We start from the raw sequence: 141081 nt of genomic DNA, 5'->3' as shown, positions 1-141081 counted from the left end.
CATGTGTGAGCAGGGCACCCCAATAACACATGCTTTGCAGGACAGCTGTATATCTCTTCCTTTGTACCACTTGGAGCAATTAAAGAAATCACTTTCCCAGAGCCAGCCCTACTAGTTCCTTGAGGAGTTGCAGAACTAGGCACAACACTGAGATAGAGTAAGTGATAAATTGGGACAAACTTTCTGAGAAACAACCCCAAGCAGGCTGACAGCATACTAGAAAGTGCCAGTGTCTGGCAGATCGCAGATTTTTGGTCAGTCCTTATCTCCTTCTACTCAAAGAGAGCCCACTCATTTGTCTCTGGCTTCTGGGACTAATGGCTATCTATTCCCATTTTCAAATGGCTTTTTAGGAATGGCTTTGGAAAGTGAAGAAAAAAATTAATATTTGAGAAACTGCCATGCAGCCGTGTCTCACAAATATGGAGGTTAGCCAACCTCAGTGAGATCTCAGCTTTCAGAGAGGCAAGTGGATGCTCCTGCAACAGCATAAATATAGTCAAGTGGTCTAGAACTTGCTAAAATGGAGTGCCACTGATATCCCCTCCCTTGACTTTTACAGCCAAGTAGAAAAAAATTTCCAGATATTTTTTCCCCATAAAATTAATGTATTTTAATACTCAAGTCCATGTAGCAGCAGGAATTAAACCAGCACAGAAACATTTCACTATTTTCAGGTCACCAGACTTACCAGTGTGAAGAGCTAAACACCAGCTTTTCAGTGCTGGGTTTGTGGCTGTGCTTCAGCTCTGAATTGACAGGAGAAGAAATGCATTTATTTCAACTGGAAAATTACAAACACAATAATAGTCTGAAGTACTCATAGAAACAAGAATGACCAGGGAATGACTTTATGTGTACACCATGTTTTCATAACTGTACCATTTCTTAATGTATGTAACCCTCAAAAAGCAATTTTTTGAGGACGGGAGGATGAGACTTTCTCATCTCAGTGGGAGCTGAGCTCAGTCTGAAGCCTGAACACTGCTGCAGAGATAATGCTCCAGGATGAAGGAAAGCATGTGTGGTGTGTGTGCTTAAATTCCATATATGCTCATAAAACAGCACCCATCGGATTGCCAGCTCAGGGGTCACAGTTTGAGTGCTGAGGGGAATTTGATAGTAGGAAACAGCTTTACAGAAGGTTGCTTCTCAGACAAGTATTGGAAAAACTTTGTGACAAGTTGTTTCCCTCTCTCCGCTTTGCTCAGTTCCCTGTTCCTGATCCTACTGCAAAATTTTCTCATCCTACTGAGAAAGAACCCTAATGGAAAAATCTGATTATGCAGGATGGATATGGAAAGAACAGCATCCTCTCACTCTGCATTGTGAAACTTGGAAAATCACAAAATGTCTGTTCTCCCCAGTGCTGGGAGTTTTGGCAGGTCACAACAGGGAGGATTCTGCGCACCACACCCCTCCAGTTGTATCTCCATGAAGCTCTGCTGGCAAAACAGAGAGAACCATTTGCTGAAAGAAACAGAGTGGATCACAGCACAGCTGGACAGAGAAGAGGTAGAGAGAGAGATGATGGGCCAACTCTTCCATATGCTGTTCTGTGCATAACTGAGATGAGCGTGACAGAGTCCTGACTGCATCCCGGGAATCCTTATCGCACAGCAGCCTTGATTTTTCATTCCACATTTACCATGTTAAGCTCATGTCATGTTTCTAGACACAGCCGCACAAGGATCACAGCACACGGAGCTGAGTCCAAAAAAGCTTGCTACCAACCCCAGAGACCAACCTTTCGCAAGACACACTTTCTGAGTGGCTCCTGGAAGAGGCCAGTGCAAAACAGATAATTTGGAGAGGTGCCAGCTGTTGCACAACCCAGGATTCCACCCTGTATATCTGCGGTTATCTGTACACAAGGCATCTTTTCTGCAGAAAGTCTGGAGCATGTGCTGTTTGCATGTTGTGACCCTGTCAATAAACCTGACCTCAGATACAGGCTTGGCTACATATTAGAAACTTGCCAGATTTCATATGGCTTCAGCTTCTACTGCGAGCAGTTTTCTTAACTCTCAGCCCAGGGCCACTGTGGTCTGAGGTGGGACGGGTGCAGAACTGAGTCAGTGTGAAAGCAAACATGTCCCAGGCACTGCGCCCCGGGGTGTGGGGGCCCTGTGGTGGAGTGGGAGGAAAAACCTATCTGTGGGCCTGGTGAAGCGAAATTAAAGAGTTGGGGACTGGGCTTAGGGAGGAAGTTGTTTGGCCAAGAGGCTGATTTGATTTTGTGGGGGAACAAAAATTCAGCAGGCTGGGGTCAAGGCCTCTCCCGTCTCGTCTGAATCATGGAGAGATTCCCTGCAGCTTGCTCAAGCCTGGAGGTGATAAGGTTATTTTTCCACAAAGCCTATGGAGGCAGGAGCTCTGCAGGAGCTACCTTCTCCACTGCAGCAATGAATCATTTCAGCTCTGGCTTGGAAGGCCAGAACATGTCCTGCATGTCAGTACACTTCTTTTAATTAGTATTGGTGGGGCCGCCACCTCTTGTACAACAAGCAATAAAAGTGCCAATAGAGAACATCACTCAGACCCAGCAATTTCTCCTTGTGTTCTTCATACTACATTTTTTAAAACTTAAAGGGTTTTTAATGAAATGTGAAATAATAACTTATACCTGACAGGTATTACCATCAGCAAATCAAAGGGGATGTTTTCTTAAATGTGTAATTTTTCAAGAAAATAGGATGAATTGATTGACTGAATAGATCAGATACAAGTGTCTGAGACTGAATAGTTCAGATACAAATGTCTGGGGAAAAAGTTTCTTTTCATTAAGCACAGAAGTACAAATACATTTGGCAAATCCCTACTCTCCCTCCTTGCTTACCAGCTCTCTTTGGAAGGGAGCTGCTATTTTGGAAATACACAGTTGAGAGATAATCACATCCAGATTTAGGAAATAACATTTGCACATAATTCATACGGCTACCTAGACAAAATGTTGGTTGAGTGTGTGTGTAGCTATAAATTTGGCAGAATAAATGGCAAACTGTGGTTGGCATATGGAGGCAAAGCAGGATGCAAACTGCAGCTATACATTAGCTAGAGGAAAGAGAAGCCTAAGAAACTGAGTTAAGCAGCAGGATCTGAATCAAACAATAAGAAGGGGCAGCTGACAGGACAACTTACTTTTCAGGAGGATATGCAGCATCAGAGCTCTTTGCATTAGGAAGAATATTACCAGTCAATAAATAGCACTGCTATTTTTCTCACTAAGTCTTGTTTGTCACAAAGAAGTCAAATGACTTCTCCTCACCCATGGAAAATGTGAACACAGTGGATGACAGGGACAGGCAATTTTGGGAAGAAACCTCCATTCTGTATGGAGAAACTTGATCTGCTGCACCCAAAATAACTGCTGTTGAAACACAGACTACATCTCATCTCAGCAACTGATTAGGCAAAAGGAGGAAGTTCAGCTGCTGTTTGTAGCTGAGTTGGTCTCACCTCAGACAGCAGGGCAGCAACAGGGCAGTGACACATGGGCTGGGCCAGGCTGGAGAACACAGATCTCAGGGTGCAGGTTGTCAGCAGATAACTCTATGCCCTCTGCAGAGCTGAAAAGCATTTTTATGCACCTAGCTTCTGAAGGGACCCCTATAGGAACTCTGGTACCTGTACCTTATTGGCACCAATGCAGTCACATCCCACAGGAGTTTGCCACATAGCTGACACACCCTACCTGTGCTCTACCCTAAAAGTGCAGGCAAAGGCATATTACACAGCTCCCTAAACCCTGCCACTGAAAAATCAACAGCAAAGGAGAGTGCTGGATCACAGAAACTACCAGTGAGATTATTCCTAGTCTTCTGATTCAGGCTTAAGTAAAAAGAGAAAGGAGGAAGGCTTAATTTCAAAAAATGTTCATGATCATGGAAGTCCCTTTTCCTCTCCTCCAGGCAAAGAGGCCAGGCTGATATACTAAATTTGTATATATACCTTCCGATACCTACTGGAATATGTATATATACCTTCCAATCTTTCATGTCAGCAGATTCATTCATCCTACCTATTTTTTAGGTAGCCGCTGTCCTGAGAGAGAGAGCAGTGTGACAGTTCCATTGGATATAGATTTTTACAAGAGGAAAGGCAGGACCAAGTCTCAGAGCAAGAGGAATAGAAGATGGATTGTCCAGGGAATATTATCCATCCATCTTTTGGGCAGTACCAGCAGTGTCATTTCTGGGGTGTAACACTGCTGCTTCACAGGCAAGTTACAAGGCACCCTCAGTGGCTTTTTTGGGGTCTTAAGATGGTAGGAATAATGTCGATTTTCCAATAATAATTTTAAAATGGTATCATCTAAATAGTTAGAAATGCAAACTACTACAACAAGATTTTTTTTTTTAAGTAGTCTTTCGTTTAGCTTCATGTCTACCATACCTGCCCTTCCCACACTGATGTTATAGAATGTGACTTTGATAATTTTCAGCAAAAATAACATTAAGTATGGCTCTGGTCTTGCAAAGCTGCTATATGGGCACAAGCTTTCTGTTAGAGATCAAATAGTTATCAGGTCCTGTTATTGAGTAGACTATTAAATATACTGTTTTTAAAGGCAGGCCACTCTAAATCTTGATGTAAAAATAATTTGCTCATTTTGTTTATCATCACATGGTTTGCTACTGTTAACAAATGAGATGAGGCATAGATGCCTAAGAGATACTAAAAGCTCACTCTGAACTCCAGTTGTACTAGCATTTCTCTTAACATATTGATTTCCCATCTTTATCACCACGGATATCAAGGAAAAATACGGAGGCAAAATAAAAAACAAACAAACAAACAAATAAACCCAGCCAAGTAATTGAATTCATTTGCTGTAGGTTTTAAATATCTTTGTCCACCAGGAAGTCTTCTCCATAGACTCCAGTGAAGAGCAGCTCTGTTTGCACATATACAGATTACAAATTGGAGGCAGAGAAAGAGAGAGGCTCTTTTAATTACATGGGCTACACAGATGCTGCAAATTGAAACTTTAACAAGCAGGGCTGCTCCCCTTTCACAAAGATAAGGTCTTCTGACAAATTAGCCTGTCTGCTTCTTCCCTGCTTAGCAATTAAAGGGGGCATAAGCAAGCCTATAGTCTCCCTTGTTCCATATTCAAAGAGCTGCAGGAGCTGTACAGGTGTCTTGGTCAGTACCCAGGAGATCTTTCCTGGAAAACCAACAACTGTCCCAGGCCTGAACTGGTAATACAGGAAGACTAGAAAAGTCAATTACCGCAGTGTACATATGATACAAATTAGGGGATGAGTATCTGCGGATTTTAAAAGCTTAAAGAGGCCATCTTTTTCTCTGACTCCCCTGCACACATCAGACCAAAGGACAAACTTCGCATGCTACTGAGCTTATTAGCTTGCATTGCCCAAATGTAGTTATTCCTCCTGCACTGGAGTTGTTCTGTTGTTAAAGCTACTCTCCATACAATCTCATGTTGATGAGCACTAGCTATACCACCCAGTTGTAACTCTAAGAATTAAAGTATGCACAGGCCTTCGGATTTCTCCTTGTTTTTTTGCGGCCAGAGATTAGATTATTCTGGCCATTTACACAATTCAGCCACATATAAACACAGCAGACTGGCTCACAATTATCAGTTCTATTCCAGCCCCTGGTATTCACAAATTATATTCTGGTTTTAACCGAGATAAGCCTGATGGCAATGCTGGTGAGGTTTTGCCAGCATCCTTATGCTCACAGCTAGGAAAGCCTCCCCAGAGCACTGGCTTCTCACCTTGCTCTAGTTTCAGATTTTACGGCCCAAGAAGTCTGTTTCACAGTATGGCAAACCTCTCTGTGACTACTAGGGAAATAGGAGCTTCACCAGCTCCCTTAGGCTACGTACACACCTCCTGAGATCTCCTGGCTTTTTGGAAATAATATTTCTTCTCCAAGTGATCAACTCAGAAAAACAGCAAGATGTCAAAGTAGCTGAACCACTGATCCAAAATGAATTAGAAACATATGGGTATTAAAAATATTTAGAAATTACAATACTTCTCCACATCTTTCTTAATGCAATACAATGTACTCTCATTGCTCTTTCTTCTGCAAAAGCTTTTCTCAACTTCCTAAGAGCACCTTGTCAGCATGCAGGGCCTGTGCCCAGCAGGAGCAATTCTTGTGCAGGTTTTCCTGCTCTTACTCTCCAGAAAATCTTGTCGATGGTACAGGCCCTACTCTAATAAGCAGAAAGGTGGAAATTGGGCTCTCCAATGAAAACAGCTATTGGTTTATTTGTTTGGGTTTTTATTTCAACATAATAATCTCCCTACAGACGTTCTAGGAAAGCACAAGAGTAATGTTTCTTCTGCGAAATGTAATTTACATAGTTTTATTCCTGTTGCAAAGTATAATTGCAAATATAAACTGACACACAAGAATGGGGTTATTTTGGGTGATGGTTTTGTGCAGCAAAATACTGTAACGAGTTTGGTTTGTCAAACAGAAGACAGGGCAGATGTCTCTTTCCCTTCCTGTTTAAGCCAGTGGTAGGGGAAAAACTGCTGTAACCTATAATGATGGTCAGCTCATGCGAAGAAACTTGCTTCCCCCAGTCTATAAATGCAGTTTTCTGAAGGCTGAACATATGCCAGAATATGCACATGCTTTGTGATCCTGTGTGACATGGCAAAACCTGGTCTGATTTCAGGTTGTGTTAAAACTTACATAAAAATGCCTCAGTTCTGACAAACCTGCTGTCTTTCAATACCTGAGAGGAGCCTACAAGAAATCTGGAGACTAACTCTACAAGAGTATAGGACAAGGGGGAATGGCTTTAAACAGACAGAGAGCAAATTTAAATTGGCCATTAGGAAGAAATTCTTTGCTGTAAGGGTAGTGAGGCACTGGCACAGATTGACCAGAGAAACTGCGGAAGCCCCATTCCTGCAAGTGTTTAAGGCCAGGTTGAATGGGGCTCTGAGCAACCTGGTCTAATGGAATGTATCTCTGCACATGGCAGGAGGATTGAAATTAGATGGCCTTCAAGGAACCTTCCAACACAAACTATTCTATGATTCTATATACTTTCTCACACACAGTTCACACAAGGGTGAGGAATATCCTTTCAAAGTCAAAGAAATGAGCCAGACTTTCCTCTGCAGAAGCATTTCCTAAGAACCTGACCAAATATGGGATCATCACATTTCACTGTGTGTTTGCCCTTGCTCTTCAGGTGGTAAAGCCTTTAAACTTGTACACAGCTGAGCCCCAAGAGCTGTTGAGAGCAATGGAGTATGACTCAGTGGGACTGGATGGCTGTAGCCCAGGGAAGCAGTGGTGAGTCACCTCCTGCCTGGAGGTCCCTTTACCCAGATGGGCAAGTCCCTGCAACGTGTCCCCACATGCAAAACATATAATCCAAGACGGAAACAGGGGACTGAAATAACAAATGGTTTACTTTCCCCTGCTCTCCACCCCAGGTCAATCATTAAACATAAGGGAAAAATTACATTCCATCAACACAAACCCTCACTAGTAGAAGTAGGCATTTGCGTACTGAATTTGTTTGGATGTGGGCTCTACAGTCATTACTATAAATATTTTTTGAGCCAGTGTACCTTAAAAAAACATCAGCCACTTTCTCTCTTATCTTCTTTATTCACTGCGGGAATATACAAGTGAATACTCTGTCCTCCATCCATAAGACAAGACACTGCAGCACAAGTGGCCTGCCTAATAAATCACTGGGTAAAAGCAGGCAACAAATTTGCACCCTGAGGAACTGCAGACCAGTCAGTCCCCCCTCAGTGCCTCGAAAGATCCTGGAGCATGTCCTCCTGGAAACTGTGCTAAAGAACATGGAAAACAAGGAAGGTGATTAGTGACAGCAAATGTGGCTTCACTAAGGGCAAATCATGCCTGACAGATTTGGTGACATTCCACAACAGGATTACCATGTTAATGGATAAAGGAAGAGTGACTGAAATAATCTACCTGGACTTGTTCAAAGCATTTGACACTGTCCTGCACAACATCCTTGTTTCTAAACTGGAGAGGTGTGGTTTTGATGGCTAGATCACTCAGTGAATAAAGAAGTGACTGGATGGCAGCATGCAAAGTTACAATCCACAGCTCATTTCTACCTGGATACCAGTGATGAGTGGGTCCTCGGGAGTCAGTTTGGACAGGCATTGTTTAACAATTTTGTGGCACACATGGACAATAGGATTGATCCAAAGTCAGCAAGATTTCTGACACCACAAAGCTGTGTGATGTAATAGGCACACTGGAGGGAAGGGATGTCATTCAGAGGGACCTGGACAGACTTGAAATGTGGAATCTTATGAAGCTCTACAAGGCCAAGTGCAAAGTCTGCATCCAAAGATGTGTGGCCAGAAAGTCAGGAAAGGGAATTCTGCCCCTCCACTTCACTCTGCTGAGACCCCACCTGGAGTATTCCATCCAGCCCTGGGATCCCCAACATGAGATGGACATGGAATTTTTGGAGGGAGTCCAGAGGAGGTCACAAAGATGATCAGAGCACTGGAGCACCTCTTCTGTGAAGACAGGCTGAGAGAGATGGGGTTGTTTAGGATGGAGAAGACTCGACTCCAGAGAAACCTTATAGCACCTTCCAGTCTCTAAAGGGGGCTGCAGGAGAGCTTTAGTAGAGGACATAAGGAACAAGAGGGAAATGGCTTTAAACTGACAGAGGGCAGGTTTAGATTAGATATTAGTTAAAAATTGTCTACAGTAAGGGAAGTGAGACACTGGAGCAGGTTCATCAGAGAAACTTTGGAATCCCCATCTAATTGTTCAAGATCAGGCTGTATGAGCCTCTAAACAACCTGGTCTAGTGAAATGTGTCCCTCCCCCTGGCAGGGGGTTGGAACAAGATGGTCTTTAAGGTCCCTTTCCACCCAAACTATTCTGTGATTCTGAGTTAGAAGGCTTTAGTAGCACACATGACTAAGCACAAGTGGTATATACACACAGCATATACTTTTAAAATTAATTTTCTAGATATCAGAAGATAGCAGGTTATCTATCAGAAGGTACCCCCATCCTGCTGGGAAGGTGTTCAGAAGGGGGGTTGGAGAGATGACTAAATATTTTGATTTCCAAATTATTGCACAAAGGCCACTTCACAAATCTCCTGAACATCTTCTTGAACCAAATTCCTGCCAAAAACCAGGAATCCAAAAATTGTTGCCAGCGTTTCACGGTATTTTGACCTATTCAGTCTGATGACTTGCTCTGTCACATACAGAGAACATAATGAACATAACATTCACAGCTACAGCTCAGCAAGGATTTCCCAGACTCCTGACCCTTCCAGCAAGCTTTTAGAACCTGATTACTCTTCTGGATCTGTCTGTGAGAGGATTCATCTTTTAAAACCCAGGACCTTGGTGGCCTGGGTGGTCCTTGTCTGGGCAAGAGGATAATGCAGGCAAGCAGGTGCAAAGGAGGGTGAAGGTGCCAGGCACAACTTGGATTTATCATTCATCTGACACTGACGGTGGTCACTGGACTACCACAGGCTCACAGTCATACAAAGTTCTCCACATAGCTTGTCATGGGGTACAGAAAGACTTCTTAAGGAAAAACAAGCAGGAAAAGGCACAGAAAATTTGTCAGGCCAGTCACTGAGGGGAGGTGGTTTAAGCAAAGCATTGTGTGCAAGGGTTCTGCCTTATGCACCCCCATCCACAGGGTCTGTTGGCTTGTAGCTTCTCGCAGGTGCCCATCTCTCAGACCAGACACCTGCAGGCTTTGGAGAATGAGCCTGACTCTCAGAAGGAGCTGAGGTCCAAATTTCCTCTTCTTGTTTCAAAGACAAGGAAACACATATGAATTCTGAGCAACCTGAGAGATGTGACAGACTGCTTTGCTTCAGTACCATGTAAAACTTTAAACTGGAATTTTCCAGCAGCATTCCAGTGCCAAACTAATGATTTATGAATCACGTTCTGTCTGTCACATCAGCAAGGTGTGTCAGTCTCTGCAGCAAGTGACTGAGCTCTCTGTTGCTCACTGAAATGAGAGCAGGATCCAGCCTGTGCAGTGGTCTACTTGTAAAAAAGAGGGGTAAAACTTACACCAGTCACCAGACAACATCTCTCCAGTTCAAGCTTTGCCTTTCTGGGGGCAAAGTGACAGCTTTCCATTGCAAGACAGAACAGCCCCAAGAAAAAGTATTTCTCAGGCACACAAACATGGAATATCTAAAAGTGTCAGAAGAACACAAGTAGCTATCAGTAAGTGCTTTTATATGAACTGTATTGAATTATATCAGCATTTTGCTAGAAACTATACTGGAAACCAATTCCTGTATGGTTTCTGCAAGAAGGGGAGGGAAACAGAGCAAATCATGCTACATACCTTGACAAAACCTCCGCTTTGTACCTGGCATGCATCAGTGGCCCTTGCAGCAGGCTATGGAAATACTAATCCTAAGTGCAGAAAGAGTAAGAAACAACATCACCATTGCCCTTCTGATACAAATCACCCCAAGGGATTGCTTAGCAGAAGTGGAGGATTAAAGAGAAAGCAAACAAGCTAAATACCAGCTGATTCTCTTCTTCTGGAGAGCACATCACAGTAGCTGTTCTAGACTATTACCTGTACACAGTCAGCTGTCCCACACTGAGTTGTTTAGAGCCTTAGGGCTTTATCTGCTCTTGAAAATGTTAGCTTTTGACCTGTGCCCTTATATTTCTTCTATGTCCGAGCCCTTAAAAACCTTTTCTGTGGTCCTCATGGCTACTGGAATTCTTCTGCAAACCCTGAGAAGCAGAATAGCTGTTTTGAAAACAGTCTTATACAACAAGTCCATGCCAAAGCCCTGCACAGCTCTGCCTCCTGAGCCCAGCAGCCCTAGGAAGGGGTACCCTTCCTTTCCCCTCTACAATGCCCTGGATAAGGCTCTGACATGAAGCTGTGTACTGGTCAGTTTGTCCCTGATAGCATGGTCTTTGAAACCATGGAGAGAAACCAAGGCTGACACCAGCTGCTACTGAGGCTTTTGTTCCGTGGTGCCAAAGTATTTTATTGCTGTCATTGAAAGTCAAATGATTTAATCTCACTGGTGTCCTAATGCATACCTTGTTAACTAAACCTCATTTTCTAGTTAGCCATGAACTATCAGACTACTCATGCCTTTAAACAAGCAGGACTTTCAGGGATTAAGTCTGGTGCAGAGCTTGCTATGCCAAACCCACTAGCACCTTCTCTTCCTATCAGGTGTGCCAGAGCAGCCTGCCCAGACAGCATGACCCAGGATAGTGCCTGGCCACAGACCTCAGTCCCTGGGGCATCAGCCCTTTGATTTTCCCCTTCGGAAGCGGATGCCGCAGCCAATGCAGAAAGTGTTAAATTTTCTCCCCCACCACAAAACTCCTCCAGATGACAGAGACGCCCTGCACTTTCCCTCCACATGCCCATGTGTAGAAACACAAGTCCACACCCCAACAAACACCTCCACCTCCCAGCTCAGGGGAGGTCTCTCTGGCTTTGAAAACCCAGGCCTGGGCAGTGTTTGAGCTGCATGGAGAAAGGACACAGATTCGTTTTTCCGGTAATGATAGCAATGCTTTGCTCTTTTCTGGGGTCTGGCTTTCTGTTTAAAGTGGCCCAGAGCCAGGCAGCACTAAGTAAGCAATAGCAAAGGTATAGCATAGTTTCTGTTAAAAACCTACTCCTGGCTCTGCAAACAGGAAGCTAAAACTTCCTTACCTTCCTCAAACAAATCTCCACAAAGCCCCTTTAGTAGGACACACTGGTTAGGGCAGGCAAGACAACATGCAGGCAAAGGAAAGCATAAAGGGCTTACAAGGAGGTTGTGCAGGATGGAAACAGGGAGTAGAGACATCCTCCTCTGATGGGAGAGGGCAAAAACATGTTAGACCATGTGTATCACAGCATCTCACCTTAAACACTCTTAAGTACCCCCAACAGCCCTATCTGGTGACTAAGGGAGAAGGCACACAGGGAGGTTAGAAAAAGGCAGAATTTCCTGACACTCATTCATTTCCAGGAGCATTTACTCATTACTGGGAAGTGCTGAGAGCAGCAACTGTTCCCCAGTTCTTCCACAGAAAATCCAATTTTGCCCCAAGGCATTTGTCAGAGACTTTTTCCAGTGATCCATGAGAGCTGGGACGCCACAGCAGACACTGAGTCCAAATGAGATGACAAAATCATCATCATCATCTGATTGTGACTCACCTCAAGTAACTTAGTTTTGGGAAATTAGCTTGGAGACCAACATCCTCCCCCGCCTGTTAGTGATTTACACCCAGAATTTACATCCAGAACCTTGGGTACAGGAGCTGTCTGCAAAACCCAGGGATTTTTTTTCAGGGAAAACTCATCCTGAAGGGATCCTTAGCTGCAGCATGGATGTCCCTCTGCTAAGTGGAGTCAGGACCTGTATGAAGTACCCTACAGGTCTTCAACATCAACTTTCTCATCACCAGTGTAGCAGTTATTTACTTTGTTAAAGGGGACTATTGCACAGCAAGAACCATTCCTTTGCATTAATGATCATTTTTCAGATGCATTAATGATACAGACAAAAATTTTCCAGGCAGCAAATGAGACTCCCAGATATGCCAAGCCATGGCAGCACTGGGTCTCTTGATGTTCTCCCGCAGCTTTCCCTAAAGTACCCTCCTTTCACTTCTGTTCTGGCTCATTCAAAAAGCATAAAATTAAGCTTGGAAGCATAAAAGAATCAGATACAGTGAGTAGCTGACTATTGTACAAAGCTGATATTTAAGGAATTTCATTAAGGGGTCCCTTGACCTCATTTGGCTGAGAATTTTGGACAGCCAGAGCAAGGAGCTAGCACCGGTTTTACTCAAGTTGAAACAGAGAAGGTGAACACTGACAGAGGGCGGAGCAGGAGAAAATGAAACACCAGGGTGGAAATGCATAGTGGAAAAGGCAAAGCTGGAGAAACAGCAGTGGGAAAAAAGGGCTGAGGAGGAAAATGCCAGTAGGGCAGAAAAGCCAGAAGTCTGGGAGGGAGAAGGGTTGGAGCAAAGGTAACTAAGGAAACTGGACTGGAAAAGGGGGAGAGAAAGCAAAATAATGAAGTAAAATGCACTCCATAAGGCTGAGCTGGTCTGTCAGAGGCTGAGCTTAAGCAGAGGGAAAAAGCGTGGCCCCAAATCTCCCGTCCCCACAGGACCACACAGCCTTCTGCACAAGTCTGTGGAAACAGTCCCTGCTGGGGTAGGTCTGGCAGTGTCTGTTCTCCTGCATCAACTGTGCTCTCATGGGCTTGATTGCTTAATTAATATATTATCCCCAAGAAATCAACTTTGCAAGCCCTGCCTTGAAGCTTGGTGTGATCTGCACAAAAAATTTTGAGTGTTAACTTAAAATGTTCATGGCACAAGTCCGGGTGCTCATGCAGTGCTCTGAATTTCCATAGCTTGCCTAAGGATGCCCATGTTATTGCTGGCATGTACAGCCTACACTGCCATCAGGACTCCACCTAAATACATGCCAACTGCAACTATTTTATGCAATTTCTCTCAAGGTGGAGAGCGGAAGTACTGGCAAAGACAGAGGTAAAGAAATGTTGAGAACTTCTGCCTCACAACCAACCTCTTTAGTGTTTCTGGTGATTAACTCACCACTCCTGTTTAACAGGGCCAAAATTTCCTTTAAGTTTCTGTCTGTTGTTTACGTATCTAAAGAACCTTTTCTGGCAGTTTTCAACATCTCTGGCCAACCTTAATTCAAGCTGAGCTTTTGCTTTTCTAACAGCATCTCTGCAGTTTTAGTATTAGGAAGAGATGCTTGTCATCAAGGCTATGGGATTATGACCCAAACAAGACAAAATATGTTTAACATCTGATGGCTGATTCACATCACCAGTTCTCGCAGCAGCATCCCCTGGGCCCTGCCAGACAATCATTACATGCTTTTGTCAGGTTTCTATATATGCTCTTTTCTGTAAATTTAAAGCAGACCTTCCCTTCCAGTAAATTACAGCTTTCTTTTTGCTTTCAGGCCAGGCTCATGTTTTCATGCAGCCCGAGCTGCTTGTGTTTGGCTTTTCCAAGATGCTGACTGCGGAGAAGGTTAAGCAGTTTAGTGGTTGAGTGGCTAGTACAAAAACAAACCTACTGATTTCTCAACCAGAACACCAAACAACACAGTATAGAGAAACAGCTGAGCTGGGACCAAGTATACGTGCTATTGCGTTACACACTCCTGGTGCTTATTTACAAAGCAAGTCAAGTTGGGCTGCCATCATGTACTTTTCATGCCCAGAAATTGTCCTCGGATCAAGCTTCTGGTGGAAGGAGTGTGTAAAGCAGCAGTGCCTGCAGGATCTGTGACCAGCAGGCTTCTCCAGCACATCTTCCCAGAGCTGAAACCCGAGACAACAGTGGGGGTTTGGCACGTGTGTCACAGGCAGAGTGGGAGCTTCAGAAAAAGTTTATTAAGAGAAGCCCTCCAGTTAAGTCAAAAGGTGTGGAAAGAGCCCCCTTGCTCTTTGAATTCCTTGAAGAAGAGCTTAGTTTGCGATCCAGTCTTGGGCACCAGACTTTGTCAATGGCATACGTCCGAAAGGTTATACAGGGGTATTTTAGACTTTGCACAACTTTGTCCAGCAGCACAAAGGATGGCAACCCAAATATATTTATAAAAATAAAATTAATTATTCATTTAAATTGGTTGCAATCATAATAATTTTTAAGGGCTTAATCAGAATTATTTACAGCTAGGTAGCTGTAACTACTAGTATAGTGCACTGCGTTTGAAGCAATATTGAAGTAGTTATAATAAAGCAATTATATTGAAGCAATTATGTCCTTAGGCTTACAGGCTTTTTTTGAAGCCGAAGAGCTTCATAGAAGCTGGCAGTGCTCCTGTCATCAGCTGGCAATCATCAGTGGAACATTGTAACCAGCGACAAAACAAGAAGCAGCTTGGGCAAGAAACAAGCTGTCTAGATACAAATGAATTATTCTCAATGAAAATAGTTGTCTTTGGATTTGTGCATAACCTGCTGCTCTTTCAACCTTCAAAGCACTGAAATAATGACATTTTTTAGCAAAACATCCAGCTGTGTCTGTCCTAAGAATCAAAAGCCTTCTCACCCCAAGCAGTGCTTATTTCCCTTTCCCTTTAAAACACACGCTATTACAAGAACTACAAAGCTTATGTCTTCAGCATTTTCCCCCCAAAATCAGTTACTATAGTGTGATGAAAAGAACAAGCACTTCTGACTGATCAAACCAAGGGTTTTATTTCCACCTGTTGAAAAAAATCTCTGTCTACCGGCAGAATCTAACATAAATGAGCAGACTTGATTATATTTAAATAAATTAAAAATTTATTTGTAATTAAATTCAGAGAAAATGGAACTTTATACAACAAAAACTATATACACATAGAAAAAAACCTCATTGTACCACTTATCCCCCCCAAATCCATCTGAGACTGTCTTGAAAAATCAAAGTACTTATATATAAATGGGATGATATTGTCCTGGAGTGAGATCTGTCCTGCAGGTTGGGCAAAAGCTGGCAGACTGAAGGGCAAAAGGGAGGCACTGACTGCAGAAGACATGGCCACACAGTGTTGACAAAATCAGTCGTCCACTTTGCACAATCTGGAAGAAAGGAAATCACAACAGGAAAGAATTTGAGTTAGCTGCTTTACTGAAAGCAGGCAAATAGGACTTGGAGTATCTGCAATGTGTCAGTTACCGCTGAATAATTAGGAACACATAGGTCTGGCAGTGCCTTCTTGGCAAGAGTTTCTCCCTCTACATACACCAACAAGAAGTAACTTTTAGAGCTCCAAAGCAAGGTCTGTGCTTCAAACAAGCTGTCCACAGCATCCCACATCAGCCAGCTCAGTTGTACAGCTCCCCATATGCCCCATTTCCCACCCACAAAGATGGAAAGATGACAACAGGTGGGTCCTTACCTGTGGGTAAAAATCCATGCAGATCGGACACCTAATAGTACCTGCTGGCCAAGCACTAGAGAGAACAGAACCAAAAAGAACATGCGGCTGTTTATGTCACCACACTGAGGGTCACTGGCACATAAAATGTCACGTAATCTCCAGCCGCACTGAGCAGCCATGACACATTTCCTTTGGAGAACCCTGCATACCCTTAACTCTCTCAGTTTGCTGTATGCAATAATGAGTGTGGGTCTCCCAAAGGAAGGAGCATCTTGGTTTTCATTGAGAGAAGGATGAAGTCAGGCACCCTGCTCTAGGATCTGAAGTATCAGCAGCCTCCAGCACTGGGCAGTCCATGTACGGCAGCATTTATGTCCAACAGGTCATCAATAACAGCTTTGTAACTAAAGCATTGAGCTGTCCTCGGGGAATTATTAGTTCTAGAATGGAACAAGGCCTGACACTACAGAGTAACACGGCAGACAGCTCTGGCAAGAAGGACATTGCTCAGCATTAAGTGCTGCTTTTCAGCCTCACCTAAACAGAGTAGGAAGGCACAAGTTGTAACAGAGCAGCTTGAGATTAAAGGGAAAAATTATGCCTTTTTTATATTAAGTCCTCTCCTATCTTGCCTTCCAGTAATCCAAAGCACACCAGCTTTATCAAAACCTGCACAGAATTTGTCCAGCTGCTGCCAAGCCATCAATACCAATGAAAGTATTTCCTTATCTGACGGCACTACTAGAGCCTGGCGTGAAAAGAAAATGTATTGTGAGCTATGGCCTGTGCCTAATCACCCTCTCTTGCCATACTCCCAAACTTGTCTCAAGGGTTGTGTGCAAAGCTTTCCATCTGCCTTGGGCTGCCTTCCTCTTCTAAAGTAAAAATGGTATAATTTGATTATCATGCAGCATGGGATATGGTCATCACTGGAAGACGGAAATGAGTAGAGTAAGTAAAGGTTTCAAAGGTAAGCCAGTCCACAGCAGTAAAACATAGTCTTGTCTATATGAAAAACAAAAGGCAAAATTCAATGTCTGGTACATAATGAGGCATACGTACCCTGAACTTCCAGTTTCATCTTCTGATGAATCCCTTTCTTCAGATGCTGAATCAGTCACAGACACATCATTATCTGTTGCTTCATCTTCATCATCATCACTCAGTGCAGAGCTGTCCAACAGCAGCTGGCTTCTTTGCTGATCACACTCTGCAATTTATTTTAAGTAAGTTAGATCTATTATTTACTCTCTTTCCTTGGAACTACCCTTTAAATGAGTTATTATAAATGGTCTGTAATGGTTCCTATTTGAAATGGACCCTATTCAGCTGGGTTAAAATCAGTCTTAAATAAACTAGTTTCCCTAAATATTGAGGCTGAACTCTTCCACACATTCTGCTACAGACCAACACAAAACATTTGTTCTATTCTCCCTATGAACAGCTAAAAATGTTACCTGAGAGAGTCTCAGTGTCATAAGTTCCACAGAGTTATACTATTTGTGAACAAATCTGCCTTATAAAGGGTAGCTCTCTCACACAATTCTTACTAATAGGGTCTGCTGTGGTCCTATGGTGTTAAGGTAACCTGAAAATTATAACACATATAGTTCAAAGGAGATACATTTTTAATGGCCTGGTAACACCCAAAGGGTAAGAGCTGCTGTTTACTTTTTAATTCTTGGAATACACATGCAACAATGATCTCTGCAACTCCCCTGTCCATGTAACAATAATCAAGCGCTAATCAATTAAAATTACAGAAGATGCCACCAAATTAAAGTTCCTTCCTACATAAGTATTAAGCAACAACTTATGTTGTGGGGATTTTCTGCTGTTTTTGATAGCAGCCATCAGACATAGATGGGACCCATTCTCTGAGACACTGGCCTGAGGCTTTAGGACTATTCTTTGCCATTTGCTAAATGTAGTTTCATTCCATGCTGTTTGAGATGGACACAGAAAAACTAATGATTATATTTATAACAATTCCATTATCAACTTTAAAATGTAAACTCACCTTCAATAAGCTTGCATTGGTGCGTATGGGAAGAGAGAAAAAAGAAAATACAGTTAGACTTTGGTGGGCAGCCCTGGTGTTATGTACCACCACCAGCTCATCCAAGCAATTACAACAAGTCAGATGAAGAATGCTAGGCTATTACTCTCTAATTTTGGTTAAGAAAATTAAAAATCGTAGTCAAATAGCTGTTGTCCTGAGAACAAATAAGAGGTTGCTGCTAGTTCTCTTCCCACTGCTGGAACAGGATAGAAACAGAGGCAGCTTTATAACCACCTAATAACCCTCCTCCTTGCTCCCATTTCAGTTTCCAAACTGGGTGTTGGCTGGAGGTGTTTCTTTCACTCAATTTTCCCCAATCAGGAAAATTCCTATTAGACGAACTAAAATAAAAAGAAAAAAAAAAAAAAAAAAAGAAAAAACCCAAAGCAAACAAACAAACAAAAAACCCAACAAAACAGGGATTGGGAGGAAAGAATTCCAGTTGTCTGCTCTATGGGCACTAAGGAAATAGAACTCTAATATTTGCAATCTCTCAGTAGCTGCTAGAAGAATGAGGTACCCACAGATCCGCCAGTGCCACTTTGGCAGGAGTTTCCCCCTCAGGGTACACCACCAAGAAGTGACTTGGAGGGGCGAGCTATTTGGAGCTCCAAAGCAAGGGCTGTGCTTCGACAGCATCTCACACTGGCCAGATGAGCTGTACAGTTCCCTCTCTGCCCCATTCCCCTCCCACAAAACAGAAATTATAACAACTCATGGATCCTTACCTCTAAGTACTCATCCATCCAGTTTGGAGAACTAAGAATACCTGATGACCATGCACTAGAGAAAACACAGCCAGAAAGAACATGCAGACATTAATTTCACCCCACATAAAAAGTTACTGATACATAGAATGTCAGAAATTAAAACATTCCCTACTCTGACTTAGCAACACTCCAGCCCAGCAACACAATTATTCCAAAAACTCTTATGTACTGCAAGCATTTCAGCACATCTCAAGCAATTATGTAAGACACACATTCATTAATGACCTCATGAACAGAGAAGAAAAATTTCCATTGGATTTTGCTAGGATTTCTTTTTTTAAAGTATTTCTCTTCCAGACAGGCCACTATATTCTAGGTCTGAAGTTTTCACACAGAATTAAGCAGAACCCAGGAACTTGACAAAAAACATCTTTCTACCCTATGTCAGAAATTAGACTTTAGAGAGACGCTTTATCCCACATATACCTATTGTTGTTTCTTCCTTCTTCTTCATCACTTGCCAGTAGCATGGCTGAATTATTATCTGCTCTGGAAACAAGTGCGTGCTGCTGGTTTTGCTCCAGCTGCTGCAACAGGGTAGAAACAGAGGCAGTTTAGGAACCACCTACATACACTCTAGCCTGCTCCCCCAGTTCCATGATTGGATTTGGTTTATACATGTTTCTTCTCCTCTTTCGCCCCCAAATGGGCAAATTCAGTTGTGATAGCCACAAACACTTGGTGTTAGATGAACAACTGCTGAAGAAAGGAAAACTGAACAGGGACTGGGAATAAGGGATTCCAGTTTGCTTCTCTATAGACAGCAGGCAAAGAAGAAGTGAAATATCCTCAGTCCACTGCTGCTAAATAATGAGGAACCCAAAGATTTGGTAGTGCCATGTTGATAAGGGTTTCTCCCTTGATGCAAATAATTACTTGGAAAGATGTACAGATTGGAGTTTCAAAGCAAGGGCTACACCTCAAGCCAGCTGCCCATTGGACAGATGAGTCCCATAGCTCCTCCTCTGCCCCATTCCCCTCCCACAGAAAATGAAACGAGGATGACACTGGGATTCTTACCCATAAGAAGCAGTCCTTGTAAAGCACACTTGTTAGGGGACCAAAGAGCCTTGTAGTAGAGTGAACAGAACAAGAAAAATATGCAGTCATTATTTTCACCACACAATAAGGGTTACTGATACGTAAAATATCAGAAATTAAGTATTTCCTATTCTGGTCTAGCAACACCACAGCCCAGCGACAGCCCAGTCCAGCAACAGGAGCATTTTAAGTACTTTTATGTACTGCAAACATTTCAACATATCCCAAACCACAGTGTAAGATACAATCAATAATAGCTTCATGAACAGAAAAGTTTCTGGTCGATTTTATGGGTTTGTTTTGTTTTGTTGTGTTTTTTTTTTTACTCAGTTATCTTCCATACAGGCCACTATATTCCAGGTATTAACCTTTTGCACAGGATTAAATAAAACCTAAAATCTTGGCAAAAACCTGTTGCTGCTCAGTCAGAAATCAGACTTTGAAGAGACACTTTATCTGTCACATACCCATCATCCTCTCTCAGGTCTTCATCATCATCACTGGCCAGTAGCGCAACTGAATCATCCACTGGTATGGAGAGAAGTGGGTACTCCTTCATTCAGGTGGGTAGAAAGGGTAGCATCTTAAGAAATATGTTAAAACCCTCCTCCTTGCTCCCCTGTTTCAACCCTATCTGGATTTAGACTGCAGGCAAATCCTTCCCTATTTCTCTCTTAATTTGCCAAACAGGCAAATTAAGTTGTGTCAGCCATAGAAATTTCATATTGGTTGCAGAGCTGATGAGAAAAGAAAGCCAGAACAGGGACTGGGAGGAAAGAATTCCAGTTGTCTGCTCTATGGGCACTAAGGAAATAGAACTCTAATATTTGCAATCTCTCAGTAGCTGCTAGAAGAATGAGGTACCCACAGATCCGCCAGTGCCACTTTGGCAGGAGTTTCCCCCTCAGGGTACACCACCAAGAAGTGACTTGGAGGGGCGAGCTATTTGGAGCTCCAAAGCAAGGGCTGTGCTTCGACAGCATCTCACACTGGCCAGATGAGCTGTACAGTTCCCTCTCTGCCCCATTCCCCTCCCACAAAACAGAAATTATAACAACTCATGGATCCTTACCTCTAAGTACTCATCCATCCAGTTTGGAGAACTAAGAATACCTGATGACCATGCACTAGAGAAAACACAGCCAGAAAGAACATGCAGACATTAATTTCACCCCACATAAAAAGTTACTGATACATAGAATGTCAGAAATTAAAACATTCCCTACTCTGACTTAGCAACACTCCAGCCCAGCAACACAATTATTCCAAAAACTCTTATGTACTGCAAGCATTTCAGCACATCTCAAGCAATTATGTAAGACACACATTCATTAATGACCTCATGAACAGAGAAGAAAAATTTCCATTGGATTTTGCTAGGATTTCTTTTTTTAAAGTATTTCTCTTCCAGACAGGCCACTATATTCTAGGTCTGAAGTTTTCACACAGAATTAAGCAGAACCCAGGAACTTGACAAAAAACATCTTTCTACCCTATGTCAGAAATTAGACTTTAGAGAGACGCTTTATCTCTCACATACCCATCACTATATCGTGGTTCCACATCATCATCACTTGCCAGTAGCATGGCTGAATTATCATCTGCTCTGGAAAGTGGGTGCTTCTGGTTCTGCTCCCACTGCTAGAATGGGTTAGAAACAGAGGTAACTTAGGAATCACATGAACACCTTCCACACTACTCCTCTGTTTCAGTTCCCTGACTGGATTTAGGCTGGAAGTGTTTCTTTCCCTCTTTCTCCCACAAATGGGCAAGTTCAGCTGTGATAGCCATAAACTCTTTGTATGAGATGAACAGCTGCTGAAGAAAAAAATCCAACCCCAAACCCACACTTATTTTTGCAGAATTGGAGCTGGGTAATGCAGATTCTTCCATAAAGTTCAAAATCTTTGCCAGCATCACTGCTGCATGTTTCTGCTTTGCATGGTAGCAGTGGCTGCCATGCAAAACTCAGGAAATGAACTACACGGTGGGCTGGGTCTTTGTAAAATACTTCTTGGAGTAAAAAATAGAACTGGATTAATAAATTTTAAATACTTGGAGTAATAAACAGTCAGTACCCCAGCCAGCTACAGTTGTGCTTGGTACCTAAGTGACAGGAGTACCTCAAATCAATGTTGCAGCTAAATACTTTGCATTTGGGAAGTCAAAGGCTTCCTGTCCTCATCTTTCCTTTTTCTTTATGTCACTGGCCTACATCTTGTGTGTTTCTAGAACAGCTTCAGCTTTAAATTTGTACCTTCTATTCTATCACCCATGATTGCTAAACATTCTCCCCAAGTTTTGGAGCAACAAAAATTTTAAATTACTCTTTAAATCACTCTGCAAGTGATACTCAGAGATGCTGACACATTCACAGGTACATTTGAGGTTGACTGGGCGTCCTGTCTAAAGTATGTAAGTCAGATCTGTGTTTCAGCCCTGAACATTTGGATGCCAGAAGGCAGGACTGGCAGCACAAGGGAAAACTAATTTCACTGTGAGATAGAGAGAAACTTGTCATTCACTACTTACGACAATACTGCCAGAATCATTGCCAGTTAGACTGATGTCTTCAGAGTCAGGAGAGTCAGCTGTGACACCTATGAATTTCTCACCAGCTAAAAACCAGAATGTTAGAATCAATAAGAGAAATTGCAGAGGAATGAAATGGGCAGCCCCAGAGGAACAGGCTGAGGTAGGATTCATCTGTGCCCTGGGTCTCTTCTTTTCAGGAATGTGTCCAGCATTTCACTCCAGCTTTGCTCTCAACAGTCCACAGGAGAGCATTGCCAGACCTGTCCTCTGCAAGAAAATGTGGCTGAGCTCCTCACACAGTTCTGTTGGATGACAGCAGCTTGCAGAAGGTACACACGAACATAAGATTTATCTAACACAGGGGAATGTTTATCACACAGGAAAAAAAACAAACCAAAGCTGGAATCATAGCAGTATCCTGATTTTACAGTACCATACTGTAGAGGTTCCCTTGAGAGATGGGGCACAGCTAATGACAAAGTTTCTTTATCTGCTTCCCAGCTGGGAGATCCCAAACTTAAGTTTGCTACCCTGTGTAGTGGCAGCTGGGGCAACTGCCTGCTGCTCAGAGTGACATTAAGGTACTTGTGCAAATGTATCATTGCGCAGTAACAAACCCATGTGCTTGCCAGGAGCCTTGCTGTTTACAGATGCCATACTAGGTGCTTCCTAAAATCCCACATTTCCCTTCTTCCCCACTAAAGGGCCTAGAGACGGGCAAATGCACATATTTGAGTGGACCCCAGCCCTCCAGAAGCAGATTCTGTCCTTACCAAGCTCAAAAGAAAGTATACCACTTTTCTCGAAGTCTACTGGCTCTAGCTCTGAAGCTCCATCTGTGCTAGGAGCCAGCAACCTGCCTCATTTCCTGAGCTTGGCTAGAATCACCTGCTTCTCCACAGTGCTTTTGCTGATTCTAAGAGGGAGCAAAGCCTTAACATTTTCTGTGGGAGTAAGGGTAATATTGCAAATATTTTTGCAATACCAATGAAAGCATGAGGGTACAGATAACACTTATACAAAGACCGGAATATGCATCACATGGTGCTATGGGTCACTCTTCCCTGAGCACATGTCATCAAGGAAAAAGAGTTGCCCCTGATCTCTTACCAGCTGTCTCACCAAGAAAAAGCCTATTCCAAAGGCTTGAAAAAGAGGACACTACTTCATAATTTTATCAGGTCATTGTTCACACTGTAAGCATTTCTGAACTATTGCTAGCACCCAGAGAGATTCAAAATCTTCCATCTCCTAAAACATGAAGTTACATGAAGTCTTAATAGGCTTCTGTTCCCCTGCATTTACTATAAACTCTTTAAATCCTTTCCTGAAGTACCCCAGACAATGTGTTTTAGGAATAGGATTTGCATTGAGTGGTAAAGTACTCACTGTGCTCATGGTGTTTCATGACCTAAAACCACTGGAAGAATATGCGGGACAGGCATCAGAGAAGGATGTCAGAGAAGCTGCAGCAATTGATCCCTTTGATTCCTTTAGGAAGTACACCGCTACAACACCTGGACTTCTAGGGGTCAGAGAACGATGCTCTTCCAAACCTACTAGAAGAGAAGAGAGGAAATTACCTGTCTGGAATTCCTATTCTCTTAAATACCACCTCTGCTCCAGGATTCCCACCTCTAAGTCATCAGTTTCTGTACAAGTTCAGTACTGGAGCCTCAGACACCTGCAGCTGGGCCAGAAGCCCAGAACAGCCCCTCATTATCAGAAACCTTTTCAAAAACAGTCTATACTTACCTGTGTAGTCAGCCAAGAGTTTTCCTCATAAATGTCAGCAAATCACCTTCTGCTCCCACCAGGGATGGAGAAAACGCACTCCACACAGAGGAGACAGACACTTTGCATCTGCTTCCCAGCAGAGGATCCATCAACTGTCTTAACGGACCCCGGGTCACCTGGGCACCCTGGGATGGAATCCTTGTGGCAATGGTTTGGCTGTGGCGACATTCCATTAACGGTAGCAGAAGCCCTCTTTGCACCCTCCTGGTGTCCCAGAATGCTTTGGCATGGAAGGGATCTTAAACATCAGCTGGTTCAAATTTCCTGCCATGGGCAGGGACACCATCCACTACAACAGGGTGTGCAGGACCCTGGCCAGACTTGCCTTCCAGGGAGAGGCATTCCACAGTTCCTTCATGTTTTTTAGTCTGTGGTTGAAAACTCTCATGAGACTGTTTTAACTTTAATCCCCAGTAAAAAAAAAATTAAATTAAATTAAGAGATTTTTGAGGTTGGGTTGGATTTTTTTCTAAATTGGTGAAAGTCTAATAATTTAGATTCTTATTTAAAGTCTTAGAAGTCTTGAATTTTTCAAGTGTTCAACTATCCCACTGCTGAGCATTTCTCAAGAGGACTGGGAGGAGATTTTCTCTGCTCCTGGAGACAGCAGCTTCCTCTTGAAGCCCTGCTCTGCTATGAAAGGCAACACAGCAAGGAAAGTGAAATTAAAATTCAGTTTTTCTTCTAGCCAGTCTGCCACTGGACCTGCATTCAAAGGGTTTGGCTGGCGCTCCTGAGAGTAGCAGTAAACCCATCCCAGCCCTGCTGAATACAGGGATGCTCCTCAGCCCCTGGTACCATGAGTGCTCTTGGGTGTGGGAGGATGGTGGAAATTCATCCAGTGCTGTGGATAGCATATGGATACTTTCAGCTCACAACCTACATGAGGAGGATCATTTCTTAAAATAATTTCTCTGCTGATACAACAGTTGCTATTAGGTAATGGGAAAAGTATTGAGTGTTTAAAGATGGTTGGAGATGACTTTCCCATTTTTCTCAGTCCTGTGTCTGGAACTTTAATTAAAGGCTGGTTTTGGTCATCATACACACATCCTTCATTTCTCATATTCAGTGCCTGGCACAAAGTACTTACTTATTCATATACTAAACATGTATTTGGAATTGATCTAGCACCTTAGCGTTTTTATTTCAAGCATTAGATCTCCTTTAGGATTTTTATTATCTAAAACTCTGCCCTTTGGACCCTATATTTTTGGAAAGCAGAAGAGTTTAAAATGAGATGAAGCACAAGTGGATTTACTGGCATATGAAATATCCCATGTGTTAAGACAGGGAGCCTGTTCACTCACTCTACAAGTACAGCTGAGGTTGGCTGAGTGGGCTCAGCCCCACTTATATTTTGGGGTGGAATTGGATGGCTTTTTGCAGGAATGTGTCAACAGGGATAAGGGAGGAGGGAGCACTGAGGAAAAGGAGGGTCAGCTTTTAGTAAGTCAAACATTTGAAGGCTGTCAGGCTTGATCTTCCTCATCGCTGGTAGATGAAAGCAGCAGGGGGCTGAGAGATTTTATTGTAAGGCCCAACACTTTTTTAATTAAAGCCACTATTGAAAATATTCATCACTTGGTGGTGGGAGGGAGATAAAGCTCCTGCTCCTTCTCTGCACATTGCAGGGAAGCTGAAAAGGCAACATACCTATTTTATCTCCTCCTATGCATGCCAGCTTTGAAGCAAGGTGTAAGATCTCTGAAACCTCCCCTGGCATTCCATTTCATGACAGAAGAAATTTTTATCTACCAACTTCCCAAACTTAAAAGATTAACTCTAGCCAACAGCCTAAGCTGAACCCAGACTGACTGGCTTGGTATATTAATCACCTGGAGGAATAGCATTGGGATTTTCACACAGTGGCTACAGTTTGCCAGGATTTTTTGACAGGAGTTTTTTCCAGACAACCTCAGGAAGTGTGAAAAACCCAGAGTTCACTGGCCAGAGATTGTCAGCTCTGTACTCTCCCAAATCAGGTGTACCCTGATGATCAGAGCAAGGCCCATAAAGTAATTTAAGAAGGGTGAATGCAGTATAGATGTTGTTTAACAAAGTATCCAGCTGCAAGGCAACTGCTCCCCAAAGAAACCTTGCAGACCAGTCCCTCTAAAGTTACCACAAGGATGCGGGGAAATAGGCAAGGATTACCAAAAGAGGCCCCAAATGGATTGTAATATTGGCTAATAATATTTTTAACTTATGTCATGAAATTTGCATTTTACTCCATGTATCAAAATGTGCCTTTACTTGACTATAGCAATGGTTCTGACTTCAGAATATGTTTTCCAAAATATTTACAGGGAATTGCTGGTGGATGGTCTATTAGAGACCATCACCAGCAATTGTTCAGAGTAAGTAAAAACATTTTTGAACCCCCCTGACAATAGGCAGTTCTGTATGACTTCCTCTGCAGAAATAAAACCCAAGTTTCTTATTGCTGGGGCTGCTTTGCACCCTCCTCAATGTCAATGAGGCAAAGGATGGAGGCTTTGGGGCATCTTCCATTGTCCAAAAACCTGGATGTACTCAGGCCCCCTGCAGTTGCCCAGCCTTGGCTGCCAAATTAGGAGCAGGAAGGCTGAGCACTGGGAGGAAGGGTTTGCTGGGCATCTACACAGTATTTTAGTCCCTGTCAGTCCCTGGTCTTTGGTGTGGGATGAAGATGGGTCTCACTGAGTAACTACAGCAGGTGACAAGGAAAATCATTATTGTTCTGTAGCCATGCTCAGTCTCTTTTAAGAGATGCTGCTTTCAGGTGCTCCCTCTGGCTGTTTGCTTTTGCCTTCTTCTGAAAAACCATGGTGTTACAACGGGGAAGGCACTCCTATCTCTCTGGGAGGTTTCTGCTACCACCCCACAGCCAAGAAAACATCTGAGAAGGGCTATTTGTGATGGGCACCACCTACCCCATCCATACAGCCAGTATTGATCTCTGTAACTGAAAATATACAGTTCGAAACTCCATTTGAATGGTTTCTCAAAGTGCACAGTTGGTTTTTAGGCTTCTTGTAAAAAGCATGTTAGCAGTTCTTTGCAACCTTGCTGGCCTGAAGCAGCAGTGCGTACCCATACTTGCCTGGTCACATGACCAAAGTTAATATTCATTAGAGTAGCTGGGATTTTTAGGGACAATTTATTTTTTGTTCTGTACCCTCAGACAGTACATATCACCCTTCACTTGGGTTCACACACTTACAAGGTGGGATGAATGACCTTAAATCACTTCAACAACAGCCTCTGCTATCCCAAAGCGAAGAAACACCTGTAGATCAATCACTGCTGCCCTTGATTAAAAAAACAAAACAAAACAAAAAAACCCCCAAAACACAAGGAACATAATCTAAATGTTTATTCATTAAATATTATTAATATTAAAAGTCTAAATTAAATCTTTTCTCAAAAACACACAGCTCAGCCGAGCCAAAGAGTAAAAGGCCACAGAAGAACCTCTCCCCGACTTGGTGACTACCTCTAGCTCAGCTGTAAACTTGCTGTGGGTGTTTGAGCATGAGGGGTGGGCAGTGTCACCCTGCCAACCCCCATCCTGCCAGCCCTCATCTGCTCACCCTTCACTGCAAGGAAAAAACACCTCCCTGCTTTGCTTCAATACCCTGGGAAAATCTTTTCCTAGGGAAACTTGCAATTTTTATATTCAGTGGCTTCTTGTGCTATTTGGCAGGTGAGTTTTGAAAGAGCAGGACCAGGCAGCATTGTGGTGCTGAGCAGGGGGCTCAGGGTAAGCATACCAAAATACTGTATTCTCCCAGATGTAGAGCCAGGGTCACAGCACAAAAATTCCAGGTGCTTTTGCAATGACTGTTCAAGGAAGTAATGCTGGTTTATATGTATGCCATTTATACCTGAACTAGCCAGTTTTATACCTGACCTTGCCATTCAGCCAGAGCTCTCCAGGACCTTGGGGAAGCAGTGGGACAAGATGGCAGCAGTGCCCACGCCAGCATCAGGTAGAACTGGACATCACTCAACAGGCACAAAACATTCCCTGTAACAGGCTTTTTATTCCACTAGATGGTGCCCAGCCCTCGCTTAAGGATGTTGCCCAATCTTTTGGACAAGGGTATGGTCAGAACTGAGGACGGAGGGGCCTGGGCGCTAGGCCGGGGCTGCAAACTCCTTAGTTCCAACCCTGTCAACGGTGAGACCCCAAAACCATCCTCTTCATTCACCAAGCAATCGTGCCGAGCCTTAGACCCCCAGAGCATTGCCGTAGTCCATAAATCCAGGGGTGTGATGTGCCATGGCAATTCTAGGGGTGAGTTATCCAGCCCAGAAGGGCAGCAGCCCTGCAGCACCTTTTAGTCTGAGCTGGATGGGCCAGCATGGGAGGTTCCTGAGCCCTTGGGAGTCTTCTGCATGCTGCCCCGAGCCTGGGAAGCTTCAGGCAAATCCCTCCACAGGCTGCCTAAATCTCCATGTCTCTGCAGCACTGGGACCAAGGTACATGGAGCTCCTTCCCTGCAGATGCCAGGGCCTAATGTCCTGGTGGGGGCCATGGTGGGCACATGCAATTTTGACTTTTTCTGCTGGAGAGCATGAGCGGTAGCAAAGCAGAGTCCCAAGAGCTGGTGGTAGCTTATAGAACCAGTGAGTCAGTGTCCTAGTGTTCCAGCATGAATCAACTATGTATGATCCCTAAGTACCAAGTTGCTGCAAGAAGCTATGGATGTTTTATCCTTGGAAGTGTTCAAGGCGAGGTTGGATGAGACTTTGAGCAACCTGGTCTAGAGAGTGACATCCCTGCCTGTGTCAGGGGAGTTGGAGCTAGATGATCATTATGGTCCCTTCCAACCCAAACCATCCTGTGATTCTGGATCCCATAACAGGATCTGCCACTTCCCTGCATGCAGGTGTGCAGAGGGCAGGGAAGCAGGTATTCTGTGAGTACTTCACTGACATCGTGGCTGCACCTGGCTGCTCCTACCTGCTTCCTGCATGGGCACAGCACTGGTGGTGAGTCCCCTCAGCATGTGCTGAGGCAATACCTCTCCCCTCAAGGCTCAACACCTCTCCCACTGTGCTGTTCACTCTGGCATGCTCCTGAACGCGCCTGTTTTAGCAGCTTCTCAGACAGAAAAAGCAACTTGAAATTGCATATACAGTGATTAACTTTGATTAACACTGAGGGCATGGCTCCAGTGTGTCGAAGCCCAGTCTGGCCTGTGTGCAGGGGCCAGTGACAGGACTGGTGGTGGCACAGTCAGTCTTATGGTGCTCCTGGAAGGACAGTGTGTCCAGGAAATGTACCATCAGGAGGGCATAATGGGGACTTCTTGCTGGGGGAGGTGGATGAACCGAGGGGTAGGATGCTCTGTGGGCCTCCCTAGCAAGCCCAGGGATGCCGGTGGCCCTGGGCAGGATCTGGTATCCCAAGGGAGGGATTCGTAGGGCTTGTTGGCCAAATTGCAGTCCTGCAAGAAATGGCAGGGCCAGGGATGTGCTGGGGCCAGAAATCCCCTTATGCCCAGGGACCAGCCCACCCCCAGCACGCTGCTTGTGGCAGTAACTGCCTGAAGTCCAGTTGTAAACACCAGAGTCAGCAGATCCATAGGTACAGAAATGCCTTTATTTCTCCCGTAGGCTGGAAGTGAAACTGTGAGGATAGAGGCTTTTTCTCACTGCTTCTTTAGTTGCTTTGCATCAGTGCACAAACACCGCTACCCTATGCCCTGTAGCATAGCTGCTGTTCCCTGGCTGTCTAGCACAGCACACCCATGCATTCCTGCTGCTGCACCATGTGCAGCCTCTCCCAGATTAACAGCAGATTGCATGCACCAGTGATTTTTGGCTCCTCAGCTGTGAAGCACTCTCTGCCCCCCAGCAACCTGCCCCTCACCCAGGCAAGAACAGAGCCCACAGAGAGGATGTCAAGGGGAAAAACACAGCGAGTCACCCCCCAACTCCACCACTGGACTGGCTGGAGCCTACCGGGGTGGATACTGGCCACGCCTCAGAGGGGCCCCTGGATCCAGTGGCCTTGGGGGTACCCTGGGGATTCCCACCCTGAGGGCTGCAGTCCCGTCTGTCCACTCTCGCTGTGGCTGCCCCGGTCCCCCTCAGAGGACTGGCTGCTGTCGGCACTCCCGAGGCCAGGGTAGGGGCCGTGGGGGCTCCCACCTGCCCCGCCAAGGCTGTAAAAGGCCCGCTCGTGGATGTGGAGCTCGTCAGCACGTTTCACCTGGTCCAGCTGCCGGCTGCGGCCCAGTGTTGCAATGGTGCCCGGCACCCCAGCCCCTAGCCTCCTGCCATGGTGTCCAGGCAGACGGCGGCCCCCGACCCCCAGCACCGCTGTCCCACTCTCTGCACCTTGCCCCCACTCCCAGCCCCTGCCTGCTGCTATGCTGCCCATGTCTTGACCTGCCTGTGGAGTGGGGCTGGCTCCTCCTTTGGTGGCAAGAGATCTGCCCCCAGCGTCACCATCATAGCTGCCAACACTTCTCTGGGCCCCCCTCGACACCCCACCACTAGGTTTCCCACTTGGGAATGGTGCTTTGTCCATCCTGGGTGTCTTGTCCAGCCCTGCTCCCCCTGGACGGACCCTCATCCCTGCCCTGGGCCGTGCCTCCACACGGGAGGATGTGGAGGTGGCTGTACCCACTTCCCCACTCCCTCCTCTGCCGAGCACAGTGCCCATGCCTGCCTTGTGGTCGCTGGCTGTCACTGATGGGGTGGTGTGGTCCCCCTCAGTAGCGGCTGGGTGGATGCTGGCCCCTTTGGCTGGGACAGTGATAGTGGCCTCCATGTCACCCCTGTGGTGGGGGGTCATGGTAGCCACATGGTCTGGCTTCCCTTTGGACTTCTGCCCCTCTCCTCTCAACTCATCATCATCTTTCCCGTGGATGCTGGCCACTGTGGGGCTGGTAATGTCACCACTAGTGACTCTCCAGGGGACAGAGGTTACCAGTCCTCTATCAACACCAATGGTGGTGGCACCTTCCTCATCCTCCCCAGTGAGACGGCCGTCCCTGAGGCTGCTGGTAACGCTGTTCCCATGGTTTGGGGTGGCTGTGGTGGCCAGTCTTTCAGGCTGCCTGCGGGCAGGCTTGCTATCATCTTCATCTCCACTGGGTGGCACAGTGGCGTCCAGCTTGCGGACGGGCCTGCTGCTTCCCACAGAGGGGATGCCGTCATTCTCCCTGCTCACTGTGACACTAGCCTGGGTGGTTACCTGCTCCCCCACATGGATGTTGGCCCTCCCAATGAAGATGTTTACCTCGTCATCCTTGCCTGGAGAGACCTGGGTGAAGCTGTTGGCCCTGTCTGTGCTGCCCATGCTTCCATGGGTGATGGTGACACTGCCTGAATCGGGGACGTAAGTGTATTCATCCACACCTGCAGCATCCACTTGGACATCCTCCATCTTCTCAGTGACAGAGGACAAAGCAATGCCTCCTGTCCCTGTACTCTGCTTAACACTCTCCTGCCCTTGGCCAGAGACAGTGGCCTCTCCACTGCCCTCATCCCCTGCCCCTCTGGTAGTAGGGGCCCTCCCCCTCCCAGCAGTCATGGCTCCCCCCAGCGGAACAACCCTGGGGGCACCATCATCCTTATTCTCACTTCTGACCATGGACCTGTTCCCCATCACAAACTCATTGGGGCGTTCACCCTGAGGAAGAATGGGAACACCGCCATCAGCTTCCACCACCAAATCCAGATCACCGCTGCCCTCTGAGCTGGATGGGGTGGGACCCATGCCACCACCACTGCCACGTGCTCGCATGCCAGTGCCAGGGTGAGTACTGGGACCATCCCTGCTGATGCCCGGGGTGCTGCGGTTTTCAGGATTGAAGATAATCCCATACTCAATTACTTCAGTGCTGCTGTTGTCACTGTGCTCTGGGGCTTTCCCAGCTGACCCAGCTGGCGGCTCCCGCCTGGCATTGCCCTCATCCAGCCAGTGGCTGGGGATGATACTCTGGGGGTCAGCCTCTTCTTTCTGTGTAATACACACAAGGGAGAGGTCAGAGTGATAGATTGCTGCTGGAGGCACCGCAGGCAGGCCAGTGTCCCGCAGTGTCCCCTGGCTACCTCCTTACCTTTATCTGTGTCTGGTTCCTCCGTGTTGAGAATGAGTAAACATATTTGAAAATGTAGAAGCCATGCTTGGCATTGCAGCTTTTCAGAAGAATCTGGTGGGGAAGAAAATCATCAAACCCCACAATTTTCTTATTAATTACATTGGCAGAAGTTTCCCTTTCTGCATCTGGCACTGCAGTAGAGTCCCACCAGTACCCACTGAGGCCCCAGGAGGTGGCAGAAGGATACGTACCCGGTGTTGGCCCACACAGTTCCCAGCAGTTCTCTCAGGCAGCAGCGGTGGCACCTGAGGGCAGCAAAACACAGGGAAGAGCTGAGGCATTAACACTGCCTTACCATACAGGCAGCTGCCAGTGCCAACTGCTGACCACCCACCCTTTCTCACCTTTAGGGAAGGGTGGGAAAACTGCAGTGATAAGCCACCAAATTCCCACGCGCTAGCTGGCATGCTGACTTAAAGACAGCAGTAGTAGAAAAGGTCAAAATCCCATTTCCAGGGTCTGAAAAGTATTGTGAATTTTGCTACAGCATGATTGTATTGCATGCTAACTTTCTTATGGTATTTTTGATAAATAACAAATAACATTTTTCTGGAGTCTGATGTAGAGGATTTTACCACAGAGCATTTTTAATACACAACACTATTGCTCACAAAAGAATGCTCCTGCTTACTGCTTGGATCTGCCTGTGATGAGAGTCCAGACCTGGTTAACTGGTGGAGTTTCCAGTGTTTACTAAGCTACTGAGCAGCAACCTGTGTGTCCTCACAGCTGAGTTTCTGCACATGCTTGCAGGCTTCCAGATCTCCCTGATTATCCTGGCATCTTTTGGTGGGTATTGGCTAGTGCATCCCTCAGGGTTGGGGAACCTTCTGGTGCGAGTATTCTGTGAGCCCCACAAAGCCATTTCAGGCATCCCTTACATGCCAGAGTGAGAGACAGCCCCATAGAGGAGAGTCCTCTTTGATTTCAGGAAAATTAGTCGCTGAAACATCCCAAGCCCAACTGAAGAGGCAGAAACACACCCCAAGGTATTGAATATCCCCAGGTTGTTTCATTGTTTGTGAACAGTGTCAAAGGCTGGATTACAGTTCTGGTCACACAGCATAGCATTAACTCCCATCTCTGCTCCTATCTGAAAAGCAAATCTGTGCTGATTTATTGCCTTCCCCTGGGCTGCTCTGCTACAGACCAGGTTGTAAGAGCTTGCTCTATGGGGTAAAAGACAGGTGGGAAAGGGGTAAAAGACACATGAGAGGGGCCATCTCAGGGAAGATGGGATTTCCCTCCTCCTTACCCTGACAAAAAAAGCAAGCCTTTTCTAGGAGCAGACTTCCACTCTAGCTGTGTATTTAGTAAGCTGAGGAACAGTTATGCAGGACAAAAATGGCTCCTATTATATTCATCTTAGCTTGCCCTGTTTTTAGTTAAATCTCTCAATATTTCAAATTAGGAGAGCTGGAAAATAATTGTGGGCACCCCTCTGAGTGCTGTTCTCAACACAGGTAAGATGAGCATCCTTCCCACACCTCCCTTCCTGTGGCTTGATTCAGGCCATTTGCAGGCCAAAAGCATCAGGCAGATCCCAGATCCACAAAAATTCAGGAGGTACAGCCACCCAGATGGACACTTGTGCAATGCCCTGATTGCTAAACTGAAGGAACATGCTCAGCCACCTCAGTGCTAATATATATTTTTTCTTCTGGGGTCACCTCTGCTGTTTACCTTACTCCATTCCCCAAGCACCAGAGGTAGTGTACACAACTACAACCCATGTTTTCCCATTGCTGAAAGCATGCCGGGATGCACCAGATAGCACATCTCATGCTTCCAGCAGTAGCTGGGAACCCAGGAAAAACCGTACTCACAGGTGTGGCGAGGGCTGTGCTGAGCAGGCACAGGCACAGACAGACAAGGGATGTTTGCATCTTGGACTGCTCCTGGAGGTACAAAGTGAAGCATTGCTGCAGTTTTTATTTCTGGGACTTCTGGTCCTCAATAATCCTGGTTAGCAGCAACCTAAAAGCTCCTGCTATCCCAAAGCTCCCATGGCAGCAGGGTTTTCCAGTGGCCCCAGCTTTTCCCAGGCTTTGCAATGGCCCTTGGCATTGTCCTGCCTCTTTGCATCCCTCGCAACAAGGGCAATGCTCTCACCATGTGCTTAGGGCAAACCCAGCAGCTCTGAGTGGGAACTCTGACATTGGCTATTAAAACTGCCTGACTTCCTCTGTCAAAGCAGCTTGGGTGGATATTTGCAATACATGATCCCCTAAAGTTGCTGCAAGCTAAGCTGCTCATAAATCCAAATTAAGAAAGCAGCAGGCTTTAGGCTTTCACAGTGCTGATAAATGGCAGCAGGCAATATCTCCATTGGCCAATTCTCATTTCACCCAACCACTCTTGCTTGGGCTTGCAGGTCCATCCCAGAGACTGAAGCCATACCAGTATTGCTACAGTAAACACCAGAAGGAAATACATGCACAAAGATCAGCAGTACAAAAGCAATGTAAGCTCAAGAGATGTGCACAGCCAAGGATCGGGATGTCCCCATCCCCATTGTACCTTGCCTGGAGTGAAAGCAAGAGAATCCTTGCTCAGGGACAGCAGAGCTGAAGGGCTAGGGAGAGATGGGGCAGGAAGCTAGGTAAGAAGATTACCTTTTCCTGTTTGAGGCAGGTCCCAGTGGCAGACTGTAGAGCCTGTGCCCACTTTGCTGAAATTTAAAGTTGGCCCTGGGTGCACAGAGCCAATCAGCTTCTGCCCAGGGACATTTGTCATCTCTGGCAGTACTCACAGATAACCAGGGGGAGTAATTTCCAGCTAAAAATGTGTTTGTGGTAAAAGACAGCTATCAAATGTTCCACCTGGTTGGATAAACAGAAAGAGCAGTTTATAAATATCTGTTCTAAAGGCAAAATTGCTCAATGATTAGTGCAGATCTTAATGTGGCAAACATCCAGCTTGGTTATTGATAAGAGGGTGTGCAGTGGGTCTTGGCTTGCTCACTGTGACCAACATGGGAAAGCTGGCAGGGCTTCAGAAATGGAAGGGTAAGATCCAGAGCCAGGTCTGGTCCTGGCCCTTTGGCACAGAAGGGCAGTGTTGGCCAAACAGAGAGCCACCACCATGTTGTGTCTTCTGACACTTGCTTTTTTGGTTTCAGCCTCAACCCCTCTGAGTTAAACCTGTGCAAGCGCAAAAGAGAAGAGTGGCAAAAAAGAAAAAAATATGTATATTTTTCCATGCACTGCTTCCACAGGTCCCTTTGAGCCCAACTTCATTACAAAGAAGTGCTACAAGGGTGTGCACAATGTACAAACCTTTCTTCTCTCCGCCTGTACTTTTGGTGGCATTGCTGGTCACCTACACCCTTGCCAAGAAGGGTTCCCACTGCTGCAGCCAGCCTGGCTCAGGCAGTCACTGTGGTGGTGGTGACAGCAGCTCCCATCCCACTCTCCATTCTGCCCTAACCCAAGCTCTGGGAGCTGGCATGATGCCCATGTTATCACCAGAAATGTTTAAACCATCAGCATCCAGCCTCAAGCAGGAGCAAATCCTGGAGCCAGTGGCCAGGGAGTGGCAGTCGGATGCCACCCCACAGGGCAGCCAGCCCATGTGCCTTGGCTGGAGAGGAGAGCATTTGCCAGATGCCTGGGGGGCTGACGCACACAGGACTGGTCTAAGCACCCTGCAGGAGTGGGACCTAGTCCCTGGCAGCGCCAGGGCCCTTTGTCCATGCCAGTTTCCTGACGTAGCTGAGCACCTCCTGGGGATGTGGATGATGGAACTCTTGTGTCCCCGCACCAGCCATGAGTGCATGCAGGGCTCATCAGCGCCACCATAGGGATTTGTCCCCAGGAGTGCCCATGCTGCAGGCAGCACCTACTGCCTCCCCAGAAGCTGCAGCCTGGCTTTGGCATACAGAAGCAGTTTTGTACAATGGCCAGTGACTTGCTGCTGCAGGAATAGACTAGTTCTGCAGTTGGACCTGCATCAGAAACTGAACTCAGGTTTCCTTCCTAGGAGTGCAAGAGAAGCACGGTACCTGCCATAAACTGTGAATGAGGGCCATCACTATTCCCAGGTGGTGGCATCTGCCTGGAACCCAGTGGGATTTGTTCTATCCCTACCCATAGTGCAGATCACCAGTTGGCCAGGGACATACTCCTGTTGGGAAGGGACCCTGAGCAGGGATCCTGAGGACTCCCAGCTAGGCATCACCATCACTGATGAAGGAGGGGAGTGGATGCACCACTGTCACTGTGACAGCCCCAGCTTGCTCTGGGAATGAGGCTGTGTGACAGGGACATTTTGGGCTGCAGTAGTGGTGTTCAAGACACACATCCAAGTTGCCCAGCCTCGTACCCATGTGCCTTTTGCAGGGACAAAGCAAAGCCCTCATTACAGGGGTGTGCATCTACAACTAGTGATGCACAGAAAGAGAAATTAGTGGTTTTGCCCTTATTAACATTGCCTGATGGGAGGCCATGGGAGGCACATTACCAAGGAATAGAAGACATGATAAAGTTATCACTGCTCATGTATTGGAAATTCACATCAACTTTACATAAAACATGGCTGTAATCCCACAGCAGTGTCCCTAAAAGCGCCCTTTCGTTTTTCAGAGGGCACTCTGCAGAAGCTTTCCAAGTTAGCCTTGCTATTCCTCCCTCCTTTCAAGTGCATCTGAGCTGGAATAACAAGATTTAGCCTTAAGCATCACGGGCAACCATAGACCCTCAGCCCCTCACCAAGCACTGTGCTCCTCCGCTGACCACAGAAAATTTGGCAGCAAAACTTTTGTCACCAACAAGCTCAGTTCAGTTGCTTTATTTCATTTCATTTCATTTCATTTCATTTCATTTCATTTCATTTCATTTCATTTCACTTTGCAAGATACAAAAAAGAAAAGCCTGGGATGGAGCCAGGGATGGAGCCTGCACACGGCAAGCTGCCTGGCATCCCCTCTGGCACGCAGTGGCTCCAGGGAGCCTTTGAATGCACCTTCCTGAGTGGCTGGGGCTGAAAGGGAGAGCACCAGGGCTGTCCCCAATGCTCACTGGCTGTAGTAGTAATCCTGGCCATACACATCGTACCCGTGCCCTTTGTAGTAGCCGTACTCATCCTCATAGGCCCGGTAGCTGTCCCCGCGTGCATACTCATCCTGTTCCTCATACCCACCCTCAGTGGTGCCCTCATACCCCCGGCTGTGGTCCCTGGCTGTCACATCATACTCCCACAACTCCCCAGCTGTGGTGGCCTCTGTGGTGACATCTGTGGGTCTCCCACCATCCATAGTGGTTGCCTGTGTCAGACCCTCTTCATTGGTAGTGCTTGCAATGGTGGTGGCTTCAGCTTCTTCCTCCTCCTCCTCTTCTTCCTCTTCTTCTTCTTCCTCGTCCTCTTCCTCCTCTTCCTCAGCTTCACCAGTGCCTTCCTCAGCCACCACAGTGCCATTGCCATGAGGTCCAATACCCTCTGTGGTATTGGTGCTTGTGCCGTTGACACCATTCTCATTCTCATCTACTTCTTCTTCCTCCTCTTCCTCCTCTTTCTCATCACTGTCTTCATTTTCAGAGTCTTCCCCCTTGCTGGCAGTTCTCTGCCTGATCCTTTGGCAACCCTTGCCCTGGCAGAGGGAAGACAGCACAGCATTACTTGGATGTCAGAGGCTGCAGCTCCATGTAGAAAGGGCACAGCTGAGCATCCCTCCACACTTTTCTTAGCAGGACTGTCTTTTTGGGGTACCCTTTTCAACTCCAAGTTAATGCCCAGAGCTTGGTCCAGCTATAGGTATTTCCACAGCAACCCCCCCAAGCAGAAACAGGGTGTCGGGTATCCCATGGGTACAAGCAAATATGCAGCGAACAGCCCTCTCCCCATGGGTGCTCCCTCTATCTCCCCAAACCACACCTGCTGGGGGGATGTGATGTCTCCTTCCAGTGCAACTTGGCAGTCCTCGGGGGCTGCTCCAGCAGGGTGTCCAGCTGCCTTGGTTCCAGCATAAAATGGCTCCTACAAGGACAGGGACAGGACAGGGCAGGAGGTCATCAGCTGGAGTGGAGCGCAGGCCTCCCCTCAGTGAGAGGGATACAGTGCATCCACACAGAGCATTTGGGCATTGCTCCGAGTTCCCTGTTCTCTCATGGGTCTTGCTCCAGGCTGAAATGTAGAAGCTGCAGCAGGGCAGCTGGAGCTGTGCAATTATGTGGTGGTGGCTGGAGTCGGGTGTTCCCATTCTGGCTCCAAGTTTTGCTTTGCAAAGCATCTGAAGGTTTTCTTCTGAAGTTACCTCCCCAGTTTCCAGTAAACAAAGAAAGCCACAGGCACACTACATGTGAACACACTGCACATCATGTGTGGACGGTCAGTGAGAGTGTGATGGCTCAAAGCCAGGCATGAGCCCAAACCCTACCAACAATCAGCCATCAGCAACACTTGGCCCCAGAGATCAGCAGCAGAGCGGGGCTCTCAGTGGGATGCACAGCTAAAAAAAATTGTAAGGAATAGCCCAAATACAAACAGAGCCTGGAGCAGATACTGAGGAACTGGTGGGGCAATTCACCCAGGGCCCAGCCTGGGAGGTGGAGCTTGTTGACACCAGCATATGAGCCCAGCCGTGGCAGGGAGACCTGAGGTCAGTGTCATCACTGCCCTGGGTAATCCCTGCTGCTCACATGCCAAGACCAAGGACACCTACCCTGGCATTTTGAGCCACTTCAGACCTTGAAATACAGGTGCACGTGCTGGCAGAGAAAATCCAGGCTACTCTCCTCTCCAGCAGGAGAGCCATCAAATTGCACACTGCAGCCAGCTGTGCCAGTGGAAGTGATGCTCCCTATACAGCAGCCAATATAATGCTTTTTACATACTGATATGCTTTATAATGCTTTTTACATACCTATAACTGACCTTGGGGCCTTTCAGCATGATTCATCTTGCTGACCACCCTGCCAGTGAAGGCACATCCCTGCATGGGATCAGCCACTGCTCTGGTGCCCTCAAAATGAAAAGGCAGACCTAAAGAGCAGCTACGTTCCTGCGTACCAGTTAATTTCTTCCTGAGAAATGAAATTCCACCTTTTGCTGCCCATCCCACTGCTCAAATTTATCTCTAGAGATTGCAGTGGTAGAGGAAAGAAACAGCTAAAATGGGGCAAGTTGCAGAGAGGGTCCAGGGCTGGCACAGGGGCCACCCCATGCTATATCCCAAGCCCTGACAGGCCTCCAAGGTGGGGTTTAAAACCAGATTCCCTGGCTTTCATTAAATAAGTGTTAAAAAGAACAGAATAAAAGACTTGATTAAGCGTGACACACAGGATTCTAAGCATGCCAGATCCTTATTTCAAAGCACCTATGTGCCTGAGACCACTGAACTATTTTTGAGCATTTGCAGCCCGATAAGGCACAAAAGATCTTTGTAATACCCTACCTTTAATTTTGGACCTGGGTTGCTCTCACAACTCCAGAGGTGCCCAAGCTCACAATGATCCCGCAGACAGGAGCAGCTTTACCATCTGACTGATACAAAGTTGACTTTCCTAATATCAGTTTGTGTCACTCCACAGACACAAATGCAGAGCATAACTGGGTTTTCCATAGGAGTATTCTCAATGCTACAGGGGTAACATTGAGAGGAAGGTAAATGGAAAGAGGAAGGTAAATGGAGTTCCTAATAGCACCTTCTTCTTTGTGTGAACCTCCCTGGTTCTGTTCTTTGGCCCGTCCTGCTCTTTTCTGAGCCACTGGAAACGGAAACCCTGAGAATTTGTCTCAGGGTTGTTTTGTGCAACTCCTGCCCAGGAAGAAAAAGGAAAGCAAAAGGAAAATATCGACCGGAAAAAAAAAATAAGGTCCAGAGTAGAAAATCCAGTTGTATCCAGAGTGCAAGCCTATGGGAAGTCAATGACCACAAATGCTGTTGAGCAGAAACTACAAAACCAAAGAAAGTTCCCAAATTCCTGTACTTGTTTTGCAGACTGCTGGTTTGCCATACTCACCTGCTCTTCCTCCTCCTCTGAGCCATCCCCCTCTTCCTCAGATGAGTCACTACTCTAAGAAGAGGAAAAACCAAGTTGGAGGCGGGTGGGTGGGTTCCCAGTGGTGTCATGAGTACAATGTTCTGTGCCCAGGCCAACAGGCCATGCCAACAGGGCACAGACCATGCCCCCATCTCGTCTGGGCCAAAATCTCTGCATTTGGAGGGTGGTGAAGCAGCAGCAACCCCTTGGAAGCACCCACCTGGTACTGTTGCTGCAGGGGATACACGTAGATGTATCTGTACAGGTAATGCCGGTTCTGGCTCTTGAAAACCTACCAGGAGAAGGAGGGAAAAAATCCCATCAGTCTGGGGCCTTGGGTACAGGAGCCACCAAAATGTGCTCTTCCTCAAGATCAGCCCCATGTGGGGCTAGGCACACAGGGTGGGGGAGACTCTACCGCATTATCTTCTGAGTCATCCAACTTGGGCTGCCGCAGCCAGCTCTTGACCTGGGGGAAAGGGTAGGTTGGTAAAAGCCCCACACCAGCCCTGGCAAGGCCAGGGCATCCCCCCTCACCTGGCACTCACCGAGAAGGTGCACGCCATTCCCACCAGGCAGACAAACACCAGGACACTCCTCATGGCTGCTGTCTCTAGGAACACCAAAACACATTGAGGCCTTGCTTTTCAGCTAGAAAGCACCAACACCACTCCAAACCGTCCACATGTCTGTGTCCACGTGGGGGACTGAGGAGAAGAAAGGCTGACCTCCAGCGTTCCTTGGTGAGGTCACCCTACCCCTCGGTAGACCAAATTCTTTGTTTTTCTTCTTATTTTTTAAAGATCTGCCTCAACTTCCATTAATACATTTTGTTTTTTCTAGAAGCCACAATATACCAGAAAAGCAAGTTTCACCATGTAGTGAACTCAAAGCTTTCCTGGAGAAGGATGACTTATTCCTGTTTCCCCATTGCCCTTAAGGGAGGGGAGAAAGCCAAGCCCCACTGGAGATGCAACAGGAGCAGCTAGGAGCACTGCCCACTGTGGCCGCCCTTCCATATCTCCAAGACCTGCTTGGGCTTTGCCCAGGAAGCAGTGCTTCTGGGAATTACACCACAGACAGTGTAACCTCACTGAGGAAAAACAAACAAGCAAACAAATAAGGGAAGTAATTGGCTTCACAGCCTGCCGTTGGCAAAAATAGCAGTGGCAAGGCACCAATGCAAAGAGCCCCCCTCATAGCTGGAGACGACTTAGCTCTGGGCAGGTCTGAGCTGCACACCCAAAGCACTAAAACACAGCCTGCCCTCCTGCATTAAGGAGAAAGGAACACAACCAATCCTTCCAGTATCACCCCAGCCTTCCCCCAGGGAACAAGGCTCCCAGCATCCCCCTGAGCTCAGTCAGGCTTTCTCCTACCCTTCCTCTGCCTAAACCCAGTATCAGTTGTGCTTGTAGGGAATTGTTATTACATTTATCTGTGCTTGAATTTTCCTTATTTTTGCTTAATTCAGGCTATAAAACAAGAGGCCACAAGTTTCTCTGACCTTGCAGCAAGGCTCTGGATGCTCATCCCCTTCACCCAAGCGCTTCATGAAGCCACAGATCCAGGAAAAGACTAAAAGCAGCACCCCAATCCTGCCAGCAAGCTGACCCTCCCATCTCCCTGCAAAAAGCAGATATCAGTGCACAACCCAACTGGGAAAAGCAGCAGCAAGCTTACCCTGCCCCAGCACCAAGAGCTAACCATGGAGTCAGCCAGCAGAGATTTCCTCCCGTTGCTGCCCTGCTGGAATATAAGGTCTGGCTTTGCCCCCCCGCAAGCCAGTCACCGCCCTACCCAGAATGACGCCAGCTCTCCAGCATGCACCAAAACCCCTCCAAAACTTCAACGCTGGCAGATTTGGTGCACAAACATAGTACCCCATGCCACTGCCAAACCCAGCAAGGTTTGCATTGAGCCACTTAATTGAGGGTCTGGCCTCAGATGTGCGGCTGGGAGGCTGAGGATATAATAACACTCTGGGTTTTAATTAAAATAAATATTGGGAAATCTGTTGCTGGGGGGTGTCCACCTCCCTTTTTGGGAAATCCTGTCACTGTTTTTTCAAGTAGACAGAAAGACTGACCTCAAAGGCCCAGCCCCACAGCCACATGTGCAGAGCCGTTAGACCAAAAAAAAAAGCTAAAAACAACAAAAAAAAATCCCTCTCCAGGATGCCTGCAGAGGCCTTGGTAAGGGAAGGGAAAGAAAAGGGCACTCAGATACAGGTGTCACTCAGTGCCCCTTTCAGAGCCATTTCCGCCACAGTATTGCTACCAAATGCGGGTCTGCTTTGTTTCAATGCCCTGCAAACTATGCAGATCCACACACGGGTCAGCCCAGTCCCCTGCTCTCAAAAATCAGGCATTGCTCAGCTGAAATCTGTGTATGTCCCCAGCAAAGCAGAATAACTGCCTGGGAGTGGGGGGAAAATGAAAAAACCCCACCCACATGTGCACTCAAATCACATTGGGGATCTTGGTGACAGGCTACAGCAAGCAGATGCTGCCCCCTGCATCCGCCTCTGCAGAGATGTTTTTTCTCCTTCACCTATATTTATCATTTCCTGCTTGGATTTTATCCACCCAGCTCTCCAGTGCACCTCTGCTCCCTATTTCCCAGATTTTTCTCGCACTCATCAGCAAAGGCCCCTATGCTTCTGCACATCTGGGCTGCAGCAGTTCAGGGAATAACTATTCACCAAATGCAACTTTGCTTTCTGCAGTGGCAAGGAGAGCTGCAAATCCCGCTTGATGCTTTCAGCCCTAGAGTGCTAGGAAAAGGAAGAGAGGTGCTGAAAAATATATGCCTTCAGGCAGATCTGTAATGGTAAACAGCCAGTGGTAAAACTATGGTTATTTAGGGCAGAAAAATCCACTTTGCCATGAAATGCCTGAATGTTTCTTCTCAAAACTAGGGGCAAAACCAGACTCAAGCTACACGCAGGGGAGCCCATCATTAACAGGTACATGATGGGGAGTTGATAATTGCTGATGGAACACTACTCACATAAGTTGTTTCTGAGGACGGAGAGGTCCTCCATAGCCCCTGAATGGTCCAGCACCCCTGGCAGCAGACCATGCCACATGCCCACCATGCAGCCCCTGGGGCTGCAGGGTACAGCTGCCCCATGGGCTTCAAAGCCCCTTGTGTCACTGTGAAGAGTCCTAATTATAAGGGAGGCCTGGAGCTGGCTGTGGCTTTCAGCTGACGCCTTGTGCCAGGAAAAGCTATGCAAAAAAAGCCCAAACAAACAAAACAAAACCAAACCAAACAAAAAAAAAAAAAAAAAAAAAAAAACCAAACAAAAAAAACCAAAAAAACCACACCAAAAAACCCCACAAAACAACAACAACAACAACACCACAAAAACACCTCAGCCATGCAGTTCTTTGGTGCCTATGCAGCAGCCTCTGATAAAGAGAGAGAAATCAGCATTGGTAAGGATGAGGATTCCCATGTCCCCCCATTGATCTCCATGGGGCTGGAGCAGCAGGAGGGGCTGCCCTGCTAGGCATTCAGGGCAGAGATAGCCCTGCTTCCCATTGTCCCCTGCTGTCCTAAGCTGCCTGGCCTAGGAAACCAGTGAGCATGTGCCTGGCTTTGAGCTTAAAATTTCATCAGGGCTTGGGAACAGAGAGTCCTGGTGGGAGGTGATTCTTAATGTAATTAAAGGGCTTCTGCTCCAGGCTGCTTAAAAAAAAATGGAAAACTGACTATAAAAACACATGTTTCACCCAAGATCTATAAAAAGCACCAGGATAATTAACATGTGCTGAAGTGCCTTGTGCAGCCAGCACCTATGTTTAGCTCCTGGAGCGGGTGCTGCCCAGGCAGGCTACCAGCAGCAGCAACCTCACCGGCACCATGGTGGGAAACCAGCAGGAAACTCAGCCAGCACATCTGAAACATTTCCATTTGAAATTTATTTTCTATTACTACTTTAAAATCATCACATGGCAGGCATGGAGCATTGCTTTTGCAGGAACTCCATCTCTCCAAGGTGGGAGGGCTTAGAGTGATCACCCTTTTGTCTGAAAGGAATCTGTTATTAAAAGTGAATGCAGGCTTTGAAAGCTTTATTAAATGATATCACCTTGCTGGAAATAAAACAGAACAGTTTATCTGCCTCCAAAGGATGGGGTTTTAACCAACGTGGTCTAATGGAAGGTGGGGTTTGCACCGGCCACTGGCTGCAGCTTTGTGCTGCAGCTTGCACCCAGCAAGGGCACCCTGTGCAGCTTGGGTGTACTTGCCTGAGCCCCCTGAGGATCTCAGGGTCAGAGTGTCCCTGTCTGGCTCAGGCTGACATGGCTCTTAAGTCCAAATTTAGTTATTATTTTTGCAGAGCTGTAAATGAGCAGAGCAGAGTGCTCCTGCCCCACCCGGGCACACTGCAGGGCTGAGGCCACACCATCCTATTTCCATGCCCTGCAGCTATTCTGAAATGAAACCTCAGGGCCAAAAATAAGTAAAGAAAACAAAACCAGAAGGACACTTTGAGCATGGTGGGAGGAGATAAAGGTGCTGCTGCAGCCAGGGAAAGGGGCACCCCTGCCATGCAGCTCAGTGGCCAGGGCACCCCCAAAACCTGTATAGGAGTCACGTGAGGCAGAGCTTGCCCAGGCTTCCAGCTCTCCCCACAAACTGTCAGGGACAGGAGTGTGTGTGCCACTGTCACCAGCTGGGGAGAGAAGTGATGAGCAAGAAGAAGGAGCAACTGCATAAGAATAAGGAATGCCTCTCTTTCCCCTTACTTCTCAGAGCACAAACACAAATGCAAACCAGCATCAGCTGCATACACAGTTCATTATTCTTTTGCCAATGTCCAATTTTAGAATAAAAGTGTGAGGGGAGAATATCTAAAATGCACCTTGTATCAGTCTCCATTATCAGTACACAACCTTTATATATTGGCCCTCTGCAACTGAACATTTCACATTATTTTCCTTTTTCTCTGAGTAGAAACCAGAAAAAGGAAATTAATTCTATTTCCCAGCAAAATGCAGGCCAAGATAGTTCTGTAATGTGAGCACTTTGAAGCACCCTGAACTCTGGGAACCAAACCCAGCAAATCACTGAGGCTAGGTTGCAGCATTATCACAAATCCCAGACTTGCCACTACCCAGTCCCTCACATGTTTGAGCAATATCTGTATATTGGATCTCCTCTGTTTGTTTGTTTTTCTTTTTTTCAGGAACAAGAAACTCCTCATCAGCCAGAGCAAGTTACCAGGTCCGGTCCCCCCAGCTGTCTCTGCCTCCATCCACGTGTGAGAGCTCTCAAACACATCCTCAGGGGAAAAAGCCAAATAAACCCCCCAAAAGATCTTATTTTTGGGAGGCAAGCAGGAAAATAGCCTCTGTTCATTGTAGAAGTAACAACCAACCACCTGCACATCCAGCTCAGGAACTGAGCTCTCTAACAAAGTTAAATCAGTGTCTCTGGACCTTCAGACATCTGAATGGCATGGAAGCACACTGCTTCTGTGCTGCACTGGTGATGGCTGCCCACTGCATATATGCTCTATATATGCCCTGCCACTGCATATACTGGTCTAACTTGGTAAAACCCCTGAGTCTGGCATTAAAAATGACCCACTTGCAGCAGAGGCAGAGTGTGCTGTGTGTATCAGCAGGAACTTCTTCTCTTGAACTGGTTATTTGTTATTGTGTACACACATGAGTTGCAGAAGAGCGATGTATGTATCCACATATCACAGAATCACAGATAGCTTTGGATTGGAAGGGACCTTAAATCTCATCTAGTCCCAGTCTCCTGCCATGGGCAGGGACACCTCCCACCAGACCAGGTTGCTTAAAGCCCCATCCGAACTGGCCTAAATACATAGAGAAGTACGTGTCTTCTGCAAAAAATACCTTGACACTCAGGCACTCATTTCCCTTTTTTAAAAGGTGGCTTTACAAAGTTTTCACACTGTTGTAAAACTACTTTTTGCTCTGCAGGTGAAACAACATCAGGTCTAGGACAGAAAGGGCAGATGTTGCCTTGGCCTCCCAGGTGCAGTTTCAGTCCCTGTGTTCAGTAACCCGATGCCTTCTGCTAAAATACAACAGCTCTTTGCAGCTTTGCATTTCAGGAAATGGGAAAAACTGAACTGCAAACCACTTGCTCACTCTGAAGGTTTCCATCATGAATTTGGGGAGTGCAGTATGAGAGGATTTAAGGTTTCCATCATGAGCTGGGGGAATGCAGTACAGGTGGATGCTAACACTTGCACTTTACTTGTACCATCCTGTGGTGCCTGGCTTCTTGGGGCGGTGCTGGGGGAACTACAAAACTCCCAGGACACGGCTAAGCCAGGGATGGGAAAGTTATTTGCCATCAAAGTGCATGACAGTAAAGAGAGCTGGAAGAAAAATTTCCTTCGAGCATTCAAAAGGTTTGTAACATTTTGGGGTTTCATTGAGGTCAAAGGCTGCTTTCCCACGTCTGAGATATTTCTTTTGTTCAGATTGATGGCCTCAGTGATTCCGTCAGAGGTTTTTCCTCCCCATTGAAAAGGGCAAAGAAATGCAATCAAACTCTCCTGGCCCCACTGTGTGCTTGGAGAGGACTGGTTCCCACAACAGAATTATATCACAGAAGACACAGAGGAGACAATCCCATCAGACCTGAAGGGAGCCTACAAGAAAGAGGAAGAGAAGTTTCTTACGAGGGCATGTAGTGACAAGACAAGGGGGGGATGACTTCAAACTGAGAGAGAGAAGGTTTAGATTCAATACTAGGAAGAAATTCTCTATTGTGAGGATGGTGAGGCACTGGAAAAGATTGCTCAGAGAAGCAGTAGGTGCCCCGTTCCTGGGAGTGTTCAAGACCAGGTTGGATGGGGCTCTGAGAAACCTGGTCTAGTGTCCCTGCCCATGGCAGGGGGGCTGAATTGAGGTGGTGTTTAAGGTCTCTTCCAACCAAGACCATTCTGTGATTCTATCATTGTTTCTTCCACAGATATTCCCATTTTGCTAAACACAAACACAGGTCAAGAAAAAGCCCTGCAGCCAGCTGTGGAACTCAGATCACCATGGGAAGCCCAGGAAATTTGTCTGCACTGTCAAAAAAGCCACTGCTGGATGGAGAGGTGGTCTGCAAGTACAGGGGTCTCTCTGTTTCTCTCACCAAATCCAGGAAAATAATGGGGTTGAATAAATACAGCTTGTATGCCATGGCTGCCCCAAGTTCAGCTGCTACAGCCAGGCTCAGTACTGCTGCCTCCCACCACTTCAGCCACCAGCTACTTATTTAAAATAGAATTTTTTCTTCTTAGGACAAAAAACAAAAAAAACCCAAACCAAACCAAAACAACAACAACAACAACAACAACAACAACAACAACCAAACAACCAAACAAACAAAAAAAAAACCCCAAAAAACAAAACAAGAAAAACCAACACACCAAACCAACAAAAACAACACAAGAAAATTTTATTTTAAGGTTATACAAACTCATGCTTTCAAAAACCCAAATGGATCCAAAAATACCTACTTTAAACTCCAATACTGATTTCTGGGTAAATTGCTGCATTCAGTTTTGGAGGCCACCCCCAATGCACAAGGAATGTCATGTGGGTGGATAATAAAAGTATACATTGACGTGGGCATTTTTTATCCCTGCCTAACCCATCGGGAAAACTGAATCTGACACTTTCATCACATAATCATCCTGAAACTGGAAGCAGGAACATCTCCAGCATAGCCTGGCATAGCCTGTGGCTGACCTTCTCAGCTGCTTATCCTGCCAGCCCAACAGCAGAGACCAGGAATTTCCCCCTCCAGTGCTCCCAGTGCACAGACACATGGCACAAAACCCGAATTCATAAACTCCTAAAAATGCTTTTAAATTCTCCCAAAGAGCATCTTTTGGTCACACTCCCTTTGCCCCTCCAAAACCTCACCCTGTGAAGTCCTGTCCATCATCAAGCCCTTCCAGATGTCAAGCAGGGTGGTCCTGCTTATACATGGATGAACAGCATTTGATAGGGATAGTCTGATACCACCAGTGTCCTCCAAAACCTTGCAGATGTCCTTGACAGGTTCTGGGCAAATCCCTGCGTGAGCCCAACATGAGCAGCTCCCTCCCTGAGGCCAAGCAGGAGGTTTTCCCAGAGAAGGGCAATGCCCAGGAGGGATGGTCCCGTGGGAAGCTGTCCTGGCAGGACCAGCAGGCAGCAATCAGCTCTGGCACCAGCTCCCTGGCTTTTGGGGAGCAGCCAGCCAGCAGGAGGCAAGTTTTGGGCGTTGCTGGCCAGGACACGAGTGTAGTGGCAGCATGTCCCCAGGAACACACAGCCGGATACCCTCGGCCCTGTTTGCAAGGCACTCGTGCCTCCTGCTCTCACAACCAAATCAATCCGTTTTTTCTCTCCACACATAAAACGAGGAGGACGGGGACACGCAGTCCCCTGCCCAGCTGTGCCAGGCTGCTGTGCACCCCAGCACCACTCCCACAAGGATGAAGATGGACACAGGGTCATGAACAAATTTGCAAGAAGTGGTTTCACCCCACTCCTGAAACGTTTCCACTGTCCTTTTCGCAGGCTGGGCTCACGGCAGAGCTGCAAGCCTCTTCCTGGAGGGATACGAAAAAAACCGCTCCATCCCCACCCCCGCCAGCTGTCGCTACGTGAACATCTCCTCCGACAGCCCCCGGGATGTGACCCAGCCCTGTGACAGAGGCGGCGCCACAACGTTGCCGCTGCCTGAACAGCAACACCGCTGTTCACGGGAGAGCTCTCAGCCCTGCCTGCCCCGCAGCGGCAAACACGTCATTACTCGAACTTTAAACTACAGCGACAGGGATGTGACCCAGCCCTTTGGGCTGCAGCCAAACCCAAGATAGCCACGCTTGCTGTCTTTTACCCCAGTGGTGCAGCTGCACTCCAGAATTTTGGTGCCCATGACCCTGACAGGCATCACTGCCATCACAGTATCCCCAACTATTCACACAACTGATATGAGGGGTCCAAAAAATAAGGACTAGGTCATAGCTGAGGTATTCACAGTGAAGTGGGGACTAGTGGGATGAAGGGTCAGGAAAGAAGCTCATTCCGAAGGCAGCAGCATGGGAAAGTCACAGGTTTCAGAGTTGATCTCATACAGAGGCACAAAAAGGTGATTCACAGGGTGAACATTAAAACATAATTTCCATAAAGACCAGGAGCTGTTCAGTTCCCAGCCTTCAAGTGGTGGAAACAGGCTACAAATTAAGTGTGGTTCTGCTATAAGTAGCAGAAAAAGATTTCATTCTTTTACTGGTTCTTGAATTTGGTACTGCAATGCTCAGCAGTGACACACACCCCTGAGACTTGACAGCTGAAAGGAATGTACCCACACACCCTGGTCCCTTGGGGACTGTCCCCTGCAGAGCCACAACTCCTTGCTGTAAAACTGCACATTGACACAACAGCCCAAGGCTTCACCTTCAGCATTGAAACCCACACTGTACCGCTTGTCTTGCGCATGTGAACAAGGAAGAAGGGCCTGGGTGGCATTTAAAATAATGTGATTTTAAATAACATGTTGTTTATTGGCTGATGTTATGAACAAAAAAAGGGTTACCCATTTTTTTCCCCAAAAGCTGTAGAATTACAAGTTTAACCAGTTCTGGCAGAGGAGTGCTTTTGTTAGCTGCTTGTTGTAATCACCTGTTAAGTATCGGGTTGTTAGCCATCTATGGTTGAGAATTCACTCTATTGTATCAGCATCACCCTGCTTGTGGCCAGGTGAGAGGATGGCATCCCCCCCAGACGGTGGAGGGGAGGGAACCAGGAGTTGATATGCAGATAAGTTTAGAGCCAAAATGCAATGGGGCAAGCCCCCATTCCAAACGCAATTAATAAACCCCTAAACCAGTGAACCAATATGGAATTCAGAGATCAAAATGGTCTCTAGACATCAGGGGTGAGGTGAGAAGCCAGCAGAGACTCTGAAAACCTTAATGGCCCCTCACCACAACTTCAGAAGATGTTTGTTAGAGCCAGGACCCGAGACTCCGTACCAGAATCCTGGGGGTGTGAGCCCCTGCCTCCTCTCGGGATGTCAGATCTCTGACTCCGCCCCCTGGTGGACCAAGCTGCATTTGTTGCCTCCTCCGAGTCTCTCTAGGGTGCTGTGATGGTGAACCTGTGGATATGTTGGGCCTCCCAACCTTGAGCTGATCACTTTTAATACAGGCATCAAAAAGGAGAGATGTCTCCTGCCCTGTTTATTTCAGCTGATAGAAGGAAAAAACCAAGCAAATGTCACACAGAGTCTGACAGGTTTTATGCATGGTAACACCTTTACCTTGCTCACCTCTTCAGGGAACCTGGTATCAGGCGCCACCAAGGGCACACAAAACCAGTGGACCAGAAGAGTCCTCATGCCCTGGGACACCTTTCCAGCACCTCAGGAAGAGCAGCACAACCCTAGCTCACATTGTAGGAGGTGATGGCCCTAATATAGCAAAGCCTCAGGCCCAGCTCACTGGCGTCATCAGCCAGATTTTCCACTCCACTGCGGATTCACCAAGGGGTAGGGATGGCCTTTGGGGCACCTGGAAATAGAGGGAGTGGGAACACTCTCAGCTTTTTCTTTCCCCCTCCTCCCAGCATGCTGTGGCTCCCCACACAAATATCCCGCCCTTTGCTTCCCGCTCCTTCTGGTCCAGCCCCAAATTGCAGACCCTGACACATCCAGGAGAAAAAACCAGCAACACCTCAAACCACACTACAGTGGAGTTTGGTGGTTTTAATGGTGATTAAGGAAATCAACAGAATATATTTCAGCTTTGAAATACAAGTGCAAATAAGATACAGTATAATGTTTTCTGTACATTTCTTACAAAATAATAAAAATATTACATACATCTCATCCTGAAGTGGTACTTCACACCCTGCTGTGCCCATGCCCCACATATGCACACCAGCTGTAGCTTTTCCTTTTTATGTGCTGGACATAGAGTTAATGGAAAGCTCCAGCTGGAGTCTGGGCAGATGTGTTTAGGGCAGTGGTAAACACAAGGGGTGAACACAGGGACCAGCATGCCCAGCATGCCCAGCAGTGCCAAGCCACCACTGTGCCCCTTGGGCAAGTGGGCAGCATCACCCTGCTGGCACTTACAGCTCTCAGCTGCTCTCCAGTTTGATACAGAAAATACCCTTTCTTGCTGTGATTTGGAGTTTTCCCCTGTGCCTGGCAACCCTTTCATTCCCTGTGTAGCATGCCCAGGCCTAGCTCTGGCAAACCCGACTCCATTTGAACCACAGCATTAACCACTCCATTTTAACCACTTGTTGAGAAGAAGTCAACCAGGCTATATGGCAAATAAATTAACCCCTCCCCCCTCAACACCCTTCATGCGGCTGAGGCCACAGGGCACAGGTCAGTATCCATCCCTGCAGTCATTGTCATCATAGTCAGCAGCAGGTCTGTGGCGGAGGGCGACCAGCCGCTGCTTGAGGCCCCTGCTCTCCAGGCTCTGCAGGGAGCTGTCGTCCCCGTGGCTGCTGGATTCATGAGTGGCATCCTCCTGGGAGTGACTCTCCATGTTATCCTCATCTTCCTGGGACTCGCTGTTGTCACTCTCTGTGGACCTGCTGTTCTCACCTGTGTTGTCCTCTGGGCTGCTGTCATCCTCTAGCACCTCTGGGCTCTCAGCTGATGTGCTTGGCACAGAGTCATTCTCATCCTCCTCTGACTCCTCTGACTCCTCCACAGTGGAATGGCTCTGGTCATCATCATCTTCCCTGGACTTGCTCAGTTCACTCCCTTCTTCCCTAGACTCACTGTCAGGTGTGGACAGCCCACTCCTGTCCTCAGCAGAATCCCAGTCCTCCTGACCTTCCCAGGTTCGACTGTTGCTGTGCTCATTCAAGGTTCTCACCACCTCTGGAGTCTCCCCTGGCTCTTCATCTGGCTGCTCATCAGTGGTCTCCCTGGACTCACTGTCCTCATCTTCCCAGGAGGGGCTGTCCTCCCCATCCCCATCACCATCCCCATCCCCATCCTCTCTGGAGTGGCTGGAGCTTTTTTCCTCTGACTGGCTGTCAACAGGCTCTTCTGACTGACTGTTGTTCTCCACAGATGGGCTGTCTTCTCCAGAGTCACCATCCTCCACCCTGGGGGACCCACTGTCACCCTCCTCCCAGCGGTGGGAGCCAGCCCCTTGGGCATTCTCCCCACTGTTCCCCAGAGCATGGGGGCCAGTGTGGCGCATCCTGTAGCTGCTGCCTGGGCCATCAAAGACAGAGGGATCATCCCCCTGCATGGCTTCATCCTGGAAGTCATAACTCTCCTCCTCCTGGCTGCTGCTGCTGGCCCCTCTGTGCCTGTAGGTGTGCCCAAAGCCATAGTTCCTGTAGCGTCGGTGGTCTGCCCCAATGCTCTCGCTGCTGCTGCTGCTGCTGCTGTGCCCCACGCCAGCCCTGGCATCCCCACGGCCAGCGTGTTCTCCTGTCCCATCAGCACCAGCCACATAGGTAGGGTCTTCACCCCTCTCTTCTTCCCAATTGGCATCGAAGGTGTCATCCCCACTGTCATCCTCCTCGTCCAGGAACCCGCCGCCATGGGAGGGAAACCCATTGGCTCTGGTGCTGTAGTGGTCTCCATTTTCAGCATCATCAGTGTCACGTGCATCCACCTCCTATGGAGGTGACAAACAGATGAATGCAAAGCCAAGCACAGCCTTGACCAATGCCAGCTTTGGGGCCAAGGGAATTTTTCTGGCAGAACAAAACATTCCTCTCCACTCACTCACTCACCCGGAAACCAAGGTTATTCCCATTCTGGGCACGCATGTCTTTGTGGTCCACCTGGTTCACGTGCTGAGCCTGCCCAACTTGGCCTCCCTCATCCTGGCCACTGAGCTCACCCAGCTCCTCATCCACGGCATTCCCACCCGCCAGGTCCCTGGCAAGCGCATTTTCCCCTGTCTCTGGACCGGCAGGATGATGTCTGCCATCCCCACCATCTAGGCGGTTGCCCAGCTTGCTGATGTAATCTTCATTTGTGGTATCCTGGAGGCAAAACATGACATGGTGCTTTTGGTTTATTAAACACAACCACAGTACATTTACTGCTGCTGCTGCAGGACCTCACTCCCAAGCCATGCAAGAGCTCAAGTCTTTTCTATTTCCTCAGCCTTTTAGTTATTTCTGCAGATACAAAATAAAATGGTAGCCACAAACAAAAGGGCAGCCCAGAAAAGCCCAAGCTGGGATAGTTCAGAGCACAGAAACTCCTTTTTCAGGGCCAGCACAGCAAAAGGTGTCAGGTGAACTGGGAACTTTTTCAGGAGGGCAAGTCAAAACAGGGTGAAACAAACCCAGTTTGAAAAGACTGAGCAGACAGACAAAGCTCAAAGACCCATAGAAGAAGCAGATCCCTCCTAGGTTCCTGGTCCAAGGATGCCTGCCTAGGGCTGGTTCCCCATCCCAGACTTGCTCCCTGAGCGACTCCTCCCTGTGGGACAGTGGCACCTGTGGCTTACCTCCTGCAGGGTGCTGGGGTGGGCGGATTCATGGCCAGGCACCTAAACACATCCGGGAGACATTTGATCAGTGATCAGTGTGCCTTGGCTGGGCAAAACCAAGGGGTTTGGGGGTGGGATTGTCAGTCCAGGGGATACTTACAGGGTAAGCACGGGCCACAGCCCATAGGAGTGGCACCAGGAATGCAGCCCTCATGTCAGTCGTGTTCCCTGTGACTGCAACAAGGAATGAAATATTTGCAGGCTAGAGCAAAGCCTTTGCATGTGACTCTGGCTGGAACTTGGTCCCTCAAAGCCCTCCCAAATCACAGTGCTCAGACTGGCGTGTCATCAAACAAGCCAGGGATTTGTCCTGGTGCCACCTCCTAGCACCTCCTGTGCAGAAATCTCCCTTTAGTTTGGGATTTGAAATACCCAGCCATGTACTGGCAGATGTTTTTGTCTGAGCATCATTAAGGAGCAGGAAAACTCTCCTGAGTTTCCTGTCCCCATAGTAATGTCACCACTCAGCTGAGCTCAGAGGTTGTGACAGGAGCCTGCACCTCAGATGGGCAGCACTGTGAGACCATGGACTGCAGAGCTGCATCTCCTGCCTGGAGTGGTCCCCACAGCCTCATAAAACCTCCTACCATTCCAAAGTAGAGCATCCCAATGAGATAACGCCACAGACAGCTGCATCTCCGGAGCCCTCTGGGTGGGCACCCAGCAGCATTGCTGCCTGGCAGGCAGATAAAGCAGTGGGGGCTTTCCGCCAGCTCTGCTCTCATTTTCCAAGCATCTTCTTTAAGCCCAGCCCAGCATCTCTTCCCTATAGGATATACTAACCACACTGAACATCACCCTGCACCCAAAACATGCTGGAATGAGCACACTTCTAATTTCTTCCCTGACAAAGCAACACCTACATCCCAGATGATAAGCCTCCTGCTTTCAACCAAAACTTGTGAGGAAATCTTCAACCCCTTTTCCCAAACATTGCCATTTTCCCTCCAGGCAATGCCAGATCAACCCAAAGAAACCAAAACCTTTACCTCAAGGTGTGATGCAAGCCTGCGTCTCCTATGGTGCTGGGGAAGGGACGAACTGGCTGTCTGTGTTGGAATGCTCCAGGCTGTGTGTCCCAAGGTGGCCAGGCAGGCATTTAACTGCTGGTCAGTGCCAGCCCCAGGCTGGGGGCAGCCAATGGCACCACCGGGCAGCACTGCTGTGCCTGGAGGTGTCACCAGGAACTGGCCTCCCACACTTCCTCTGGCCTCCACCACGACACCAGCCCTAAAAAAGCTACTTGTGGTTGCAGGATGATGAGATGGGAGGGCAGTTAATGACAGACTTTGCTGGCCCTGGGTTTTGACTGCTAATTTTATCCCATTCACACATTTCCCTCCATGACACACGCAAACAACTACAGCATCACCCATGCCAAGCATTGGACCCCATCCCAGGGATGACATCTTCCTAACCTGTGCAACCTAACCTTGGGAGCAGAGTTTGCCCTGTGCCATGGGCCAGGGTGTTGAAATACACAGGGACCATTTCCCTGCCAGGTATTAGCCCTGTCCTGTACTTTGGGGCAGGAGTACAAAACCACCTTAGAAAGAGAGTACTCATCTTATTTGCACGCCCACAAAGGTACTTGTACCAGGTAGACAGGAAATACTAAATGGAGGTGTATAGAGAGCATCACACACTCTGCACTGAGTGTAGCATTCCAGTGCTCCTTCCAGCTGCTGGACAGGGAGGGGATGCTACCTTCTGCTCTGGAAAACTCAGGCTACAATATATGCCATGGGGACATGGACAGGGTTGCAGCTTTGCTGACATTCACAGGAGATGCTGGCACTGTGAAATGAATGACTGAAGGAAACTTGGGCAGGGTCAGGATTGAGCCAGGACTCTGTAAACTGCAGGTTATCTGAATTAGCTCAGGCTGTAGAAAACAGCACCCATGTGGCATGCCTTGTGCTGGACAGAGCATCTTGTAAAACCAGACATGTCAGTCTGCTGCTGGGTGTAATATCATCCTCACAATCTCCTGCTGTTCTCCCCCTCATTACCAGCCCACAGTCCATGTGTGTCTGTCCTGAGAGGACTGCAAGGTGCTACATGTGATGAGTATAATTTTTCTCCTTCCTCCTGCACCCCATGCAGGAAGGCCCCAGTGCCACTGTGGCCCCACTGCTTTCCCCACAGCCCTTTGGTCTCAAGATGGTCACCATCAAGCTGCTCATTCCTGTGCCCATACCTTCAGCAGATGTTTTCCCTCTTCTTCCCCACCTGACCTCTGACGCAGATTACCGTGGGATGTATTTTCCTTTTGACCTGTGTCAAAATTATACCCCTGTCCCCAGACAGACATGAGTTCATGTTGCCAACCTTTTTTAAGCACCTCCAACAATTACCATGTTTTGTCTTTTTCTTTTTTTTTCTTTTTTTTTTTTTTTTTAATGTCAAACCTGTGTTTAACTTAGCCCCCAAAAATCTGGTGGTGCCTCACATCCAAGTGCTGTGGTGCAAGAAAGAGATAAACACCAAGATCTGCATGCCCGGCTCTTTTATGACACGTCACCCATTGCCCCACCAGCCACTACCCCAAGATCACTTCCCTCCTTTGCAACGGCCCTGAGACACCCACAGCACCAGCATACCCAACAATGCTCTCACTGACAGCACGCTGACCTGACCCACATCCCTGTAATCTCCAATAGCCCTGGGTCCATCAATGAGGTCTGTGTCCCAAATCCCTTCCAGAGATCATCCTACAGCATTAACCAGATTGCCAAAGCAGATCTGCCTGTGTTTTTCAAGTAAAGGAAACCCAGCTGACATATTGCAACTTTATAATTAGCCTTATAAAGAAAAAATAATGTTAAGGATTTTTGTTGTTACATCACAGATGAGAAATGGATTGAGGAGGGGAGCTGCAGCTGTCTGTTGGGTGTTTTAAATGCCACTGGGCATTTTCCCAAGTCCTACCCTACCAAGATGCTCAGTCCTTGGAAGGAAGATGAAGGAAGCCTGGCGAGGCTAAAGTTGGCACCCTCAGACTAGCAGGGAGTATGTGGCCAAGTCAGAAACTAGAAAACTGGCAGGGCTGGTAAGAAGATGCAGAAGATCCTCTGTTTGACAGTCTGGACTGCATAGTGTTCATGAGAACAGAGGAAAAAAATGAGTGCAGACAGCAGGAGGGATAAGAGACACCAAAGCCAAAAGACAAGCTGGCACTACAGCCAGCTTGGCAGAGGAACCTGGCAGAGGAAGAACATAACAGGCTGCTCTCCTCCACTAAGTGAGACAGCTCAGCATCAAAAACTCAAGAACTAAATAGTGTTGAAAAAAACACTGTTCCCTCTTTTGTTTTCTAGTCCAGGGTATTTTAATAATATTAATGTTGCTGGTGCACTTCTCTCCTGAGTAGACTTAAGGATTTTGACAGCAGCATCAAAAGGGAAAGGATCAATGAATGAGGGGAGTAGGGAAGACTAGGATGAGAGCAGGACCCATGTCCTCAGCACTCAACCAAACACTCAGCACCAGCTCCTACCTTATGGTCAGATCCAAATTCAAATCCCTTTCCTCCACACTTTCTGGTGACAGGCGTTGTAACACAGTTTCATTTTGTTACCTGAGTAAACATTGTCTGCAATTCATAGCATTAACATGACGCAGAACCCAGTAGCTAATGATGACATTTTAGGTGTTTGAAGAGCAACACTGATATTCCAACTCCTTCGGGGAGCAAGCCCCATAGCTACAAATGCTGTGATATGGAACTACCAGCATGTTTGTCACAGCACAGAGCCATGCACAGGCTTGATTTCTTCTAAGCCTCTAAAATTTGCTACTTCTCCTTGCTGGAAAAAAACATCTCACAGGAGCCTGAGTCCAGGGACCCTGAAATACAGACCCACACAAGGCACCTGCTAATGCCAGACCTCTGCATAAGATCAACAGCCCTCTTTCCTGGCATCCTGTCAGCACAGGGGTAGGAACATTAAGCCTATTCCATGTCCATCGTGGAGTTTCCTCTACAGCCAGACAAAAAAGGCACTTTAAAAGCACCAGTCATTTGCTCTATTTCAGGTACCTATTTCAGACAACACAGATTATCTGAAGTCTGTGTGACACTGTCAAAGGGAGGTGTCGACCCTATCCTACTCACAAGATGCACCATGCCCTTTCCCAAAACCTATGCGAGGCAGGCTCCCAAAATCCCTCACTTCCCACGTCCTGTGCCAGCCTCACATTCTACATATGTCTATTTATATCATTTTTCTACCATCCTACTCTGAGCAATAACTTCCCGCAAAACCAGCATATCGCCCCGATGGTCTGTTGGGACAAAGTCTCACAGGTGTTTGCCACCGACATAGTTTATGAAAAATCCTTTACTTAGGAATTTTCCTCTCCTGAGAGCTGGGAAGCCTCAGGAACAAACTGTAAACAATTCTTATCTGCTGCTGTGGAATGCCATGGGAAAATCTCTGATTGGCCCCGTCGGACTGTTTCCAGTTGAGAGCCTATCACGGGGCACCTGTCCAGTGTTTCGGGCTGAGAAGACTTTTCGTTTACACATTCTTTTCTATTCTTAGGATAGCCTTGGTAGTGAAATCTCTAGCTTTATTCTTTTAGTATAGTTTTTAAATCTTATATATCATATCATAATAAATCAAGCCTTCTGATGCATGGAGTCAACTGTCTCGTCTCTTCTCTCATCCTGGGACCCCAGAAAACCATGTAACAGGTGTTGTACCTGCTCTATGCAAAGCAAAACACATGGAGCAATAACTGCTATCCACATCACGCCCACTGCAGCTGGAGCTCATGGCTAGACAGGTGCTTTGTGCCATTCTTCCCAGATGTGTGTGACTGGATTGTCAGGTCCTATAAATCTATATTCATCCATCAACTTGGCTGAATTCACTAATTTGAGGCTGTGACGTCATCAGATGTGGATAAGGATGTCTCCTTTCTGCCTGGCCACTTTCAGATCCAACACACCTTCCTGCACACAGGCACTACTGCATCTTGCTCCCCTCAGTCGAAATAAGGGCAGGGACAGATGCTCAGCTCTGCCTCACAGCAGGGACCTGTTTTGACAATGCTGGCACAGCTACCAGGTAGCTCCAGTGACATTGGGCTGTCAATAGCTCAGCACTTACAGCAGTAATCATATAGACACTAGAAGGTAATTACAGCTCCTAACATCTAATTCAGAATACAATATCTTTTACAAACACTTCCTGCTCACAATTCAACCCCTTGGGAGGTGGGAGCAGTAAGTATTTGTCAATCACAAGCTGGAAGTGAAACAATAATGCAGCCTTAATATGAAAAGCTTTCTGCAGCTTTCATTCTGTGCTTGCTCCAACGGGAATCCAACAGGAATTGCAAAGATCTGGAAAGCAGCATAGTGTCAGTGCTCTCAGGAAGCAAAATATAGCAGCAATCAGGGGCCAGCCTTGCCCCTGATCACATCAGTGAACTGCTCAGAGTGACATAGGGGCAGTTGTGCTGTTTCTGCAGGTCAGGTGTGTGTAATGTCTCCTGAGTCACAGCACCCTGATTTCTTGTTGGAGGGGATAAAACATCAGAAGGAAATGACTAGTGGAAATGATTGTATGAATCATGCACTGCAGGGATGCAAATGGGTAATGCGAAGGCACAAGCTGCCCAGAGGGAGCAGAGAAGTCAGGACAGGGCTGGTAGCTCAAGGGATGAAGATGTCTGTATGGAGAGCCAGACCCTCTTGGAAGAGCTGTCAGGAGTCTTCTGATTCCTGTACTGTCATTATGGCTCACTTGGGCTAAATTTATTGCTGCTCTGTGTAGCTGGACAGGAAGCACTACCACAGCCCCCTGGGAGCCTGGAAAAACTGACACCAACGGTGCAGCTCTGAGCAAGAGATCATCAGCAATTTGGCTCACACCTCCAAAGGACATTTCAATCCTCAAAATCCTAATAACTTTAAAACAATAACATAAGGAACCAAAAAAAAAAAAAAAAACCCAAACAAAAAAATAAAAAAGGCCAAAAAAAAAAACCAAACACAAAAAAACCCCAAAAACCACCACCACCAAAAAAAAATACTGAACCTGAAACCCCTCACTACCAAAACCCAAGCAATGCCAAACAACTCACAAAGCTAGGGACGTCTCAACTAATACAACCTCAGAAAATAAAAGCATAGCACATCACACATCTGGTGACTTTCATTTGGTTCACAATTTAACAGTATATTAACTATTATTATGAAAGTGCTGTACCCACATCTTCCACAATATTCTATATTGCACAAAGGTCTATGCAACAAAAATCCCATAGCAGCTACTCTATACAGGAATCTACATGCTTATGATAAACTGCTTTTCAGTAAGAAACAAGTATTAAATCCAAGGATATGTTTCTTGGTTTTCCGTGGTTCCTAAAAAGGTTGTTAAATACTGGGGGGAGGGGTAGGCCAAGTTTAAGCAGTATAAGCGTGTTCTGAATATCAGAGCAACAAAGAAAAATCTCGAATTTCTTACTGGATGTTGTTTTCCTGAAAACAGTATGTAGGATTGTTGGTGACAAACCTGTATAAGCATTCAGCCAGCAGCCAAAACGCTGGTGGGCACTTCCCAGGGAAGCTGTGCACAGCTGACTGCCAGGACCTAAAATACAGCACAGGAACAGCACCATGGCAACTGAGAGCAGCCACCCCTGATCCTGAGGCAGGGATCTGCATTTCTGCTCCACTTTCACAGGGACTGCAGTAGGAATTGAAGTTGATTGCTTTTAAGACCTACATTTATGAGATCTTCAACTTATTCCCTCAGTAGTTAATTCACCCAATTCAGATACCAGTCTTAAAGGCTGGATCCAGCCTTCACTCTTCCTTGATGACTTTAACACTCTTCCTTGTTTGATTTATCGATAAATAAAACTTCCTAACCATTCCACCCCCCCCCCCCCGCCCTTCCCCCGCCAGGTTGTTCTTTGTAATTTCAAACCAATCACCTTAAATGAGCAGCTGTAAATGACAGATGAATTCTTACAACTCATTCACACTTTGTTAAACTTCCAGTAGAATTCAATGGTATATCTCAAAGCAGCTGCATATGTGTGATTGCACATTCCAATCAATAACTTTTGACTCAGTCTAGTACCTCTTCATTATTCCTGCTGGAATACTCTCTCATTACTGGTGTTTTTTTTCTGAATGCTGAATTCACAAATAATTATTACACAGGAGATTAGAAGCAGGAATCTTAAAAAAAAAAAGCTTATAAGAAATGAATACTGGGTAAGCATTAACTCTCGTGCACAGAATTTGATTTTGCATAACCAGTCACAAACAGAAAGATGTGAAAATATGTTTGATATGCAAGCAGGGAAAACTGATTCAAACAAATGAGAGCAAGGTGCTATCTGGGGAAGCACGGTCGAGAACATGCACAGCAGGAGCAGGAACACAAAGCTCCCCTCCAAATTTTTTAGTAACTTCAGGGCTTCAGTTATTGACAAAACCTTTCCTGAGGGTTTCTAGTATTTCTGACTCCTGACATATCTGCAAATTCCAGCACTGTGCTCCAGTCACATATGTAACTGTGCTGTGGGAGCAGCCCTGCCCTGCCCAGATGTAATTACATGGTACACTTTGTGGCTTTCTACGAGGAAGTAGCATCACCACCTCTGTCTTCCACCAGGCTCTTCTCCAGAACTAGCCCAAATGGGAATGCAAAGCCATGAAAGGACTTCCTTTGTCTGCCCAACCACAGAGGATCGCTGGAAGCATCACCTCAGCTTATGCGCCAGGGCATCCTTTTACCTTCAGCAGGGTGTTGGCACTCCTTATTGAAGAAATCAGACCAGAATCACAAAAGCTGATCCATCTCACCCATAATCCTCCCAGCACTGTGGGCTTAAGCACTTCACTACCCAGCCCACATTCAAATCTTGCCCATGCCCACATCTCTTCATATGACTAATGTGCTCAGCAGGTAAGCTCAAATCTTTCCATTCCCTCCAACTGAAAAATAAATGGAATAAAGAGAGGTTTCAGTTTGATTCACTTCCCCTTTGTTTTTCCTTTCAATGAAACCAAAACCCAAAACAAAGCCAGTGTGAGCTAGTTGAGCATTAGTGCACTCAAAGACGCATCATCAAACCCCATTCACGTTGTGATATTTTCCAGAAAAGCCATTTCCCATTAACAAACCCAGCCCTTGCTGTGCTGTACCAGGACAGCCCCCCTGCCAACAAGGGGCTAATAGTCATGATTCCATCACAGTGGTACAGCACAGGGAAATGCTCCATGATGGAGGTGTGGGTTGCAGCACAGAGGGGCTAACATATGGGAGCAACAGTTGGGCATGGGCTAGGCACTGCAGACCCCAGAGTGATGCATAGCTCATCAGAACATGTGCTGGCTGAAACTTCTGCCTTTAGAGGATAACAAAGAAACTAGAAAATATATAGTATTATGGAGAATTTTGAATGTAGAAATATTCCAAGCTATTATCCTTTTTTTCCTTTTCTGTAATGATTAGATCCTGAAATGGTGGCCATGGAGATCTTGCTCTACACAATGTGGGGTGCTGCTGAGAGGCAGATATTTAATGGCTGTGGACCTTAGGAGATTAATTTCTGGGGCAAAGCAGGCAACAGCCAGGGATCTCTACAAGGTGGTACTTCCACACAAGTGCTTGGCTTGCTCCCAGTTTGGGTCCTGCTTCCTTCTGAGCACAGGCACCCATGCCCACACAGGGAGAAGGTATAGCATCCTTTTCCTTCCCCCTACCTCATCTCATGGCAAACCTATAATTTGATTCCTCTCTCCTCAGCTATTTTTGGATTTTTCAGCACTGAAATTAGCATAACTCATACAGAGAGAGAGTTGTTGCTACAGCACTAGAGAAGGGTGCTTGGAAATGAAAACCACACATCTCATTACTGCTTTGCTCCCCTCTCCTCAGTACAAATCCAGTGTCCTGAGTGACCCCAACAGGCATTAGGACTGCAGTGAAAGCCACCAGCCACTCCACCATGGATATGTATCTCCCCTCAGTGGCCTGTTCCATTCTTGTTTAGTAAATTTTGTTTTGATATAAACACCTCTTCAAATAGCTTTCCCATCAGAAAACTGAAACGTGCTGGGCGTGGATTGCCTTCTAAAACTACTCTCATCAGGTCATTCACAAGTGGTATTTTTAAACCCCTGGCTGGCTGAGCAACAGACATTACAGACATTACACCCACTCACCCACAGCTCCATTTTTGTCTTTTGAGAGGCTGTAAGACATCACACATGCAGATGGCAGGTTTGATAGCAGCCTGACCTTTGTGCTGGCATGAATAGCACCCTCTCCTCAGTATTTATTTCTTTTTGAGGAACAGGCATTGCATAGAGTTGAGGATGCATGAAGCAAGGGGAAAAACCTGAGGGAAGAGGGGAGCAATCACCCAGACACTGGAGACACAATGCCATGGGGAGGGTACCAAAACTCTCCTGTGCCCTGAAAATCCTAAAAGTAGCTTTCTGATTCAGGGAAATGCCTAGCTGCCCACAGCCAAGCCAAAATGCCCCAAGAGCTGCTGTCCCCAAGCTCCCAGGGGCAAGGGAAGCTTTCTGAAATGCCAACTTGGAAGCAGGGTAAGAAAGGCCAAGGAGCAGGACGGACTCGTTCAGCTGTACGAAATCAGACTTGGGTTTTTCTGATTCCTGAAGAAGACAGACCCAGCATTAGAGCTGAAACAAATCACACACTATAAAGAATATCAGCATAACCAGGACCATGACAGGAGAGGGTGACACTCCATGCTAAGACCATGCTGTTCCTGAACAGATTAATTGCAGTATTTCACAATCCTTGTCTCCTTATGGACCAAGGCTTTGCTGCTTGACACAGAATCACTTGGGTTGGAAAAGACCTCAGCAATCATCAAGTCCAACCTGTGACCAAACACCACCATGCCAACCAGACCATGGCACCGAGTGCCACACTCATTCTTTCCATAAACAGCCCCAGTGATGGTGACTCCACCATGTCGCTGGGCAGCCCACTCTAATGTCCAATCCCCCTTTCTTATTAATAAATTCTTCCTAATTTACAACCTAAACCTCCCCTGGTACAGCTGGAGGTAGTCTTCTTGTCTGGTCGCTGGTTGCTGGGGAGAAGAGACTGACCTCCACCTGGCTATACCCTCCTCTCAGGCTGTTGTAGAGACTGATAAGGTTTCCCTTGAGCGTCCTTTTTTCCAGGCTAAACACCCCTAGCTCCCTCAGCCATTCCTCAACAGACTTGTGCTCCAGACCCTTCACCAGGTTCATTGCCTTTCTGTCATCACCAAAGATCACAGCACTCACTAAATAAACAACCTTGACAAACTCCTTTGCGTGTTTTGACACGCTTTTTATATCAGATTCCCCATCAAAAGTTGACTTGGCTTTTCCCCCCACTTATATTTGCTTCATGGTGCTCCCAAACAGCTGCAGAGCCACTTCATAGGGCAGTCAGGTTGGAAATCCAATGAAATGGCACCCATGCATAATATAAAACTTGTTTTTTCCCTATCCTAAGATTTAAACCCATCTACACAGGCAGTTTTAAGGCGAGTGCTCAGCGGAACATAAGAAATGAGGAAGATGAGCCACAATGAACAGTCCTAGCTGTGTTACACTTCCCCAAAAGCCTCCAGCCATGCTGTGCATCTGAAATGATTAAGTGAAATAAGAACCTGCTCTCGAGACACACGTGGAGATTGCACAACCTCCACAATGTGTTTTCAGCACTATCGCTCCTAAAATCCTCATACTGAACCTAATCTCTTTGGCTCATTATTAAAGCAAATGCACAGTACAACAATAAAAATAAAGCACATCTCTACAGCCCCAAAGAACAGAAGGGCATAGATAAGATCTTTTCAGGTTTGAGCCCTGTCTACCTCTTGCTGGCTTAAGAACTCTTCCTGCTCATTTTCATTCCTCTTTTTAAGAATTTGGTCAAGAAAATGGTTTGAACAATTTAGACCATTAGCTGAGTCTGTCTGGCTGAAGGGCAAAAATAGACGTCTTTTAGTCTAAGCTTTAAAATAGCTCCTCCCCAATGGGACTCAAATGCTACCCAGCCAGGCAAGATGTTTGTTTCTCTCCCTCCTTTTAAAACATATAATTTCCACCTATGCAGGCACTGTGGTAAAGCATGACACGGTCCAGAGCAGCAGCTCTCAGGAGAGAGGGATGAGAGTCTCTAACATCGTGACTGCATCACAGACAAAGTCTGATATAGCAGCAGCTCAGGGCAGCCATGCTGGAACCTCGGCCCCGTTTGGAGTTGCTTTCCTCACACCGGAAGCCTGACTCATGCCATACATCCAGGGAATAGGAGCTCTGCCTGGCACTTCTTGTCTTCCCAGGCATCAAGAAAATCACAGACAGAATTGCATCCCGTTCAGCATTTAACACAGGTAGAATAAGAAATAAAAAGCCACAGCAGTGTTTCGATTAACTGAGATTGCTGAAGAGTTGAAAAACTCATTGCAATAAAGTAGAAAGTAGGCAGAACTGCTGCTGTATGGAATAAAACACTGGTGATGGAGGGCTCCTGGATTAGAGCAAAATATAAATTGCAATCACATCATCTGTATTCAAGAGAACCTGATTTTAGATGCAGAGCTGACCAAATAGCAGGTCACAAAAAGAACAAATAGGAAGACCTTTAACTTCACATCTCTGTGATTTTTTAAAAGTTTTTAATGATAAGCCACACTTTGTGAGATTTTTCACTATAAAGCTCTTGGGAGATAACTCAGTTTCAATATACTCATCAGCAGCTCATATGCATTTATTATTATGCTCCAGAGATGCTTGCTAATCTTGAAAGGACTCGAGGCATTGTCTTTGGAGTCAAAAAAGACTGTAGAGAAGGGCAGCCTTTAGAGTAAAAAAAGCTGTGCCAAAATTTCATTTTCCAGAATATAAAAAACTTAATTCCAAATTCAGCACAAAAAGCCTCCAGAAGGAAGTCAAGCTTTCTTTCTTCTGAAGAAAGAACACAGGAGAAATGTACTAATATTGCTTAGTCAAGGGGTTATAACTTAAATTTGTCTATGTACACATCTATATATTATATTTACTATAATTATCAGTGATTTATTTTTGGAAGATAAGTTAATTTAGAAAGAAAGGCATGCAAAAATACTTGGGCAAACTTCCTGGGCAGAATCACTATTATAAGATACCTAAAGAGCCACAACTGATATTCTCCTGCCTCCCCAAAAATAAGGCATAGAAGGCCCCCATGTCCAGCATTCCTTTGGTGTGGCACAACTGAACAGAACTGGTCAGAGGCATCAGCTCCCTCCTACCCCCAGCACTGTCTCCAAACAGTTTTTCTACCTTTCTCAAGAAAACTAAACTCCCCATTAAATGCCTCTATGGTCCACATGAACCCTATCAATTATTTCCAGTAGGAAAGGACAAGAGTACTTGCCAACATTTCCAATGGGAGTTGCTACATGCAGTGATCTTTTGAGAATCTAAATAATTAATATGGTTATCTAAATGAAGGCCATTTCATCAGCTCATGAAAGGCTTCAGATGCACCTTTTGTTAAGGAAGTTACACCGAGATTTCCCTAAATTTCTTGATCACGTATTTAATGGCTAAGAGGCAACCAGGGATGTGCTTAGAGCCCTCTCAACACCACCTGGCAGACTGTGATCTTCACCACCTGGAACTTCACAGCACACACACATCAGCACTGACAGCAGACTCAAACTGTTTCATGTCTGACTGTTGTATTCTGGTTCATTTTGCTGGTTTTTTCCCTCTGTAGTAAAAAGAGAAAACATATAGACACATAGCTAGGTATTATATCGTTGATATATTAGCCAGTATATGTGCACAGTTTCTTTACCTACACTAAAACACTTGAGTTCCACCTTGCTTACACTTTTTCATTTTGGGGTAAAGCATATTTGATGGAACAGCCAAACTTTATTTGTAAATCAGAATGAGCACTGATGTTAAAATTTACTTTTCATTTCAAAAACCTGGAAGTTGAAGCCTGGTACATGGTCTGGAAGCCAATGGCTCAACACCACTCTCTTGTGGGCAGAGATATGAACCCTCTGGCAGGACTGAGCATGCAAAAGTACAGACAGCTCAAATAAAAGCAAATGTCTTTTGAGCCTAATCCACAGTCAGACCCACAGATCATTGCTGCCAGAGACAGGCACATTAATAAATATAACACAAAATCTCCTGAGGTTTTGCTCTTCTTCCTTTGTTTAAAGTGTTTTGTCTAGCAGCTGCCACAGTGAGACAGATAAATCAAAAATTTTCACCTCCCTTTACTCCTCTGTTTTCTTTCTTCTACGTTTAATCTTTATTGTTTGCTGCATATCCTCCCTTTCACTTAGCTCAGCAACTGCTTGCCTCCCCTCTTCCCCCTCATACTTCACCTGGATAGCACAGCACATCTTTCTGGTGAGAGAATTACTAATCCTCCACTGAAAAGGTTTCCAAAAAGCACACTTCCTGACACAGTGGGACTGGCTGAGGACTGGAGCACTAGGACTGATGGCTCCAAAACAAACCCAGACCTCTCAATGACCTCAGAATACAACCAGAGATGTTCTCAACTGAAGCATTTTGTCATTAAAAGCAAAGATAGAAAATTTTGCTCTTAATGAAGTATTTTGTAAATATGTAATAGCTCTGATAAGCAATAATTCCTCAATATCCTCAAAACCAAAATGTTTCCTCCCCACTGTCCGGCAAGCCCCAAGAAAGCTGTTTAAAGGCAGAATCAGGCAAAGCCTACAAATCACATAGTTTTCCAATAATAACCTTCAAAACTCCTACAAATTTCCACTTCAAGTTTCTGCACAGTTCTTCAGAGTCTGGCACTTTTTTTTCCTGTGAATTAAGAATTTAAGGCAAGGTTAATAGCCATTCTAGAAAATCTTATGACCAAAAGAGTTAATATTTAGTTACCATAAAATTAACATTGCTGTACTTGTCCTAATTTCTAGGTTGCCACCCGAATAGTTTTCTTTTAATAGCTGAGAGTCCATCCATATCTCAAACATTGAAAAATCACAGCAAAGCCACTTATATTTGATAACCCAGTAAAGCTAATCTGATGGTACAGCACAAAGAGTTTTGAACAGATAAAACAAATCATCTTTTCAGCATGCACAACAAAAGAAAAAATAAATTGGAAGTTCTGAAATAATGCCTGCTCCTTTCAGACATCAACTGGCTGACAGACAAGCAGAATTTCAACTCCAATAGGCATGGATTAGTTTCCAGGCAGAGAAGCAGAGATAAAAGGGAAAAGGATTTAAAGAATTTCTCATGGACTTTTGTCAAAGGGGTTTTTTTCTGCTTGGTCTAGAGTGAGGGCTCAGCTCTGATTTCAGGCTCTTTTGGTTTATTTTAAATTTTTTTAAAATTAACTATAAACTTCACAGTTGGCCACATAAAACATGGTAAATTTTTGTACATTTCTTACTGTATTTTTTCTAATCAACACGCAATGTCTATTACCTTTTTGGGTGAACAGAAGAGAAGCCAGTAAAACTATAACTTTAAAAAGAACCAATTAAAATATTATCTAAAGTGACTGAATTTTCAGCATTTGCATTACAGTTCTTACCATTTGCACACTTCATTTGATTTTGCTTCAACCTCTCTTCCAATCACGTCAACACAAAAATGTAAAGTGTCCTCCTTAGGAAGAGAGGAAGAGAGGATTATTGTGGAATTTGAGACTGGATTGCTGCCTTTACTACTGGAAGTGCGGTAGTGCCTTTGCTCTTACATTGGTGCATCCCCTCCACTATTTCTGAAAGTATTCCAGCTCAGGTGGAACATTTTATGGAATAATGAGATGACCCAAAAAACAAAACAAAACAAAACAAAACCAACCAACCAAAAAACCCCCAAACTTATTAATGCTTGCAGAACCAGAAGTCACAAAGCCTCTGCTGCAGAGGCTCATGGAGGTTTCCACACTCCTCACCAGCTCACTCTGAATTGTCCCTATGGCAGACAGGCAGCACAGCCATAGCAACAGCTTCCAAACAGCAAACTCCTCAGAGTTATGCAAGAGCTTCCAACCAATACTGGGTTTTACATACCTAATTTAGAATTTCTACCTTTTTGCAGGCTCACACACACCGTGTGAAGCATACTGAAACAACACTGGGCAGTTCAGCAGGGACTGGATCCTCTGTGCTCCACTTTCCCAGCCAACAGTGTGGCTGCCCCAGCAGATCTCTTCGTTCAGCTCTTCTGGGAGCAGCTGATGCAGCAGAAACTCTCGCATCTGCTCCCTTTGGCCCCCCTCCCTGCAAATCACTAAATATGTCTTTCCCACACAACCGCTGAGCTCCAGTGGCCCAGAGCCCGTGAGCACTAAATTGTCTTTCTGGTTCAACTAATCCACCAGAATTCCACCAACCCATTGCCCCCCACCTTGTCCCATGGAATCCTAGGATTTCTTGTTCAGCCAAGACCCAAAGAGTACCATCCCCATTCACTGAGACGTGCAGCACAAGGCACATGCTGAGAAGGTCTGTTTCAGACACCAAAACACATCTCAGGAAAAGCAGCAACATTTTGCAAGGCTCAAGGATTTCCAGTACATCAGAGGCAGGCCAAGAAGGAGCACCTCTTCTACTGCTATGGTACTGTTTCTTCTTTATTCTTAATTAAAACTTTAGAATGCTTTATATCTAACCCTCTGCAATTTTTTCCACTGACTACAAAACAGCTGAAGTTTTCATACAGTGTCATCTGTTTTAAGGATAACACATTTCAGATGTTTATGTCTAGAACAGAAAATTACCTTTGTAAGAGAAAACAAGGTGTAGTTACTGTATTTAGGAATACAACCCTTATCTTACCACTGGAATAATTATTTTTCCAGCGATCCTGCAAAACAATAAAGCATTATGGCAAACAAGAGCCAAGAAAAGCACACACCTCCTTTGGAACCATACAGTGGTCCAGCTGAAAGCCACAGTGGGACCTAATTTCCCAACACTTCAACAGTCTCTTGAAATATCAGTTTAAGAATCTTAGTCCAATAGACAAGCCAAAAAAACAGATTCACCTTCTTTTCTCCTATTGGAAAAGAAAGAGAGAGAAATGCTGGCTGGTTGTGGAGGAACCTTTCAAAAACGTTTTGGTAGACCTAGTGAAAGCATGTACCAAACAGGGAGCCCTTGAAAGAAATGTAGGATCTTGGAGAGGACAAAACCCACCAACTAATATCAAAAATAATTCTGCATAATAGGTAAGTCTCATTTTGATCCTCCTCAAATTAAATCAAAGCAGCTCATTGTGACTTGATCTGGTCTTAAATTACAGACAGCTCTGGTTTAAAAAAAAACCAAAACAAAACCAAAAAACCACCAGAACTCTAAAAACTCAAGATCTAACAAGATCTACACAAGCATAAAATAAAATAAAATTGTAGAAAGGAAACATAAGAGATTAAACAATTACAGTAAGTTAATGTGAATGGTTTGTTTAAAATTGTTTTAACTTGTCCTGAAATACTTTTGGTTTGGTTTTGATCTTATTGCAGTCAGCCATCAAGGACTTATGTCTGATGGCTTTTGCAGCTGTAAAACTGGCAGCATCAGAGGGTTCAGTTCTCATTATCAGCTATTTACTGGTACAGAAGGAGTGAAATAGTTTTAATGCTTTAATTTTTTTTTTCTTTTTGTAATCTCTTCTTTTACTCAGATCAGAAATCTGCCTCAAAATCTGCCTTTCAGTTTTATGTGTGTGCCCACATGAACCAGCTTCTACATGTATAATGTGCTCATGCTCTCACAAGGGGCTTTTGAAACAGATCTGGAAACAGGAAAGTGCTATACCAGTTGTAATTTAAAAGTATCACACTCATACTTTTATTAAAAATACATGTAATTGATTAGTATTTCAAGTGACTGCAGACACTATTAGAATGGCAGCCTGTAGCCTCCTAGCCATGCAAACCCAGTACCCCTTGTCAGCATTGCTTGCTCAATAACCCAAGATGAAGTAGTTAAGTTACTCATTTCTTGGTCAAAAACCCCATCATACACAAGAAATTTTCCTATTCCCCTTTTGGCTAGGTCTTCTTACAGATTCTCCTGCAGAGTATAACGATTTCATTTTCCCAGAGAGATGTCTCCCTGCTCATATTTTTTTAAAAAAGCTTCTTGTGTAATCATTCCTTTCTGACAGTTCTCTTAAACTTACATGATACAAAAGCTTGCTTTTAAAGTTTCTCTTTTTTAGGACATATTTGGAAATTAAAGCAAGAATGAAGTGCTTTCCCACTTAGTGTAAAAAATATCATCTCACAATCCATCATAGGACACTCCAATCAGTGTCGTCAGCCTTCTCTAATAATTTAACACTTATTCAAGACCAAATACTTAATTCAAGACTTATACTTCCTATGGGCTGCTGCGGGCTTGCTGTTAAAAAAAAAATACAAAAGCCCTGTCCTGCCACCTTAACTCAGATTTATTCCAACTAGTTTTTGATTATTTGAGCAAAGGTGGTAGAGGCAACTTTTACAGACAGAGACAAGCCAAATTAGAAAATTGCAATCATAAATTAAACACAACATGGAGAACTTTTCATTTATAACCCTCAAACGCATTTACCAAAACAAATATGACAAATGAGAGTTTTAAAAAAGGAAACTCAGTTAAGTGACATGCCCAGGTCTGTGTTGACATTGACATTGTCTGTGACATGCCCAGCAACAGAAAGAAATGGCCTACCTGACATTCAAATCCTTCTTTCCTCAGTCACTTGCAAGGCCTTCAAAAAGCACAGTATGCAGTTTTTAAGGCTTTACATGAAACTGGATTATTGCCCTGCATTTCTGACAAGTTGCCTGCATAATCCCCAGTCTAACCACACTTGCCTTGATCTGAAGTGACTGCCCATATCCAGCCCAGTGAGGGATTTTGCATGTGCCCATTATTGGCTTTTGTGGTATTCTGCCTTTTCCTCTGAGATCATCTTAGACAACTAACTGTGAATGCTAAGACATAATAGATAATTAGTCAAGAGGTAATTTGGAGACTAACTGCAAGGAAAAATGGACAAGACATGCCCCACTATTTTGATCTTCATTTGTCACAGACATGTTTTATGAAAAATCCTTTCCTTAGGATTTTTCCCCTCCTGAGAAACTGAGAGGCCTCAGGAACAAACTCTAAGCAATTCTTATCTGCTGCTGTGGAATGCAACAGGGGGAATCTGTGATTGGTCTCATCAATTAATTAAGAGCCAATCTGTGATTGGCTCTTAATTGGTTGTTTCCAATTAAGAGCCAATCGCATTTCACCTGTCCGGCCGGTCTCGGTCTGGGAGAAGACCTTTGTTATTCATTCCTTTTCTATTCTTAGCTTAGCCTTGTAGTGAAATCCTTTCTTCTATTCTTTTAGTATAGTTTTAATATATTATCTATCATATAATAATAAATCAAGCCTTCTGATACATGGAGTCAAATTTCTCGTCTCTTCCCTCATCCTGGAACCCCTGTGAACGAGACAACATATGGTGAACCCGAAGTGTTTGGCATTGATGGTCACTTACACAAGACAACATATGGTGACCCTGAGTGAAAAAAGGGACATCACCACAGAGGTGGCTTCTAGCCAGGAGCTGAAGAACTGAAGATCCTGAAATTGGACAGAGTTCACAGTCAAGGCTGGCCACAGAGAGAACCTTTTGAAAAGTCTCCGAGACAAGATGTCCGTGAGTCTTTGCGGCACAGAGCAGCCTGCTGACGCCCAGAGGACACTGTCACAAGGTACTGTTTACAGTTCCCTTCCTGAAAATGCTGCCCTTCGTGTAAGGCAGATTTGGATGTGGACAAGGGTGCCTACGGAGGCGGAGGTTCCATTCTCTCCCTCAGAGGAGAAACTTGTTGGCCTCTGGCAAAAATGGGGTCGTGAGGACAGAATTCCTATGCTGGAGACACATTTCTGTGACTTTTTCAGGTGGGCAAAACACCAAGGCTTTTTCTCTGATGTGCTGTATGCCTTTGATTCATATGTTTGGGAATGCATGGAATTAATTATCCGAGATCTTTTCTACCGGGGACTTGGATTTCCTCGGATTTATCCGTCGTTCAGAACTCTCTTCCCAGTTTTGAAATGGAAAGCATCTGCATATCAGTGGATTGCGAATGTGCGGGGGATGTCTCCCTTCTCGCTGGAGCTGGAAAAAGGGGAGCCTGTGCAAATCCGCTGCCTGGAGGCCCCCAGCCCCCCCGAATCGGGGTGGGGGGGCGAAGCTTTGCCCGTGGCAGAAGAAAAGTTTTTTTCTGCGCCTTTGGAGCATGCTCCGACGGAACCGCTTCCCCCCCTCACTGCTCTCAGGGGGGAGGTGAGTTGGCTCCGACACCCGAGCCAGAGCCACAGGCCCCGCCTCAGCCCGCCCCACGGGAGGTGCCAGTCCCCGCGGCCCCTCCTGCGGCCCTGCCTCAGCCTGGAGCGGACCCATCTCCTCCAGCAAGGTTTGTCGGCGCTCCCGCGGCTTCGCCCGAGTTGCTAGGCGACGCACTTGACAGCGATCACCAAGAGCTCGCGACTGCGCCCTTGCCGCCCCCCGCGGCTGTCCCGCCGCCTTCCATGTCCGCTCCACCAGCTTTGCTGTCTGCGCCTGCGCTGCAGCTTCCGGTACCCGGAGAAGACGCGGCTGTTGTCCTCAGCCCGGTGGGGAATGCGCTCCCTCCGGCTTTGTAGCCCCCACCGACCCCCGCGGCGGCCTCGCCTTCGGCTGCCGCGCCGGTGGAGGGGGCTGAGGTTGAGAGTCACCAAGCGGAACCATCATCGGAGCCGCCCGCGGCAGCCACCGCGGCGCCTGCGATCAGCCTGGATTCCCCCCCGAGCTTTTTGGGCTGTCCCGAGGCTGCCCCTGCGGGGGGAGCTGAGACAAGGGAAGGGGATTCCGGCCTGCCCCTCCGTTGCGGGGTGTGGCTCGACAGCTGATTGCAGGCTCAGCCCGTCTGCTTGCCTTCAAACTCAGTGTTTTTCGCAGGTCGACCCGGGTTTGGTCCGGGGGTTCCCGCTGGGGGTTGGAATGCCTGACTCCCCCTGCGTGCCCCAGCGGCGTGGGGGAGGTGGCTCCTGAGCCTTCTGCCTCTGGTCCCCAGCCCGCAGGGGGTGGTACTGAGGGGCAGAAAGAGAGAACACAGAGCCTGCTCCGCGGGCCGGGTCTGGGCCGTTTGGCTCGGTTCCCTGGGCCAGGGCCTCCGCCCGGCCAGTGCCTGTTGGGTTTGGGGGCTTTGCTTCCCCTGTCAGGACCTGGCCTGTCGTTCTGTGAGCCAGGTCTAGGGTCCCTGTTCCTTCCACGGGGTGCAGGGCCCCCCGCAAGGGTCTCAGTGGCCCCTCTCTGCTGCTGCTCTTTCAAAAAAAAAACAAAACAAAAAAAAAAAAAAAATTAAATAAAAAGAGTTGAAAGAGCTAGCAGCTCAAAAATTTTTGCAAGCCTGTTTCAGGACAAAAAGGGACTTTCAGCAATGTCAAAGAGGAACATCTTCAGTTTGGACTTTTTCCTGAAACTCAGCTGTTTGGACTTGAAGCAATGAACTTCCCTTGTACTGTTTTTGCATTTTCTTCTATTTTAAGATTGTTTTGGTGATGTGATGGGAATTTGGTGTTTTGCAGGTGAAGAATTTCCCTGATGGTTCCACACCAGCATTTGATAGATATTTTGATTGGCAACACATAGCCTCTCAGGTGCTTGTTCTTTCCTCTGCTTGGTCCAGCAGATGAAATTGCAAACATTTTTCTTTTTAATTTATTTAAAATAAAAAGGGTGAGATGTCACTGACATGTTTTATGAAAAATCCTTTCCTTAGGATTTTTCCCCTCCTGAGAAACTGAGAGGCCTCAGGAACAAACTGTAAGCAATTCTTATCTGCTGCTGTGGAATGCAACAAGGGAATCTGATTGGTCTCATCTGGTTGTTTCCAATTAAGAGCCAATCACAGTTCACCTGTCCGGCCGGTCTCGGTCTGGGAGAAGACCTTTGTTATTCATTCCTTTTCTATTCTTAGCTTAGCCTTGTAGTGAAATCCTTTCTTCTATTCTTTTAGTATAGTTTTAATATATTATCTATCATATAATAATAAATCAAGTCTTCTGAAACATGGAGTCAACTTTCTTGTCTCTTCCCTCATCCTGGAACCCCTGTGAACAAGACAACATTCATTAAGGAAAGATAATGACATTAAACAATGTTTAACAGAGGGCTCTTCCAAAAGTGTACATCTCAGGTGACAATTTCCAAGAAAACACAGAAGCAGGACTGCATGCAAAGCTGGACTGCACCCCTTCTTCAAGCAGCCTGGGCAGCACTTCTGAGCTTGGAGACCTGCTGAACGGAATTTCACCACTAAATTCTTCCTACCAGACACAGAGGGAAGCAGCCAGCTGTAGAAGTGCCACAAGCAGGCACTGCCTCAGCGTTCAGAAAAAAAGAGGCATCTTTCACAAAGTGGTATCTCATAGGGGTGGATAAATACTTAAAACTATTTGTAAGTATTTAAATACTTAACCTATGTCCATTCACAGCTCTGCCTCTCAGTAACACCCAGCTGGAGTTTTTGAACACAGCCTATAGCTTAATCACTGTCAAAGAACTGAGACTAAAATGTCCTCTAGTTAAGCTGGTCTCATGTCTGAGTTTACAGGACACTGCATAACAATTTTGTGGGTCTCTAGACTTAACAATTTACGGGAACCACTATGTTGCTTCCATCAGTCATTTCTAGGTCATTATACCCAAATCCTAACGTGTTTTGTTTTCATGTCTCTTGCAGAAAGGAAACCTCTAAGCCCTACCCCTGTACCATTAATTATTGTCCTCTACAAGATCTGGAAAACATGAAGGCTGTAGCCCTCTTCATTTGTCTTGTAGGACCAGTTTTTGCTATTTCAGTAAATCCTCACCATGCTATTATTATCTGGCACTTAATTTCCCATTCTGAGAATATTCTATGCTTATGGATGTGCAGATATTCATATATTTGTCTTTTTTAGACCCAACCTGTAAACCACAAGCTCAGAATTCACAGACAGAAAGCTCCAGAAAAGGTACTCTTCTTGTTCTTTAAACAATAGGAAGTAACTTAACATTATTAATCTTAAATATAAAAACACATTACCACACATATATTGGTTGGCAAATTGATTTATGTTAATAAACTTTAGACCCTCTCACCTCAAGAATTAATGCCAAGTATCTCATGCCTTGCATATTAAGTATTGCAAACAGGACAAAATCTAAAGCTCAGAATGGAAGTTTCACTTATTTACAAAATTACCTTAAATAAATCCCTACATATCATCATTACCCTTATTTGCACAAGTAATAAGCTCCAGTGACAGTCAAAATTGTTGTTATTACAGCGCCAGTATAGGAGGAGGATGATGAAATCCTCAATTTATCACACCAGGGGATCATATGCAGTCTCAAATATGTAAATATGTAACTCCCCAGTGAATTTTAGCCACCATATGTTTCATTATTCATGGTGCAGAGCATTAGACACAGCTTATCCTGGCAGAGAACTCTGTGGCTGACAGGCAAGGTGCCCTGATGGCAATGAGACGAGGATTTCACCAGCCCTCCCTATGCAACATATGTGTGCTAATGATGAAGCCCATAGTTTTGCATTTATGGCTGACTGAAATAAAAATTCCTTTTTATTGCACTGAGCCTTTGTGACTCAGTGACAAAATGGATCTTGTCTCCGAGTCACTGGATGTTTCAGAACTACTAAGGTCAGATCATGCTTCCTTTCATGTGTATGAAAGATACATTTCATAACAATCTGGATCATGCTCTGCACTACGAAAACAAAAAAATTAACTTTTCCTAAAGAAGTATCCAGTAGAGGAAATGGTATAAAGATTAGTTTGCAGCCTACAGCTGTCGACCAGAAATAACACACATAAGACACATACATCAAAACAAAACCTTGCAATAGCCAATGAATCATCAGTTCCAAGTGTGTGCATCATCTATCAAAAGCCAGCTCTCCCCCACAGTATCTAATCACAGATAGTGACTGAAATTTGCTCAAGTTCTTTCAGTAGCACCTGAGTTCTAAGAGCTGATTTTACCCAGGTGATAAAGGTATAACAGAAAGCAGCATCTGGAAGCTGTATCCAGGCACATCTCTGCAGAATTGGTGCAGGACAAGGCTTCCTGTCAAGACATGAGTCAAATCTTTCTCAAGTTGCTACTTCAAGCACAGGTACCCACAACAGAAAATCTTAAAGACTGTTTGGCCTTGTATTTTCTGAATCTGTAGAACTTTGGAAAAACTCCCCAGTGAATTTTTGTTAGATTCTGTTAGACATACAATCTTCCCCTGAAAAAATTAGAATTGGAATTTACACAGTGAATATAGTTCCCAGTACTATTTCCACATCAGCAAGGACACCAGGCAAAAGACAAAATTGTAAAACATTAAGATACCACTTTGACATTCGGAAATAGGATATAGCTGATCTACAAGAATCAAATGAATATTTCCAATCCTGCCTTTAAAAATAAAATAAATATAAGCATTTGTGAGTAGAGTGCTTGTTTCCAAGCAGTCAACTAAAAGAAAAAGCTATTCCAGCAACTTGGATGGACAAAGTGAGAAGGCCCATCCATTCTTCCCAAATTAAACCTCCCAAAAGCTTTAAGAAATATCAGCATCAGGTGCTATATTGTTGTAAGCAATAAGCATCACTGAACATCCATAGGTGTTGTTCAGAAACACACAGAGCAGCAGAAAGGCAATTGCTTCAGCAAGGCCTGACTGTCATTTTAGTATCTGCTTTCTCCTCAAGCATTTGAATGATTTCCACTGAAGGTACCACTTTTGCTATTGTCTTGACAGATTAAGTAAAAAAAAGGCACTCAAACATCTGTTGTTGATCTTATAATTGTCACCACACACAATAGTTCCTGATGACTTCAGCTAGGAAGTAATGATATATTTGGCTCAAAGTAGATTTATATATGGATTATAAAATCATTGCAGGGCACTTCTCAGGAATTACTACCACAACACCTTGTGAAAGGTACTCTCTCTTCGCCTGCTCCTCTGTTCCCAGGTCCCTTATTTTTCCCTTATCTGTGCAGGAAGTAATGTTTCGCATCCCCCTTCTCTGAGGTAAGTGCTAATTACTGCAGCCTACAAGTGCCTGTGGTTATGACTAAAATACTAATTAAGCATTCTGAGATCTCACAAGACACCCGTATGCATCTGTCTCTGAAACAGAGTTGCACAGACCTCTCCAGAAACTCCATCAATAAAAGAAGGGACAGATAAACAGATTTTTCTGAGAAAGAGAAGGCACATCAGCTGTTAATGTCATGCTCTAGGCTAGTTAAGAGGAGCACATACAAAGAAAACAAATAAAGCCAGTGCCATGCTTTGCAATACAAGGCAAAAATAACACTGCATCAGCTTCAAATAAATCCTAAGATTTATTAATCTGTTATTTAAAAAAAAATTAAGAGTGAATATATTCATCCAGAAGCTTCAAAGGAAGAGAACACAGGGTATGTAGACAATGGTGATTAGCTGTCCATTCCCAGAAACTTAAAACCAGGCTCTGAAGACAGGGATGGGCCCCAGACCATGAGTAAACAAGAAAGCATGCCGGGGTCTCTCACTCTCCCTGGTCAGAGTGACCCCAAAAAAGTTCAAAAGTTTCTTTTCCCAGCCTGGTGCTTGAAGAAGGAGTCAGAGCTCTTCATTTTTCGGTCTCAAGGTTATTTATTACATCTTATCTATAAAATTCTTTCTCCCTGTCCAGCCGAGATCCGTTCAGCAGGACAGTCAGAGGCACTCTGCCCTCCCCCAGGGCAGTGTTATCTTTTATACTACGTGTACAATATTTACAGTTATTTTCCAATACCTATCATCTATGCTAGACAGTGAGTTTCTACTCTAGACCAATCTAAAAGTGCCAACATCACCAGACAAGATGGAGGTAGAGAAGAAGAAGAAGAAAGGCTAGACACGCCCAAATCCCTCCATCTTGTCACCAGAAACCCCTATACCAAAAATCCTAAAACCTACATTTACACTCTGTGAATACTTTATCCCTATACCATCTATACTGCCGTGGCCTCTATCTCCTCATGCAAAGGTGCCAAGCTGTTCCATGGCCTGCACTCGAACCCGATGGTGTTCTTGGCTGTGAGCCAGGGTCTCTGAGCCCCCTGGCAAGGGTCCCAGGTAACTCCAGACTCCCAGAGGGATGTCCTGAGTTCCGACAAAAGCACTGGGAGCAAGCTTCAAGTAAAAACCAGCCTGAAAAGCATCAATTTCCTTGCACTGCACAACAAACTAGGTTTGGCCTCTGATAACCAGGACAGTGACTCTGGGAGCAGCGGCAGAGAACAGTCCAGCTCTGAGCACGACCAGCTCAGGAAACATGAGGAACATGGGAACACGGAGAACCAACACCTCCCAGGCCACGCAGAACACCCAGTGGGTGCTTTCAGCTTTCATCATGAGCATAACATGTGGAAATATAACAAAAATGCTGTTGGCCTGTCCAAAAAAACCAGTGAAAGCGATGATGAGGAAAGCATGGAAGAAGAGGATGAGAAATGGGGTGAAGAAACTGATTACAGAGACACAAAACACAAAGACCATCAGACATGTCAAGGTGACCTATACAAAAGACAGCAACATGAGAACAGCATGCAATTAGATGAACTCCTGAGAGATTCCAGCCACTTAACCTGGAAAAACAAGAGACACAGCAAGAAATTTGACCTAGAGGAAGAACAGAGGGAGAACAGGAAGAAGTCCTATAAAGAAGAAATCCCCCTCTCTCAAAAAACCCGTAATGAATATCAGGATGGCAAACAGCAAAGTCAAGAGAGAAAATACCCCATTCAACTAAACTATCAGAGTGATCATGACACAGTGGTGAAAATACAAGATAGGGAAGACAGTAATGATGATGACAGTCATGACAGTGGTGACATTGATGGTGAGGAGTATCTCAGCAGTACCTGGAAAGAAACAGCCAGTGAAGAAGAGGAGAGAACCCAGAGTAATGACCAGGAGAGGACCAGTACCAAGCCTGAAGGGGAAGGAACCACTGAAGATGACACTGCAGTTCATAGAGAGACTGAGGATTACCAAATTGTCAAGATTAAAGACCTTGCTCACTCTGAACAAGATTATTATGATCACGAGCCACCCAATTCTGACAACAAGCAACAACTGAAAATGAGTAGCTCCACTGAGAACATGAATTCAATGGACAGTGAAGATAAGGTAAATTATCTTTAAAATAAAACTTGAGTACTACAAAAAGAGGGAGACGGACCAATTCTAAATTTAAATTCCTGATTATTGAAATGACCTGTTGGAGAAAAACAGGTGACTTCTTAATATGCAGAAGTCTCATCTCTCCATACTCATCATTCCTCTGGTTCATGCTGTGTCACTGAACCCAGAGCACTTAGGTGAATTGGACCAGAAAGGAAGTGAACACCATTCACATAAGAGCTCCAGACCCAGTGGGGTATGTAGTGAAACACACAAATAAACACAGATACACACATGCAAAACCTGAAACCCAGTCTCAAGTTTACTAGGCTAGCCTGTTCACTCATCTCTCACAAAGATTTTAAATGCTACTACACAAAAGTGAACAGCTTGAAAAGGCAGGACTAGAGTTAATAGAGTTAATAAGAAACTCAGGCCTTACTGAGCTCCCATTTTTCTCTCTCTCTTTCCATCTCCTACTCTATTTTTTTCCCCAAATAACAAGAGCATGGTAATACTACCAGAGGCTTTATGCTCTTCTCACAGATTTTGCATAGCAAAACAGAGCAAACTGTGCCTTAGTCAGCTCTGTATTTGGATCTGAAAAAAAATTAGGCCAAGTATTTTTTACTTCCCAAGATTTACTGCTTATGCCTCTGTGACTGTGCAGGTTAAGACTACAGACAGTTCCCATGGTGAGATGGAAAGTGTCAGCAACAGGAATGAGCAGGCTCTCCTTGGTAAGCCCCAAGCAAAGCTGTCATGTAACTCCCAACTCTCTGCCGCTGAGGAACCTGCTGGTCTGCATTTCTTTTCTGCCATTTGCAGCACAGCATTTCATGGACTGAACTGTGCTTGTGCCTAATCCTGTGTTCCCAGAGCATCCCTTCCACACTCCCTTGGATTTAGTAATTCATTAGTGAGAAACATTTGTAGGCAGTGCACAAATTTTTATGTCAGTTATACAGAAATAGGGCTTACTTGTGCTGAGAGCTTTCAGTTTCAGAACAGTAGCTTGAATTCAAGTAGGAGTGGGACAGAGGCCAGTGCTTGATTCAGCAAAGACAGATGGGATATGTTTCACCAAAGGAAGCTGGAAGTCTGGAAGTGAATGTCAGTCCCTACAGAACAAACAGCTTTTTCTAAAAAAAAAAAAAAAAAAAAAAAAAAATTATTTCCCCATCCAATTCAAATGTGGGACTGCTAGAAGTCTCACAAAAATTCTCATTTAAAGTTTGGCTTGTTTTATACAAAACAAGATCCAGCTTCATAACTAACTTAAAAATGCATTTGAACTTGATGAATACTGGGCTGTGTTTTGCTTTGGCTCAGTAGTATCTGACAAAACACTTGGCTTTATCCCATCATCCCTTATAGTCCCTCTTTCCTGCTAGGACTGCCAGACACATGTTGGAACTTCCACTGCAAAAGAGGCAAAGTCTGTCATGCAGACAAACAAGGGAAACCCCATTGCATTTGCCAAGATCCTGCTGCTTGCCCTCCCACCAAAGACTATGAGCATGTGAGTATTTTACCCAGAGCACAGGACTGGGAAAAGCCACCTAAAGTGTTCACAAGATAACATATTCCCCTGCTATTATTTAGCATGATTCTACCCTAAAAATCATGCAAGTTAGTTTGAGTGATTCCAGTAATTGAAAAATTAGGTATAAAGCACACAAACTCACTGAGTGTGGTTTGAGAGCAGTATGAACCCATGTAACTACACAGTAACTGACTTGCTTCACTCAGTCTCAGGGATTGTACCTTTTCCCGGTCACAAAAAATTCTGTGTATCCATTTGGTATTTTAGAGCACATGCTTAGTACACATTCAGTGAAATAATCCCACAGCATCTCAGAGGCTATATTACAACCATAGAATTAAACTGTAGTGTTGCATAACTGGGCATACAATACAGACAACTAGTCCTCATGAGGACATACAACAACGACTAATTCCAATACTTCTGATCACATGTATTCCCTGTGGTATTCACCACATTAATGATGCTTTTATTACTGTAATGACTCTGAATGACAAGGATTTTTCTCAACACAGTGGTAGGGTGGTGTTTTTCCTTCCTCTAGGTTTGTGGTACAGATAACAAGACTTATGATGGCACGGGTCAACTCTTTGGCACCAAATGTCAACTGGAAGGGACAAAAATAGGACGCCAGCTGCACCTAGACTCCATGGGCTCCTGCAAGTGTAAGCTTCTTTTCCTTTAAAGAATTCAGCTTGGTATAAAGAGCCAGTAGCTTTAACACATCTGCCAGCCCTAAATTACCCTTCTTCCTATAATCTGCCACTTGTGCATCAATTATCTGCAAATTAAGACCTTCAAAACCCTAAAGATATTTAAAAATTATCTGAAACCTTATCTTCTCCCTGCACTGTCTTATATGTTCCTATTGCTATAGCCTTTGAAGATTTTTGTAAATATTTGACCAGAAAAACAGTGTTTACAGGGAGTTAATAAATGAAAATGTCCATCTCAAACCCCCATGGAAAACAAACAACCAAAAAACGTCAACCGAACTTAGATGCAAAATGCAGAAGTCAGGATCTAAAAGCCAGAACTTATTTCCAACCTCTTCAGCTGCTGCATATGGTAGGAGGAAAGTGCATTCCCAGCCAGAATATTCCTTTGCTATCAAAAACTCTACTTTCATGCAACTGACTGATTAGAGCTTCACTGCACAATTATGCTCAAAAGCTGCACAGATATATAAAGGTTGTGGCTTGCCCAACTGGTTAAGCTTGTGCACTAAAAAATTGTAGATTTATAACTGAACACATTAGGTGCATTGAAAATTTTATATATTAACAGCTCTATCAATTCTAATTTTTACTGGAAGTAGATCTCAAATCTCAGAAATGCTCAAATGGGGACTTAACAGATGACTTGTTAACAAAAGCTTTTCTTGTTGGCACAGACATCCCCCCCGTACTGATTATGAAGTGGATCAGTTTCCCCTCTGGATGCGAGACTGGCTTAAGAACATCCTTATTCAATATTATGAACATGACCTGAACATTTCTGGGATTCTAACTGAAAAGCAAAGGAATAAGGTCAGCAATTCTTTTCAAATAAGACCATGCAGTTATAGGGACTAGCCCAGAACACCTCATACAAAATGGGATGAATTAGATGACTTCTGAGTTGGTTTATTTCCCACCAAAACATGCGTTGCTTGTCTCAGGACAGATGTGATATAACTGGTTTAATCTCCTAACATGCTGAAGCTACTGCCCCCTTAGATGAGTCTGACAATTAAACCACAAGAATTTCACTTCCTTTCTAGTTACTGCCAAAGGTGACACAGAGAGCAGCTAAAATGTCATGGACTACTAAGGCAAGCTTTTCATGCTGCATATGGTCACCAACACTAAAACAAATTTCCCTAGGGGTATTTTATTATCAAGTTTCATTTCTCCAAAACACCTTCTTGCCAGATAGTTCTCTTCAAGACAGATCTTCAACTTGAAACAAAAAACAACAATTTCTGTGTTGAGCTCAGGTAAAAAAGATCTATCAGAATGACAAGCACCTTGTGGCTGGTAACCACCCAGTTGAGCTGCTCCTGCACGACTTTGAGAAAAATTACCACATGTATGTGTATCCTGTACACTGGTAGTTTCACCAGCTTGATCAGCACCCTGTTGACAGATAAAAAAATATCTCTGGTTCCGTTCTGATTTGCTGATTAAACTCAGGCTGTTTTACCTTTTTAAACACCTCAAGGAATTCTCTACATCCAGAACCAGTCTCTTAGCTGTTAGAAGCCAGTCTCACCCCCTAACAAAGAACTTTTTCTCTCATTGTTTTCCTGATCATAGCCTAGGTCAGAATCTGCTATCCTCTTGCCTTGCACAATCATGGATGACACTGTAAGCTCTACAGTGTCTTAATACCTACTAATGCTCTCAGTCAGGAAGAAGTCCTGTTATTACTGAAGCTAAGAGAAACAGGCTAAGTACAAAGGACAGAGCGCTGGCAGCAAAAATCCACTAGTGAGGTATCCATAGTTTTCAACTAACATCACAGAGGTCTCTCAGTTTAAGGAGCAGATATAGTCACAGTTCATAGGAAGCTTCCACCTTTTGAGAACATAACTCAGATTTCAAGGTTTTGGTCATATCAACAAGTGATGGCATCTGTATTTCCAAGTTCAGACCGTCAATATCTCAGGACAACACCTACCGTTTTAGAACATAATTAAGCACTTTGCAAGCTTGGTATCCTGAGGATTAACAGCAAAACTCCACAAGAAATGAGTTGTGAGCAAGTTGCTCCTTTCAGTACCTGTAATTACTACAAAAGTAATACTTGTTCTAGGAAAAAAGATATTAGCAAACAAACATTCAGCAAAAGCATTTTAGCTCATCAGATATTAGACATCTTTATCATGACCTGGGACATTTTCACTACAGAAGCACCACAACAAAATCCACTGGGGCATCTCTGATAAAGGCCTCATTGTCGTCTTGTAGCATCTTAGATCAGCTTTGATAATCCTGCTGGTTTATTAAGGAAATGCAGCTCTCCATACCTGCCCTTTCTTTCAGATTATTAACACATTCGGAGTTTGCACCCTTGAGAGCCTCCCTTGTTCCCATGAAACACTGCATAACCCGTTTCTTCCAAGAGTGCTATGGAGACCAGGACAAACTCATTGCTTTGAAGGAATGGTGCCACTGCTTTGGGATTAAGGAAGGTAAACCTAAAAGAATAGGCAGATGTACCTGACAGAATGTTCCTGCCAAGAACATTACTCAGACCTCAAAGAAAGGCAAAGAAATTGAAAGCAGAAGCCCATGGCTACTGTGCCTAGAGGAAAACAGAACACTAATAACAAGACTGCAAAAGGTCAAGAGGGTTAAGAACTTAGCACATGTTAATCCCAGAAGAATTATGGGACAGAAGGTATTTGGCCAAACAAGCAGACTGAAGAAATGTGTTTAAAATCCTACTACCAAGTTCCTAATTTAAGTGGAGGCTGATTTTGGTCAGAAGTCAGACACACAGAACCTTTGCTCTTCCCAGAATTTTTTCAGCTCTTCTGATGACATTTTACCAGTCATGAAGGACAAAAGCTGCAAGGAGCTTTCTTAGTATGTATACTTCTGCCAGTAATTGCTCATTCATAGCATCAGTCACTTTATTGATAGTGATACAGCATAAAAATATCTCTTTGGCATAAAATGTTAATAATGTTTTCTTCTTCTTTGTTGCAGAGGACATAAATGAAAATCTCCTTTTCTGAGCCCAGCTGAACAGACTCCCACTACTGAACTAAAATTGATGAATCCTGCTTACTTCTGTAATTAACAGCTTAACAGCTTTCAAGAAAACGGTGGAATGAGGTTCACTGAATTCTTATCAAACAACCCAAGTGCAGAAAATTTCTACATTCATTAACAGCAGAAAAATTTAACTACTTCATAGCTAAAAACCAGTTTTTCCCCCCACATGTATCCACGATCTTTCTGAACCAATAAGTATTACTAACCTAATGACTAAGCTGTTCACAAAACTCTTCAGTAGAATTATAGAATGTAGATGTTATCACCCACTGAAATTGTCAGCTTAATACGCTGCATAGAAGTCTCAAATAAAATAGAAGTCTATTGGAGATATGGGTTTCGTCACAACTTTGCTGAAGAAAATTGTGTTTCTTTCACCTTTGCCCATCTTTTGCTCTCCTCAAGAGAGATGCAATTTAAACCCAGGACAGGATGAGATTATTCCTGAATCCCCATAAACTTGTGATTTTAAGGTAAGCACTTCACTGAAAACATTCCAGGCATATTCTGCTTTAAGGAAAAAGCCCCAAATGCTATTCTTACAAAGGATGATCAGCAAACACCTTTCACCTGAACCACGTCGCCTCTCCAAAGAAAAGAACATGGGAGTCAGAAATGCTATTTTGGTAGTTTAAATACCAAGCTGGTATTTAAGTCCCCTCCCCTTCTGCTAATTTGCTCTTGAACCAGCAAAGCCTGATAATCGTAGTCCAATGCCAGGCTGATGCCCTGGGATACAATGAATTAAGCTGTGATTATTTTCAACAATAGGACTTACACAAACCAGAGATTACTTCCTAGCACTGCCAGTTTTTTTCCATAATCCTGACCTGTTGCTCACTTCACATTCTGCAATGTTACACAGCAGTGCGTAAATAACTCAGCCTCGATGGCATATACAAAAGCACATTCTCAATGTTAGTTCTATTTGGAAAAGATCCTTTCTCTGGGACTTCAAATGTCTTGGGAGAGAAAGGAATTTTGACAGCACTTTTCCAGCCTGGCTGCAGCCTATTGCTTATTTGCTCTGGTTTTTTTTAACCCACACAGAGTTGGGTGGCAAAAGCACAGCTCTCAAACTGCAAGTACACTGAGAGTACACAGCTGGCCTCAAAAGGTAATGATCTTCACCCACAAATTCCCATTTCTTCAGGAAAAAGAATTTATGCTGTCACTCAGTTTGCAGCTTCAGTACTCTCAGTATTATCACCCGAGTACTCCCCCAGCATGCTGCTGTCAGAATACCAACAGTGAAAAAACAAACAACAAATATTCTTTTCATAACACATTTCCACTACCAAGCCTGTCAATCTTCTAAGGATTAGCAGCAGTTGTTACAAAAAAGCCCTGCAGGTTTCATCAGCTGAGAAGTAAATTAATAACCCAAAACATCTGAAGAAGTGATGATTCATGACATTTTGTGGTTTTCTGATGCAAGACAGAGTATTAAAAACTGTATACAAAAACTGCAGATCCACATCCCCTGACTCTCTAAGAAGAGCCTGCTCTTATGGATCATGCTTTCAAAACCAAACTACACTGCTTGGAATCTACTCTGCATAATGCAGCACATCACAGACGAAAACAGACGGGCAGGAAGAGGTGAGCAAGGATTGAAAGAAAAATAAATGCCTTTTGACATTACCTTTTCATTTGAAAAGAACACTAATAACCCTGCAAGATTCCCAGGGTTTCCTGCATAAACACCCATAACTCCTCTAGGTTTCACTAGCTAATTGGGAGGCAGGGGTAGGGTTGAAAAGGAGAAAGTCCTAAACCTGTTAATTAGTTAAGCAGGATGTGGATAAAGTCTCAACAGTGCATGAGGGTGTGACAGTACTGTTACACAAGGTAATTCCAGACCATGACATTTATCACCAATTTACCTCAACACTTGTGTTGCGGTGTGAAGCAATATCCTGTCCCAGTTCCTCAGGTGTGCCAAATTCTTCCTTCCCCTCCCCCTTGCCTCCTTCCTAAACGCTGTCCGTCAAGTTCTACATACCAGCAAGGGCGTTGTGTGATTGGCAGATGTTCAAAAGATGCTTCTCACACCTGGGGTCACTGGCCTGTCCAGGTGTCATTGTCCCCTGAGACCCTCCACCTCCCACCTGGTTGGTGGCTCACCTATTCTTTCCCTCCCCCCTCCCTGTGAGCTTAAAAGTCACGGAGACACGCGGTCAGTATTCTGTTGGAGCTGTTATCAAGATTCAGAGCTCTGTCACCCTGGAATAAAAATCTGGATTTAACCCTCCGGCAGAATCTGCTCTTTCCTCTTCACCATTGACTGAACCTTTTCCACTAGAGGTAAACTGAATTTCTAACGTGCTTGGACTCATTCCGAGTGCCTAACTGCAACTTCCAGCCAGCCAAAGGTGTCTCTGAGGTGAAACACCAGAGCTGCTGCCTTTGGTCCAGAGCACTAGGGCCGGACAAGCCTAGGCATGTTCCACCCAGCAATATTGGGATTTTATTTCAATACACATGGATCAAAATTCCTGAAGTCCTCAGGTCTCACCATCAACTTTCAGCTGTCACTGTCACCAACTCCTGACACCAGTACACAATTAACAGCAATTGATTAAAAACACAGAGAGAAATGTCAGCAACTGTTGTACAGCCCCTGTTAGCAGCATAAATGCCACAGAAAGCCCCCATCAGCCTCCTAACTGCAAGTTATTCACATCACCTGTAGGGTAAGAAACCAGCACAATTTACAAGATTATACTTCAAGGCTCTTTCCAGTGATTCTTTTCATGATGCAGTCTCCACAACAGCTGCACTGTACCCCACAAACCGTGGGAAGAGAAGGAACCACAAAATTCAGCTCCTCAAATCAATCACAATTTCTTTTGACACAGAGGCACAGTCACACATTCAGATGTGAATCCCAGTCACACTGTAAACTAAAAAGTAATTGAATGTGAAAATTAACCGCTCAAAGCAGAAAATCCCTGCAAGGATACGTTAAGTAAAATGACTCAGAGAAGAAATTTCACTTTATTACGCAGCACTTAAGTCATTATTCAGGTTATCCTACAAGTCTCTCATTCCTTAGGGATTCATATTCCTGAAAAAGAATCAGTGCAAAAATAAAGAGCCTGTGAACTACCACCAGTCAGAGTGACAGTGCTGCCATGCAGATCTGCTGACATTATGAAACAGCTGCAAATAATGAAGCCAAGAAAGCAAAGCAAGAGCTCCACATTCTTCTCATTTCACACTAGCTAAGAAATCAAAAGAAGCAATCTGAAGTCTCTGAAAAAGCCTCTGTTTATCACTGTCCAGTGTTTCTCCCAGCTGAATTTCACAGAATTTTCACTGAGGATCACAAGGATATCTGTTTCACAGCTGGAAAACATATTCTCCTCTCAGAGTCTGTCAGTTCCCAGTTTCCATCACTTGTGGCATTCAGAGCCAGGATCCTCACTCCAGTGGGCTCCCTGTTTCTCAGTCACCAGCTTGATGAAGTAGCTGTGACTCGCATACAGCTCAAGCTTCTCACTAATGTCAACCCACTTCACCACTCCAGCATCATCACCTGCTTCCAGAGGCAAATTATCCATTGTCTCACCTGTTCACAAAACGACAGTTAGAACACACTATTGCATCTTGTCTTCCCGCTTTTTCCCCTCTCACATCCTATTAATTCTGCCTTTCCACAATGCTCCTTCACAGGCAGCAACTTTCAATGGCTTCTCAGAGAAAAAACAATTAAATCTCTCATTGATTCTGTGCCATAAACCTTTTTCAGACTTGCACTATTTTAAGGCAAATCTGAATGGCAGAGATGGTGTTAACACCCTGTCATCATTCCTAGGATATCACCAGCAGCATGAAAAGTTACTGGAAACCATCATGACAGCATGTACTTTTTACCCCAAGTTTAGCCAATACATCTGCCTGGATTTTTGCTTGTTTGCTTAATATTTGACTGCTCCTTTTCTCACATACTATTCTACAGGACAAAATAAATTCTGAAACTTATATACAGTCATGAAAAAAAAATTAAAATTTTACAGAAGGCCCCAAAATAAAAAATACTAGTTTTTAAAAGGGGATGCCTTTGCTTCTGAATTGCTTTTTTTCTCCAAGTTTTCACTCTGTTTTTTAAAAGAATCTCAGGACTTCATAGACAACAACCAAGGAAATGCTTTCCTCTTCTGTATTGGAAACAGAGGCCAAAGATACACTATCTCCACTACTTTGGGGGACTAATAAATCTAGGACCAGTGACACGTGAAACTTCACAACTGGCACCTACTATCCCAAATTCAGTGGAAATGTCATTGCATGAAGTCTCTGGCTTGAACACGTCAGAAGCATCTAAGTAGATTGATTTCTCTTACGGATGAAAAATGGGAGTCCAAGATAACAGATCAATTTAAGAATCTAGTCCCATATTTTACACCTGACTTTCATGCTCCCCTGATTTCATTGCCATTCTCAGCTCAACAATAGCCCCAATTTCAAACCAACATATGGAGTAAAAGGTAACTAAAAGCATGCCTGGACATATTTACCTGTTTCATCATGATAGTTCACAGCCTCCGTCTCCATCCAGGCATTATCAGTGTTACGAGGGTCATCCACATATCCTCTGTACACCTACAAGGCCCCAAACAAACCAGAACAAGCTCAGTGTCAAAACAAACAAGGTGGAATCAGTCATTCTTTTTTCTTTCCCTCTAAGACATTTGCCCTTACAGAGTTTTCGACAGTCCCTTCAATTTTCTACACCCCAAGAAGATGAGCATCACAACATATTTTCATTTCACCTGCACTTCTTCAGGCTTTATACCACTATGAGTTACATGTACAGCTCAAAAGGCGACCACAAGAGACACAGAGCTCACCACAAAGTGTTCCTGGCTGAACAGCTTCTGGAGCTGCTTCTCCAATTTTGCTTTCTCCTCAGGGGATTTCTGCAGAGAGTTCAAGGCCTCCTCCTCAAATTCTCTCTTCAGAGTAGCAGTGATCTTTTCCCCTGGGTCCACCATCCCCTTAGAAAGGGGGAAACAAATAAACAAAAAAATGCTATCCCTCAGATTCAACACATTTTAACTCCTAGCTCTTAGTATATTACATCCACTTGCATCACACATGTGTCATATATGTCTCATGGCTTCACCAGCAGGGAAATGCCAGCTGCCTCTGAAGATTTGCCCTTACCCCTGGAATGGCCCACTCCCCACAGTCTCTCCTCTTGATGGCTACAAACTGCAAGATGTTCTTGCCAGAAACTGGATGAGCAACTTTATTGCCACTTCCATCCCTTTTCCACCTGCAGAAAATGATAAACAAGAATATGTTTTGCTGCTTCTTGACACCTGAGCCTGAGAGAGGAAGAACAAGGCACTGCAACCTGTGTGGTGATGAACAAAGCAGAGAATGAACAGCTGGGGCAACCAACAAAAGCCATCGAGAAGGATCGCAACCAAGGACAGAACAATGAGGGCTTTCCCCAGCCAAAAGGGCAGAAAATGCCCATAAGACATGTTTCTGCAGAGAGGCTGGTAGCAGGAGCTCCTCTGAAAGCTCTCCAAGCTGTGCTGGTGCTAATTCATACTAAGAGGATGAGAATGTTTCTGCTGGAACAGAATGGTCACACAAGCTGCAGCAGCACCAGGACACAGCTACAAGCAGTCACCCTCGCCTTCAGTAAAGAACTAAGAACTACCAATAAGCTGTCTAAACAAACAAAAAAAAAAATAATTCCAGCATTCACTTGCAAGGAAGCAATTCAGTAGCATTGGTATCCTTCAGGAAAGGGGAAGAATTAAAATGCATCAGGATGATTTTCCACAATGGTTCTGTCTTTGGCATGGCACTTTCTAGCTCACACTTCTGTTAACCACACAATCTTTTCTGAATACTTTGTGTAAAATGGTTAGCACATACACACACATCCTGCTGGAAAAGCACATCAAAACAAAGCATACAGTGACAAAAAGAGCATCCTAATCCTACCTCCTCCTGTCATGGACTAAATCAAGCTAGTGTTTCTTACATTAGCAAAAGCAGAATAGGCTTACGCATAGAAAACACACAGAGAAAAGGGCAATGAAAAGTAATATTCTGCCCAGAGAAGCAGAAAAGAAGCAAAATGCATGGGTTTTTTCTCTACTGCAAGGGTACCTTGCCCCTTACCTGGTTACAACAGGATCAGCAGCATGGTTTGGTCCCCAGCGCCCTAACAATCCTCGGCCGGTGAGGCCAGTCCTTCCCACTGGATTGCTGAAATAAATGCCACAGTACATGACTCATGTAGTCCTGAACTGGCTCCAATTGGAAATTAAGCCCAGCCACACCCAGCTCCTCTGATCTCTGAGGACCAGCTGAAACACAAGGGAGTTTATTTTCTGCTAAATTTCCAAACCCTTAACACATTACATGTATTTATTTCCCCACATTCAAAACAGTCTACAAAAAAAGAAAAACCAAACAAAAAACCCAACCAAAACAAACTCAAAAACACAAATTCAGATTAAATAACAAAAAAGGGAAGGACAGCAACACACATTTTGTATTAAAGCACATACATACTTTAAAGGGCAAGAGACATAACACGTATTTCTCATTCACCAACTCAGATTCTTCAAACTAGATTCCATTTTTCTCTCTTGGCTTTGTAGGTACCATGTATTGAAAGTGACAGACCTGTAAGAGCACTGAAACTATACCACTGAAATGAATATACAAACAAAAAACACACACTCACCGGGGTCTCCCATTTTCAACCACATACAAGCCATTCAGACTCTTCCTCTCCACTTCTCCATCTCTCTCATTGAATTTGGGAGAAAAACCTTCATTGCTGTGCGGGAAATAGGAATTTAAGAGAGACAAATTACAAAACACAAAAGCTTGTATGCCAGCCGTCAGACCAGCAGTGCCCCTTTGAGTGTGCTGATGAGCAAAACTGCTCTACTAGAGTTGCAGGCCCTCCCTTTTCTAAAGGAGCCTATGAAGTCCTAACCTTTTCTGATTACAGTCCCTCTGTATTTAGTTCTGCAGGCAAAAGTGCAGAACTAAAGTTGCATCTCTCTCGAGATTCACTTAGACAGAGTGTTTCAAAAGTATTTTTGTTCAGATTAGAGGTGTAGAATCACAGAATCATTTTGGTTGGAAAAGATTCCAAAAATCACCAAGTTCAATGCAGCACTGCCAAGCCCACTACTAAACCATGCCCCCATGTGCCACATCCAGGTATCTTTTAAATGCCTCCAGGGAAGGTGATTCCACCAGTTCCCTAGGCAACCTGTCCCAGTGCCTGATAAACTTTTTGGTGAAGAAATTTTTCCTATTATCCAATCTAAACCTCCCTTGGCACAACATGAGGCTATTTCCTCTTGTCTTATCCCTTGTTACTCAAGACAGAAGAACGTTTACCTACATTGTTACACAGTTGCAAAAAAAAAAAATCTGTGTTTCACAACCTTTCACATTTCCTGAGTCAGAGCGCTCCCTTCAAAAACTACAATTACACTTTCTTTCTTCATGTTCCATCCCAACCATCATAAACAAACAAGTGTATCACTAAAATGTTCTTCAAAATTCTTAAGAATTAGATTTTTATTTAGCTCACAACACAGAGAAACACGTGCACAGCATCAACAGCTGTCCATTATTCCAATCTCAATCATTAGCTCTGTAAAATCATGTATCAAAGGCCTTCACAACAATCCAAAGTACTCAGTTCTCTAACTGCCACTTTCCTTAATCTTAATTTTCACACATCACTGTAGAATCACACATCACTTCAGATGATCTTAACTCAATAAATTATTATTTCCTGCTTTCATGTTCTCAGGGGAAAAGAGCCACCATTTCCACTCACTTGATTTGGGGATCTGCCCAACTGGGTCTGGCCAAAACAGACTTTGCAGTGTACTCCACAGGATTATAATCTTCCCACTCAGTCAGCCAGCCCACTTTATCTTCAGGAACTTGGCTACGCTCAATGTGTGATCCTGGATATGGGGAGGTGAGAGCTTTTCTGTGGTGGAACTTCACGTTATAACTGTTGAACATGTTTACAGGATGAAGACGGGACCAACAGCTTGCAGATAAATTACGAAAAGAAAAAAAAAAGAAGACATCTCATTCATTACATTTTAACATGCTCTTTAAACCCCAATCTTTAAAGTACAATACAGCAAATGGAATAGACTCAGCTCTTTCACAGAATCAATTAGGTTGGAAAAACCTTTGCAATCATTAAGGCCAAACTATGAACAAATACCATCGTGTCATCTCGACCATGGTACTGGTGACACGACCATGGTAGGAGCACCACATCCAGTCTTTCCTTGAACACCTCTGGGGATGGTGATTCCACCACCCCCCTGCGCAGCCCATTCCAACGTCTAATGAAATTAGAAGAAATTCCTCCTAATATTCAACTCACGAAACGCCAGAAGTTCACAACAAAAACCTTTAACAGATACGTAGGAAAGGGCAAAACCGCTCTCGTACTTTCCAAGAATTAGATCATTTTAAGGGACAGCTCCGCTTGCCGTTCCCCCAAAGAAACATCCTAAGGGGCACCGCACACTCCGGCCAAACTCCCTTTCGGCGCCCCGGGATCTCGGCCGAGCCATCAGGCGACTGCTCCCGGCGGAACAGGCCGCCGACCGTTGGCAGCGACACCGGGGCCCGATCCGGGCTCCAGCGGCTCCGCCACCGCCGCAGCCCGCCGTACCTGTGGGCGGGGCGGCGCTGGGAAGCGTTCCGGGCCCTCACCAGGACGGAGAACGAGAGCACGACCACCACCCGAGGCAGAGCTCCGGCCGGCAGCGACATCGGCCCCGCCGCGCCCGCACCGCGAGCGATCCCGCCTCCGTCTCAGCCCCGGGGCCGGGGCCGAACCGATGCGCTGGGCCGCCGATGCGAGGCAGCCTGCTGCAGGATGCCACTTCTTGATCCCGCTCCGGGATGCCGCCCCTTGATGGCGGTTCTTGCCGCCCCGCGCTTGTGCAAGCCGGCCCCTCCTTGGCGGGAGCGGCATCGAAGGCAGCGCCGCTGGGGCGGAGCTCTGTCCTCAGGGCAGCCCCGCAGTGCCGGGCCGTGCACTGGCACTCAGGAAAGAGTTGGTATCACACCCGTGTTTGGCTGCCGCTGGGCAGCGCTCCCACAGCATCAGCGCTGTGTCCCCAGGATTCCCAGCCATATCAGTGGGCAAGATCCTGGGAGGGAACACAACCAGGCCAGCTGACCCAAACCGACCAAAGGGTTATTCTATGCCACATGATGTCAGCTCAGACATAAAACATAAGGAAGGGAATGGAGGGCATTCGTTATTTACAGTGTTTGCCCTCTGGACAGACCGATATGCGTGCGGAAGCCCTGCATCCCGCGGGGAAGTAGAGAATAACCTTTTCTCTTTTATATCTTTTACTTTAATCAACTACCTTATCCCAACGTAGGAGTCACCATTTCCCATGTTATTGTCCCTCCCCCGTGAAACCCGGAAGAGGAACCGACAGAGCGATTCGGAGCGCCACCAGCCCCACGCGGTCGGCCCCGACACGCCCACGGCCTTGCACCGCCTACAGACACGCCCCCGCGCCCAGCCACGATCTGATTGGGCGCGGAACCCCAGAGGCGCGGCCTCGGCAGGCTGTGGGGCAGGCCGTGCTGGCGGCTCCAGTGCAGTTCGGGCTCCAGAGAAGCTCCAGGAAAATAATGAATCTGTTTCTGGAGCTTCTCCTGTTCCTGGCCACGCTTCTCTACTCCTACCTGGAGGCTTTTGTGAAACTGTTCGTGCCTGTGAGGAGAAAGTCTCTCGGCGGGGAGCTGGTGCTCATCACGGGCGCTGGCCATGGCGTCGGGAGAGCGACCGCCTTGGAGTTCGCCAAGCACCAGAGCAGGCTGGTTCTGTGGGACATCAATAAGGTAATGGACACACTCACGTCCTCACTCCGTGTGACCTCCGAGTCCATGGGGCATTTAGGGGCGTAAGAAGGGCAGCACCACATTGCACCCTCATCGCCCAGCCCCTTCCAGCCCGTTCCCATCGACTCCCGCTTGGCTCCTCCGGCTGGGATGCTGAGCGCCAGGAGAGGGTTTGGCCCCACTTGCAGCAGAGGATGTGAGGCTCTGGTCCCACAGTCACTCGGTGCTACTCGGGAGGGAGCAGGCAACACCCGGCAGAGCACCAGTGAGAGGGAAAGAAGTGCTCGGGAAGCTGCTGGTGGAGCTGCTGCCTGGGCTGACAGAGAAAGCCCGCTGATACCAGAAGGCTGTTTGCAAAGAGGAGCAAGTCTGCCTTCACTTGTTCTCTCTGTAGCCTCGGGTGTTTTGTGTGCATTGCTGGGAGATGAGTTTTCTCTGCACTCTCACCAGCAGCATCCCTGTGCCGGGCTGTATATAAGCCTGGCTGCCCTCTGGGCAGCTGCACGTGTAGATGGCACTTCTCTAAATGTTTACACCCGCCCAAGCTCTTTATTTCAGATTATTTGAATGGAACAGAAAAACGCCGTGGCAAGTGGAGGATGGGCAGATACAAACATGCAGCATAGCATTCAGAAGGAATCCAGGCCAAGTGCTGGGTGTAGGTGCAGCAGGGGGGGTGAGAGTCTGTGTTTCCTGTTTATAACACACTGGGTCCGCAAAGGAGTTCATCATGAAGCTGCAAAACAGAACCCAGCTCTCCACAAACAAAAATACATCAAACCTGAGACAAGCTGAGAGAGAGGATGGATAAACAGGGAAGATAGTGTTGAACATTTTCAGTGTTTGTTCATGATACCCATTATGCCTAAGACCAGACATTGGGTGGGAGGAGGCATGGCACTGCGCTCCCAAAGTGTACAGGGCTGTGAGTGAAACAGAGAATTGTTCATGTTCACTGGATGGAATGGGGAGATTTAGGTATAAATTTAATAGCGAGCAACACCTGGCTTTAGTGCTGGGAAGTAGATTGTAAGCATGGGTGTCATCAGGAACTGAAATACAGTATCAAGGGAGGTTGTGGATTCCAGAGGATTTAGGAGTATGCTCCTCCAACCCAAGTGCCTTGACAAGTCCTCCTTCTTGGGGGCTCTCAGCATTAAACAGCAGCTGGTGTTGAGGACAGCTTCCCAGTCACCCACCAGAGGGACTGCTGAGTTGTCCCAGGCTATTTGTGACCTAGAGCTGTTCACTGTACACGTTCCACTGGCATGGCCTTCTGGCACCTGGGAACAGGGATACAACAAAGTCACTTCTGCTCTGGCTTAATGAGTTGATGTAATGACTTCAAGGAACTTCTGACCTGTCTGTATCAAGGGTAATTTTGAAATTAAAATCTTTGTACATTGTGAACTATGGAGGGCACCTCTCTTCCCACACCCAGCATATAAATACAGAAACACATAGAGCCGGTTTTCGTATCTCAGGGTGTCAGCCGGCCTGTATTTTATGAGCTGTTTACATTCACAGTGCTGCCTGCTGTGCTGTGATAGGAAGCATGTGCCCCGTTTCTGCAGCCTTGCTCTGTCTGCCTTACCAAGCCAAAGTCACACTTGTTGCCACGCTACCTTTCTGGTTGTCATTACATGCAGATCCTAAATTTAATGCTGAAATGCCTGTTCTCTCGGCAAAACCATCTACAGCTCTTTCCTTGGGTAGCCATGAACTGTTCTGGGGTTGGGCAGTGGTTGCTCAATCCAGGAACATCTTCAGCCTCTGCTGCTCAATGTGGTGAGGGGACAGCTGTGCACGGTGTCTTTCTCTTTGCCTCTTCCAGCACGGCGTTGAGGAGACGGCAGCAGAATGCCAGAAGCTGGGAGCCACTGTTCAAACCTTTGTGGTGGACTGCAGCAAACGGGAGGAGATCTACAGCGCTGCAGACAAGGTGGGGCAGTCTCACTGGGACACAGCCCCAGCCAGATAATTAACACTGAATCTACTGATTCACAGAAGGCTGATCAATCTCTTTATTATATTATTATAATTATTAAGAAAACCATTGCTTTTATAGACAGTTAGATACAGTTAGACCTAATTGGTCCTCCAATCCAAACACCATCAATATTGGCTAATTAAGAAACCACCCTTTGGTAAACAAATCTCAATAACACATTCCACATGATCACAACAACATGTCCAGCAAGTGAAGAAAATAATTGTTTCCCATTCTTTTCTCTGATCTTCTCACAGTCTTCTCCAGAAAGGCCTGGGAAAGTTATGTGTTGCTCTCTGTGGCCAGAGAGCTGCTGCCACAGGGCAGCAGGGGAAACTAGAGAAGACGCGTTGCACACAAATCCTGCAAGCCCCTGGAAGCTCTCCATTCCTCGCTGCTTTCTGGACACAGAGTGCTGTAGCATTTCCAAGATCACAGCCAGTCTCATCCTATTTGGGAGGCTCCAGCATATCACATCCTCTTGCCAAGTTTGCTCTCTAGGGTTCCAGCCTCTGAAGGAGCATAGCACTGAGAACATAATGAAGCATTTTTTTGTAATGGCTGTGGTCCAGCTGCCTCAAAACAGTCTGTACCTCTGTGGTCCCAAGTGTTGGACAATACCCTTTTCCTGACCCCGAGATGGGGCAACTGAGAGTCATTTTAAAGATTTCTATTCCATTTTCAGTCTTAGGAGAAGGGTGAGACAATACAGATCTTATAATTCACGCCATCACAATCAGAAGCTGACTATTTCCTAATTACAATACACTATAAGTGTTTCTCAACCTATCAGCTTTTTGCCCTGCCGTGCTGTAGATGCCTTAAAGTCAGTCATCTAAAACTACCACTCGTGGGTCCCAATACAATCCATGATTTATAGTTCTCTTTCTCCAAAGTATCTAGTCTTATTTGCAAGGCCATCTTTTGAAACTTTTTCTAGCTCCATTTCTCTCTCAACAATATCTCTCCTATTCCATGGCATTTCTAAGTCAGCATTTCTTGTCCAGTTTGCATACGGATGCATACTGTGTGGACCTTCTGTCAGGCCCTGAGAACTCTCTACAAATCCATTTCCCACACCAATTGTGACTACATGGTCCAAACTGTGCACAGTTTGTGGAACACAATAAATATTGGCATTAATGAATGGGGAAGAATCAGATCTAAACCAGATTCCATGGCTCTACTGCAAAGTTCCTGCCACATCTGGAAATGTAGCATGATCTCCCTCTTCCTTGAAGATGCAATGTTAAGAATTTAATTACGGTTCATCTTCCCCACCCTTACTTTTTTTTTCCCTCCTGAGTGACAGACACAATTTTGGGCTTTTGCTTTCTCTCCAAAAGGTGAAGAAGGATATTGGGGATGTGACTATCCTGGTGAACAATGTCGGTGTGATTACAGCTGCCGATTTTCTCTCGACTCAGGACCACCAGATAGAAAGGATGTTTGAAGTCAACATTCTGGGCCACATGTGGGTAAGGGCCACCACCATCTATATATACAGTTTTTTGGGAGTGTCAGTGAGGACGCATATTTAGACCAACCATTATTAGCAGTGAAATTACCAAATGAATTGTTACAGCACCCAAGCAGGGGCACCCAAGCAGACTGTGTGCTGGGAAACTGGAATGGCTTCTCGCTGATGTGAGCTGGCTAGTGACAGCCACATCTGCAGCACGCACAGAACGCCTCTGTCAGAGGTGTCGTGGGGCTGACAAGGTGGGAGGGTTTCAGCAGTACTTGTTTGTGGCAGAAGAGAAGCCATAGATTGACAAGTGGTTTATTGGACGTGCTGGGGGTGAGACCCTGCCACCATTTCTGATGACACCTGAAACCTTAAAGGCAGCAAAGATGTGAAAACCATCTCCTGTTTATAGTCATCTGCTGAAGCAGATGGAGAGCAGGTTGCCAGCTGCACCACTGGTCAGAGAGCAGGTATCCCTGTGGCTCTGGGAATCTGAGGTGCTGTGCAGCTTATAGCTTTAGGGATAGCTTAGGCCACCTAGTGAATAACATTGAGGGTCAGTGGTCAGTATGCCTAAGAAAACAATGTTCTTTTCCTCCTTCCTGTCCCCTATGTTTTGCCTCATGGTTTAATGACTTCCAAGACCACAAGAGCTTTCCTGCCAGTCATGATGAACAACAACTATGGGCACATTGTCACGGTGGCTTCAGCAGCAGGTCATTTTGTGACTCCTTTCATGGTGGCATATTGGTAAGTCATTTTGAAATCAGCTTGCTTAATTTTTAAAAATTTTAACTGCACCTTTTCCATCAGGAAGTACCAAGTAATCAGCTCTGACTGAATTGTGAGCAATGTTTGTATGAAAGCATAGTCATGTAACACATCTACTAATGAAGGACTCTCCTTTTTTCTCTCCCCACCTGTGCAGACTTTTGCTTAGTTACAAAGGTAGCCTCTTCCCTTCTCCTTCTTAGAATGTATTTATTCTGTGATTTCTTGTAGTGTTGTCAAGTAAACTGTACTGAGTAGCTTTTGATCTTTTTACCATTATGGCATTGACTGTAGAGTGTAAAAATAGAATCACAGAATCATTAGGGTTGGAAGAGACCTTTAAGATCATCCAGTCCAACCATCCACCCAGCACTGCCACTGTAATCCTTAAACCACATCATCCAATAAAAATGCGGGTGTTGAATGGTGGATGCTGCTGCCTATTATCTGTTCCCAACAAACCTCTCCTTGTAGAAAAGCAGGTTGAGTTAACATTCATGCAATGCAGTCAGATCCCTACACAACACTCACCACATCTGGCTCAGTGAGAGAGGCAAGAAAGGTACTTTTTTGCAAGGTTTTATTCCAGCAAAGTGTGGCTGAAGGGGACCTGCCGGGGTCTCTCTCTCTAGCTGGTCAGAGTGACCCCGAGAAAAGTTCAAAAGTTTCTTTTCCCAGCCCGGTGCTTGAAGAAGGAGTCAGGGCTCTTCATTTTTTGGTCTCAAGGTTGTTTATTACATCTTATCTATAAAATTCTTTCTCCCTGTCCAGCCGAGATCCGTTCGGCAGGACAGTCAGAGGCACTCCCGCCACCCCCAGGGCAGTGTTATCTTTATATACTACAAACTACGTGTACAATATTTACAATCATTCTCCAATACCTATCATCTACGCTAGACAGTGAGTTTCTACTCTAGACCAATCTAAAAGTGCCAACATCACCAGACAAGATGGAGGTAGAGAAGAAGAAGAAAGGCTAGACACGCCCAAATCCCTCCATCTTGTCACCAGAAACCCCTATATCAAAAATCCTAAAACCTACATTTACACTCTGTGAATACTTTATCCCTATACCATCTATACTGCCGTGGCCTCTATCTCCTCATGCAAAGGTGCCAAGCTGTTCCATGGCCCGCACTCGAACCCGATGGTGTTCTGGGCTGTGTGCCAGGGTCTCTGAGCCCCCTGGCAAGGGTCCCAGGAAACTCCAGACTCCCAGAGATATGTCCTGAGTTCCGACAGGGACCCAGTGAGAAAGAGCACAACCACCTGGTGCAGGCAGCTTAAGAAGGGGAAGGGGTGGGGGGCCAGAGCTAAAAGCAGGGGATTGGTCTCTAGGGGGGGGGGTGGCCACCGGTGGTAGCAAGTCAGTGAGGGGACAGGGAAAGAGGAAACCAGGGGAAGTCCTTGTGGGAGTCTGTATTTTCCCTGCAGGAGGACTACTCTATGGTAGTTAGTCACCGCCATTGCCAGGGCAGAGGACTTGGGAATTGACTGAGAGGAGAGAGTTCGAAGGAGTCTACAACCCAGTGCCAGATCCAAATGCCTCTTAAACATCTGCAGGATGTGACTGCCCCACCTGCCTGAGGAACCTATTCCAATGCCTGATCACTTTAATAGTGAAGATTTTTTTCTAATATCTCATCTGAATTTCGCCTGTCTCACCTTAAGGCCAGTTCCTCTATTCCTCTTACTGTGAGCATGGCAGAAGAGACTGAGCCCACCTCCATCCAACTTTCTTTCAGAGAGCTGGAGACAGCCATGAGGCCTGAGCCTACTCTTCTCCTGATTAAACAAACCAGCTCCCTCAGCCATTCCCCATAAGACATGTTTTACAGACCCTTCATGAGCCTTGTTTCTCTTCTCTGGACACGCTGCAGCTCCTCAATATCCTTTTTAAAGTGAGAGGCCCAGAACTGGACACAGCACTCAAGGTGTGGCCTCACCAGTGCCCAGTACAGGGGAACAACCACTTCTCTGTCCTGCTGGCTGATCCAGGCCAGGGTGCCATCAGTCCTCTGGGCCACATGGGCACACTGGCTGAGGTTCAGCTGCTGTCAGCCAGCACCCCATGTGTCCCTTTCTGTCCCAAGCCATTCCTCACCCAGCCTGTATCATTGCATGGCTCAGGTGCAGAGCCCGACACTTCACCTTCTTGAGCCTCCTGCAGCTGTGTTCTCAGCCCACCAATGGAGTCTGTCCAGGTCTCCAGCAGAGCCTTCCATCTCCTGAGCACATCAACTTAGTGTCTTCTGCACAACTACTGAGGATGCACTTGATCCCTGTGTACAGATCATCCACAAAGGTGTTAAACAGGACCACCCCAAGATGGAGCCCTGGGGAGCACCACTACTGACCAACTGCCAAATGGATTTATCTCCATTCACCACAGTACTCTGGGCCCAGCCATCCAGCCAGATTTTCACCCATTGAAGAGTCCACCCACCCAAGCTGCAAGCACTCAGTTTTTCTAAGAGGATGCTCTGGCAGATGGTGTCAAACCCTTTACTGAAGTCTAGATAGACCCTGGATAGACACATCCACAGCCTTTCCCTCATCTACTAGGTGGGCCACTTTGTCATACAAGGAGATCAGGTTGGTCAAGCAGGGCCTTCCTTTCATAAATTCATGTTGGCTGGGCTTGATCCCCTGGTTGGCCTGTATGTGCCTTGTAATGGTACTCAGCATGATCTCTTTCATAACCTTGCCCACAACCAAGGTTAAGCTTAGAGATCTGTAATTCTCTGGATAATTCTTCGAACCTTTTTTCTAGATGGGTGTTACGTTTGCTAATTGCCAGACAGATAAAACTTGTCCAGTTAACCAGGACTGCTGGTAGGTGATTGAAAGTAGTTTGGCAAGTTCTTTGAACAGTTCCATCATAACTCTGGCATGGATCCCATCAAAGGTCATAGATTTTTGGCACAGCAGATCACTAACCATCTCCTCCTGGGTTACGGGCCCTTCCCTCAGCTCTCTGTCACTAACTTCCAGCTCTGGGAGCTGAGAATCCTGAGGGACAACTGGACAATATTAAAGACTGAGACAAAGAGCATATTAAGTTCCTCTGCCTTTTCCTCATCCTCTGTCATTACACTACATTTTGCATTCAGCAAATGATGGAGACATCCCTTGACCCTCCTTTTGCTGTATTTATAGAAAACTTTTTTGTTGTCTCTAGCCAAGTTCTAGTTGGGCTTTGGTCCTTCTGATCTTCTCCCTACATGACCTCGCAACATCTTTATAGTCCTCCCAAGTTATCTGACCCTCCATCTGGAAAGAATACATTGTTTTTTTTCCCCAAAGTTCCAGCCTAAGTTCTCTGTTTAACCAGGTAGGTCTTTTTCCCTGACCACTTGTCTTTCAACTACATGGGGATGGGCTGCTCTTGAATATTTCATTATTCATTTTTAAAGCGTATCCAGCCTTCCTGGATCCCTTTACCCTTCAGGACTGACTCTATCAATCAGTGTCCTAAACAAGGCCAAGATCTGCTCACCAGAATCCAAGGTGGAAGTTCTGGTGCCCCTCTTTACTTCACCCACTATTGAAAACTCTGACATTTTGTGGTTCCTTTATCCAAGACTGCCACCAACCACCACATCACCCACCAGTCCTTTGTTCACAAACAACAGGTCTACCAGGGCACCTCTTCCAGTAGATTCTCTTACCAGCTATGTTAGGAGGTTGTCTTCCAAACACTCCAGGAACCTCCTAGGCTTCTTTCTCTCTCCTATGTTGTATGTTCCAGCAGACATTTGGCAAGTTGAAGGGCTGGAAACCATGAGCCTTCTACCGGCTGCTTGTAGAACACCTCATTTGCCTCTTTGTCCTGGCTGGGTGTCCTACAACAGCCCTCCCACCAAGAGGTCCTCCCTGATGACCTTCCCCCGACCTTCTGCCATCATGACATCAAATTACTTTTCTACTTGAAAGGTGTCAGGAAAATCACGGTGCAGGCATCAAAAACCTGTTAGACTGTGTGTTGCCATCCTGCATCACATCCAGCCTTCTATAATGGCAGCTCCAGCTGCAGCAGTCTTCCCCAGGAACGCTCCTTCTTAGAACAATCTTTTCCCAAGAATACTCCTTCTTAGAGAGTCACTCACTGCCAGCAGTGTGAGAACTCTTCAGCCAGGGATTGCTATGGATTTGGGATTACATTGCCAAATCCATAGCAATCAATAAACCGATTCTGTGGTTTTCCTTTTTTGGAGTTGATTTAAACCTCAGGCCCATACCTATTTCCATGGCAGGTTGTTCCTCAGTTCTGCTTGCATAATGCTTCTCTATTTCAAAAGTCACACAAAACTGTTACAAGATGCTCCTGTGTGGTACAATAAACAGTAGTGGGCTAATCTCCATTTCTACCTTGCTCATCCTTCCTAATTTTAGAGATTCAGGCTGCATTCCTTCTAGGAATCTTCTTTCATGCGAAAGAACAAGGTGTCCATGGATTGATGGGCTTCAATTGTAATTTTCAAAGAATTCCTAACATCTGTCTGTTTGCAACTAAATTGCCCTTTTTTGAGATACCTGCTATGCATTGCACAATTAATCCACAAGTTTCAATATCTAATCCACCACTACACTCTGGCACGGGCAAAGTTAGAATAGTCCCTGCCCTGTCTCTCAGATGGATTATATTATTTGGAGAGTTTTGTTTCCATATAGCAAGGAGCAGAAAAAGCGGTGAAGGGATAGAGGGATAGAGAGCACATAGTGAAAATAAGGGGTACAGGTTAGGATACAAGGTAGAGCAGAGGTGCACCAGCCCTCACCCCTCCCCTAGCCGTTACCTTAAACAGCACCCGAGCAACTAAGAGACAGATGATGGTTTAGGCCATTTGCAGTGGTAGAAAGGTGGAAATAGGATTTCTGCCTTCTCATTTGTACTTTCTCCCTTTCTCTAGCTCAAGCAAGTTTGCTGCAGTTGGATTTCATAAAGCTCTGACAGAGGAGCTGTCTGCCCTTGGAAAGAATGGAATAAAAACAACATGCCTTTGTCCAGTTTTTATAAATACTGGATTTGTCAAAAACCCCAGTACAAGGTAACTCTCAATCCTCTGCATTCCTGTGTTTTCCTTCTTTGCATCAAGGCACTGTATATTATCCCCAGCTTTAGGCCTCTGTTCCAACTGGCGCTATTACAACAGTTGGTATCATTCGCTGAAGAAAATCTGCAGTGTCCTTTAACCCATGTAATTGTTGCATTTGAATTACCTGAGTTTGTACATTTGTGAAGCCTCCTAGATCAGCTGGTACCACCCCTTTTTATCACTGCAGCTCTTATGTGTTTGCTTTCCTGTGTAGGCTTGGAAAGATTTTGGAGATTGAAGAAGTCGTACAGGCTTTGATGGAAGGAATAGTGACCAACCACAAAATGGTTTTCATTCCACCACAGCTAAACATTGCTTTGCTTTCTGAAATGTAAGTACAAAGCAAAATTAAACAATGGATGTGGAAACAACAATACTACCTAAGTACACAAGGTTCAAACTTGTAACCTCTGAGTCAGCAGAAGTTCCAGAAAGAGCTGAGGACCTGCTGCTTATTAGTGGTTTTTCTTTATGTCAGGCCACAGAGGCTGAGAACATTGCTTCAAAAGGACTCTTTGCTATGTAAAGCAAGATTTATCTTCCCACCAGTGCAGCTGCTCTGTTGAGGAGGTGTTTTTACCAGAGCTTCAGTTCCAAATCTGGAATTTACATCTGAACAATTAAGTTAGATTCCCAGTTAAATCCTATAGTATCTCATTAAACACTTGGTAGTTTCTTGTTTGCGAAACCAAACACCAGACAGCAGTAAAAATATTTTAAATCCTTTTGCCACTCCAAGAGCTGCTTGTTGAGAGTGCAAGTCTGCAGAAGCATAGGCAAGTCAAAACTGATGCTGTCAAAGCACTTAGAATAACTTTGCTTTTTTGTCATAATTTAGGACAGGGGAATAAAGAGACAAAGCTCTTCAAAAGGAGGAATCTTAGGAGTGAAAACTGCCCTTCAGTTTTAAAATCTCATCCTTCCACAAGCGTACTGCTTTCAGAGCATGACATGTAATACTCACCTACATCTGTACAATATTGAAACTTCCTGGATCCTGCAGCAATACTGCCGTTCACATACTGCCCACAGATACCTGGCATTGGAACTGTCCTAAAAGGCCAAGAATGGACTGTAATTAGTCAGGGATTGGTGACAGCTATGGAAACAATACTCAGTTTGATACATAGTCTCAGTTCATATGTGTGCATGCATTCTGCTGCCAGACCAGCTCTTCCCTCCCCTGCTGTGACACTTTTCCCATAATTAAAGTTCCTATCCCACTTTTAATTTCATGTTACTGTCTCTTCCAGGGTGTTTCCAGAACGTGCCCTGAACCTTCTGAAGAAGATGACCATTCCAAAGTTTGATGCAGTCATTGGGCAGAGAAGCACACAGTGAAAAGCAAGAATTGATTCTCATTTCCCAGAGGCACCAGTGAAAAGAGAACATGTGCTGAGCATAATTCAGCTGCCTTGATTTGGAAGAGAGTTCAAGCAGATGCTTCCAGGCCACCATTCCCAGGCACACCTGCACACCTAAGGGCTTGGGCTTATCTCACACCTGCAGCTAGAACACACCTGCATAACAGGGTGTAATAATAGCAGGCTGCATAATAGCAAAGCACTGATACGGCTCTAGAAGGGCTGCATTGAATGTATTTCCCATCACCTTTGTCTCATTGTGCTGGGGCAGGCAGGATGCCCACAAAGATCATGTTTGGGACAACATAGCTCCTTAGTTGAGTGCAAAGGGATTGCCTGAGAACATGTTAATCTGGACTCATCCCTGAACAAAAGCATCTTGCAAGTAGCAATTTATAGAGGAGGTGAGTGGCCTGTTTCATCTCACTTAATAATTTTAAGTTTAAAAAAATGTGCTCTAATGAACACTTAGAGTTTTGTGTGCATTTATAATGAGCATTATTGAATTATTATTGAAATAATACAGCCTTATTAGTAATGTAATGTCTAATTACAACATTTATCAATTATGCATTAGCACCATGAATACTACATGTTACAAATAAATACATTTTTCTAACCCAAAGGTGTCTCTCAGCAATGAAAGTGGTATCCAGGTCCAGTACCAGTGGAGCACATGCCGCAGTGCTGAAAGGATCAGCCAGAGTCTGCCAAACACCAGCCCAGGCTGCAGGGATGTGCCAGACCCCAGGAACATGGGGAAGCCACATCAGAATCAGTCAGGTACAGGGCCAGGCAGTGAAACCCATACAGGGGCCAGGGCTTAAAGGCAGTGCCAGGGCAGGGGGTGCAGGGGAAGGCTCCAGAGGAGCCTTCACACAGCTCCTCATCACAAGCCAGCGGCCTGCTCTGATGACACAGGAGGTGAAATCCCTGAAGGTCTTTGGCCTGGGGTCCAAGAGAGCAGCAGCTGCTGACACACGGGTCAAAGACCCCCTCCAGGACACAGAGGATCTGTGCACCCACTTGTGCAACTCCTGCTGCAAGCACTGCTGCAGGCACTGCTGGCCCACAGCCATCCCAGGCAGGCCTGAATGCACTGCCACCTTTGGCACACTTGGAATCTGTCCTGTTCACCTGAGCCTTTCAAGTTGTTCTGTAAACAGGTTCTTCAGAAAAGGAAGAGCCCTCACCACCCAGCCCCTCCTCTTCTTAGCTGGCAACAGGTAGAAGCACTGTTGACAGTTTCAATAACACACAACTGTTTTCTTTTTTGCTCATGGAATATTCATGTAACAGGACACTTCCCAGTTTCAGTTCTTGTGGTTCACAGTGGAAGATTCCTGTAGCTGAGACAGGAATGGAAAAAAGAGAGTTCACAAAATTCAGGACATTAAAAAAAATGTTATAAGCCAATCAAAGAATACTTAGGCACAGTTTTCATTTAAAAACCAAGCCAAAAAGAAGCAGGGTTACATACCTGCTTCTTTTTGAGTTGCATATTGCCCTCTTGCTATAATGACAGTCCTGTAAAATGTGAGACACTTCAAGCCACATCTGTGTAGCTTTTTGATTATGTTCACTTTCACCTATTCTTACCTAGTGAGGAGTCAAAAAGTCTAAAAATACAGATGCTTCAAAAGTTCAGAAGATCTGTCAGAGCAAGCAGCATACCAGCTAAAATGTTTGTGCTTAGCGTTCACTGGAACATAAGAGCTAAACCACTACTTTACAGATTTGTTGGTATTTACCAGTTGTCTCTTGTATGGCTGGCAAGCTTTCTTAATTTCTCACCCAGCTTAGTCTCTCTTTCTACCCACCTTCCGCATTTCTTCTGTTTCATGACTTGAATTCTTGCTCAAAGGAGTCAACAGTCCAGTAACTCCACAGAAAAAAGCTTAAAAAGACCCTGGAGAAAAGTCAACATTGGATGACTTGGCCCTTTTCTTAGACTAGGGAAGGACTGGCTTCAGTAGGAGACGTCAGACAAGATGCTTGGCTTCACCTGGCACACCATTCCCACTAGCCTCTTTAGTTTCTGATGGCAGCATTAAATTGGAGCAAAAGTCCATCCAGGAGATGACAGTGCTCTTCTGCAGAGTCTGTTTCTTAGCACCCTTGTTCCTAAGGAAGGGGAGACTGTAGTGATTCCTGCTTTGCCAGATCTAGTCCAGGGTCTCAGAGCCCAGAGGAATTACTGGGCAAGGCAACTTGCGCAGTACTCTGTGTGTGGCTGTGGTTCTGCTCTGTGTCTTCTATGGCTGCAAATCTTTTGCTTGGCATAAAGAAACCTATGCAAAAGCAAGGATTTCAGCCTTCATCTCCTGAACACCAGTGACAGAATTGAGGCACCAAGACTTCCAGGCTCGTCAGTTCTCTTTCTGGCCACAACAGTCAACTGAGTTTGAGGCTTTGCCCAGTTTGACCAGAGTTTGAGGCTTAGCCCAAACTCTGGTCACGCATGGGTGCCCAGCAGGAGTCCAAGTGAGTAGCTTTCATGCAGCCCCCTACAGCTAAGTCCCAAATTTGAAGAGTGGTACCTCACACCCTGGCCTAAGGACTCCGTATGAGTCAGGTTAGTGACTCTGGCCCTGTGCTTTGCCTCCTGCTGAGATGTCTCTTGTGCTTCCATGTCCTCCCTGCCTCCTCTTCCTTGGCCCCAGCACTGACTGGAGCCCTGTGCCAGGAAAAGGACAGCACCACTGAGCTGTGTAGTTGGGGTCTGGCCCAAATACTGGTGTGTTAATTAAGCAGAGAACCAGGTTCCAAGAGAAAAATAGGAAGCACCTAGCTCTAAATCTCTGTGATGGAACTGACCCAGTCTCCCACAGACAAGGTGAGCTGCAGCCAAACCACCAGGGCAGAAATAATACTTTTAAAAAACTGTAGTATTAACTGGACGTGATTTTGGTCAGTTGTTAGATGTTTGTGTACACTTCACTCTTCCCCAAGCAGCTCAAAAATATCCTTGAATAAAATTATGAACATGACTGTGATACATCAGATTTTTTAACTGAAAAGTAAAGGAGTAAGGTCAGCAATACTTTCCAGGAAATGCCATGAGTTACACTGATAGAGCTGGAAGAAACACCTGAAAGTACTTTTCTCCTATTTCCTATAAGCATTCCTGTTCTGCTTAAGGCTCTAGAAACTCCATTACATACAAGTGAGACGAAGTGTGAGTTATGTGATTTAGACTAAATTGAATAAAAATATTTCAGTTCATGCAATTTAATGCAATTTTTCAAAGGCCTTATGGAAACTAAGCAGCTGCAGCATAAGATGGAAGGTCTCAGTATGGATAACTAAATAAAAGACATAGTAAGACAAATAGCTAGGCAAGAGCTCACCTGTGGAGTTCCAGAAGTTGAAAGGACTTGTCTCATTCAGCTTTCCTTAAGGGACCTGGAAGAGGATGGTGGGGGACAAAGCCTGCTGACCAAGCAGGCTTTGCAGAGATGCAATGGAAAGAAGGGCCATGAAGAAAACTCAAGGACCTTATGGCATGAGCGACTTGACAGGGGCAAAGCACAAAAATTGAAAAGAATTACAATACGGAGTAGAATGGACCTTAAGATGCTTCTGCCAGTAAATGGGATGAGCAATTTTATTGCCACTTCCGTCCATTTTCCACCTGCAGCAAATGACAAAGCAAGAACATATTTTGCTGCTTACTTGATACAGGGGCCTTAGAGAGGAACAGGAAGGCACTGCCACCTGTGTGGGGACAAACAAAGCAGAGAATGAACAGTTGGGGTGACTGACAGATCAAAACCAAGGGCAGAACACAGAGGGGTTCGCACTCCTCTATCGTCTCTGTTTTCCTTAGCCAGGAGGGCAGAAAACGCCCTAAAAGCCACATTTCTTTATCCACGTCCCGTACGTCCTCTTAGCTGCAGGGCGACCATGGTTCTGTGAGGGCAGGTTGGAATGCAGACTGCAGCTCCTCTGCACCACTTACCCAGCGCCACCACGGGCACACCAGCACAGGGATACCGGGAGCTCAGGGGGGGAAAGCTGGGCGGAGCAGCCGCCGGTGCGAGGGTGGATCCTGCGGGAGTGGACGGGAGTCGCCGCGCGCACTGAGACGGCAGCGGGTAAATCAACAACTCGCGGGTCCCCTCAAAAGAGATTGAAGTTCAGTTCGGTCGTCAAAAGAGCTCCAGGAAAATAATGAATCTGTTTCTGGAGCTTCTCCTGTTCCTGGCCACGCTTCTCTACTCCTACCTGGAGGCTTTTGTGAAACTGTTCGTGCCTGTGAGGAGAAAGTCTCTCGGCGGGGAGCTGGTGCTCATCACGGGCGCTGGCCATGGCGTCGGGAGAGCGACCGCCTTGGAGTTCGCCAAGCACCAGAGCAGGCTGGTTCTGTGGGACATCAATAAGGTAATGGACACACTCACGTCCTCACTCCATGTGACCTCCGAGTCCATGGGGCATTTAGGGGCGTAAGAAGGGCAGCACCACATTGCACCCTCATCGCCCAGCCCCTTCCAGCCCGTTCCCATCGACTCCCGCTTGGCTCCTCCGGCTGGGATGCTGAGCGCCAGGAGAGGGTTTGGCCCCACTTGCAGCAGAGGATGTGAGGCTCTGGTCCCACAGTCACTCGGTGCTACTCGGGAGGGAGCAGGCAACACCCGGCAGAGCACCAGTGAGAGGGAAAGAAGTGCTCGGGAAGCTGCTGGTGGAGCTGCTGCCTGGGCTGACAGAGAAAGCCCGCTGATACCAGAAGGCTGTTTGCAAAGAGGAGCAAGTCTGCCTTCACTTGTTCTCTCTGTAGCCTCGGGTGTTTTGTGTGCATTGCTGGGAGATGAGTTTTCTCTGCACTCTCACCAGCGGCATCCCTGTGCCGGGCTGTATATAAGCCTGGCTGCCCTCTGGGCAGCTGCACGCGTAAAGGACCTTGGCAAGTGGAGGATGGGCAGATACAAACATGCAGCATAGCATTCAGAAGGGATCAAAGTAAACTGCTGAGTGTTGGTGCAACAGGGTGGTTGAAAGGCTGGGCTTTCTGTTTCTGACATACTGGGTCAGCAAAGAAGCTAATTGTGTTATCCTGAAGCTGCAAAACAGACCCCAGCACAGGGCCCCACTGGCACGGCCTTCTGGGACCTGGGGACAAGACAACCGCAAAATAATTTCTGCCCCGGCCTAGTGAGCTGATACAGTAACAGAAGGAAGCTTCTGTTCTGTGTGTGTCCAGTGCAATCCTGTAAGGAACGTCTCTTTGCGCTGTGCACAGTTGTGGTGGATTAACCTTGGCTGCATGCCAGGCACCCACCAAGCTGCTCTATCATCCCCTCTTCTCAGCTGCACTTGGTAGAGGAAATAATGTGGAAAATGATGACTTGTAGGATGAAATAAATCCGTTTTCTAAAGCAAAGCTAAAAGGTTGTGTGCATAGAAGCAAAGAAAAATAATTTATTCTCTACTTCCCATCAGCAAGAGATGACCACCCACATCCTGGCGAGTGCTTACTCCAGAAGGCAAACATTGTAAATACCAGATGCCCCTCCTCTTCTTCCTCCTTTTCTTGGCTTTTATATCTGAGTTGTCATATGATATGGAATATCCCTTTGGTCAGTTTTGCTCTGCTTTCCTACTTGTGTCCCCTCCCAGGCTCTACTGATGGGGTGGGGAATGTTGGGAACACAGCAATGATGCTGCACCAGCACTGCTCAGCAGCAACCAAAAAACGAGTGTGTTATCAACCCCTTCCTAGGAATTAGTGCAAAGTACAGCACTGTGAGGATTCTATGGGGAAATGAATTCCATCTCAGCCAGACCCAATACAACTGTGGCTCTTTTCACACTCATCATGTGAATACAGAAATGCATAGAGTCACCTCAGGGTGTCAGCCAGGCCTGTGTTGCACGAGCTCTGTTTACACTCACAGTGCTTCCTGCTGTGTTGTGATAGGCACTGCATGCCCTCTTTTTGCTGCTACATGTGCCTTACCAAACCAAATTCCCTCTTGTTGCCACATTCCAAAGACTAAGAGAATTGGGATTGTTCAGCCTGGAAAACAGATGGCTTCGGAGTGACTTAGTTGCAACCTTCCAGTATGTGAAGGGGGCTTACAAAAAGATGGATAGAGAGAATATCCAAGAGCATGTAGTGACAGGAGAAAGGGAAATGGCTTCAAACTGAAAGAGATTAGGATAGATTGGATATTAGAAAAAAATTATTTACTGTGAGGGTGGTATGGTACTAAAAAAGGTTGCCCAGAGAACTTAGAGATGCCTCATCCCTTGAAATGTTAAAGGCCAGATTGAATGGAAAACTTGATCTAGTGTCCCACCCATTACAGGGAAGGTTGGAACTATATAGTCTTTAAGATCCTTTCCAACAAAAAACATTTCAAGATTCTGTGATTTCCTTTCTGGTAGTCACTCTAAAGGTCCAGAATTTCCTACAGGAATGCCTATTCTTTCAACGACCCCACCTGTTGCTCATTCCCTGGGTAGCTATGTACTGTTCAGGGGCTGGGCAGTGGTTGCTCAATCCAGGAACATCTTCAGCCTCTGCTGCTCAATGTGGTGAGGGGACAGCTGTGCACAGTGTCTTTCTCTTTGCCTCTTCCAGCATGGCGTTGAGGAGACAGCAGCAGAATGCCAGAAGCTGGGAGCCACTGTTCAAACCTTTGTGGTGGACTGCAGCAAACGAGAAGAGATCTACAGCGCTGCAGACAAGGTGGGGCAGCAGGGACATGGCCAAAGGCTTTCCCAATCATGCTTTATTTCCAGAGAAGGCAGGAAAACTAGAGAAGACGCGTTGCACACAAATCCTGCAAGCCCCTGGAAGCTCTCCATTCCTCGCTGCTTTCTGGACACAGAGTGCTGTAGCATTTCCAAGATCACAGCCAGTCTCATCCTATTTGGGAGGCTCCAGCATATCACATCCTCTTGCCAAGTTTGCTCTCTAGGGTTCCAGCCTCTGAAGGAGCATAGCACTGAGAACATAATGAAGCATTTTTTTGTAATGGCTGTGGTCCAGCTGCCTCAAAACAGTCTGTACCTCTGTGGTCCCAAGTGTTGGACAATACCCTTTTCCTGACCCCGAGATGGGGCAACTGAGAGTCATTTTAAAGATTTCTATTCCATTTTCAGTCTTAGGAGAAGGGTGAGACAATACAGATCTTATAATTCACGCCATCACAATCAGAAGCTGACTATTTCCTAATTACAATACACTATAAGTGTTTCTCGACCTATCAGCTTTTTGCCCTGCCGTGCTGTAGATGCCTTAAAGTCAGTCATCTAAAACTACCACTCGTGGGTCCCAATACAATCCATGATTTATAGTTCTCTTTCTCCAAAGTATCTAGTCTTATTTGCAAGGCCATCTTTTGAAACTTTTTCTAGCTCCATTTCTCTCTCAACAATATCTCTCCTATTCCATGGCATTTCTAAGTCAGCATTTCTTGTCCAGTTTGCATACGGATGCATACTGTGTGGACCTTCTGTCAGGCCCTGAGAACTCTCTACAAATCCATTTCCCACACCAATTGTGACTACATGGTCCAAACTGTGCACAGTTTGTGGAACACAATAAATATTGGCATTAATGAATGGGGAAGAATCAGATCTAAACCAGATTCCATGGCTCTACTGCAAAGTTCCTGCCACATCTGGAAATGTAGCATGATCTCCCTCTTCCTTGAAGATGCAATGTTAAGAATTTAATTACGGTTCATCTTCCCCACCCTTACTTTTTTTTTCCCTCCTGAGTGACAGACACAATTTTGGGCTTTTGCTTTCTCTCCAAAAGGTGAAGAAGGATATTGGGGATGTGACTATCCTGGTGAACAATGTCGGTGTGATTACAGCTGCCGATTTTCTCTCGACTCAGGACCACCAGATAGAAAGGATGTTTGAAGTCAACATTCTGGGCCACATGTGGGTAAGGGCCACCACCATCTATATATACAGTTTTTTGGGAGTGTCAGTGAGGACGCATATTTAGACCAACCATTATTAGCAGTGAAATTACCAAATGAATTGTTACAGCACCCAAGCAGGGGCACCCAAGCAGACTGTGTGCTGGGAAACTGGAATGGCTTCTCGCTGATGTGAGCTGGCTAGTGACAGCCACATCTGCAGCACGCACAGAACGCCTCTGTCAGAGGTGTCGTGGGGCTGACAAGGTGGGAGGGTTTCAGCAGTACTTGTTTGTGGCAGAAGAGAAGCCATAGATTGACAAGTGGTTTATTGGACGTGCTGGGGGTGAGACCCTGCCACCATTTCTGATGACACCTGAAACCTTAAAGGCAGCAAAGATGTGAAAACCATCTCCTGTTTATAGTCATCTGCTGAAGCAGATGGAGAGCAGGTTGCCAGCTGCACCACTGGTCAGAGAGCAGGTATCCCTGTGGCTCTGGGAATCTGAGGTGCTGTGCAGCTTATAGCTTTAGGGATAGCTTAGGCCACCTAGTGAATAACATTGAGGGTCAGTGGTCAGTATGCCTAAGAAAACAATGTTCTTTTCCTCCTTCCTGTCCCCTATGTTTTGCCTCATGGTTTAATGACTTCCAAGACCACAAGAGCTTTCCTGCCAGTCATGATGAACAACAACTATGGGCACATTGTCACGGTGGCTTCAGCAGCAGGTCATTTTGTGACTCCTTTCATGGTGGCATATTGGTAAGTCATTTTGAAATCAGCTTGCTTAATTTTTAAAAATTTTAACTGCACCTTTTCCATCAGGAAGTACCAAGTAACCAGCTCTGACTGAATCGTGAGCAATGTTTGTATGAAAGAATAGTCATGTGATATCTGGTTTTTTTGGAATTCAATAAAACTTAAGGCCCACACCTATTTCTTTGGCAGGTCGTTCCCCCTCTACATTTTGCTTGCATAATATCCCACTATTTCAAAGCACACACAGTTGATTTGAGATGCTCCTGTGTGGTACAATAAGTACTCAATGGTAATCTTCATTTCTACCTTGCCCATCCTTCCTAATTTCAGACATTCATGATGCATTCCTTCCAAGAATCTTCTCTCATGGGAAAAATTGGATGTGCATCAATTGACGCACAATAATGTTTTCTAAGATTTCCTGATGTCTTCATCTCTGCTTTGTTTGCCTATTCACACCCTGTCTGCTTTCCACAATTAGTCCACAAGTTTCAATATCTTATCTAGCAATACAATCTGGCACACAGAAAGTTAATATAGTCCTTGCTCTGCCTCTCAGCTGGATTATATTATTTGTAGGTTTTGCATCCTACCCTGTACTGTGTATGTATGATTTGTTTAGGCCATTTGCAGTGGTAGAAAGGTGGAAATAGGATTTCTGCCTTCTCATTTGTACTTTCTCCCTTTCTCTAGCTCAAGCAAGTTTGCTGCAGTTGGATTTCATAAAGCTCTGACAGAGGAGCTGTCTGCCCTTGGAAAGAATGGAATAAAAACAACATGCCTTTGTCCAGTTTTTATAAATACTGGATTTGTCAAAAACCCCAGTACAAGGTAACTCTCAATCCTCTGCATTCCTGTGTTTTCCTTCTTTGCATCAAGGCACTGTATATTATCCCCAGCTTTAGGCCTCTGTTCCAACTGGCGCTATTACAACAGTTGGTATCATTCGCTGAAGAAAATCTGCAGTGTCCTTTAACCCATGTAATTGTTGCATTTGAATTACCTGAGTTTGTACATTTGTGAAGCCTCCTAGATCAGCTGGTACCACCCCTTTTTATCACTGCAGCTCTTATGTGTTTGCTTTCCTGTGTAGGCTTGGAAAGATTTTGGAGATTGAAGAAGTCGTACAGGCTTTGATGGAAGGAATAGTGACCAACCACAAAATGGTATTTGTTCCATCAAATCAGAGCATCGCTTTACTGCTTGAAAGGTGAGTAGGGCAAAAAAATGTATCAACTGTAACCTGCTGCGTGTACCACCCTCAAACTTGTAAAATCTGATTCAAGATTACATTTTATTTTAGAACATATCACAAGGTAGTTAATAATGCAGTGGTTCTTTCCAGTGACAAAAGCAGACATCATCTTGAGATTTGTTGAGCCCTCTCACAGGCCTTTGCATTGAAGCACTTGCTGCAGCTGACTGGTGTCAGTGCAGAACTTCACTGCTCTACAGGCCATTACATTCACTGAATCAGCAGCCCCAGCACAGCCCTAGAATGAGATGAGGACCTGAGTGTTTGTTTCTCCATGTCAACATCAAAAATTCAGGCTATTGAGGCTGGAAAATTGCTTTTAAAGGGCTCTGTTGCAAAGAGAAAGCAAATACTTGTATCTATGTTCAGTATGAAAACTTTCTGGATTCTGCAGCAATATTGCAGCCTAAATCATGGTTGGTTACATACCTGTCCTGGAATTGTCATAAAAAGAGATGTCTGGGATTTTAGTTAAAACATGTCAGAGATTGACAAGGCCTACATGCCCTTAGGAAATAATGCCCACTTTAATACGTAGTCTCAATTCATATGTTTGCATGCATTCTGCTGCCAAACCAGCTCTTCCCTCCCCTGCAGTGACACTTTTTTCCCGTAATTTAAGTTTCTATCCCACTTTTTAATTTCATGTTACTGTCTCTTCCAGGGTGTTTCCAGAACGTGCCCTGAACCTTCTGAAGAAGATGTCTGAGGTCAAGTTTGATGCAGTAATTGGGCAGAGAAGCGCACAGTGAAACGCAAGCATTGATTCTCATTGCCCAGAGGCACCAGTGAAAAGAGAACATGTGCTGAACGCAGTTCAGCTGCCTTGATTTGGAACAGAGCTCAAGCAGGTGCTTCCAGGCCACCATTCCCAGGCACACCTAAGGGCTTATCCCACACCTGCAGCTAGAACACACCTGCATAACAGGGAGTGTTAGCAAAACAGTGATGCGGCTCTAGAAGGGCTGCTTTGAATGTACATCCCATCTCCTTTGTCTCATTGTGCTGAGGCAGGCACAATGATATTCCCACAAAGGTGGGTAGCATGTTTTTAACTCAATTTATATTGTGGAATTATAAAACGCACTAATGAACATTGAATTTCCCATATTTTTGTAGGAAATACCTGAAATAATACAGGTCTTTATGTAATATACCTAATTACATTGATTATCAATTACGCATTTGCACCATCAATATGCCTTTATTTGAATAAATGCAGTTCTTCAACACAAGGACCACAGTGTCTCTTGGCAGTGAAAGTCATAATCATATCCTAGAGGTGCATTTAAGGTACAGTATCAAGGAATGCACCTTTCCCTGTATCATTGCTTACACTTCTCCTGTGCACTTTCTAGACATCTTTAAAACACCTTCTCATGAAAACAGTGCAGTATTTCTCTACAAATGACTGGGTGCCATAAGTGCAGCCTACACAGGTGCCAGGACCAAGGCTAGGCAGGGGGTGCAAGGGAAGGCTCCAGAGGAGCCTTCACACAGCTCCTCATCACAAGCCAGCGGCCTGCTCTGATGGCACAGGCGGTGAAATCTCTGAAGGTCTTTGGCCTGGGGTCCAAGAGAGCAGCAGCTGCTGACACACGGGTCAAAGACCCCTCCAGGACACAGAGGATCTGTGCACCCACTTGTGCAACTCCTGCTGCAAGCACTGCTGCAGGCACTGCTGGCCCACAGCCATCCCAGGCAGGCCTGAATGCACTGCCACCTTTGGCACACTTGGAATCTGTCCTGTTCACCTGAGCCTTTCAAGTTGTTCTGTAAACCAAGGTTCTTTTTCTTCAGAAAAGGGAGAGCCCTCCTCCTCTTAACTGGCAACCGGTAAATGTTTTGCTGCCATCAGCACAAATAATTGCTAGATGAGCTAAATGACACAAAAATAGTTTCCTTTTTGTTCATGGAACATTCATGTAACAGGACACTCAGGGTGAGTGAAGCTTATGTTCCCAGCTTTGGGTTTTTTGCTTCATAGAGAAAGCAAAAAAAAAAAAAAGATAAGCAAATTTCAGAGAGTGTTAGATGTGGTTAGTATTTAAAACCAGGATCCTCCAACCCCCAAATCATTTGAGAGAAGCATATGCTTTGAGTCCTGAAGGATAAAAGAGTACAATTTGCATGCATTTTCAGTAAGCTATTTAGTAAGTCTGTTTTCCCTGCCTCAACAGCATCCCCCAAATCTGAGCAGAGTTACTTAGTGACTTTTGTCTACTCTGAAAGAAGTTGTTTTTCCTTCCTTCTATTTGAACTACATACTCAGCTCTTTCTCAGAGGACAGGCCTGTCACAAATGAGGGCTACTTGCTCTTCTCCATGTTGCTTGAGTTTCCAAGTCTTCTGCTTGGCATAAAAACTGGACAAAAAGCAAGGATTTCAGCCTTCATCTCCTGAACACCAGTGACAGAATTGAGCCACCAAGCCTTCCAGGCTCGTCAGTTCTCTTTCTGGCCACAACAGTCAACTGAGGCTTAGCCCAAACTCTGGTCACGCATGGGTGCCCAGCAGGAGTCCAAGTGAGTAGCTTTCATGCAGCCCCCTACAGCTAAGTCCCAAATTTGAAGAGTGGTACCTCACACCCTGGCCTAAGGACTCCTTATGAGTCAGGTTAGTGACTCTGGCCCTGTGCTTTGCCTCCTGCTGAGATGTCTCTTGTGCTTCCCTGTCCTCCCTGCCTCCTCTTCCTTGGCCCCAGCACTGACTGGAGCCCTGTGCCAGGAAAAGGACAGCACCACTGAGCTGTGTAGTTGGGGTCTGGCCCAAATGCTGATGTGTTAATTAAGTAGAGAACCAGGTTCCAGGGGAAAAGTAGGAAGCGCCTAGTTCTTAATCTTTGTGCTGGAGTCAGTGTAGTCTCCCTCAGACCTGATGAGCAACAGCTCAATTAAAAGCATGATGATGTTTGCTAGAGGTCTATGGAGCTCCTTCCTCAGCTCTTCCAGCTGTTCTGCTTTTAAAAAGCACAGGAGAGTGAGGGTCCCACAGGGATTTCATGTGCCAGGTGCGCTGTGTGCTCCCTGAGTGGCTGCTGTCAGCAGAGTTGGGACTGCCCTGCCAGGTGACAATGCTAAAGGCATAAAGGTGAACTACTTACAGAACTTCTAATGGCATGGACTAAAAGTTCCCACAGCACTGCCACCTGGGGACTTTTATGGACTGTCTCTTTAGCAAAGTCTGAGGGTACTTCTTTGGAGACTGGCTCTGCCGCATTTTTCCAAAGTCCTTGAATCCTACTCAGAATGTTAGGAGAATCATCTCAACCTGTGTTTCTTGGTAAACCTAGGCCACTTACAAGAGAAAATCAGGGCTGTACTTCTTAGTACCACTGTCTGCTGGCACCAAGGCCTCACTGTCATGTCTAGGACACTATTTAATGCTTGCAGGTAGTACCAGTATGCATAAAAATCCAGGCAATTTTATAGAACATGGATTTCTAAATGCACAAAATCTCCTGAATCCAGCAGTTCAGGATGGGTTTTTGTATTGTTTTGTGGGTTTTTACTACTTCTCCACTGAAATTAAGCATCTGAGATCACTTGTGGTTCACAGTCTTGCAAAACTGTCTGCAAAAATTCTAACTCAACTTTTTGGTACCTTCAATCTCTCAGATTCTTTCATTCTTCGTCTATTATCTGACCATGCATTTTTTCTTTTTTCCAAGCAGGTCCCTTGCTTTGTTTGAGCTCATCATCAAGAGAATTGTAGGATTGTAGCTTTACTGCAAAACTTCTACCAGAGTATGAATAAGCTTACATTTATCCAAGAAGACAGGTGTTTCTAGGATTAAACTTGCTCTTGTGCAAACTATTTCCTCTCTGTGTTCTCAGCCTTTTAATGTTCACAGCTGGTAGGTGATCATTTTCTAAAATATCACATTCAAAATTATTTTCAAGAAACATTCTAGTTAAACTAGTGCTGACGCAGGAAGATGCACTCAATGCTCAAAAATAATCCAGTGGCAATAGTTGTTGGCAATGGAGAGACACGGTGAGACTGATTCAGTGATCAGAATCCAATTTTATTGTGGGATACCTATGCTTATATACTATTTTAGGGAGATTAGTAATGTGTACTACAATGATTGGGTTAAAATCACATGCACAAATTTATGCATACAGCAATGTCTCTTGCTTGCAGAGTTTAATGAGATTTTCTTTTTCTGGCAAACCTGTCTGATTTAATCTTCTTGCAATCTAGGTCTAATTTTCAAAGTTTTGTTTACTTTTACCAAGGAATCCTGTTATCAAATCTCTTAGGTTAATCAGGTCCAAAGTCCATCATCTGTCTTGTGTCCCTCAACATACCAACATCTCCCCCTTTCCTTTTGATCAGAAATACTCTTTGAATGGCCTTATTAATTAATCTCTGCACACATTGAAACTTATCATGATTAATACAATTATTATCAAAATTACATATATACCTATCCTAAAAAGAATCTTTTAGTTAACTCCAGCCACTAAAAGGCTCAGGCTTGATCTTTATAAACCAAAAACATCCTTGATGGCAGCTGTATTACTGGATTTAGAAAGTAATAATACTTAATAATAATAAGTAATCAGTAATTGGTCTAGAAGTGTAATTGTACCAAAAGGTTTGATTCTTATACACAGGGTGATAGGAAGAAACATTTTTAGACTGATTCCTTCCCATGTATTTAAAATTTACACAAAAATCCTATTTCACAGAATCCAGGAACTCTAATTCTTTGGGTTCCAAGGGTGTTTCAGGAGAGTAAAGGATCCAATTTGATATGATTTGGTTTGCTTTCAAAAATTTTTAGTGTAAATATTAGTGTAAAATTCTGGAGGAGCTATATTCTCCCCTGATTTTTTGGTTTTTAATAACATGTATGTTTCTCATTATGAACATGAAGGCAAAACGATATGTAACATAACAATAAACTTATACTAAGTAAAAATAAATCAGACAATAGCTACAATTAGTAGTACATGAAAAATAGAATAGTGATTTAAAACAATTCATTATCAATTTCTTTAATATTGTACTATTAGTTAGAGTCCATAGTAATTAGCAAGCTTTACTTTTAAAGAGAGGGCTTGGAAAATCATTCCCAGCTAAGATTTCCAAGTTCACCTTAAAAGGAGGACCAATTTAGGTCCAAATTTGGTAAGTCAAAATTAATTGAATATAATTTTGGTGCAGAAAAATTTCTCTACTACTTAAGGCCATGACTTGGCCAGGGTCCAGGCTTCTAATTGGAAGAGTCCTTTTTATATATTTTTTAAAACTTTTAGTAATAGTAGTTAGAAAAATAATATATGTCTTATAAATAGCTATACAACAATAAGTGAAGTTTTGTAAAGTAGCTGGCTTTCTCATTTATTGTTAGTTGGTCAATAGTACCATAGACAGATAGCAAGTGAATAAAGTAATGGTCGTTACAAAAAGTCAGTGAATTCACATGCTAAGATTAACAACATAATCAGGGTTACTAATATATCAGTAGAAACTGTCTTAGGAAATTGAGATTATATTTTCCTAGACATATATGACATTAAAGCAAAAAAGTAAAAAAGAAAGCATTAAATAACTCATAAAATTGTTACTCATTCTTCAGTACTACTTATAAAAAAGAAAATAGCAAAAATTGTTCTTATTTCTATAAGAAAATAGTGCTATATTGCAATTTAAATGAGCAAATTTTAAAATCATTCAGTCTTTATGGCATTCACTTGTATAGCAAAAGAATTATATCTTATAACTCAAATAGGTATACTTCAACAAAACTTAAAATCAACTTCACTAAAACTTAACCTTACTAAATGTAAAAAATAGGTTAGAAACCATTGTAAAATAGTTATTAATTGTTAAGCATGTACCGTTAAAAAGTTTGGTTATTATATTGTAAATGGGGTTAAAAGGGTAGTTATAAGAAATACTGTACTCAACGTACTGTATTACACTTAAGTAAAGTGCATTCCTTCCCCCTCCCAGGCAAAACTGAGCCAGCCTGGACAGAACTGTAATGGGCCAATCAAATGCCTTAAACCTTCATGTAAATGAAGGATCCCAACAGAAACCAATCCAAAGAAAACAGTATAAAAAGGGGACGTCTGAGCCAGTGAAGCTGTGTCGCTCTACCTGGAACATTGGAAACATTGCTGCTCTAGATAGGGAGAAGATCCAGTGCTGGCACCGCAGCATCCTCGACGTGAACACTCCTGCTCGACCAGTGGGCCCTGTAAGCTTTAGGCCTTATAATAAATGCTGAACTCACTTCAGTTCTGAGAGCGTGTACCCGTTTATAACAGCTGAGCACTCATCCAGGATACAACCTCGCCCAACCAAGACCAGAGGACCGGATGGCTGCATGTCCTTCCCCAGCTCCACAGAGGGACCTTGTGTCGGTGTCTGGGCAAAAGACCTGAGGTACATGTGAGGCATGGCGGAGCGAGACACCAACTAGTAGCACCCATCCACCGGCAGGGGGAGGGGCCAAGGGGACAGCGGGGGTGAGTGTGTGCAGAGCATGTTTTAGGTGTGGCTGGCAGAGGCCCGGGGTGAGTGTACCTTGTACCACGGTTCCGGCTTTCTGCGAGGAGACTGGCTAGAAATGGAGGAAAGCAAAAGAGGGAAGACCGAGTGAGGCGCCCCCCCACCCTTCCTTGTTCCGGCATCCATTAAAGCCTGGCACGCCGTCCCCTGGGCGTGTAGGGGGCAGTGGTGATCTCTAGGAAGGTGTGAGTGACATGCAAACAAGCCAGGCGTGTGGGGACTGTGGGGAGAGTGAGTCACAGGCAAATCAGCTTCAGCTCCCTGGGCATGTAGGGGGAGGTGGCGAAGGTTTGAGTGAGACGCAAACAGCTTCACAGGTGAACTGGCACCAGAGGCTACCAGATTCAGGATCCTGCCCAAGTGCCTGATGGTACTGAAGACTGAAGAGGCCGACCCCAAGACGAGAGGGGCTACAGTCTCGTAGGACTTTTACAGCACCACAGCTGCGAGGGGTGGTCGTGTGGCCCATTCCTCAGGGTCCGGGGGCTGGGATGTCCAGCTTGGGCAAGGTCTGGAGGTCCAAACCCCTGACTCTGAGACTATCTCTATGGAAGAGGGATAGCCAAACCTTGGGGGAGGCAGAAGGGATCAGGGTGGGGGCCTACAGAGACCAGTGATTCTTTGGCAGCCGGGGTCTGCTTCGTGTAAGTCTAAGAGGTTTGCTGACCTTTCCTTCCTCTGTCCAATAAAAGAGAAGGGAAATTTACGGGGGTGATGAACCTAAGTTCACTGGGGAAACTTGCGGTGTCAGTACTCAAGGGCTCTAGAGAGTCGAAAAAAGTACTTACATAAGTCTGATGGGTGAGGCACAAAAGCCAAAAATTTGGCTAAGCAGAAGTCGAGACATATGAATGAACAGGCCTGAGGGTGTGAATTAATGTGTGTGTGAGTGAGTGACAAAGAGTAAGGTTCCTTAGATGAGAATGCCAGGTAAGAGTGCCCAGGGGCACTAACGTAGATTGATGAGGGCAAGGAGACCTGTTGCATAAACAGAAAGAGATTAAAAGGAGTTATTTTAAATTCAGATAAGGAGAACTTCTCTCTCTTAAGTTAAAAAATAGTAAGACAGAACTTTTAAAAGGGCCAGTTACAGTAAGCAGTTTTATTTACCAGCCCAAAAGCTTATAGTAACTGAAAGTCACCATGTTATAAATGAGCACAAGGGGCCATTTATGCCAATCGATGAAATTTATTTGATTAAAGTATATGAGAGTAAAAGCAAAGCAGCGCTGGACGACAGGGGAGTCTGAGCTCCACCAACTGCCGCCGCACCCCTCCCCAATACGGTTCTTTTTAAGTCCTCCTGCGCCTGTGTCCCTTGTTGATAAGGGGTTCTTTTTTTGCCGTTTGGTGGTTCCTGTGCATGTGTCCATTATTGACAAGGGCACCTGTGTCCGTTGTTGATACAGGCGCATGTGTCCATTGTTGATAAGGGCGCATGTGTCCATTGTTGATAAGGGGTTCTTTTCTGCCTTTTGGTGGTCGGGGATGAAGGCATCTTGGTCTTCCTCGGTTATGTCCTAAGATCCTTTTCTTTATTTGGTATTCAGCTGCTTTTCCTAAAATATTACTAAAGCTCGAGGTTATCATATGATTATAGCAATATGTTAGCAATTTATACAAGCACAGCATTAAGTAACTTCATACCACATCTCTTATGATTTTGCAACAATATTTTTTTTTTTTTTTTTTTTGCAAGGTTTGATGGTTTGGCGAACAAGGGGGGGCTTTTTGTTCACCTCAATCCCCGCTGTGTCTTTTTACTCTTGTTCGTCAAACCGTTTTAATTCCTTCCTGCTAAGCTCCAAGTTTTCCATTTCTGTTCCTGCAAGGGGCTCATATTTAGCGCGAATCATTAATAAATGTGCCGCTTCTAATCTGCCCTTCATTATAGCAACAAGCTTGTTAAAAATACAAGGTCCAAAAGTTAGTACAAGGATTAACAAAACCATATGACCTGCAATAGTTGATAGCAGCGTAGTAAGCCAGGGGGAGTGGGTGAACCATGATTCATACCAACTTTGTTGAGCCTCCCTTTCTTTGTTCCTTTGTTCTATTTGTTTACGCAGCTCGGCCATGGTATCGACTACAATTCCTGTATGGTCTGCATAAGTGCAACATTCTTCCCGTAAAGCGACACATAGCCCCCCTTGCTGAAGGAACAACAAGTCCAGCCCTCTTCTGTTCTGGAGTACTACTTCAGAAAGAGATCTTACTGATTTTACCAGTTCATTTATTGCTTTATCAATCCTGCTCAGGTCTTCAACTACAGATGTGCGGAGGGCTCTCATGCCCTGCTGTTGATTTACGAGAGAAGTCACCCCTGTTCCTAATCCGGCTCCTCCGACACTGAGTAAAATTGCCACTGTAAGTACCGTAAGGGGCTCTTTTTTTACTAAATGGTGTTCAGGGGTAGTATGATGTTCTAAGATATAGTCTCTTGGATGGTATGATATATGGGGAACTATTAAAACTTGGATACAGTACTCTGACTCATTAGAAGCTTCGATGGACAGACAAGGTGTAACTCCAAGCTGCTGACATACCCATTTAGTGTTGGGGGTTGGTAAAAGCCATTTAGCGGGTTTGTCACTTCTATTGATATTAGTGGTCGTTTTGCACAAGTGCTGCATTGTCACAGGGACTCTACCCACACATCTCCCCTTTCCGCTCACTTGAGCTAACGTTATCCCAGGAACGTTGTCTCTTCCCTTTTTCCACAGGCATTCCCTTGGATTTGAGCCGTTAACTCTCCTGGCCTTTGCAGTTGACCCTATTGCTTCATAAAAAGGTGGATTCATCATATAACAAAGCCAGCACCCTTCAGTCAGGTTAGGATATGTGTAATTTAGGACACCGAAGGTAGCCTGCATAATTTCCCACAGGGCAGTATACCTTTGCACAGGCAATTGCAATTCTTTGCCTGTGATGTTCCCCTTTGTATGGATAGTCTCATTACCTGCTTCCAAATTCCCATTTAGTACAACATTTGGGCCTACGGGGCTGGGATCATGGGGAATTGGTTCTTTCTTAATCTTAATCAAATTTCCCAAGTCTGTTCTCTCCTGCCAGTGTCTGATTCCCCAAGTTCTCCCCACCAACCATCCCATATCATCGGGTTGGGTGACATTGAAGTAAAAATACTCACAATTTCCCCAACAATGTAGCTGTGTTCCCACACAGCTGGGAATCCAGCTTGCAGGTTTTTTACATCTAAAAGGACCGTAACCGACCTTTAAATATTTATCAGGTCCTCCTCCTGGGGAAAATCCGAAGGCTATGGTTTCACATCCCCAATATGCACAGTAATAATGACCTGGCCAGTTACAATATGATTTTCCTGGGTTTGAGGCAGGACACATGTAAAAAGATGTTAAGTTCAAAGGCTTTCCACAAGAGGGAGCTCGGGTCATATTGCATATTCTGGTAATAAAGCTTGGCGCCTGGGAAGAGGTGACAGATTGGAGTTCATATAAGGTGTCATGAGTCTCCCACCGGCTTAAAGTCCACTTAAAAGGTTCGTGTGAGCTGCACATGCAACTATGACATTTCAATAACAATACTATTACCAGTAGAGCTAGGTGGTACCCCTTGTAGGGCATGGTTAGTACTGAAATTCGGGTTTCATTTCCCCCTTTGCCTCTTTCATTGCTATCCCTTCTTCGACCCAGTAGGTTAGTTCTATTTCCAGGGGACATCCCTATCTTTAGAAGGAGAGACTCTTTTTCCCCACTCAGTATTCCTCTGTCTCGCCTGTCAACTTGGTTGCTACAAGCTACAGGGTGTTCCATCTTCTCGACAGCAGGAATATTCTTCAGGGGCTGAGTTCTCTCTTTTCCACTTATACCTCTGTGCACTCCAATTCCTCTCTTTTATTTGTGGGATGTCACACCTGAGGTCTTTAAAGAGTTTCCGACACTCTACATGTATAATGTCGGTGAGGAAGGGTCCCGAGGGTTCGTTTGAGTGATAGCAATGAAATTTAGGATTTATACCTTTTGCAAAAATTTCCCACCAGGCAGGAGTTCCTACTTGTAGTTCTCGATTTGCCACTTTCCAATTCAATACTTTTTGGGTAATCTCACGCTGTACCCTCCAACAGCGTTGGCATACACTCCGGGGAGCCCTCCCCCTCCTACAATGGGTCCACCACCGCTTATTACAAATTTTACAAACAAACCATACAAATGGGTAACAATTACAGTCTAGCCAACTACATTTTACCCTAATGTCATCATGTTCGGCGTGACTTCCTTCAATCCAGGGCTTTCCCTTATTTTCTAGTCTAATAGGCCGATAATATGGTTGCTGGGCCAAGTCCTCTAAGTATTTACAGTAGCCAGGAGCCTGAGTATGACCAAGAATGCACTTCTGCAGGTACCAATTATCTCCAACCCAAAGATCCCCAGATCCCGCAAGGTCCATTAAGGTTCGGAATCCACCTTCTGTATGGTGAGTTTCAGATCCCCTGGTTTCCCTTTTATTTTCCAATTCCTCTGGTGTTCAGGTTTAAAGTTAAACTGTGTGGGGTCCACCGGTCCTTTGATCCGGCTGGCGTGTGTCCATCCCTTCTCTGCAGTTCGAACGGCGGAGTCAGTGGTTATCAGGACTAAATAGGGTCCTTCCCACTTCGGGGTAAGTGAATCTTCTTTCCAGCTTCGGATGAGGACCCAATCACCGGGTTGGACCTGATGTAACATAAGATCTAATGGTGGTCTTTGTGCCCACATCCCTTTTTCCCATAATTGTTTCTTATAGCTCATTAAAACACTTAAGTATTTGTTAATATTTTGGTCTAAAATGTTAGGGTTGGATTGGAGTCTCTCAAGAGAATAAGGCATTCCATACAGCATTTCGAATGGGGAAAGCCCTATGTCTGCCCGCGGCTGTGTTCGAATATTCAACAATGCCAGGGGCAAACATTTTACCCAGGAAAGTTTGGTTTCCAGTACCAATTTCGTAAGTTGTTTTTTAATTTCTCCATTCATTCTTTCTACCCTTCCCGAACTCTGGGGATGCCAAGGGGTATGCTGTTCCCATTTTATGCCCAAGGTTTTAGCCAGCATCTGGGTTATCTTGGAAGTAAAGTGGGGACCTTGGTCAGAGTCTATGGTTTCTGGAACCCCATATCTGGGTATTATTTCTTCCAATAAAACTTTTGCTACTGTTCGGGCCGTTTCCCTGACGGTGGGGAATGCCTCCACATAGTGTGTCAGATGGTCTACCACAACTAGGAGGTATTTTGTTCTCTCTACTTTGGGGAGTTCAGTGAAATCTATCTGTAGATTAGCAAAAGGTTTCTTTGCCACTGGTCTCCCTCCCAGGGGTGGCTTCCTTAGATTTTTCCTGTTTACCCGTAGGCAAATAGGACACCCTCTAGTAATGCTTTTGCTAAGTCGTGAAGACCTATAGTCATGTATCTAGTAGCAAAGTGATCTACCAACCCTTGAGCACCCCAGTGTGTTTTCTGATGTAATTTATTAAGCATCTGCCGAGCTACTGCCCTAGGCAGGACCTCTCTCCCGTCCTTTAACTTCCATTTTCCTAGTTCTTCTTCTATTCTCAATTTTACCAGTTTTTCTCGCTCCTCTGGAGTAAACACAAACTTTCCCTGATGAATTGACCCGGAATCCCCAGGAGTATTTATAAAATCTTCCCCATTCTTCTCCCTTAGGGCCAACATCTTGATGGCAGCAGCCCTTTTTGCTTCTTGGTCTGCTGCATTGTTGCCCCTACTTCGGTAATCCATCCCTCGTTGATGTCCTTTTGGGTGGACTACAGCTATTTTTGCCGGACCTCGCAGGGCCTTCAGGAGTTCCACTATCAACCTTTGATGTATTAAGTCTTTTCCCTGTGAATTCACGAGCCCCCTTTCCTCCCACAATTTCCCAAATGTATGTACTACCCCATACCCATATTTGGAATCTGTATATATAGTGCCTTCTTTACCTTTCAACAATTTTAGGGCTCTCAGGATGGCATATAATTCACAGGCCTGGGCTGACCACGTTTTATCCAGAGGCCCAGATTCAACTACCTCCAGGTCTGGTCCCCCCACTATGGCATAGCCTGATTTTCTTTGACCTTCTACTACCCTGGAGGAGCCATCCACAAACAACTTTTCTCCTGTTTCTAATTCCTCCTCTTCCAAGTCGGGCCTGATCTTGGTCTGTTCTTCTATAGTAATCACGCAGTCGTGGGCCAGTGGATCAGTTTCAGGTTCCCCAAAAAGGAAAGAGGCTGGGTTTAACAGTGAGGTGGTTTCTAAGGTGAAGTTCGGGGTTTCTAGTAAAATCCCCTCATATTTCAAAAGCCTTGCATCAGATATCCATTTTTCCGCTTTTTGTTGCATAACACCCCGGATATTATGTGGGGTATATACCTTCAAGGTAGTATTAAAGGTAATTTTTCTTGTTTCTTCTACCAATGCTGCACAACCTGCAATTATTTGTAAACAGTTTGGCCATCCTCTACTTACGGGGTCCAAGATTTTGGACAAATATGCAATTGGTTTCTTTTTCCCTGCCCATTCCTGAGTGAGTACTCCATAGGTCACCCCTTCTGCAACATTAACAAATAGGAAAAAAGGTCTATTTAAATCAGGGAGACTCAAAACTGGAGCATACACCAAGGTTTCTTTTAATTCTTGGAACTGGGTTTTTTCCTCCTCAGTCCATTTGAGGTGTCCACCCTGGACGAGCTTGTGATATAAAAATCTTGCCTTCCCACTATAGTTCTCAATCCACTGTCTACAGTACCCAGTGAGTCCTAACACTTGCCGGATCTGTCGTTTGTTCTGTGGTAAGGGAAGGGAGAGGATAGCTTGTACTCTGTCTGGATCAATCCTCTTCTCACCCTTCTTCAAATAATGCCCCAAATATCTAACCTCTTCCTCTACAAATTGCAGTTTTGCTTTAGATACCTTCAGTCCTTTTAGCCCGAGGAAGTTTAATAATTTAATACTTTCCTCCCGAACCTTATTTTCTTGTTTTCCCGCGATCAATAGGTCATCCACATATTGGATTAATTTTACCTCCGGGTCTGTATTATAGTCCTGTAAAATTTGTTCCAAAGCTTGCCCGAATAAATTCGGAGATTCGGTGAATCCCTGAGGGAGCACCGTCCATCTCAACTGTTGTCGCCTCCCTGTGTCGGGATCTTCCCATTCAAAGGCAAAATAATCTCTGCTGGCCTATCTAGAGGGCAAGCCCAGAATGCGTCTTTCAGATCTATGACGCTGTACCACTCGTTTTCTGGTCCCAGTTTGCTTAAGAGAGTGTAAGGGTTAGCTACTACCGGAAACCGGGCAACAGTTCGCTTATTGATTTCTCTTAAATCATGTACCAGCCGATAGGATCCATCTGGTTTCTTAACTGGGAGTATAGGAGTGTTAAAAGGTGACATGCATGGTTCTAGCAATCCTTTGTCTAATAATCTTTCAACTTCGGGCTTAAGGCCTTTTCTCCCCTCCAGAGAGATAGGGTATTGTTTAATTCTCACCGGAACTTCAGGATTCTTAATTTTGACTGTAAATGGGGTCATCTCCAATTTACCTACAGTCCCCGGGTTATACCATACTTCAGGATTTATCTTTTTCTCATCCTCTACCCTTAGGGGGCACAGTCGGATTTTTAATTCTCCTTCTACTACTTCAATTCGAATCCCCATTTCAACAATCAAATCTCTCCCCAATAAATTTATATCTGCTTCAGGAACCAGCAGAAAATCCCCTACCCCTATCTTAGTTTCTGACTCTATCATTACTTCCCCAATAATTGGCACTTCAAATGGTTCTCCTTTCGCTCCAACCACCGTAGCGGTTTGTTTCAACAATTTGCAGCCCGGGGGCAAAAATTGAAGGGTAGATCTTTCTGCCCCGGTATCGACCAAGAATTCTACCTCTTGGCCTTGGGGACCCACTTTTAATTTTATCAAGGGCTCTTTGTGATGTTTCTGGGTCCCCATGATATAGAGCCCCTGACCCCCCAATCCTCTTTGAACTCCTTCTCATCCCGGATCCGAACCCTACATTCCCTCTTAAAGTGTCCCTTTCTGCCACAATAATAGCAAGTTTTTTCCTCTGCCCTTTCCCCCCTATCCTCCCCAACCGGTCGCCTTTGGGGATACCTCCGTTTCTCATCCTCATTCTTACTTTCACGTACCGCAGCAACCATCATCCTGACTTGCCTCTTTTGACTTTCTTCCTCCCTCCGAACATATACTTTCTGTGCCTCTCGTAGCAATTCCGCCAAATCCCTATCCTGCCAATCCTCCATTTTCTGTATTTTCTTCCTAATGTCTTCCCATGATTTAGAGACAAAATGTACCTTAAGGATCGCTTGTCCCATTAGGTCGTTCGGGTTCAATCCCGAATATAATTGGAAATTCTTTCGTAGCCTCTCCAACCATTCAGTGGGTGTTTCATCCTTCTTTTGTCTGTCATTAAAAGCCTTGTTAATATTCTGGCCCCTAGGGACTGATTCCCGGATACCATCAATTAATATGGTCCGGAAGTCTCGCATGTTGGCTCTATGGGCCGGGTCCTGGTTATTCCAGTTGGGATTTTGGAGAGGCCACTTAGTGTCTGCTGGGTGCTGGGCATGTCCTGGTTGGGCATCCCAGACCCGCATTCCTGCAGTCCTAATCATGTTCTTTTCTTCGACTGTAAACAGTATGTTTAAAATGGACTGCAGTTCCTCCCAGGTGTAAATGTTAGGTCCCAGGAATTGATCCACTCTTTCTGCTACACCTAATGGATCTTCTAACAGGTTTCCCATTTCCTTCTTGAAGTATCTAACATCTCCCGAGCTCAAAGGGACAGAAATAAACCCAATTCCAGGTTGTGGCCCACCCATGGGCATTTCCCTCAAGGGGAATAGTCTGCCTCGTGTTTTACTGCGGGTGACTGGACCGTGTCGACCAGATAGTTGGTCAGAGTCCGAGTCGGATTCATCCGATGGTAGAGGTGGTGAGGGAGGGGGTGCGTTGGGTGCAGGAGGAACATAGGGAGGGGGTGCAACTATCAGTTCCTCCGGCCGCCCCTTCTTTTTCCCCTCCGATTTTGCAGAAAGTTTAAAAATAAAAGCCTCTGGTCGTCCCACCCACCCCCAGGCATAGTCACTTTCCTCAGGATTAGGGGGTTGCTTGGTGTTTACCCAGATATTCAAAAGTTGTTTTACCCAATCTTCTGAAGACCCAAATATAGGCCAGAAAACACTCTTGGAAATTTCCTTTTCTCCCCATACTTCCACACAGTAGTGTATCATTTTTGCCTTATCCTTCCCTGATGTACCTGAAAAGTGTTCCCAATTTTTTTAGCATAAATCCTAAAGGGCTATCCTTAGGAATCGGAGGGAGTTTTACCCCCATCGAGGAGGGGGATTTACTCTTCCCCAAGGAGGGGGATTTACTCTTCCCCTGCCCCATTTCCTCCGGAATGCCTTCAATCACTCAATACAAACACTTCCCCTGGTTCGTGGCCCAGGCCCTCGCGGGCTTTGGGAACCGCACTACTGAGGGTCCACACTCACTTGGAGGGTCCGGCTGCCGGCTCTCCTCTCACACAACTCACACACTCGTCACACTCCGGGATCCCGACCCCGCCCGAACGGATCCCTTATACTTACGCGTCCTGCGTCTTCGTCCGGACTTTGTGCACAAACTTTAAAGGGGTGTCCTAGGCCTGTTTCCTTTCCTTTGCTTCCCTCTCAGTATTTTAGGTTCGTCAGTCGGGACGAGGAGAAGACCCCAAACTGGGTCCACTTAAGGAGTGGATATGGGGTGCCTCCCCCAGGGAGGGGTTCCCCAAGTCCACGATCCGAGTCACGGCACCAAATTGTTATAAATGAGCACAAGGGGCCATTTATGCTAATCGATGAAATTTATTTGATTAAAGTATATGAGAGTAAAAGCAAAGCAGCGCTGGACGACAGGGGAGTCTGAGCTCCACCAACTGCCGCTGCACCCCTCCCCAATACGGTTCTTTTTAAGTCCTCCTGCGCCTGTGTCCCTTGTTGATAAGGGGTTCTTTTTTTTGCCGTTTGGTGGTTCCTGTGCATGTGTCCATTATTGACAAGGGCACCTGTGTCCGTTGTTGATACAGGCGCATGTGTCCATTGTTGATAAGGGCGCATGTGTCCATTGTTGATAAGGGGTTCTTTTCTGCCTTTTGGTGGTCGGGGATGAAGGCATCTTGGTCTTCCTCGGTTATGTCCTAAGATCCTTTTCTTTATTTGGTATTCAGCTGCTTTTCCTAAAATATTACTAAAGCTCGAGGTTATCATATGATTATAGCAATATGTTAGCAATTTATACAAGCACAGCATTAAGTAACTTCATACCACATCTCTTATGATTTTGCAACAATATTTTTTTTTTTTTTTTTTTTTGCAAGGTTTGATGGTTTGGCGAACAAGGGGGGGCTTTTTGTTCACCTCAACCATGGGTCAGAGCCGCAGTAGACGAGGAGGGCAACCAAGGAAAAAGAATATTCCTCCTGGTATCTCTCTTGGTGGTATACTGGATGCCTGGAATAAGTGGGAAACAGCTAAAAAGTTAGATCAAGTGAAGATAATTCATTATTGTGTAGAACATTGGCCAAAGAAGAAATTACAACAAAAATCTTTAAAGTGGCCCTGATATGGAAGTAGAGATGAGTGGTTATGTAATTTATTATATGAGAGGTTATGTAATTTATTATATCAGCAAGTGTGTAACCAAGAAAACCCTAATTCAGAAGAAGTAGAGTATGTCATTTGCTGGATCAAATTCTTAGAAGGAGATTCTAAGGTATTTAGTATACAAACTAAAAAAGGATAAAAAGCAGAAATCAGAGGAAAGGATAAAGAAAATGAGGGAGTTATTCAAAAGAGGTGGAATCCCCTTGATTGTGCAGCCCCACCAACTCTTTCTCCAAACTATCAAACTACCCCCCCACTTAATACCCAGCCTCCTGCTTCTCAAAACCTATCTTTACCCCCTCCAGTGATCCCCACCTCTCCTCTATTTCCTCAGGGAATCTCCATGTCATTTTTACCCCCTCCAACAATTATACTCCCTCATATATATCCACACCTTGATGCTTTTCCCCTGTGAAATAAATAGGGCTGGAGATCTTTCTCCTTTTAAATGCCTTCATTAAAAATCAGCTTGGGTGGGAAGAATCAATGGGTTGCGCTCACACCGCCGCTGCTTCCAGGAGTGGAGGGGAAGGAAAAGCGCAGCCTTGTCCGCTGGTCTGCAGGCAGAGCTGGGGCTTCCATCTTCACAAGAGCATCAGGAGATTGTGTGTGACAATCTCACAGTTTGACATTCAGGGTCCTCTTTCTAGCTGACATCTTTCAGGTTAGGGTGAAAGGTAATTGTCTCAGTGGACACTGCATTCTGTTCCTCATATCTAGACATCACATTGATCTCTTAATTCCGTGTTGGCTTATTGTTTTTAGGGGTTTTTGCTAGGTTTGGTGAGGGGTTTCCTCATTTGCATGCCAACCCTGTTGTCCCCTCCTTTTCACCATCTCGGGTGCCATCCTCCAGGAAGCAGCACGGTCTTACTCAACAAAAAGGGGAATTCTCAACCATCAACAACAGGTAGTTAACAGAAAACTACTAACAACAGGTGATTACAACATGAAACCATCAACAACAAACAGTTAGAACTCCACCCTCGCAGCAAGTGGCCCAACCTGTGAACTCCGCAACTTCTTTAAAAAGTGGGCAACTTTTCTACTCATAACACCCCGCTGCCCCCTACACTCACTAACCTGCAGCTTGCTCAACGTTTTAAGTCAGAATACAACACCTTTCCCTGAGAAAAACCCTCTGGATATATCCTCCAACCTCAACTGAACCCTCCCAAAATGATAACAAAGAATTAGTGAGCCAGTCAAATGACCCTTCAGATGCTGGCTCTTACTGTAATACCAGATCAAAAAGTAGTATAAGGCCAGAGGTAAATCCGGACAGGCTGTTTCCCCTGAAGGAAGTTGCACTAGGAGGAGGGGTAGAAAGAATAGGTTTTGTAAATGCACCCCTGACAGCTTCTGAAGTAAGAACATTTAAAAAGGAACTGGTTGGCCTGGTGGAAGGTCCAACTAGGACAGCACAGCAAATAGATCAGCTCCTGGGTTCCAATATTTATACGTAGGGGGAACTGCATTCTATTATGAACATCCTCTTCTCCCCAGATCTTTATCCCTGCTGACGCCTCATAAGGTCAGCAGGGATAATGATCTGGGAGAAGGAAAATCGTTCTGGACCACCAGGTGAGCAAAAACTCCCTATATTAGACCCAAATTGGAATCCCAGCCAGGAAGAGGGCCAGAGAAACATGCAAGACTACAAGACCCTAACTAAGAGGCATAAAAGAATCTGTACCCAAAAGCAGCAATACCAAATTGGCATTTGATGGGAGTCAGGAAAAGGATGAGTCCCCGGGGCCATGGCTTAATCGATTAAAACGAAATTTTCAGTTACATTCCAACATTGATCCTGATGGACCAGAGGGCCAAGTATTATTAAAAGTACAGTTTGTTACCAAGGCTTAGCCTGATATTGGAGGGAAATTAGAAACATTGGAAAACTGGCAAGAAAGGGGAATTAACAGTCTGTTAAGGGAAGCTCTGAAAATTTACTTAAGGAGAGATGAGGAGAAGAACAGAACAAAAACAAAAATATGGTGGCAGTAGCAAGAAAAAGCATAGGAGTGGGAAGAGGGGAGACAATAGGGGAGCAGAAAATAAATGGAAGCTGGTAAATGGAAAAGACCACCATTAGATGATGTGTATTACTATTACAGTGGCGAAAAGGGGCATGTTAAGCGATCATGCAAAAAATTACAAATGGATGAAGCAATTGAGAAAGAGCAGGACACCCTGGAGAAGATTCTGAGAAGAGATGATGATTAGGGGTGCCAGGGGCTTCACGCTCCAGGGGATGAGATCGGACACCAGATAGAGACCCTGGTAAACTTAGAAATTGCCCCACAGAGTGAAGAATTTTTAGTGGACATAGGTGCTGATCGATCCTGTGTGATGAAGCTCCCCAGAGGGGCTCAGCTAAGCAAAATCATCTGCCAAGTGCGGGGAGCAAAAGAGGAACTGTTTGGAGCCCAGATTATAGAGAGCATAATTATAAAAGGCAATTCAAAGAAATGCAGGGCTGATTTCCTTTATATCCTGAAACTAGGTAGTATCTTACTGGGGCTGGACCTGCAAGTAAAGATAGGAATTGGAGTAGTGCCAAAGGAGGGGAGGATGGTACCCTAAATAATGTTATTAACTGAATATGGGATATGGGATAAATTAACCCAGTAGTCTGGGCAGAAGGAGGGGTTGTTAAATATCCCACCAATTAAGATAGAAATGGGGTCAGGAATTCCCCCTGTTCAAAAACAATATCCCATCTCCCCTGAAGGCCAGAGAGGACTAACCTCTGTGATACAGAGACCTATGGAAGAAGGCACACTAGAACCATGCATGTCATCACATAATACACCAATTCTAGTTGTCAAGAAGGCTGATGCAACCTATTGATTGGTGCAGGATTTGAGGGAAATTAACAAACTTTTTCCAGATATCCAATAGTATCAAATCCATATACTCTTCTTAGTCAAATTCCATGAGACCATGCATTGTTTTCAGTAAAAGATTTGAAAGATGCTTTCTGGGCCTGTCTGTTAGAGGTGGGGAACAGCAATTGGTTTGCCTTTGAATGGGAAGACCCAGACTGCAAACATCAACAACTATTTAGGTGAACCCATCTCCCCCAGAGATTCACAGAGTCCCCTAACCTCTTTGGACGAGCCTTAGAGGATCTTATAAAATTCTTTGTACATGGGAAAGAAATACAAATTCTGCAAAATGTGGATGACCTACTAATATCAGGCAAAGATCAAGAACAACTGCAACAGGCCAGTATAAGTTTATTAAATTTTCTGGGAGAAAAAGGATTAAAAGTATCAAAAAAACCACCCCAAAAAACAATTTGTAAAAGAGGTAAAGTACCTGGAGCACCTAATTGGAAAAGGGTACAAAAAGCTCAGTCCTGAAAGAGTTGTGGGGATCCTGTCAATTCCACCACCCGAGACTAAAAGAGACATAAGAAAGCTATTAGGTCTAATGGGCTATTGTAAATTATGGATTGATCAGTATACTCAAACAGTAAAATTTTTGTATGAAAAATTAATAAGCACAGAACTTCTAGCCTGGACTCTGGAGGATACCAAACAGTTCCAAAACTTAAAGGCTTGATTGTCGAAAGCCCCAGGTTTGAGTCTGCCTAATTTAAGAAAACTATTTGATCTCTTTGTTAATGTTAATGAAGGGATAGCATATGGGGTAATAAATCAAGACTGGGGGGGAAGCAGGAAGCTGGTGGTTTATCTATCAAAATTATTTGATCCAGTTGCAAGAGGGTGGCCAGCCTGCATTCAAGCTGTGGCAGCCACAGCTACCTTATTAGAAGATATGGTAAAGCTTACATTCAATGGGAGGATTTGAATACACCCACCCCACAACTTGAGGACAGTGTTAAGGCAAAAAGCTCCTCAGTGGCTAACAGGCAGCTGAATCCTGAGGTATGAAATAACCCTGATGAATATAAAGAATCTAGAGACTGTCACCTCAGAATGTTTAAATCTTGCTCAATTCCTTACCGGGGAACCAATGGAAAATTTAGAGCATAATTGTATAGAGCTAATTGAGATACAAACAAAAGTAAGAGAAGACCTAGAATATCCTTACAATATGGAAGGCTCCTGTATATAGACGGATCCTCTTGAATTGTAATGGTAAAAAGGGCATCAGGATCTGGCATTATTGAAGCAGGGAAAATCAAAGAAAAAGGGAAATTACCTTCTAATTGGTCTGCACAAAGTTGCAAGATATAGACCTTAAAGAAAGTTTTAGATTTATTAGTAGATGATACAGGGACAATCTACACGGATTCTTGATATGCCTTTGGGATAACTCATACCTTTGGAAAAATCTGGCAAGGAGGGGATACCTTAACTCAAAAGGGAAAAATCTGGCACATGGAAGTCTGATCAGGGAAATACTCAAATCCCTCAGAGGACCAAAAGAAATTGCCATAGTCCATAATAAAGGCCACCAAGAAGGTGATAGCCCTGAAATCCAAGGAAACAAATTAGCAGACCTGGTGGCCAAAGAAGCAGCCTTAGAAATGAGGGACCCAGTCATAGTGTTAAGGGTAAAAGAAGACCAGGGAAAAATAAGGGAAGAGGGGGTCCCAGTTTTCAACAACAAGGAGCTAAAAGAAATAGAGAAAATGGGAGGGGTAAAAACACAGGATGGAAAGTGGTGGAACCCAGACGGGCGACAAATATTCAACCAAATAATAACCAGGAAAGTGATGGAAGAGGTATACCAATTAACTCACTGGGGAACACAAGAAATATGTGATCATTTCCTGAAATGTTGTGGTGTGTGTTCAGTTCCCAATTGAGTTATCTCCCCTGTTTTGTATTGTTGTCCCCTTTTGTGATGCTTCCCTCAGTTACAACCCTATACCCAGTTTGATGGTTCAGTCCTGGTTCCCCCTTTCCCTCGAATGGTGTCCTCCCTGTCTGGGCTCGCTGCCAAGCCCTTGTCTCCACCCCCGTTCCCCTAGCAACTGCCCCTTTCGTTATATTTTCCCCTCCTCCAGAGCCCTGTTCATCTCCTGAAACCCCCCCATCCTTCCAGAAACTTCTCCCTTCCACAGGGGGTGATTGGGCAGGTGCCCCGAGCCCCTCCTTTGTTCGAGTATCACTTGTTGCCACCGGTGTCAGTTATGTTGATTCCTGAAATAAACAGGGCAGGAGATATTTCTCCCTTTTTGATGCCTTTATTAAAAGTGATCAGCTCAAGGCTGGGAAGCCTGACAGATCCACGGGTTCGCCATCACAGCTCCCTGGAGTGACTCGGAGGAGGAGGCAAGTGCAGCTTTGTCCACCAGGGCACAGAGCTGGGGGTCTGGCCTCCACAAGAGAAGGCAGGGGTATACACCCCTAGGATCCCGGTTTGAAGTTGGCAGACTCAGGTCCTGGCTCTAACTAGCATCTTCTTAAGTTGTGGTGAGGGGCCATTAAGGTTTTCAGAGTCTCTGCTGGCTTCTCACCTCACCCCTGATGTCCAGAGACCACTTTGATCTCTGAGTTCCATATTGGCTCGCTGGTTTAGGGGTTTATTAATTGCGTTTGGAATAGGGGCTTGCCCTATTGCATTTTGGCTCTAAACTTATCTGCATATCAACTCCTGGTTCCCTCCCCTCCACTGTCTGGGGGAATGCCATCCTCTCACCTGGCCACAAGCATGGTGATGCTGATACAATAGAGTGAATTCTCAACCATAGATGGCTAATGACTCGATACTTAACAGGTGATTACAACAAGCAGCTAACAAAAGCACTCCTCGGCCAGAGCTGGTAAAACTTGTAATTCTACTTTTGGAAAAAAAAATGGGTAACCCTTTTTTTTTTCATAACAATTCCCCTCCTCAGTTTCCCCCATTGGTTCTTGTACACCCCTTTTTATACTGCTGCTCCCCTTTTGTCCTCCTCTTTCCCGCCGGATTCCCTGGAGCCAATGTTACATTAAAAACTCTGGACTGTACCAGGTGAGTTAAGACCCTCTTTTCTCTCTGGCTTCTCCGCCTTGCCGCTCCTTTTGATACTGTTGCTGCCCTGCCGAAGGCGCAGCCCGGACGTCCCTGACGGATCCGGGTAGTGCCCCTAGCTGCTAGCTGCTGCTGTGCTCCGAGCTAGCCCCGGCCGCCTTCCCCCCCCCGCTCGGAGGGGAGTGAAGTGCATTCGACGCAGCAGCGCGGCAAAATATTACATGGGGTTGGGAATATATGAAATAGTCAGATCCATCACAGGATAATGTTTAACCTGCCAAAAAGTCAACAAAAAAGGTGATACGAAAAACCACTCCAGGAGGGAGAAAATTAGCCGTAAGCCCTTTCCAGAGTATTCAGGTTGATTTTACTGAATTAATTCCCGCCCAAGGATATAAACATCTATTGGTCAAAGTTGACCATCTAACCCACTGAGTTGAAGTGTTCCCCATGAGAAGGGAGTCAGCCCAAACTGTGACAAAAGTTCTGTTGGAAGAAATTATTCCAAGATACAGGCTAGTAAATATTATTGATTCAGACCGTGGCCCCCACTTTACATCCAGTGTTCTGGAACAAGTTATTCTGGCCCTGGAAATTAAGTGGGGGCTACACACCCCTTGGCACCCTCAGAATTCTGGGAGGGTCAAGAGGACTGTCACAAGATTTGGTACAGTTGGAGTGCAGTTGTGTGCAGGGTTGAGTGCTTGGCAGGTTCAGTTTTAGATGTATAGAATAATATAGTATAATAAAGTAATTGATTAGCCTTCTGATATCAATGGAGTCCTCTTCATCATTCCTCCTTCATCGAGGCCTTCTCAGCAAAGCTATAAGAACAAAGGAGCCGGGGTGGATTCATGCAAGTCGAGTGAAGGGTCCGATACAACCCCCAGCTGCGGCAAGTGAATGGACTATAGCCAACAGAAATGATAAAGACTTGAAATTGATCCTGAGAAAAGCACCGAAAAAAGTGCATCCCTGACCATGAACTCCTCCACAGGAAGCATCCACATTGTTATCCTTTTATCCTTAAAGTTTGTTAATATTTGTTATAGTATAAGTTCCAAGTTTTGTTCAGCTAAGAACTGGCAATCAAAATAACATCTCAGTTTCCGGTACTGTTCCATAGAGCACTCACCTTGAAACCCTAATGTCAGAACCCAAGAAATTCCTTTGGCTGCCCTGGAGGGCTCTAGGCCTTGCCCGGGGCGCTCAGAAACCTTGTCACAGAGCCCAAGACCTGTATGCCTTTGATCTTGACCCATAGAAAAACAATTACCAACCTTTATATGAAGAATTACAAGTCAAAAGAGTTTAAGTAGAATGATAGTGAATTTATCACAGGGTGAAAAAATATTTTTGGCATTTTAGAATGAAGGTTCAGGAGGCAAGATAGAGGAAGCTGGGTGTGTCCAGTCTGCTGTGATGTTATCATTTTTTGATTGGTTTAGAGTAGAAACTTACTGTCTAACATAGGTGATGGGTATTGAGAAGTTATTGTAAATAGTGTACATGTAGTTTTTAGTATAAAAAGATAACAACGCCCCAAGGACAGGCAGTGTGCCTCAACCTGACCTGATAGACAGACCTTGGCAGGTCAGAAAAGAATTTTATAGATAAGAAACAATAAACAACCTTGAGAACAAGAATAGAAGAGTTCTGACTCCTTCCACTGCTGGGCTGGGAAAAGAGACTTTCTAATGCACCTCAGGGTCACTCTGACCAGCAGAGATTCCAAGACCCTAATTGGGAGCAAAATGAAGAAAGGGAGTGAGTATGGTAAGGGTCATGGCAGAATGTCTCCAGAAGAAGGGAAAACCAGAGGTGGGAGGCAAGACTAGATTGGGAACAACCTCCAGGAAAAACTCTCAGGGCACCGAGAAAATCCCTGTGGATCAAAAGGTGAGGAGGCCAGCCCGTAGCAGATTCCCACTCGTAGCACCCAGTTAACCTGTAAAAAAGATAATAAAATATATTAGCTGGCTAAAAATATTGCAAACCCAAGCCAGAGGATGTCAGGAGAGTGCCCTATGAAAGAAAGATGGGTATGTTTTGAACAAGAAAGCGAAACCAAATTAGAGAATACATTCAAAGAGAAAGAAGTGCACTTTAAAAGAAAAGGCATAGAGAGGGACAAATATATGGAAAGAATCTTTTTATCGATAT

At 45.2% G+C, this 141081-nt stretch overlaps 8 protein-coding genes across 12 annotated transcripts; 4 read left to right on the top strand and 4 right to left on the bottom strand.

The window, feature by feature from the left end:
- Window positions 1-29676: 29676 nt before the first annotated feature.
- Window positions 29677-34856, bottom strand: MEPE (matrix extracellular phosphoglycoprotein). The gene is made up of 5 exons (XM_009101587.4): window positions 34826-34856; window positions 34037-34108; window positions 32402-32455; window positions 32169-32261; window positions 29677-32068 (listed from the first exon to the last, which is right to left on the bottom strand). The coding sequence occupies exons 2-5, from the start codon at window positions 34094-34096 to the stop codon at window positions 30083-30085; spliced, it is 2193 nt and encodes a 730-aa protein (XP_009099835.1). The 5' UTR covers window positions 34097-34108; window positions 34826-34856; the 3' UTR covers window positions 29677-30082.
- A 2092-nt stretch (window positions 34857-36948) lies between these two features.
- IBSP (integrin binding sialoprotein) lies at window positions 36949-88137 on the bottom strand. Of its 3 annotated transcripts, XM_050973834.1 has the most exons (8): window positions 86943-88137; window positions 80969-81129; window positions 40738-40802; window positions 40608-40658; window positions 40410-40481; window positions 40169-40222; window positions 38082-38183; window positions 36951-37797 (listed from the first exon to the last, which is right to left on the bottom strand). In XM_050973834.1, exons 3-8 carry the CDS (start codon window positions 40789-40791, stop codon window positions 37225-37227), a joined length of 906 nt encoding a protein of 301 aa, XP_050829791.1. In that variant the 5' UTR covers window positions 40792-40802; window positions 80969-81129; window positions 86943-88137; the 3' UTR covers window positions 36951-37224. The 3 variants fall into 3 exon arrangements, with proteins under 3 accessions (XP_050829793.1, XP_050829791.1, XP_050829792.1); XM_050973836.1 differs by lacking the exon at window positions 40169-40222 and having other exon boundaries at window positions 36949-37797; XM_050973835.1 differs by lacking the exon at window positions 80969-81129.
- Window positions 50927-59627, bottom strand: LOC103826299 (dentin matrix acidic phosphoprotein 1). The gene is made up of 5 exons (XM_018926952.3): window positions 54710-59627; window positions 53821-53894; window positions 53679-53720; window positions 52951-53205; window positions 50927-52832 (listed from the first exon to the last, which is right to left on the bottom strand). Exons 2-5 carry the CDS (start codon window positions 53872-53874, stop codon window positions 51573-51575), a joined length of 1611 nt encoding a protein of 536 aa, XP_018782497.3. The 5' UTR covers window positions 53875-53894; window positions 54710-59627; the 3' UTR covers window positions 50927-51572.
- LOC127059527 (SPARC-like protein 1) lies at window positions 72883-80944 on the top strand. Its single transcript, XM_050973700.1, has 3 exons — window positions 72883-72965; window positions 73359-73807; window positions 78918-80944. Exons 1-3 carry the CDS (start codon window positions 72883-72885, stop codon window positions 80006-80008), a joined length of 1623 nt encoding a protein of 540 aa, XP_050829657.1. The 3' UTR covers window positions 80009-80944.
- SPARCL1 (SPARC like 1) lies at window positions 80246-86889 on the top strand. The gene is given in 7 exon segments (XM_050973699.1): window positions 80246-80250; window positions 81365-81509; window positions 82078-82196; window positions 82927-83062; window positions 83512-83657; window positions 84557-84708; window positions 85229-86889. Coding segments are annotated over 7 exon segments (732 nt in total). The 3' UTR covers window positions 85258-86889.
- A 141-nt stretch (window positions 88138-88278) lies between the features above and the next one.
- NUDT9 (nudix hydrolase 9) lies at window positions 88279-94781 on the bottom strand. Of its 3 annotated transcripts, none has more exons than XM_018926953.3 (8): window positions 94711-94781; window positions 93138-93359; window positions 92019-92114; window positions 91448-91534; window positions 90470-90581; window positions 90154-90300; window positions 89821-89905; window positions 88279-88871 (listed from the first exon to the last, which is right to left on the bottom strand). In XM_018926953.3, the coding sequence occupies exons 1-8, from the start codon at window positions 94740-94742 to the stop codon at window positions 88696-88698; spliced, it is 957 nt and encodes a 318-aa protein (XP_018782498.1). In that variant the 5' UTR covers window positions 94743-94781; the 3' UTR covers window positions 88279-88695. The 3 variants fall into 3 exon arrangements, with proteins under 3 accessions (XP_018782498.1, XP_009099626.1, XP_018782499.1); XM_009101378.4 differs by lacking the exon at window positions 94711-94781 and adding an exon at window positions 94002-94226; XM_018926954.3 differs by lacking the exon at window positions 94711-94781 and adding an exon at window positions 93776-93987.
- Window positions 94782-94892: 111 nt separating this feature from the next.
- Window positions 94893-106511, top strand: LOC108961180 (estradiol 17-beta-dehydrogenase 11-like). Its single transcript, XM_050973837.1, has 7 exons — window positions 94893-95194; window positions 97029-97136; window positions 98531-98662; window positions 99296-99402; window positions 104337-104474; window positions 104737-104853; window positions 105776-106511. Exons 1-7 carry the CDS (start codon window positions 94985-94987, stop codon window positions 105861-105863), a joined length of 900 nt encoding a protein of 299 aa, XP_050829794.1. The 5' UTR covers window positions 94893-94984; the 3' UTR covers window positions 105864-106511.
- Window positions 106512-109942: 3431 nt separating this feature from the next.
- Window positions 109943-117016, top strand: LOC103826301 (estradiol 17-beta-dehydrogenase 11). The gene is made up of 7 exons (XM_018926958.3): window positions 109943-110269; window positions 112470-112577; window positions 113655-113786; window positions 114420-114526; window positions 115217-115354; window positions 115617-115733; window positions 116443-117016. Exons 1-7 carry the CDS (start codon window positions 110060-110062, stop codon window positions 116528-116530), a joined length of 900 nt encoding a protein of 299 aa, XP_018782503.1. The 5' UTR covers window positions 109943-110059; the 3' UTR covers window positions 116531-117016.
- Window positions 117017-141081: the final 24065 nt, after the last annotated feature.

This window comes from Serinus canaria, chromosome 4 (assembly GCF_022539315.1).
Source record: "Serinus canaria isolate serCan28SL12 chromosome 4, serCan2020, whole genome shotgun sequence".
Taxonomy (NCBI): domain Eukaryota; kingdom Metazoa; phylum Chordata; class Aves; order Passeriformes; family Fringillidae; genus Serinus; species Serinus canaria.
The sequence above is the reverse complement of the archived record's forward strand: the minus strand, read 5'-3'. Positions and strand labels throughout refer to the sequence as shown.

Excerpts from the sequence above, each read along its gene's own strand:
- MEPE (XM_009101587.4), bottom strand. The coding sequence starts at position 34,096 with ATGCAAACATCCCTTGTCTGTCTGTGCCTGTGCCTGCTCAGCACAGCC. Across the intron at positions 32,262-32,401 it reads ACTGTGTGGGCCAACACCGG|ATTCTTCTGAAAAGCTGCAA; the intron begins GTACGTATCCTT and ends CTTCCCCACCAG. Across the intron at positions 32,069-32,168 it reads GGAACCAGACACAGATAAAG|AAAGAAGAGGCTGACCCCCA; the intron begins GTAAGGAGGTAG and ends TGTATTACACAG.
- IBSP (XM_050973834.1), bottom strand. The coding sequence starts at position 40,791 with ATGAGGAGTGTCCTGGTGTTTGTCTGCCTGGTGGGAATGGCGTGCACC. Across the intron at positions 40,482-40,607 it reads ATGACTCAGAAGATAATGCG|GTTTTCAAGAGCCAGAACCG; the intron begins GTAGAGTCTCCC and ends TTCTCCTGGTAG. Across the intron at positions 40,223-40,409 it reads CCCTGCAGCAACAGTACCAG|AGTAGTGACTCATCTGAGGA; the intron begins GTGGGTGCTTCC and ends TCCTCTTCTTAG.
- LOC103826299 (XM_018926952.3), bottom strand. The coding sequence starts at position 53,874 with ATGAGGGCTGCATTCCTGGTGCCACTCCTATGGGCTGTGGCCCGTGCT. Across the intron at positions 53,206-53,678 it reads ACCCCAGCACCCTGCAGGAG|GATACCACAAATGAAGATTA; the intron begins GTAAGCCACAGG and ends TTTTGCCTCCAG. Across the intron at positions 52,833-52,950 it reads GGAATAACCTTGGTTTCCGG|GAGGTGGATGCACGTGACAC; the intron begins GTGAGTGAGTGA and ends TCACCTCCATAG.
- LOC127059527 (XM_050973700.1), top strand. The coding sequence starts at position 72,883 with ATGTCTCCCTTCTCGCTGGAGCTGGAAAAAGGGGAGCCTGTGCAAATC. Across the intron at positions 72,966-73,358 it reads CCCAGCCCCCCCGAATCGGG|CTTCCGGTACCCGGAGAAGA; the intron begins GTGGGGGGGCGA and ends CCTGCGCTGCAG. Across the intron at positions 73,808-78,917 it reads GCCCCAGCGGCGTGGGGGAG|CCCCCTGGCAAGGGTCCCAG; the intron begins GTGGCTCCTGAG and ends AGGGTCTCTGAG.
- NUDT9 (XM_009101378.4), bottom strand. The coding sequence starts at position 94,102 with ATGTCGCTGCCGGCCGGAGCTCTGCCTCGGGTGGTGGTCGTGCTCTCG. Across the intron at positions 92,115-93,137 it reads TGGGCAGATCCCCAAATCAA|CAATGAAGGTTTTTCTCCCA; the intron begins GTGAGTGGAAAT and ends TTTCCCGCACAG. Across the intron at positions 91,535-92,018 it reads GTTGAAAATGGGAGACCCCG|CAATCCAGTGGGAAGGACTG; the intron begins GTGAGTGTGTGT and ends CATTTATTTCAG.
- LOC108961180 (XM_050973837.1), top strand. The coding sequence starts at position 94,985 with ATGAATCTGTTTCTGGAGCTTCTCCTGTTCCTGGCCACGCTTCTCTAC. Across the intron at positions 95,195-97,028 it reads TTCTGTGGGACATCAATAAG|CACGGCGTTGAGGAGACGGC; the intron begins GTAATGGACACA and ends TGCCTCTTCCAG. Across the intron at positions 98,663-99,295 it reads ACATTCTGGGCCACATGTGG|ACCACAAGAGCTTTCCTGCC; the intron begins GTAAGGGCCACC and ends ATGACTTCCAAG.
- LOC103826301 (XM_018926958.3), top strand. The coding sequence starts at position 110,060 with ATGAATCTGTTTCTGGAGCTTCTCCTGTTCCTGGCCACGCTTCTCTAC. Across the intron at positions 115,355-115,616 it reads GTCAAAAACCCCAGTACAAG|GCTTGGAAAGATTTTGGAGA; the intron begins GTAACTCTCAAT and ends TTTCCTGTGTAG. Across the intron at positions 115,734-116,442 it reads ATCGCTTTACTGCTTGAAAG|GGTGTTTCCAGAACGTGCCC; the intron begins GTGAGTAGGGCA and ends TGTCTCTTCCAG.